The 121,896-nt window shown below is 41.9% G+C and overlaps 4 protein-coding genes and 1 long non-coding RNA gene across 15 annotated transcripts; 3 read left to right on the forward strand and 2 right to left on the reverse strand.

Annotated features, from left to right (window-relative positions):
• The first annotated feature begins 8,275 nt into the window (after window positions 1-8,275).
• On the forward strand, window positions 8,276-11,012 carry nudt7 (nudix (nucleoside diphosphate linked moiety X)-type motif 7). Its single transcript, XM_082160046.1, has 3 exons — window positions 8,276-8,552; window positions 9,876-10,034; window positions 10,119-11,012. The coding sequence occupies exons 1-3, from the start codon at window positions 8,394-8,396 to the stop codon at window positions 10,467-10,469; spliced, it is 669 nt and encodes a 222-aa protein (XP_082016172.1). The 5' UTR covers window positions 8,276-8,393; the 3' UTR covers window positions 10,470-11,012.
• A 150-nt stretch (window positions 11,013-11,162) lies between these two features.
• LOC309490777 (uncharacterized protein) lies at window positions 11,163-30,449 on the reverse strand. The gene is made up of 6 exons (XM_082160045.1): window positions 29,815-30,449; window positions 25,826-26,002; window positions 22,330-22,551; window positions 19,118-19,331; window positions 12,076-15,004; window positions 11,163-12,031 (listed from the first exon to the last, which is right to left on the reverse strand). Exons 1-5 carry the CDS (start codon window positions 30,328-30,330, stop codon window positions 14,826-14,828), a joined length of 1,308 nt encoding a protein of 435 aa, XP_082016171.1. The 5' UTR covers window positions 30,331-30,449; the 3' UTR covers window positions 11,163-12,031; window positions 12,076-14,825.
• Window positions 30,450-49,411: 18,962 nt separating this feature from the next.
• Window positions 49,412-78,683, forward strand: rfwd3 (ring finger and WD repeat domain 3). 3 transcript variants are annotated; one of them, XM_082159654.1, is made up of 13 exons: window positions 49,412-49,590; window positions 51,052-51,213; window positions 52,356-52,573; window positions 53,300-53,367; window positions 53,456-53,821; window positions 60,330-60,421; window positions 61,609-61,723; window positions 66,193-66,409; window positions 67,418-67,568; window positions 70,051-70,227; window positions 71,435-71,649; window positions 72,407-72,624; window positions 78,362-78,683. In XM_082159654.1, the coding sequence occupies exons 2-13, from the start codon at window positions 51,065-51,067 to the stop codon at window positions 78,503-78,505; spliced, it is 2,130 nt and encodes a 709-aa protein (XP_082015780.1). In that variant the 5' UTR covers window positions 49,412-49,590; window positions 51,052-51,064; the 3' UTR covers window positions 78,506-78,683. The 3 variants fall into 3 exon arrangements, with proteins under 3 accessions (XP_082015780.1, XP_082015781.1, XP_082015782.1); XM_082159655.1 differs by having other exon boundaries at window positions 52,356-52,555; XM_082159656.1 differs by having other exon boundaries at window positions 52,356-52,537.
• A 1,358-nt stretch (window positions 78,684-80,041) lies between these two features.
• On the forward strand, window positions 80,042-121,691 carry glg1a (golgi glycoprotein 1a). Of its 3 annotated transcripts, XM_082159639.1 has the most exons (28): window positions 80,042-80,379; window positions 88,384-88,413; window positions 88,782-88,868; window positions 88,952-89,167; window positions 91,686-91,886; window positions 91,960-92,031; window positions 94,502-94,688; window positions 95,173-95,384; window positions 100,230-100,351; window positions 100,698-100,799; window positions 102,627-102,780; window positions 102,870-102,914; window positions 103,835-103,972; window positions 106,079-106,165; window positions 106,307-106,369; window positions 108,084-108,197; window positions 108,282-108,370; window positions 108,495-108,612; window positions 109,510-109,602; window positions 109,677-109,814; window positions 110,257-110,380; window positions 111,563-111,705; window positions 112,371-112,472; window positions 117,421-117,528; window positions 117,999-118,119; window positions 118,195-118,301; window positions 118,726-118,889; window positions 120,502-121,691. In XM_082159639.1, the coding sequence occupies exons 1-28, from the start codon at window positions 80,071-80,073 to the stop codon at window positions 120,566-120,568; spliced, it is 3,513 nt and encodes a 1,170-aa protein (XP_082015765.1). In that variant the 5' UTR covers window positions 80,042-80,070; the 3' UTR covers window positions 120,569-121,691. The 3 variants fall into 3 exon arrangements, with proteins under 3 accessions (XP_082015765.1, XP_082015766.1, XP_082015767.1); XM_082159640.1 differs by lacking the exon at window positions 102,870-102,914; XM_082159641.1 differs by lacking the exon at window positions 102,870-102,914 and having other exon boundaries at window positions 118,726-121,691.
• LOC309490592 lies at window positions 115,038-117,467 on the reverse strand. Of its 7 annotated transcripts, none has more exons than XR_014202731.1 (4): window positions 117,336-117,464; window positions 117,094-117,299; window positions 115,300-116,491; window positions 115,038-115,126 (listed from the first exon to the last, which is right to left on the reverse strand). It is a non-coding gene; the product is annotated as an uncharacterized lncRNA (long non-coding RNA). The 7 variants fall into 7 exon arrangements; XR_014202732.1 differs by having other exon boundaries at window positions 115,080-115,113; window positions 115,289-116,491; XR_014202734.1 differs by lacking the exon at window positions 115,038-115,126 and adding an exon at window positions 115,141-115,271 and having other exon boundaries at window positions 116,403-116,977; window positions 117,025-117,299.
• Window positions 121,692-121,896: the final 205 nt, after the last annotated feature.

Here is a 121,896-nt window from a genome sequence, read left to right on the forward strand (position 1 = left end):
AAGAGGACCACAGAGGTTCTCACGCAGCAGATGCAGGACACAGATAACATTTACATTTATATTTATTCATTTTAGCTGACGCTTTTATCCAAAGCGACTTACAATTGCTATATATGTCAGAGGTCGCACGCCTCTGGAGCAACTAGGGGTTAAGTGTCTTGCTCAGGGACACATTGGTGTCTCACAGTGGATTCGAACCCGGGTCTCTCACACCAAAGGCATGTGTCTTATCCATTGTGCCACCACCACCCCTATAATAATACTTAGGCCCAAGGCTGTACCGGACAAACAAGGTGAGTTCTTCCAAAACTATACAGACATGAAGGGAGCAGCAGTCATAACGCATGATATGTAACAATAATCCGACAAAGAACTGCATGAACAAACACTAGATAAAGAGTGAACAATTAGGGCAAAGTGGGAACAGGTGTTCCGACCATTAACAGGTGCAGGTGGACAGAGAGGCCAGACAGAGAGAGAGAAAGTGTGGATCTCAAATGAGCATACGAAGAGGTGTGTGTGTGTGTGTGTGTGTGTGTGTGTGTGTGTGTGTGTGTGTGTGTGTGTGTATGTGAGTGTATGTGTGTGTGTGCGAGATCTCCTGATACTATCAGGGAGAGAAACAAAGAGAAGATAACCTGACTCATGACAGTACCCCTCACTCAACAAGCGCCCCCAGGCGCTCCCGAGGGAGGAGCCTGATGAGACCAGTAGAAGTCATCAATCAACGAGCGATCCAGGACGTCCCGGGCCGGAATCCACCGCCTCTCCTCAGGACCGTACCCCTCCCAATCCACCAAAAACTGGTGGCCATGCCCCCGAGGACGGACGTCGAGAAGATTGCGGACTCTGTAGATAGAGGCCTCCTCGTCAATAGGAGGAGGAGGAAGGGACGGACAGGTGGGCGCACGAATAACGGGTTTAATGCATGACACATGAAAAACCGGATGGACACGGCGCATCTGACGGGACAGTTTGAGTCTTATAGCGACTGGACTGATAACCTTTACAACGGTAAAGGGCCCGATAAAACGAGGCATGAGCTTGTCTCTTGAATGGGTAAATTGCGGGTGGATAGCCACACCTTCTGTCCGCAGACATATCTGGGAGGTCTAACTCGGTGGCGATTAGCGGCTCGACGTGTACGTGCCCTGGTATGACATAAAGCAGATCTTATTCTCCTCCAGGTATGCTTACACCTCTGAATGAAAGCTTCGATGGACGTAACTGAGGCCTGAGACTATTGCGCGAAAAATACAGGATGTTGGTAACCGAGGCAACCCTCAAACGGAGATAACCCAGTAGCGGACGATGGAAGGGTATTGTGGGCACCATGACGCGGGATTCTGTGAGGTAAGACTGCGCAGCATGTGACCAAGAATCTGGTTGGTCCTTTCGGTTTGCCCATTGGTCTGTGGATGGAATCCTGACAACAGACTGGAGGATGCCCCTATCTGACGACAGAATTCCCTCCAGAACTGAGAGGTGAATTGAGGTCCCCTGTCAGACACAATGTCCGAAGGAAGACCATGGATCTTGAACACGTGATCCACCATAATCTGGGCGGTTTCCCGAGCAGACGGTAACTTAGGGAGTGGAATAAAATGCCTGGTTTGAGGTTCTTGGAACATGGTCTAAACGAAATAGAAAAATCAAAGCGAACGAAAAACAACGCCCAGCGGGCCTGACGGGCGTTAAGACGTTTCGCTGAGTGGATGTACTCCAGATTGCGATGATCCGTCCAGACAATGAATGGTACACCGGCTCCCTCAAGCCAGTGTCGCCACTCACCAAGCGCCAGACGGATCGCCAAGAGTTCTCGGTTACCAACGTCGTAGTTGCGTTCCGCGGGCGAAAGGCGATGGGAGTAGAAAGTGCACGGATGAACCTTGTCATCCTGGGAAGAGTGTTGCGACAAGATAGCTCCTAGCCCAATGTCGGAGGCATCGACCTCAACGATGAACTGACGCTCAAGGTCAGGAGTGATCAAGACGGGCGCGGAGGTAAAAAGTCTCTTTAGTCGGTCAAAAGCATCCTGAACTGCCTCCGTCCAAGCGAACCTAGCTTTGGATGAGGTGAGGGCGGTAAGAGTGGCGGCAACCTGGCTAAAGTTTCGAATAAAGCACCGGTAAAAATTTGCAAACCCCAGAAACCGTTGAAGAGCGACTCGAGAATCTGGGACAGGCCAATTGAGAACTGCTCGAACCTTGTCAGGGTCCATGCTGATCCCCTCCGTAGAAACTACAGAGCCGAGAAATGTAACCGATTGGGTGTGAAAGATGCATTTATCTGCCTTAACGAATAGGTGATTCTCTAATAAACGCTGCAGGACACGGCGAACGTGTTGAATGTGAACCTGGAGGGATGGCGAGAAAATTAGAATGTCATCCAAGTAAACGAACAAGAAAACGTAAAGCATGTCTCTCAAGACATCGTTAAACAAGGCTTGAAAAACAGCGGGAGCGTTGACCAGCCCGAAAGGTAAAACCCGATATTCAAAGTGGCCGACGGGAGTGTTGAATGCGGTCTTCCACTCATCTCCCTTCTTGATACGCACCAAATGGTAGGCATTGCGCAAGTCTAACTTTATAAATACCTTTGCGCCCTGTGGGAACTCAAAAGCTGACGACATAAGAGGCAAGGGATAACGGTTCTTGGCTGTTATGTCGTTCAGCCTTCGATAGTCGATATAGGGAGGCAAAGAACCATCTTTCTTCTTTAAAAAGAAAAAAACCAGCACCGGCGGGAGACGAAGATGGAACAATGATCCCCGCGTCGGGAGACTCTGTGAGATACTTCTCCAGAGCCTCTCGCTCAGGCGCCGAAAGGGAGTACAATCTACCGCGGTGGAGGCATAGAGTCGGAAAGAAGTTCGACACCTCAGTCATACGGCCGGTGAGGCGGTAAGGAAACCACCCGAGAACGGCTGAAAACAGCCCGCAGATCATGGTACTCCTCCGGGACTCCAGACAAATCATCAGGCTCTTCCTGGAACACAGAAACAGAAGACACGGCAGAGAGAGCAGATACCAGACAATTCACATGACAAGATAAGTTCCATGTATGAATAGACCCCTTGACCCAGTCAATCTGAGGATTATGTTGAATAAGCCAGGGATGCCCTAAAACAATGGGGGTATAGGGAGACTGAAAAACATAAAAAGAAATAGTCTCTTGGTGGTTGCCGGAGACAGTGAGACTCACCGGACTGGTGACGCGGGGAACCGAAGAGAGTTATCTGCCGTCCAGGGCAAAGACGGTGGAAGTGTCAGTTAAGTCGACCAAGGGAATTTTGTGTTCACAAGCCCATCTCTCGTCGATAAAGTTGTCCTCTGCACCCGAGTCGATGAGAGCAGGACCAGTCGCTGAAGAGCCCGCCCAACAGAGAACAGTAGAGATCGTGGTGCGAGATCTGGGTGATGAGGAAATGACAGAAGCGCTCACCAGTACTCCTCCGTCTACTGGCGAGCTCTGGCTTTTAACATGCAAGATGAAGCAAAGTGGCCAGCCGTACCACAGTAAAGACAAAGACGATTAAGTATTTGCCGCTGTCATTCCTCTGAGGAGATGCGCATGCTCCCAACCAGCATCAGGCTGGTTACGAACGGGAGCTGCAGCAGATGAAAAGTTATTGCATGGCTTGGAATTGGAAGTACGAACTCGTCACCTCTGCTCGAAACACTTATCCAAGCGAATGGCCAGTTCGATGAGCTGATCCAACTGAGTCGACGACCCCCGCGCGTAAATCTCCTCCTTAAGGTCTAAGTTCAACCCCTCCAGAAAGCGAGTGATTAGTGCAGGCTCATTCCACTCACTTGTAGTCGCCAGTGTCCGGAACTCTATTGCGAAGACAGATCTTCTGCCTTGACGTAGAACTGCAAGAAGACGTGAAGCCTCACAGCCGAAGACTGATCTATCAAAGACCTTAATCATCTCGTCCTTAAAAAGCCCGTAACAGCTGCAGCATGCGGGTCGAGCCTCCCAAACAGACGTTCCCCACTCGCGTGCACGCCCCGTTAGAAAAGAAAGAACATATGCAATACAAGCCCGATCCTCCGCATACGTCTGGGGCTGAAGAGAAAAGACAACCTCACATTGAATGAGAAAAGCTCTGCACTGGGCTCACCAGCATAACAGGATGGATTGTTGACTCGCGGCTCAGGGGGCAACTGTCGGTTGTGAGACATGGATGGTTCCTGGTGAAGGTGAAGTAAACGCGCAGATAAATCTGAGACTTGATCAGCTAGGCTCCTAACAGCTTGATGAGCGGCGGCCAACTCTTCCTTGTGTCTGCCGAGCATCGCTCCCTGGATCTCAACCACCAACCGGACGGGTATCTCCTCTGCTGGATCCATAAGTTATTCTGTCACGGTTATAATAAAAGGATCCAAGAGCAGGAGTTGACAGGATACGATAGTCTTTAATGGAAAATATAAACAAGGCAGTCTGTCGTTATGGAACACAGAACTGGATAAAACAAAACACAGTCAAAAGAAGAAAAGACTCCTGTCTTGATGAGGAAATAGATCTGATCACCCGTAGAGATGGAAGGCAGTACTTAAGTAGGTATCTCAGCCAGGAAAAGAGGACCACAGAGGTTCTCACGCAGCAGATGCAGGACAGGCTGTAACGGACAAACAAGACAAGGTGAGTTCTTCCAAAACTATACAGACATGAAGGGAGCAGCAATCGTAACGCATGACATGTAACAATAATCCGACAAAGAACTGCGTGAACAAACACTAGATAAAGGTTGAACACTTAGAGCAAAGTGGGAACAGGTGTCATCGCAAAGCAACGCGAGTGTGTGTGTGTGTGTATGTGTGTGTGTGCGAGATCTCCTGATACTATCAGGGAGAGAAACAAAGAGAAGATAACCTGACTCATGACAAACTTGCCTTGCGTTCGCTATAAACAGTGGGTGATGGTCACACAAGACGACTCGGTAGATTTGAAGTGTGGGAAACACTATTGTAGTGACCATCCTCGATTAAGTTTCACTCAGGACTTTTGTAAAAGCCAAAATATGACCACACCTCAGATTTGGTCCTCTTAAAAGGCTGAAAAATCTCCCGAGCACGGTCACTGCCTTCCGCCATTCCTTCTTGAATAAAAAAAAACCAACATTGCGCTCTGCGTCATGTTTTGTGTCGGTGTTTGTTTGCAGGTGTGCATGTTTTATAACAGGCTCATTTGCTGCAATATTGACATTTCCAGCCGCCCGAACTAAAGAGGGGACTGGGAAATGTGTGAGAAATGGAGGTTGGTCCGGCCTCGGCGGGACTAAAACACTCTCTTTCCTCCTTTCGCCGGTGAGTGACGCACGCGAACGGGGCGCAAGGGCAGGGTAGCTTTCTTGAACGTAAAGATAGCTAGCCACGGGCGCAGAACATTGCTCGTGACCGTCCGCTCTGACATCCTTTGTGCACGGCGCAGTTTGCGCGGCTCAAGCAAAGGGAGAGAGAGCGGGAAGCGGGGTTGTCATCGGCGAAATCAGCCAGTCGAGCCCGCAGGGTGGGGAGATCCATCTCATCACACTCAGGGCAGCCGCCGTTATCGAGTGCAGCTTCCGCGTGGTAACGGCCCAGGCAGGAAGCGCAGAGGATATGACGGTCTCCACCGATGAGAGGGCCTCTGCACGAGGCGCAGTTGGTGCGAGGCATTTGAAACAACGCCTGGCGGAAATTCTCTTTTAGAAAATGTGTTGCGACGGCGAACACAAAGCTTTAGTAAGGATACGGCGCGCCGAATGGCTCAGCAGAACAGCGGGCTGAAGGCGGCGAAGGAAGCCGGCGTCCTCAGACCTGCGAAGCAGGGGCTTATTCCGCTGGTTTGCTAGTCAACGGCGGCGAAGGCTTCTTTTCCGGAGTTCAGCGAAGTGGTGATTCGCTGAAGGAGATTTTAATCTAAGGTCCCTGACGGACGATGGGCTCAATTTATAGCCTCTGGCCACGCCCATTCTGGCAGGCTCTGACGTGTCAGGGGATGAAATGCCCTGATTGGTTTACGCGTCTGAGCCGCCCCGTCATAGGTTCGTGCAGTTGCCGCAGCACAGCCAATGACCGCTCTCGCTGTTCATCTGTGTGTGCTGTGCAGCTACACTGCGTTTTAAAAATTTGGCTTCAATATTCTTGAGAAAAGGAGTTTTCCCCATAGCGTAAGCTACTTACGCAATAGGAGAGACCTCTCGAAAGGGAACTTCCTCTTGCAGTATCTCTTCTCTGATGACGAGGGCGGGGAAACCTGTCACACGAGATCAGCCAATAGCAAACCACAACCATCCAATCAATTCCCCACAGACAAAATCAAGTTCCGTCTTATTTATTTTTTGTTCCAGAAGCGTTTCACTGGGATATACGTCACAATAGGGAATAAAAGAGTAGTGCAACCTCTGTTTCATGCCGACTTTAAGTTTATACATGTCAGTCCATTTTATTTAGATTGAATGTTTGACTTGCAGCTGACGATGTTGTAATTGTGATGTAATTCTCAGTTCTAGACAGTTAAAGTTTTATTAAATTTTTTTGACCGTGTTTGTTTCACGAAAAACGTCATGGATAAACACTAGGACTAGGGTGAGAAAATTACCTTTTGGGGATTCTGTAACAGTAATAATCCTCCACACGGTCACTAGACGACTTTAGAGCCGCTACATTCCAGTGAAACCTTCTGTTAAATACCTAGGAATTATAGAAAGAAAGGATGTCCTAGAAAGACAAAGTTTAAACTTCTCCTCTAGATTAAAAAAAGACCAAAGCGTTATTAAACTGTTGGTTACAACGCGATCTTTCAGTTTATGGTCATGTCCTGTTATCTAAAGCAGAAGGCTTGTCTTGATTTGTCTATCCCTCCTTATCTTTGTATGTTAAAGACTCTTATATTGTAAAGATATCAATACTTTGTTTTACTCTTTTGTTTGGAAAAACAAATCTCAAAGACTTAAGAAAAGGGTTCTTACTAATAAGAAAGCGGAAGGGGGACTACAGGTACTTTTCTTTGAAGACGTTAATAGAGCTTTTAAAGTCAATTGGCTTAAAAGATATTTGATCAATGGTTACTCTCTGTGGAACCAAATCCCACATAGTATCTTTAACCAAATAGGTGGTCTAGTATTTCTGTTAACTTGTGACTTTAATATGTCTAAACTCCCTCTTAAATTGTCCAAATTCCACCAGCAAGTTCTTTTAGCTTGGAAAATTTGCTACTCACACAATTTCTCTCCTCACACTTCCTTTATTTGGAATAATGCCAATATACTGGTTGCCAATAAATCCTTATTTTTAAGGAATTGTTTTAACAGGGATATTAATCATCTTATGAATATGTTTGATAATTATGGAAATATTTTAACATACGAACAATTCATGTGAATCCATAGTTTCCCTGTGCATTTTAAGGAATTTAATTCTGTCATTAAAGCTATTTCCCCTACTCTGATTCATCTTATCAAAAGTCATATTCAATATAACTCCACATTAATGACAAATCCAAACATTAATATTAAACGACATTGAATTGATTGATAGAAAAAATGCAATAATAAACATATTTGTACAATATTTCAAATACAAAATAAAATAGCACCTAGAGGAAAAAAAATGTGGAACTCTATTATTGATAATATTAATTGGAAGAATGTTTGGTTAATCCCCTTTAAATATTGCATTAATAATAAAACCAAAGAAATACATTTTAAAATGTTGCATACCATTTACCCTGTTACATGTAAATCATTAATTGCAAGATACTCTGATACTGACAATTGATGTTCTTTTTGTAAAAGTGGGAAAGAGGTGTTTATGCATTTGTTTTTCGAATGCAAAATTATCCAAATTGTATGGAAGGAATTGGCAGAATTTATCTTTAATTTAGCATAGATTAAATACTATTTTACATTAAAGAATATTATTGTGTAGGCTATTATGAAAACAAAGTTAACAAAGGTCGTGAATACATTGTTAATTTATTTATACTGTTGGCAAAATGTTATATTCATATACAAAAATATTTAAATTCATCCCCAATATTTAAGATGTTTAAATTAGAATGTGACTGTTTCATGTCTTCACTGAAATTGTAAAAAAAAAAAAAAAAGTCATTAACGTGTTTAAAGTATGCTATGCTATGTTTGTTACTTGTTCTGCCTGCGATAAATATATATATATAAAAGACTTTAGAGCCACTTAGCCCCCCCCCCTTAGTGTCAATGACAACGTAAATGTTTAACTCGTCTAACTCGTTTACAGTCTATGGTCTAACTGCTTGTTCTATTCAGCAACGTTTTCACACACTAAACCAGAGCTGAGCCAAGAGCCCAGAGGAGCATTATGGGAAACGCTGAGATAAGCGGAAGTGTAAAGTGAAAGTCTCCTGACGGGTGCTCATAATCCGCGATGGACCTCAAGGAGAAAGCGATCGCGTCATTGAAGAAACACGCCAGTGGCGACGCGTTTTCCCGGTTACCGGCGGCTCTTCCTAAAGCCTCGGTGCTGATCCCGCTGTTGCTGAGACACGGAGAGCTGCACGCGCTCCTGACCGTGCGATCCGTCAACGTAAGAAGATCTTCATGATCTCAGAGACACAGGCACTGTGTGCTCACAATGACATGTATTCACACCGTGTTAATGAATGTCTATAATACTCTTATGAAAATAAGTGCGCTTATTTGTATTGAGGTGTGCTTGTAGTGTACTTCAAATCTTAAAAGTATATTTAAAAAAAAAAACTGTACTTGCAGATAATATAACTTTTAAAACTGCACTTTGAAATTTTGTCTAATTAAATGTACGAGTTTTTAAATCATTGTTTTAAATATGTATTTCAGTGTCTTGACTAACAAACTTAAGTAGCCTACATGAATAAGTAATTGATTATAATTTCTTACTTGATATTACTTTTAATGTTAATATATTTTAAATGTACACAATTTAAGCTTCATCATTAGAAATGTGTAATTATATATATTTGAATACTTGACATGCAAGTTTCAATAGAAATGACATTGAAACTTAAAGTATATTTTAGTTTATCATAAGTGCTTGTCAGTACATTCAGCAGTTCATTTTAACCATATTTCAAAGACAGTATAAGTAATTTTGAAGTTGCATGTATTTAAGTTGCACTCTAAAGTTCAGTTAATTACATTTAATGTAAATTTAAACTATAACATTAACATAACAGATAGTGTTTAGAAATTAATTACATTCAGTTCGCACTTAATAGTTCACTTAAAAATGAAAATTCTGTCATAATTTACTCACGCTCATTTTTAATTTTAAGTATATTCTTTTAGAGTGTATTATTTCCATAATAGGTCCTCTTAAAAGGGATAGTTCACCCAAACAAAACCAAAACAAAATCTGTCATCATTTACTCATGTTGTTCCAAAACCTGTATGAATTTTTTTCTTCTGCTGAACACAAAAGAAGATATTTTGAAGAATGTTTGTATCCAAACAGTTAACTGGACCCATTGACTTCCATTGTATGGAAAAAATACTGTGGAAGTCAATGGGTCCATCAACTGTTTAGATACAAACATTCTTCAAAATATCTTCTTTTGTGTTCAGCAGAAGAAAGAAACTCATATCGGTTTGCAGGGGTGCCGCTAGCAATTACGGGCCCTATGAAAGAATATGATGTTGGGCCCCCATCGCACCCAGTCCATTAATTAAATCGATCTCTGTGGGCCCCAAAAGTGCATAGGCCCTTATAATCGTCCTAATATTTCCCCTTAGCGGCCTTGCCGACTTGGAACAACTCGAGGGTTAGTAAATGATGACAGAGTTTTCAGTTTTGGGTGAAGTATCCCCTTAAGTGCACTTCTCTGGCACACGAGGTAGTGCTCTTGACGAAGCGTCCTCTCGGCTCTCTCAGCTCAAGCATCACGCAGGAGAAGTGTGTTTCCCCGGAGGAAAGTCTGAGTCCGGCGACACGGATGAAACACACACGGCTCTGAGAGAAGCTGAGGAGGAGATCGGCCTTCCTTCACACACAGTGCAGGTCATCTGCAAACTCTTCCCCATCCTAAACAAGGTTCGCTCTCATCTCTGAACGTTTAATATGATCATTAATATTATAACTTGTGGCGGACTATAATGGCTCAAGCCCTTTGCACAGGCCGGTCTTCTGATCACTCCGGTCGTGGCTTTCATCGAGAGCTCCTTCACACCTCGTCCCAACGCAGACGAGGTCAGCGAGGTCTTCACTCTTCCACTGGAGTTCTTCACTAAAGAAGCGGATCACTCCTGCTATCCCGTGCCCAGCGTCTTCGGCCCGACCCACAGCTTCATGTACACGGACCCCCGCACCGGACACATCCATCAGATCTGGGGTCTGACCGCCGCTCTGGCCGTAACCGTCGCGGCTCTCGCCCTCGGGAAGAAGCCCGAGTTTGAGCTTGGCTTCGACCTGAACGATCCAGCGTCTGCGTTCAGAGACGTTCTTAATCGCAGATTGAGCAAGTTATGAAAGACACACATCAGATTCAGTGTTTCTGATTATTATTGGGAAAATGACTGTAATTGAGCTGTAAAGTTACTGAGGAGCAAGTTGGGATTGTTAAATAATTTTTATAATTTATAATGAGCAGAAGAGACTTCTTTCAATACCATAAAAAAAGTCAAACTATTCCTCACTTTTGATCAGTAGTGTATATGCAATAATATAATAGATTTAATACAGTCCACACACCCTGAGACTTTAATATTTTAATATTTTAATCAGTGTTTCTACTGGTGACTAAAGCTAAAATTGAAAATATCAGTATTGCATGCAAAACTTTAAATGAAAATTAAAGATGTTGCCTTGTCAACTTACAGAAATAAACTAAGTTTAGGTTAAAGTACTAAAACTGTAAAAGCACATTAAATTACTAAAAATGTAAATGAAAACTCAAAATATAAAAAAAATATAATTCAAAATAATAAAAAATACTATAGGCTACTAAAATAACGCCTCACAAAATGTCTGTAAATCGTCACATTACAGGTAAACACTTAAAAAACAAAACAAGCCTGTATATTTGATTTTATTATACAATTATTTATTTTAATTTCATTGATCAACTCCCGAAGCTCCTGCAGTTCCTCACAAACCCAAGTTGATGAAATCTTCACATTAGGCATTTCTCCATCCTGTCCACTAGAGGTCATCACATCATCACTTGTGCATTCATTGAGCCTGGGCATGTTAGATTTTAAAATAAAAAAACTAAAATTACTTTATTAGAAATTGAATCATATCACAAATGTTTTATTTACTATTCTGTTTAACTAGTAAAAAAAAAAAAAAAAAAGAGACTTTAAATCTATACTTGAATAAAAGAGAATGCACAGAATCATAAGGCAAACACTTTATTTTATTAACAAATATTACAAAATAAATAGACATCTTCATGTTTTATATGTAATCTTATAGAAGTGAATGTAACATGTGGTGCTTGTAATGTCTGGCAGGCACTTCGTTTCTACGGACCTGACGAGTCATTCCTTTAGTTTGGTTGTTGATCAGAGTGTTTTTATGTCATTCCAGTGTGTGTGTGTGTGTGGCACTGCATTCATCGAGTCACAGAAGTGTGTGCTGAAGATACCACAATTAAAATCTACTGCTAGTACCTACTTATTTTTGCTTGTGTCTGTTTCATAGTGCAGTAAATGCTATCATTAACATGTGTGTCCTATAGAAGAGTATGACAGACGTCATGAACAGATGTGTCCAAACTCACTGAATGTCTCTGAAACACTTCCACACACTGGACTCAGGGTTAAGGCCAGCACTGCTCTGAATATGAGAGTTTGTTATCCAACACAGTGGCATTTATACTTTTAGAAGTGACCAAATCTTTTTTAAATCACTGTATCTTTAGAAAAGTTCTCTTTTGTACTCTGGTCATTCTAGTCTGGATTGATCTCCAGTTCTTATTTTTTGTCAAGGTGTTTGATCCATTCACTAAACACAGATGTACCAATCTTACCATCACATCACATTTTAGGAGCCTGTTCCCTCTGACGCTGTGTCTTGATGGTGTCGGCCTCGGAGTCTATGGGGAACGGCCTCGGAGTCTATGGGGAACGGCCTCGGAGTCTATGGGGAACGGCCTCGGAGTGACCGCTGTCTGAGGCTCTCCAAACATGAAGTCTGTTATATCACATTTTAAAATATTTTTTTGTATATTGTTATTTCCTATGTACTTATTCTTTTATTATCTGTCTTGTCACTGTCATTTTGAAATCCACATACTAAGAACGGACCACAGGTTACACAGCCATCAGGTCTGGTGTCTTCAGAACCCATTTGTTTGTAGCGATAGTGAAAATCCTGACCTCTGACCTCTGTCTGACCCGCCTGTGGGGAGTTGCATGATGTAATGCCTCACGCCACATTCATGTTGACTTTGACTTGGGCTTGTGAGAAGTGGGAGGTCGCTCACAGAGTGATCCTTCCGTTCTGTTTTTCCCTTTTAAACATTCAAATCATACAGATGTGGAGGCATTATGTGAGCAGGGGTATGAGAATGTGAAACCACCTGCTCTAAGCGGGACTCGAACACGGGCCCATCCGCATGGGAAGCGGGTGCTCTTACAAGGAGGCTAAAGACCCCAGACTCTAGCATCAGTCGCTAGAGCACCTCTTGAGATCAGGGGAGTGAGGTTTACACACATAGCTCTCACTGGCCTACATCTGTTACACTCACCACCCTAAACCTCACTCCCATCCGGGTCACGGGACCACTGTAGCCCCTCCGCCCGCTCTAAGTGGGACTCAAGACCCATCCGCATCAGAGGCCGGCACTCTAACAAGTAGGCTAAAGCGCCTCTTGAGATCAGGGGAGTGAGGTTTACACACATAGCTCTCACTGGCCTACATCTGTTACATGAAGATGCCCCGTGAGGAAGAGATGCCTAATAGCTCTCTCTCACAGAGTGCGGTATCCTCATTGAGGGCTCTGGTCTTACCACCTCGCGGGTCATAGGTAAGGCGTATGTGGCAGCGGGACTTTTGAAAACGAAGGCGTGGCTGTCCACATTCGCTCCCTGATTAGGTCTTCTGGATCATTGCGTATCCTTCCCTGATTTCTCAAGCCCCATTTATATGACCATTACGCTACTGGAACTAGACAATAACAGACCAGATCCCTCTCTCTCAATGTCTCTGTACAGACCAGCCTCGATGAGCCTCCTCTTTAGCAGCCATTGTGCAGTTAAATGAAGTTTTATGTAACAAAGTTCGGGAGGAGCATGTTCAGGTAATCATCCAATCAGCACAAGAAGAAGCCAGTATAAATAAAGCCTTCCCTTACCTCCTGTCTCATGACAATTTCTCAGCATCCCACCACCACCCCATCACCTCACTTCGGCTGGGTCTACTCATAGATACCATGGTCTATACATTCATAGGGGGGAGTACTCTGGGGTCGGGCCGAATTCAGAGCTTGGAGCCCTCCCCCCGGACAGCAAGCCAAATACGCATTATAATATTACATCAGATTTCATTAACATGTGAACTCCTGAAACTATATTTTATAATACTGCAGCTGCCTACATGCAAGAGGCAAGAACAGTCGGCAACGGCTTACACTTGTACGTGCATTCCCATTGTATGAATGGTCATGTGACATGCATTTTTGTTGTGAAGTGTGGACTAATGGTGCATTGGAGTCTTCTCGTATAGATCGTATTTACGAGTTGAACGCACTTGAGCGCCACCACAATGTCGTAAATACCAGTGGGGAGTTTGGGATTTTCTCTAAGCCCCGATCTTTACGAGTTGCGGGCGTGTCACTGAGAAACATAGCGGAATACCACAATACTTAAAGGTATTTAGCAGTGAGCTTTTCTATTTACAGCGCAGTAAGCTAATTGCCTGCACAGAATATGATGGCATCATAATATAACAATGCAACATGTAACGATAAAGTTGGCATTGGCTTCAGAAATTAATTAAAAACAAAGTACACCTGATGCACATTTCTTTGTTCTTCATTTTCTAGAACAAGAGTTTAATAACCTTTCTGTATTTTTGTGTAATTAATTAAGAGAAAGTATCATCTTACTCAGACGAAAGTGACTTGAACGCACCAGCCGTCGTAAAACACAACTTCCCACCTCGTACGTAAAAACTTCCCAGGAGGACTTGAATGCACCAAGAGATGTTTTCTAAATCGCAGTGGAAACGTCAATATGGACAAGGATCGTTTTCATTTTAAGACGCTGTGTTAAAGCAAAAGTGCCCCAGGTTGAACAGGGCCACAAGTAGAGAGAGTGCAGTCGGCTGCCGTCAGTAAAGACAGTAGAGGTAGATTGCCTGGAAAATGGCATCCCACTTATCTGTTGCTCACTTTGGCACAGTGCTGTCCATAACGGATCTCTGGAGATTAGCTTTACTATAGTCAGGCTCAGACACCGGTCGCTCCGAGGACGTGTCCACACCAAGACACAGCACAGTTTCAGGGAACCAGGTTGCACTCGCAACATAAGACATTCCACGGAATACAAAACATAAAAAAGGCAATTGTGACTTTTTATCTCACAGAATTGTGATATAAGCTTAAACAAAAAAAAACATGTTTATTTAATTGCACGTTTATATATTTTATATTATTTCTCAGAAATGTCAGAATTGTGGGATAACAAGTCGCAATTACCTTTTTTTATAACAAGTTTCCATCTTGCACCATAAAAAAAATAAAAATCACAAATTAAATGCAAATACATAAACTTTGGTCACTCCAATGTGCAGTGAATATTCATCATTTCCAAACGATCACAACATTGATCATTATATGTAAGCATTGTGTTTATGACTTCCCTCAAAACACACGCAGGGTCATTCGAACACGGCCGAGGCCAGTCCGCTTCTCCTGAAGGTCTCGGCCACGTGTCTGGAGTGCTGGATTTTGGCCGAGAGCGCCTCGAACACGTCGTTCCGGTCCAGAGCCGTAGCGGTTCTGTAGATGAACATCCCCAGCGACTCCAGGCCTCTCATGCCCAGGTTCACACCGCAACCTTACAGATAATCAGACATATTCAGATCACAGACAAATAGTGCCAAATATACAATCAGATATAATCTGAAAGGGAATATTACAATTAAAATAACATTTTGGCTTCATTGAAATATTTTTTAGCAGACATACAGAGCTACAGAAAATATATACAGGTCTTTCTCATTCAATTTATTATTTTTATATTATTTTATTACTTTTTATTTTATTTTTTCTATACATGCTTATAGCTAACTCAAAATAATTTCAATTATTTTAGTGTGCCTTGTATAAATCACATATTGTCACTTAAATATATATATATATATATATAACCCTTGTCATATTTTCTGTCAAAAAATGTTTCTAGTTTGTGTCAACTCTGTTACATTAAATATGATATGGGGTTGAAGATCAGTGCAAAAATCTAATAATGATGTTGGATTGCAAATAAAAGTGCATTACATCACATTATAGTCAATATTCCTGAGCTTTCTCCCAAAAAACAATATATAATTAAATAAATGAATGCAACTGTAGCAAGCGGCGTTGCCATACTAGCCATTAGCATCTGCTCTAGAGTTTTGTTTTGGGTAAAACATGATAGGGGATGAACATAAATCGTTCCAGCCCGATTGTAAATTAAACTTTGCTAAATGCATTATTATTATTAACTAAATAAATATCATAGTATCAATTAAAAATTTTTAAGGGGTAAATATTACATCATAACAGGGTTAGACAGAAAGTGCAGGAACAAACAAATTCCGCATTTTCTTAGAAAATGCATATGTCACAATTGCTCCGGTCCTCCTTCCCTCACACACACTCTGGACTCCATTTCCCAGCATCCCTCCTGGTTCTCACCTGCATTCAGTCTTCAAGACACAGGCTGTGTCTGAAATCGCCCCCTATACCCTTGAATAGGACACTATTTGAGGGGACAGCCATTTGTAGTGGTGTCCGAAACCATAGTGGACATTATTGAGTGCACTCATTCAATCCCACAATGCACCGCAATAATGAGTGTACAACTGATGTACGCTCAACGGATAGAGAATCCCCATAATGCACTGTGAGAGTCGCGCACTGAATGAATTCCCATGTTTCGCCAGAAGATGGCGCCGCAGCTGAATCAATCATCCATCCAGTTTCCAAACCGCGCTGGTCCAGTGTGATATCATACAGGTATAAATTCCTTTTTAATTGATTATTAAATTATTTAATTACGTTTTCTAAATGCTAGTTTCATTACTACTGCCAGTTTGCGGTTTTATTAAGAGCAAGCACAAACTATGCAAAAGTGGCAGCGCTTCCGGCGCACCCAGTGTCCGAATTCACTCACTCATTTTCATTCACTCCTTCAAGAGGACTATATTAGTGGAGTAATGTAGGGAATAGTGAATGAGGGTATAGGAGGATCTTTGTTGACATCTTTGTACGCATGCGCGAGTGGTTGTGTGGCAACAAAACAAACAGTATTGCGGGCAGTAAAGACGCGACGAGCATTTTCAAGAGAGTTACCGGGCGAAATCCACAATATATAAGCACTTTAACATCTGAAGACCGGAGGAGGTTTGGAGAGAAGCTCAAAATTTGTATTGGTGACAAAATCGAAGTTATTCAAAGCCCATATGAGATCTGGGATGACAAAAAACGTTGGTCCGACTCGCCCGTGTCTTGGCCACCAATCTGCTGGGGAGACATTTATTCTTATTTAATAGAAACCCCTGGACCCTTCACTCATGAAAGATTAAAGGCTTTCAAAAGATTATTTTGTTTTTTAGAAAAGTTGGGCCGATCTTTTCTGCCAAACAGAAAGCAGTGATCGTGCTAAAAGCAGAGGTTAGAACAGCCTTTTCTTTTGCTTTTAAGTTTTGCGATCCAGAATAGCCCATTTTGATGTGAGGAACATAAGCCGCGTTTCCACCGCAGGAACTTTCCCCAGGAACTAGGAACTTTGGGCTGGTACTCGATGTGTTTACACCGCAGGAACCAGGGTCTAAATGAAGTTCCGGGTAAATATTTCCCCCTCCGATAGTCCCTGCTCACGAGGTAGTACTTTTTCAAAGTTCAGGAACTTTCAGGGGTGGGACTTGTGCGCTGCACAAGCTGATTGATTGTGTTCACGCCGCATTTTGGTTGGATGATTCCACGCAGCATTTTATTTATTTTTAACCTCCCTTTTTAAAAAATCTATTGCGGTTCGTGTCGTGGCTTCATGCAGTAAGAGTTGTCTGTCTGCAAATATGGAATTTAATAAAAAAACTAGTGGACTGGCGACGAGTTTCAGGCTTTATTAAGGGTATTTGTGGAAGAGGAAACTTTCTGCGCGTTCGTCCCAGCCATCTCACGGTCAATGTCCGCAATAGCTGATAACATACAAATGTTATATCTAACGTTAGCATTACGAGCTTACTGAACACGCTTTATCAGTGCTCGTCTCTTTTCTGCCACAGCTTTTATCATTAAGTCATTATGTTTACACATTGTCATCTATTGCAAGGCACTCCAAACCATGTTACAAATTTACCATAACAGGATTGAAATAGCGCTTTGAGGTTAGTAACAAACAACTATTTACAAGACTGTCACTATTTATGATTGATAGACGGGGTTCAGGCTTTTTTTTAAGCGTATTTGCGAAAGAGGAAATTTTTGCGCGTTCGTCCCAGGCGTCTCACAATAACTGATAACATACGTTGTCTAATTTTATACGCATACGAGCTTTCTGAACACGCTTTAGTATCAGTGCTCGTCTATTTTATTTTGTTAATTACCTCGTTAGTAAACCAATACATAACTGCAGCACAGTTTGAATCTCCTCCATACTTATTATAAATGTGGCGCTCAAAACTGATTACTGTCCGTCGCAGACTGGGAGGAGCAGTTGCGCGCAGTTTACCTTCCCGGTACTTCAGACCGCGGTGTAAACGCAGAAAGCAACCGGTCTGGGGCAAAAAAAGTTCCTGGGAAAAAAGTTCCTGGGACAAATTGTTCCGGGTAATGTCGGTGGAAAAGCGGCTATAGTCTGGGTGCTGTGGATCGCGGTTTGGGACACCTGAATCAGAACGCGAAAACATATGACTCGGTTGATTTGACTCAGTTTTATTATTTTTTTTATTCAATCTTCTATAAATACATAGTCACTAAGACTTAGGCCTACCATGAACAAAATGAGCCTCACAAACTCGATCAGTAACGTTAGCTGCAGGAATCCAGGCTTTCTTCAGAGCGTCCAGGTTCAATCGCCTAATTGCACGCAACCATTTCTTTCGTTTTTCGCGATCCTTTTCGGAGGGAATTCGAAAAAACTTTTTATAAGGCCCCCAACCTGTACTCGACCACACAGCAAGAGTGAACCATCCTCTTCTCTAAATCCTCCTCCAAACGTGCAAAACAATCAAATTAGAGGTATCTAGCGGTGTTTCCTGCCACACGATTCCCATGATGCAACGCGACAAACATAAACAATGACGTCACAAAAGATCCGCCTATAGGGGGCGATTTCGAACTCAGCAACACATAAGCACTTACCTCACCTAACTTCATGGTCTGGTCTCGTCATTTACTTAAAGCTGCAGTCCGTAACTTTTGTTGCTCTAGCGGTTAATGAACAGAACTGCACGCGTCTTGTGGAAGAACATTGTAGCCGGAGCTACTTCTCTCTGTTTGTGTCTATGGCGAGTCACAGGCACTGGGCTACTCCGCAGCGGTGCGACCCGAACCAGGCTAAAATATAAACACTTATTATAGATGGGGTATAAGGATAAGACAAAAACACGGTTTGGAAAATGGATTCATGATGTACTCGTTCATTTTATAATTTTTGTAAATTTTTAATTCAAAAAAAGTTACGGAGAGCAGCTTTAACATGTATGGACTTGCCTTCATTATAAAAAATAATTTTAATAAACGATTTTTTATTATTATTTTAAAAAGTGTATTATTATTATTATAATTTTTTTTTTTTTTGCATTACAAAATGCAGGTTCCATTTACTGTTTTTATCATTTAAATGATATACAGTATAATTTGTAAATAATGTAAGTTATAAATATGACTATCCATAAACACAAGTATGAAAAAGTACGTTTCTTTGCATCAGGCGATGTTCAAATGCTGCTGTTCTCACCGGTGTCAAAGTTCAGCACTCTGGCAGCTTCTCCTTCCACAGTCACGGCCACGTTGTCTCCTTCGATGTACGCGGCGCTGACGCGTCTGTACGACAGCATGATCTCGAACAGCCTGCGACTGCACTGCATGTGGTGCAGCGTGGGCTCACTCAGACGAGGCTCGATGTCAGTCTTGTACGCATTGAACGACTGGTGGAAGATGTTCTTCATGATCTGAGTGAACAGAGAGGAGGTCAGGTGATTCGTTCAGTCTCCCTCTCTACATGCTTCATACTCCCTTCACACACACACACACACACACACACACACACACACACACACACACACACACACACACTGTGGCTGTAACCAGGTAACAGCATGTGTCTCTGTGAATTACGTATCCTCTGACGGCTGTGCCCTGATACAGCTTGTCTGTTTTCTTCTTCAACCACTCACATCTTTTTGTGCTATTTCTGTTCTTTTCTTATCTGTGTTTCTGCTTTGTATTCATTAATGAAACTTTCCAAGTGAGGCAAAAGCAGAGCCAGAGTTTTGAAACTGCAGTCTGGCACTGATGGCTCAAGGTTTCACCAGTCTATGGGTTTCACTCGTTAACCCCTGCTGGGTACTTTCATAACTTGCTGTATTTGTTTGATTGTGTGTGTCTTTAGGAGGACTAGCTGTATTTGTTTGATTGTGTGTGTCTTTAGGAGGGTTCAGTGGTTATCGTACACCAATAGTGAATGCAGTATTGCCACCACTGATTAATCAGAATCAAATAATCTGAGATAAATAAACACTTTTATTTTGTGGAAAATAATTCAACATTCTTCAAATTTTCCAACATGCTCTCCTGTCAATTATACGTTTTGAATGATATGCTTATGCCCCACTAAGGGTGGACACCTTAATGCTCACTACTTTTTCAAAAAAATCATAAGTTTCCGTGCAAATTACATCGTATCAATTCATCCTGAATCTGCATTTCATAAAATAGTTAAGCTTTCTAATGAGATCAGGTTGAAATTTCTCCTTTTGCAATTTTAACCTATAAAGAAAGTCATACAGGTTTGGAACGACACGAATTTCAATGTATTTTAGATTTAAACAGATCCTGTTATAACTTTTACAGACTGTAACATGTTAGACTGTAAGAGCTTCAAGATCGTTTGTGTCAAATGCAGTTTTGATTGTAAATACTCATTTGAAGCATGAGGATACAGGTGTTTTTTTAAGTTTTTTTCTCACATCTTAAAGTTATGACGAAAATGTAAGTATGCAAATACCTGGGTTTTTATGGTTCATGCATGTTTATGATTTCTTGTGTTATGTCAGACAAATAAAGAGTACTACTTCTACTGTTGGTATATGGGACTATACTGTATGTATGGATACAGTTGAACATACTTATCTAACTTTATATAAAGAGCATTGGGATAATATAGTTACATGTTACGACAAAAATAAAATTAGGCGGTAGTGATTTGTTATATATAGTATATGTGACTTTACACAAGTGTGTAAAGCAGGACATATTATGCATCTTATTTTTAACCGCAGAAGTAACCTATTATCAGTGAATGTACGAGACTTCCGATTCATTCACGTCATATATCTCGTAACTTCATTTAACTGGAAGAATAACAAAGTGTCCTAAAGGGTAAAACTATTTACTCTACAAAGCAGTGTGTTTATAATTAAGACAATACATTAAAATAATATGGTAAGAAAAAACAGTTTGCAATATCAAGCAGCATAACAAAGACTTGCCAAGACGGGATTTTTGATGTTTTGTTTGAATAGATCTGTTCAAGCGCACGAAGATGTGAAAGACTGCTCAATTCACTATTAGCGCACTGTCAGAGACACGGATTTAACGCAAATTGAGTTCCCTTTCACATCATTTTGTGCTTGAATATTTCAACTGGCAAGGCATAAACCTTTGTGACGATACAGCACTGGCCCATCAACTGTCCAACTGTACATTCACGTTTGTTCATGTTCTTACATCATTGCATTGCTAGAATTAAAGAAAATGTACCAGCCAAATGGTAATTTACACCGTTTCATATACTCGCCGACAGCGGTTTTTACTCACATTTGATGCTTGGCGAGTGTTAATTTAAGATCTGATTACAACTTTTTATAAGTATTTTGTTAACCTTTTACAACTATTTAGTAGGGGTGTGACGAGACACTTAGTTCATAAGACAAGACACGAGACAAGATTTCTGCACAGTATTTTTTAGGAATTCCTCAATGACACAATTCATGACTGGAAAAATAGTCTGCAGGTGCATTTTGAAATGTTTTAACTAATCATCTTCTAATGAATGTCATTTCAGTTCTACTTTCTGAATATGAATTATCATATGCATTGAAAGACAACAATATACAAGCACTGTAAAAGGTGCAATAAGTTCAACCATAATCAAAGTACTCTCTCAATGTTCAAAGTGCAAACAGAGACCAAAACAGCAACCAGGGCTAAGATGTGGTTACAACTACACAGCCCAGCCTGAGATCGGTCTGATGTTGGGAGACAGGATATTGTATGTAGTCTGATTTGTGTGCATCAGGGAGCTCATGTTTTACTTTTGCTTTCGAATTCGCAATCGCACGTTCTCTGCGTATAGGTAGCGGTGGTGCTGAAGCGCGCATTATACAAGATAAGACATTTATCAGATACAATATCACGATATAGATCACGCTTAGGCTCTGTTGCGCAACGAATCCTCCACCATAGTCTCGCCTTCCTCTCGTCATGTGATCAGTGAACTGTGACTACTCCTGCTTGCACAGTGTGCGACTCTGGAGCTCGTGCTGGATGAGCAGAGCAGACGTTTAGTTTACAACTGAAGCGACTGTTATCCAACTAAATTAAATGGTTTTCATTCCTATAAAAAAGCAAAATGACAGTGGAGGTACTAATGTAATGTAAACGTAGCGGTGGCATATTATATGCTAATTTCATCCTCACACTCTGTTATGGCGATATCGCGAGACAGATATCTCGTCATATTTTAATATCGCGGTCACACTCCTAATATTTTGAAACACTGAAACACCAGCTGACATTATTTCAGCCAGAATGTCCGGTTGGGGAGGGAGAGCAGAACGGCCTTTTCATCTTTGGATGAACCTTTGAGAATGCATACAATACCCTGGACCTAAAAAAAGATGAAGTTTTCGAGTCAAACAGATGCATGCTGGGATGGCGACGCCTTACTGAGGAGTTGGCCGTGTGGCGCAGGAAATGCATCATTTTGGAGTCCGCCTCTGAAGTGCAGGCCAGAGCCATGTAGCGGTTCCGGAAGGTCCCGTAGATCTTCAGGTGGAAGCCGGGCTTGGCTGCGGGCTGGCAGGAGTTGCGGCGATCCTTCACGGTGTCGATCCCGTACGCTGACAGGTCGAAGTACAAACTATGAGCACGGATCTCTGGTGTGGGGACCTATAAAACAGAAGCAGAACAAATCATTACTTTCTTGCTTATGTATAATTCAAATTTCACTACACCTGGAACATATATATATATATATATATATATATTCATAGGTCATCATTGATATATTTAAATATTTGTTACATTGTTCATGCCCAATGATTGACAAATTAATTATTGAAAAGTAAAAAGATGAATTGCCTGTTCTATTCCCCATCTGGGACAAAACTGGAGATCTTTTAGTCTGATGAAATGAGGACAGGAAATTTGATTGGACTAAACAGATTTCTAATGGCGGGCCAAATCTCCCAACAGGCACTATTACTGAAACAATTCAATAATGCTGGCAGAAGCAGAAGCATCAGGACAGCTCATGTTCTGGCCTTCAAGGGCTTCTCGTTTGACTCCTGTCCGAACAGATATACTCGTTCACTACTGAATATTCCTAAACGAGGCAAGAGCCTTTTACTTTGAGATATGTATTAGAGTTATGTATGTCATTTGAACGAGATCAATGAAAACATACAATGCGGGGGAATAAAAGCACAATTACAAAGTATTCAGATTGCTGTTTTAATTGTCTTGTTTTGAACTTAGTTTAGATAAATGTGTGAAATCAGTTGAGGAAAAAACATGTTTAGAGGTGTCCTATTTCATATATGATGAAGGAGTTTCTTAAAGGCACAGCAGCAAAAATCCCAGCCATGTTGTTAACATATTCAACAATTTTGAATATTTGAATCACTGCTAAATTTTACAAAACGAATCAACATTTTTTTAAAGCTACACTGTGTAATTTTTTTTGTTGATTCTTAGCAAAAAACACTTAGTTCTTTCAAAAATATATGTGCTCATTAAGCTCTCGTAAGTTTATAATCTGCCATTGAAAGTACATACGGGTGAGGGGTTCGAATGCCGGTCGCCATGTTGCCCCTCCATCTTGAAACTACATTAGCCAAAGAGGGACATACCTGTAAATTCAAGCTACGCCATTCGCGCTTTACACTCAGTGACACCGTGACGAATGCGAGGGGGAGATTACTCACGACTGCCGGCAGATTTGAAAGATTGCTGATGGAGGATCACGCCTATTCTCGAGGACATGTAGCAGAGTCGCCAAGGAAGCGAAAGAGAGAATTAAAACGTCAACGCGACAGGCAAATCAGCAAGACCAAAGTCAATACTGGAGTAACTTTTCCCAGATGGAAAGAGCTCATGAGGAGCAAAGATTTTAAAACGGACGCCGAGGTTGCCTGCTTTCTTCTCGACAGGTAATCCAGACTATTTGTGTAAATTCAAAGTTTTATAGTTGCTTGTCTAACCATAGCATGGTTGTGCATAACGCCAGAACGACCTCTAGTATAACTTGGGTTACTTTTCCTCACGTCAATGGTGAAAAAGTGTTGTTTACCTTGTAACATAAATCTGTGCTGCGACGGATCACAGGTGATAGTTTTAAAGGCGCAATTGGACGAAGTCGAACTGGAAGCCATGTTAATCTTGGAATAATACGGCCACCGTAGGAGTTAAAACGCACTCGAAATTGAAAGGAACAGAAACTAATATTCACTGGGTAGTCATATACAATTTCACCACTAGATGGGGGAAAATATCACACAGTCAAGTCAAGTCAAGTTTATTTGTATAGCGCTTTTCACAATACAGATTGTATCAAAGCAGCTTCACAGTATTAAATTAAAATAATACAACAAAGTTTGTTTCAAGAGGAATTTATTGATTGATAAAATTAAATTAAATATCCCCAAAATATCCCCACAGTGTAGCTTTAACTTTTCAACAGATCTTGTTTAAAGTTCAAGTATTTTGTTAACCTTTTCACAGCCATTTAGCATTAAATGTTCTTTCAAAGTTTGTTTAACATTACTTCAACCACATTTTAACATTGAAGGTATAGGTTGCATGTCTGCTAAGATGGTCTGTTTAATTCTTCATTTTTTACACTACCATACAGTGAATGCACAGCCTTTCAAAGGATAGTGTGCGCAAACACAGACGCTCAACACATGCACACTAGGAAGTTCTTAATCTTTTTCCAGTCACTTTTATCCCCTATTGTGCCATATATCCAACGCAATCTCACGACCTCTCGACCTCACCCGTACGAATTTGTGCGATTGATCTAAATCCCAGTGATGGGTAGGTTTAGGGACGGGGTCAGGGGTAGGTCATTCGTACGAATTCATACGAATTGGGCAACTCGTTAAATATGTACGATTTAGCAAAAATTTGTACGAGTGAGGTCCTATGAATGCGTAAGAATTAGCCATCTCATAAAATGCGTACGAATTGCCGTGAGATCGGATTGGTATATCCAAGTGAAACGGCTCCTTGAACAAGAACAAATGTGGGCGGGGCTTGATTTTGTCCGTGGGGAATTGATTGGATGGTTGTGGTTTGCTATTGGTGGATCTCTTGTGAGTGACAGGTTGCCCCGCCCTCGTCATCAGAGAAGAGAAGAGCACATGAATAAATCATTTATAATAAACTGTGCAATGTTCCAGAAAAACACACAAAAAAAACAAGAATTGTCAGTTATGATTTCATGGACATTAAGGCTCATAGAGAGAATGAAAATGGTCATGGAAATCATGAATCCTCAATATCCAGAGCTAAGTTTCAGTTGCACTCATTAGACGGAAACCCTGCTTATCTCTGAACCTTATCAAGGTTGTTAAAGCTTGTTTGATGGATTACTGTATACATAACACTGACTAACAAAACAGCCCGTCAGGGGACCGAGCTGAGCTGGGTTATCTGCGTTAGCTAAACCTTCTTTACCATCTGTTCAAACACAAAGCCCATTAACTAAAGCGAGAGAGAGAGAAAATCAATTATACAAGCCATCATTCTAAACCTGTGTAAAAAACAATCCAATTACAGACAGAATCACTGAAACATGTGCGGTTGATGCTGTGGGCTGGCAGCTTCTCTCTGGATCACCTGCATCACCCATGGCAGAAATAGACTCTATTATTATTCATAATGGCTTAATTTCCTCACCAGTATTCATAAAGTGAATCAGCCCAGTAGGACCCTGATGCCCTCATGAACACAGACCGTCAGACTAACATTCATATTCAAGAACACAATGAGAGATTTCTGAGGATAGCAGCCTGAGAAGGGGAAAGGAGATATAATGACGTGATAATGAAGGAAGAAAAATGCATGTGCGCTGTAATTTTAACATGAAAATGCTACTTTGTGAGATGACATTTAAAGGCCTTGCATGATTGCGTGTTTCAGAAGACTGTGTGTAGCTCACCTGTCTCTGGTCCAGTCTCTCTATCGTGGCATTGGCCCCGTAAGCGTGGCACGATTCGACGATGTAATCGGTGCTGATGCCCAGCACAGAGCAGGAGTCTCCACACGAGCCGTCAGCAACCACGATCACCCGAGGCCATTCTGCCCTGGACATCTTCCTCAGGTACTCCTCACTAAACTACAGAGCAGAACCACACAAACAGTGTTCTAGTGTAATCAGATCCCAGAACAAGCGTTCTGGACCTATTATGCCCCCCTTCTATGTAATATAAGTCTCAGTTGTCCCCAGAATGTGTCTGTGAAGTTCCATTTTTGAGTGGAAGAAAAAACATGCTGTTTTTGTGCATGTACCTTTAAATGCAAATGAACTGCTAATTTCCAGAAGAGGGCGGAGCCTTTACAGCTCATGCCTCGGGATACTCTGACAAAAACTAAAACATCAGTTTGGTTTTGATGATCATCTCTATCGCGGTCACGCTCATGCACCATTGCAGTTCTTCATCATCATGAACGTTTATTATCAGCATGTGTTTTAAAGTCATATCAGTCTAAACTTCTGATATATGGTTTTCTGAGCGCACACACCCAAAGCATCATCAGACGCAGCGTCCCGTGAGTATTAAACTAAGTTCTCTTTCACGTCTTATTGTGCTTAAACTGTCAAAAACACACAAAGTTCACATAAACACAGTCGGTTATGTCTCTGAACGTAAACAGCAGGGGGAAAATCGCATGTGTGTATTAGATCTGTGTATTAAAGTGACAGTAGCGTAATATACAGTACTTACTGCTGTTTATGCTGTAAATATGAATCAAACAACAAAAGAAAAAGTTACTCATGACTGAATAACCGCTGGTGCTGGTAAATGCTCTGGCGAGGAGATAAACATGGCGGACTGTGTACAGATCACTGAGGGGAGGAGCTATGCTAATAGGGCAGAGTCTGTCAGCAGTTTGTGGGCGGGGCCTGTGCAATGTGACATCACACTGCATAGAAACTGCAAATGGCTTATTCTGAAACACTGTTTATGATTTATGAGGATTTAAAAAAAAAAAGTGTGTGGATTATTGAGTGGTTGTGTACACACCCTGTCAACACACATTTATGTTTAAACACCATGTAAAAGTGAATTTTGCATAATAGGTCCCCTTTAAATGAAACAAAAACATTTACCACACACAGTGTAGTCCAATTCTTCAACGAATGACTCCGAACCACTTCTTTTAAGTGAATCAGAACACAGCTAGCAGAGAGATTTCTGAATAAATGCCTCTTGTGTGTCTTTTTAGTGATTGATTGAAACGACAACACACACAGTGTTCTTCAGCTCTTGAACAACTGAGCCAATTCTTTTTAATCAAATGCATGCAACTGGACCAGTGTTGCCTGAATAGTAAATCTATAAGAAAAGTGTATTTAAAAATACACATAATGAGTTTTGTTGTAGTAAGCTGTATTTTATCAAATGTTATTTTTTGTCGTTGAGCATTTTTATTTGAGATATAGTTAGGACAAACTATTGCATTGGATTCATGCCTTTATGCCATAAAGACGAAACGTAAGAAGAATGATTGCCATCACTAGCAGACGTCTCCTCAACAGCCCGTGTGTTTAGACTATGTAAGTGCATCAATGGTTGATCTGCACACACACAGCGACAGCTAAAGACTCGCGTTTCTCATGGCTTGTTCTCCTCGGAGCAGCAGGACGGTTTCCTTCAACCAGACCGACAGCTTGTCACCCAGAATAACTGTAAATGAAATGAGACTCAAGGCTGGTTTGGTTTACTGGATGTGAGCTCATCGAGATACATCAGAGACGTGGCATAAAGAGTCCAAGGCCAGCTCAAACTGAGCTCGTCCCTCACTGTAAAATCATATTACATGTGGAATACACACAATACGCAACAAGAATCACTTCAAAGCTCGTGTGTTACACGTTCATCATGACGGATGTTTGAGGGGCATCCAGTTATCATTTTGGAAATAAAAGCGGTTATTTTGTGCTTTTAATTAATTACAAGTAAAAAAAAATATATAAATTAGTAAATAAAAGAAAAATCTTGAAAAGTTGAGAATTTAAAGAGTTAATTCACCCAAAGAGTCACACATTTTTTCACGTCGTTCCAAACCCATAACTTTGGTTAATCTTCAAAACACAAATTGAGATATTTTGAATGAATATTTTGATTCAAAATATTACTATTAAAAGTCCAGAACTTAGAAGATCCAAATATATATGAATCAGTCCGTCCAAGGCTTCTGAAGAGATACGATCCCTTTACATGATGAACTGGTTTAATTCAGGCATTTATTCACATATTAACAATGATAGGCACACACACACACACACACACACACACACACAGAAGCTCATGTGTCCGTCACACACTAGATCAAACCTCGTTGGCTGCCACATCACGCACACGTTTGAGCTTCCGTGTTCATCATATGATGTGATGTGTGATGTCATATGCGAGTGCATTGCATTGTGGGATACAGTATTCTAGGTAGTGCATTAAAGCGAGCACTTTTGTCAAAAGTTTTGACCACTGCATGCTTCATACTGCAGATGAAATAGTGTCTAGAATAGTGTGCTAGAATGACACTTCAGTATCTCAGGCAGAATAAATACCAATGATATTGATTTTCTCCAGAAGAATCTTTGCTTCAGTGACGAATAGCTTGTCCCTCGGTCAATATAAGAAGCCCAAAGAGTCCCAAACAAACCCCTGTCTCGACTGGAAAAGAATCGCCCTCAGCATGCAGCGACCCAGACAAGAACGAGCACTTTATAGCAGACGATAAAGCTCTGCTGGCCTTGACAAAAGAACGAAAGAGATTCCTCAATGGTTTCTATCTGCCTGTGGCTTTATTAATGCCTGTTAAACATGATCACCTCTTCATTACATGACACACACACGACAGTTAGTTAGTCGGCACTAAGTGTGTGTAATGAGAAAACTTTCTCATTTCCTAATTTCCGTGATGATGGAAATGCATTGGTTTACTCCCGGGGCAGAATCTGCTCTACTGAACCTCTGAGAAAAGCCAGAACCTGACAGCAGAACACAGGTTTGAACAGGTGAAGCTCCTCTTTCTGCAGCTCTGTGGTGGAGGAAACACATCTCTGAGCAGAATGAGGAATCTACTTCAGATATATGACGTGTTAATAAAGACAGTGGCATCATTACCTATTTATTCATGTCAGTTTCAGGTGACAAATAAGACATGGAACCATTCATGTCAAATGTGCATGTCAAAGATTATTGGTCAAACTGTTTAAAAATCATAGAATTTACTGGTTTGTGTAGAGAGAAAGTCCAACTTTTATTTAATGACTCTAAATGTCAATGGAGTAATAAGTAATAATGGTAACACTTTACAGTAAGGTTCATTAGTTAACATTAGTATATGTATTACTAACATGAACTAACCATGAGCAATACATTTGTTACAGTGTTTATTAATCTTTGATAATGTTAGTTAATAATAATCCAGCTAAGGTAGTTAACTAAGTGTTACCTTAATAACTTATTCTACTTGCACCTTTAAAACGTATTCTTTACGTTTTAAGAAAATAGTGCATACATCATCCTCATCATCAATAACTTATTCAAATATACTTTTCGAGGTAAAAAAGAAAATATATTTTGACAAATATCAAGCATTTCTGAATCATGCATATCATTATGTTTAACCATTTGATTTGACAGCATGAAATATAAAGCTCTTAGCTAGTTTAGCTGCTCATTGTGGTTCAGGGCTGATAATCCATTAGATGGAAACCAGCAACCATGTTCAGAAACTGGACCAGTTCCCCCTGTGTGATCAGGTACGAGCTGGTCAAAGACTATACCTAACAACATTATCCCAAATCACAGCTATCAGCTATTAATGCGTCATAATGTAATTAGGAATAGGTCAGGACAAGTGGGTGACTAAAATAATCAGGTGCTAACTTTACCAAGTAGTTCTGAACGCACGAACCTTTGTTCCCAGATGGACTTCGACGTCCCCCTTCTGCTTGTTCTGCTCCAGGATGCTCAGCAGATACTCCTGAAACACGCCGATCTTGGTGAAGAAGTGCTCGTTGCGCCAGCAGCCCTCCATGTTGTCGAAGTCCACGCCGAGGTCCAGGAGGAAGCGCACGCTGCGCGGGTCCAGCGCGATCTGCTGCGGTCTGCAGAGCAACGCGCTCCGGTAGCGCGCGTCCAGCAGCGTCAGCTTCAGCACCTTCCCGGAGCGGACAGCGACCAGCGCCGCGGTGAGCCCGACCGGACCCGCGCCCACGACCAGCACCGAGACCCGCGCGCGCCACACGCGGAGCCCGGAGAGGCTCAGCTTCAGCAGCGCGTACACGAGCACTGCGAGCCCGGTGCCGAGCGCCGTGTCGAGCGCCAGAGTCCGGTACTGGTGATCCGCGGGGCTCTCCGCGCTCATTCCTCGAGCAGAAGAAGACAAGACAGCGCGCTTCACTGGTGGAGGAGATCTGCCACGGTACATGTGAACACTGAACGCGCTCTCTCTCTCTCTCTCTCTCTCTCTCTCTCTCTCTCTCTCTCGCTCTCTCTCTCTCTCTCTCTCTCTCTCTTTCTCTCACACACACACTCTCTCTATCTCTCTCTCTCTCCCACTCTCTCCCTCTCTCTTTTTCTCTCACACACACACTCTCTCTATCTCTCTCGCTCTCTCTACCCCCCCTCTCTCTCTCTCGCTCTCTCCCACTCTCTCTCTCTCTCTCCCACTCTCTCTCTCTCTCTCTCTCTCTCTCTCAGCATTTTAAAATAACTTTTGTTATGCTGGGTACACACCAAAAGATAATCGGGCTGATTTTGGGCCGATTTCTCCCCTTCCGACAATCCTAGCTATGTCCCGATTATCTTGATGGTTTAACAGATTATTTTATCAGATTTTCCCTTGGTGTGAGGTGTGTTAAGAGTGTCCGAACCTGCTCGGAAGAACGTCGGAGCCGCTCCGATCGCGAATCGTAAATATTAAACATGTTTAATATTTACGATCAGAAATCCTGATGTGTGGGGGGAACTCCGAGGACAAACACGCGCACGCTCTGGAGATTATCACGTGCAACGAAACAATATCCAATCAGAAAGCGAGATGATGGAAGACACGGTCATTCTCTCTCACACACACACACACACACACACTTGCAGGAAGCTTAATGTTAAGATTTAGTATTCATAAGTGTAAATTTCGAGGAAACAAGCCTTTGTTTTTCATTTTAAGAGCAGAAATGTTACAATACCTAAACACAATATTGGGTTTGAAAAATAAGAAAGCTGCAAAGTGCGTTTCAATCTGTAAACATTTTCAAATTTTTGTTTAACTTTTAAGTTTGTCACTGTTTATGTATATGTCTTTTTATGTTTGTTTATCGGCTTTACTCTTTGTACCCCCCTGACTGTAATTGTATAATTCTTAAAATCAATTGAAAAAAAAGATAATAAAAAAAAAAAAAAAAGCTGAGTGTTAAGGGTTCAGTGAGGTTCTATAGACTAGAGGGATTAAATAACTTTTTCTAAAGAGACAATAAATCCAATAAAGTATAAATATATTTCTGTATAAAAGGTTATATATAATGGTAGGTACAATGGTTTTTTCACGTGAATTTTCTGTGAAAATCATTCCAAACACTATCGCAATTTCTTCCTGCATATCGTCCGTCATGCTTATTCTGAAGTCTCACGATATTTTGCGAGATTTCCTGTGTTCATAGTCGAGACTCTGGTTGAAAATCTGTTTGTTTGTGTGTGGTGTGCTGTCTTTGTCACATCATGGCACACCACACACTATAGGAGCAAAACGCTTAAATCTAGGATTTTTTGTCCTCATGTTTGTGGTCTGTCACATTTTGAAAATCTTATAAGATGTAAAAAATCTTTTGGTGTGTACCCAGCATTAAAGGGATAGTTCACTTTGAAATTAATTTTTGATATGTTTTAGCTTACCTCAAGGGCATCCAAGATGTAGGTGTCTTTGTTTCCGCAGTAGTTTCAATTTTGATATTTTTAGGTCAAACCGTTCTTGTCTGTCAGTCATATAATGCAGGTCGATGGTCACTGTCTCAAAACACAAGCACAGAGTCCAAATTAAAACAATTCCCCATCGTCCAAATGAAACAATTCCCCATCATAAGTACACATTGATGGCCTAAGACACGAAACGAGCGGTTTGTGTGAGAAAACGAACAGTATTTATATTGTTTTTACCTCTTGTAACCACAGCCACGTCCAAGTGATCTGAGGGCGCGGGCACTTCGGTCTGCGCAAGCGCCGGAAGTGATCTCTCTCGCCTGTACGTCACTCATTGTTTACACGGAGATTTCGGAAGTGTTACCTTTCACTGTGAAGATCTAAACCTATTTAGATATACAGGAAATCGCAATGGAAGACGATTTCGATATATCAACAGACAACGTTGAATTTTTTTCACAACCATATTTATTTGAACCAGAATACACAGATCAAGAACTCAGAGCGATGGAGGAAGCATCCGCTGCAGCAGCCCGTCTTCAAGCCTCAGAGAGACAGAGATCTCTTCAAAATTGGTGGTGTTCTTGTAGCAAGTGTTGTGAGATGCCAACAGAAGTGGAGAGCATATGTTGTCAGCTTTACAAATAGAAAGGACACATACAAAGACGTTGTTCACATACCTCCGTTGGATGCGAAAACATCATAGGCACAGCTGATGATGTCAGTACTAAGCGATCCACTCCTTGGTTTATAAAATCATCAGGGGAAAAATGATCGCTGCAGACCCTCCTCAACTTTAGTAAGTTTATGGGTGTGTTGATATCCAGCCGAAGAGCGATCAACCATAACTTCAAGAGAAAAGGCTCATAAATTGGGAATTCGTGAAAACACCACTCCCGGATGAGTTCGCGCGAGCATACGTAATTGTTTTCTTTTACGACGGTTGAAACATCCCGGATAAGCGCAAATTAGTACCATTTCTATTAGCCGTCTTACCTACAATCTCTGTTCTGTGTAAACAATGAGTGACGTACAGGCGCGAGAGATCACTTCCGGCGCTTGCGCAGACCGAAGCGCCCGCGCCCTCAGATCACTTGGACGTGGCTGTGGTTACAAGAGGTAAAAACTATATAAATACTGTTCGTTTTCTCACACAAACCGCTCGTTTCGTGTCTTAGGCCATCAATGTGTACTTATGATGGGGAATTGTTTCATTTGGACGATGGGGAATTGTTTTAATTTGGACTCTGTGCTTGTGTTTTGAGACAGTGACCATCGACCTGCATTATATGACTGACAGACAAGAACGGTTTGACCTAAAAATATCAAAATTGAAACTACTGCGGAAACAAAGACACCTACATCTTGGATGCCCTTGAGGTAAGCTAAAACATATCAAAAATTAATTTCAAAGTGAACTATCCCTTTAAGGGTATTTTAAACGTCTGCTCAGTGTAAATGCGACTTCGAGTTGCCGTAAGCCGAATTAGTCGTAGGTTCCCTCAATAATTTCTGTAATGAGTAAAATATGGTCTGTGGGAAACATTTGAAAAGAATTAAAAGAATTAAAATTCATGTTCACCTGAAAATGAAAATTAATTGTCATTGTCATTGTCATTGTTTACTGACCTACCTGTGTCCTTCTAAACCTGTATGACATTTTTGTATGGACCAAAACACTGGGGGTGGACCTTTTTTACTGTCAGTTTTCTCCAAGTATTTATCACTGTTATTTGTCCTCATAACAGAGTTTAACTTTTTGATTAATTGACAACTGATGTGTAACCATTATGTTCTGTTTATTTCATGGACTTTTAGTTTGCATTTCTTCCTGTTTTCCTTGTGTCACTCATCCGTTACTATGTTCACCCTCATTATGAGTTCATCTAGATCAGCTGTGTACCCTTTATTGTCTCGTTTGTGCTTGCCTTAGTTGAACCCGTTCCTTCACACCTTGTCCGATCGCCATTATGTTTAGTTGTGTTTGCCATTGCCTGTCTTAGGTATGGAAATTAAACTTTGAGTTTTATGAACTGGATCTGTCTGTCTTCGTCTTCCTGCCTGAAACACAATGTGACATAATGAGGCCAAAATAAGTTAAAAACTGTTAAAGAGTACAAGAGAAACTTACCTCTGTTTACCTCATGTGATCAAAACGTCTCGGTTACTAACGTAACCTCGGTTTCCTGAGAGAAGGGAACGAGTATTGCTTAAGCTTACGCTTATGGGAAAACTCCTTGTCTCGAGAATATTGAAGCCAAAATTTTAACACGCAGTGCAGCTGCACAGCAGACACCTAGCTGAGCGCGAAGAGCGGTCATTGGCTGTGCTGTGGCAACTGCACGAACCTATGGCAAGGCGGCTCAAACGCGCGAACCAATCAGGCCGCTTTGTGCCCTGGCACGTCATAGCCCGCCAGAATGGGCGTGGCTTAAATCTATAAAAGAGCCCATTTTCGCCATCAAACCAGGTTAAATCGTCTGAAGCCATCCCCTGATCTAAGCACAGTACGGGTTACGCAATATTCGTTCCCTTTATTGCGGGTTGCGCAATACTCTCAGGGAACCGAGGTTACGTTAGTAAACAAGACGTTCCCTTTCAAGAGGTCTCTCGTATTGTGTAAGCTTACGCTTATAGGAACCCCATTTGAAACACTGTGCGTGGTTTAAACTTCGCTCTCCACTATAGCCCAGGGCAGAAGTCCCGAGGCCCATACGAGAGTAAAGTTATGAGTCCTATAGGGGCCAAACCCATGTTGGGCTCTCTATGGGAAAAAAAACAAGGAATGGGTCTCAGAGAGGGCCAGTCCTTATTATATGTATGAACTAGGCCAGAAGCATTGGCCTTATAGTCATGTGCTTACACTTATTATATTGAAAGAACCTTCGCTTGCAAAGCAGGAACTTCCAAGCCGCACAGATATCTTCAATTGGGATTCCACTCGACCATGCCCAGGATGGCCATGCCTCTCGTGGAATGAGCTCAGATGCCTATGGGACACTAGAGGCCCTTAGACTCATAAGCCAGCGAGATAGCATCCAATATCCAGCGTGATAATCTCTGCTTTGTGACCGCGAGCCCTTTGGAGCAGACGCCAAAACATACAAAGAGCTGTTCTGACTGCCTGAACGGGTCAGAACGCTCCACATAGGCTCTGATGGCCCTGACGGGGCAGAGCAATTTCGCATCTCCTTTATCCTCAGACGAGGGAAGAGCTGAGAGTGAAATCACCTGTGCTCTAAACGGAGTGGAGAGCACTTTAGGAACATTCCCATGCCTTGGCTTAAGGACGACTCTGGAGCCGTTGGGCCCAAACTCAAGGCAGGAGGCACTTACTGAAAGCGCTTGCAAATCACCTACTTGCTTGACTGACGCAAGCAAGAGAGAAGTTTTGAGTGAAAGAGGCTTCAGGTCAGCGAGGAAGCGGCTCAAACGGGGCTCCTTTCATGGCCTCCAGGACCATGGAGAGGTCCCAGACAGGCACGGGGGGGGGCCGAGCTGGGTTTAACCTTCTGGCCCCTTTGAGGAAGCGTACGACCAGGTTGCTTCTTCCCTAGTGATTGCCCAGCCACATTAAGGCTATCAAAAGCACAGTACACTTGCTCTCCCTGATCAGATCTATGACCTGAGGAAGCAACGAGACCAGGGGAAATGCATACAGCGGGCAGCTCGGCCAATCATGGGCGAGCGCATCCCTGTCCTTGGAGAAAAATGTCCGGCAGTGAGCGTTGTCTTCTGAGGTGAAGAGGTCGACCTCTGCCTTGCTGAAGATGCTCCATGTGAAGCGACCATTCCCCTGGGGGAACTTTGTCTCTGGATAGCATATCTGCGCCCTGGTTCAGGATGCCTGGTACGTGCGCCACTCTCAGCAAGCTCAGGTTGTGCTGAGCCCGTATTAAAAGGCTTTTGGCCATGGTGTACAGGTTCCCGGACCTGAGTCCACTCTGGCGATTTTTGTAGGAGACCACCGACATGTAGGTTGTCCATCCAGACCAAGACGTGGTGTCCCCTCAGATATGGGAGAAAAGCTTATAGTGACAGAGCGACTGCTCTCAGCTCTAGACAATTTATATGTAGGCTCCTCTCCGGGCTCGACCATAGGCCGGAGATGGGCCTACCCTCGTAAACCTAGGTTGGAGGCGTCTGTTGAGATAACCTGTCTCACACCGGCTTGGTACTAGCCGGCTGCTTTCCAAGGAGCCAGGGCTCTGACACAGCCGTGGTTCACTTTGATGCTTAATTTGAATTTCTTCAGAGGCGCACTCTGTCGAGAGCCGCGCTCTCATTTGTATTGAGTCTATGACTGTTCCCAGGAAGGAAATGTTCTGGCTGGGAGACAGTGCGCTTTTGGAAGCATTGATCCTGAGACCTAGGCATTCTAGATGTCTGAGGATCCAGGATCTGTGAGTTATTAACTGTGTTCGCGATTGTGCTATAACCAGCCAATCGTCGAGGTAGTTCAACACTCGCACTCCCCGTTGTCTCAGGGGGGCGAGCACTGCATCCATGCACTTCGTAAATGTACGGGGTGCTAAAGATAGACCAAACGGTTGGACCTTGTACTGATAAGTCTGCCCCTCGAAAGCGAATCTCAAGAATGGCCTGATGGGGCGTTATTTGGATGTGAAAATAAGCATCTTTCAGATACACTGAGAAAAACCAATCCCCCGGGCGAATCTGCGAATCTTTGTTTGGCCATCAGCATCCTGAACGGGCGCGTCATCAGCGCTTTGTTCAGGTGTCTGAGGTCTAGGATGGGCCTGAGGCCGCCATCCTTTTTTGGAACGAGAAAGTAGCGGCTGTCAAAGCCTGACTCGCTCTGTGGCGATGGGACTGGTTCCTTTGCTAACAGTTTCGACACTTCGGTGCGAAGGACGTGAACCACGTCGCTTCTCACTATTGTCTCGAAAATGTCTCGAAAGCGCGGGGGTCTGCGAGTGAACTGTAGCGAGTAGCTATGAAGTTTTTTTTACTTCATCCGAATAGTATGAAACTTGATAAATGGTCCTGAAAAAAATAGTCACATTTGTATTGTTTCACGGTCTACAACTTAAAAAAAAAAAAAAGAGAGACCAAGCTGAAGTCTGTGCTCCAAAGCATTCAAGATTTATTACAGTTTAAGTGTAAATTTAATTTTCAGGTCTATGCTCAAAAAGTCAATAAATGGATTATAAAACTACTGCATAAATATAATTTAGTACCATAAAATCCCATAAAAATATTAAATAAAAAAACATTATCAAACTAAAATATAGTCAAATATAAAATACACAAACAGCACCAAAGGGTTAAAACGGATAGTTCTGGTCCTTGATTCTGATTGGTTGAGCCGTGTGTCCGCAGCCATTGTAAATTACTCTACAGACATACACCTGTAAAATATTAAAATAAATATTTGTATAACTGTTTTATAAAAGCAATAAGCTTGTGAGCTGTGCTAAATTCACTGTAAACCACGGTTTCACGAACGTATTGCTTTATTATATCACTCCCTAATTACAATCTCATAAACATCAAAGCTGGTGGTGGTAATGGCACAGCATAACAAGGTGGAGAAGAAAATGGGGAACAAACATAAATTCTGCATTTTCTCATAAAATTTATGTGAAAACTACACATGAAAACATGATGTTTAAAATTCAATAAAGCAAATTTTAGAATGAATTTCTTTTTCACGTCTTATATGCAGTAGACACTTAAACTCTAATGGTGGTGAATGAGGACATGGAATTTGGCAAATATTCCATGTAAAAATAGCATTCATGTGTTATTTTAACATTTATTTTAGACACTAAACAGAATTTAATACAGAGTTTAGTATGCCGTTAATAACATCTGTCAACATGACTGCATTTCTTGACAATGTCCCAACAGATGACTCTTTCACAAAACAAAAGAAAACAACATGAGCACACTATGTTATTGAATCAATAACAAAGAATACACACATTATCCAGTACAGCTTTACTTGCAGTCCCAATATTATCAGCATCTTCCACAGTATTTTCATGGCGAGATGTTGCTGGGTCTCTGGTTTTTGTAACATCGGCCCACTGTAGGTTATTTTTAGAGTTAGTTCGTCGTATTCGAGACGTGATGTTATTTCCAGCTTTTATTGATTCTCGAGAGCTAAAACTGTCAAGCCGATGAAACCCAGTCTCACAGATTAAACTGTAATAAATTACTCCTCTACCTTCCAAGCCTCCATCATAAACTGTGTATTGTGTTCTGCAGTGTTTACAGCAGTGCCGTGTTGTAAATTGCATATTTAACGGTGGAAAAAAATCTGTAATAGTCATAAACGGCAACTGCATCAATGACAGTCCCTTTAAGGCAGCGGTCCTCAGCCTTTTAGACGCGGAGGCATGTAGTGCTACTCTGGCACTTCTGCAGTCAGTGAAAGAAAATATACTGATTCATTTTATGATTCCAAAACTTTAAAGAACTGTTATTCAGTTGTAACTACAGTTGTTGAGGGGGCAAATCAATGAAATAAATGCCAGTTTTTTTCTTTGCAAGAAGATGCAAAAGGGGACTCAATTTGTTACTCGCTGTATGGGAAGTTTTCTGTGCGCAAACATGTGTAACGCTTCAGTACATTAGATCCATGTATTCAGTCTTAAAGTGACAGCAGCTTAAAGGGATACTTCAGGATTTAGCATTAAGCTTTGTATTAGTAGAAAACCTGTAGTATTTTCGAATTACCGTGCTTTCCACCCTCATATCCCCCTGAGACGAGAGATTTAGTTTATACATTGTTAAGAATATTTCCGCTCCTCCGTCGCTCATCAGTAATCACGCCACCGGCATCGCGCCGTTCTCCCGCGCCGTTCTCCCGCGCCGTTCTCCCGCGGCCCTCAGCCTCGTCCTGCTCGCCACAGTAAACATAATGAGTGGCGACTGTAGAACGCAAAAGCCGAATCCCGGACATTTTGGCCGATCTCGAAATCCCGGGCAGACTCGTCACAGAGTCTCACTAGTAGCCTAGCCTTGTTGTTTTAAACTGCGCTCTCTTACCGGTAGGCGTGGCTTCTGAGTGGCCTCCTAGGGCAGCGAAGCAAGTGCATTCTGGGAGTTGTTGTCTTTCATCCACATAAGCCAAAAATACATTTTCTGGCTTTTCTCAGTCTAGAAAGCTCCAAATTCAAAAATAATTTCACATTTCTTCTACATAAATGACCCATTTTAAATACACATTCATCTTTCCAGAGGTGAAGTATCCCTTTAATATATTCCTGCTGCCGTCTGTGTCCTTAATGTTAATCAAACAACAAAAGAAAAAAACAATCACTGCTCTTGACTGAATAACTTTTGTAACTTTAATAAGGATTAATCTATGTTTAATTTATACCGTGAAGACTATGAAGTGTTGTTTTACATTTAATTACTTTATTACATTTTTGTACCAGAAAATTATGAATTTTCACTGGTATCAACGTTTTGCTGTCATAACTGCCTGTTTTTGTTCATGGCTGGTAAAAACATATTTATGGCCGGTAAATTTTCTTTAGTCACCGACCATTGACAGGTGTGGCAATAAGTTAGCTTTAGGCCCTGAATATATATTTATCACTTCAAACAACCTGGACTACATTTTCATGACAGAATCTTGGATAAAAACAGGTGACCTATAAGTCATTTTTCTGAACTGGTTCGCCCTGAGTATGAATTCTTTATGAATTCATTAATACTTCTCGGTTAAGGACTTGTGACTGTTTTTAAAAATAGTTTACACTGTTGCCCACTTTCACTAGTCCAGGGAATTCATATAACCTCTTCCTACCCTGTTTTATTTTTATTAATATACTGTCCTCCCTCATCCAACAACTTTATAAACGAGTTTGCAGATTTTCTGGGGTATGCAGGGAGATATGACCATATTTAATGCTTGGTGATTTTAATATTCATGTGTGCTCTTCTGCTAACGCCCTAGCCAAGGAATCTTTACACGTATTGTCTTCTTCATGTTGTTCAGTGGGTATTGTTCACACATTGCTATGGCCAAACACTCGACTTAATACTGTCGTATGGTCTGGTCATGGCTGACGCTGAAACTGGTGATATTCCAGTCTCCGATCACAGACCAGTGCTCCTTTCAGCATTTCTTCCAGATCCAGAGCTGTAGCACCTCAAGCACGCTGGTCTCGTATCTTAACTTCGCCTGATGTTTTCTGAACTGTACCTGGAGGCCGACCATCCTCTTATGTCAGATACAAGCTTTTAATTATAAATGCTCTAATATCCTAGGCTCTATTGCACCTTGAAAGATTATCTATATCCCAAAAACAAGTCTCAGCCGTGGAATAAACAGTGATATTCGATTACTCAGACAGCAATGCCGACGATTCGAACGAAAATGGGATAAAGATAGGCTTCAAGTATCATTTGATACTTGTCTCCCTACATAACTTTCAGAGCTGCAAAGAATACATTTTTATCTGACATTATTGTAAATATATATATATATATAGAATGCTTTTCTTGACTAATTGACTTCCTCTTAAATCCTTCTGTTAAGTGACCTTTCCGTCAGCGTGTGAAATTTTTCTTCTCAAAATGAACACTATTCGAGCCCAATTTAAATTTGAGCCGGTCTCCCCTCAGGCATGCAGAGAAATCACTTTAAAATGAATAGTAATTATTATAATAATACCTTTTATTTATAGGCACTTTTCAATGCACTCAAGGACACCGTGCAGCGTAAGAGCAAGCCCGTAAAATACAAAGCTATGCAAAAACACAGACATAAAGATCAAACAATCAAACAAATCAAGTCACTAAAAGCTATTCTAAACATACGTTTTAATCTGAGCTTTAAAAAGGCAAACAGAATCCAGCTGCGAATGTGCAATGGTGAAGGAATACATCATTTTGGCACTGCACAGCTCAAAGCTCTACCACCGAATATACTCAACTTGATATTTGGACCTGTCAATAATTCTGCAGAAGATGATCTCAAAGAACATGAAGGAGTATACAACTGAAGAAGATCTGAAAGATAAAGAGGAGCCAAATTATGAAGAGCTTTGTTGGTGAGCAGTAAAAGTTTATACTGGATGCAATAACGAACAGGAAGCCAATGTAGTTGGAAAAGAATAGGAGTTATAGACCTTCTGTAGCCCCGCCCCTTTTCAGCGCTGAGCTCGTTGTCTTTTGTCTTCCGGTCTGTATTTTCACAGCGATCTTGCGTGTTTATGAATGAATGGCTCGTTTTAAAATCTTCCCGGTCTACTGACATTTGTTAAGACATCTGCTTTAAACATTACAATGCTCATGATAACTTTCGTTAACTTTACATTAAGTAACTTAACATTAAGAATTACTCCTGGACAGTTATACTCTAAAGATGGCTGCGCCCTCGTTTCTCTGGCGCATGAGGTCTATATAATCAGACATGAGTGGGTAACAATAGCAGCTGAGTTCTGAATTAACTGTGATCGATGGAGTTGTTTTTCAGGGAGACCAAATAGAAAAAAGAATCACAATAATCAATCCGTGATGTAACCAAAGTATGAATAAGGACTATAGTGCTATTCTGAGAAAGTGATGGACAAAGTCTAGCAATGTTACGTAACTGAAAAAATGCAGAATGTGAAATATTATTAATATGGGAACCAAAAGAAAGCAAACCATCAAATATAACACCAAGACTTTTCACCTGTGTGGAAATATTAACCTGACAATTACCAATAAGAAGTGTGAAGGATTGAGTTTTAGATAAAACAGACCTAGACCCAACCAGAAGGGCTTCAGTTTTTCAGTATTTAGCTTTAAAAAATTGTTGGTCGTCCATATGTTAACATCCTGCAAACATTTAGTTAGTAGTGAAGAGGGATGGGAAGCATTAGGTTTTGTAGAATTGTGTGTCATCTGTGTAAAAATGGAAGTTAATGTCATAAGTGAGAAAAAGGCGACCAAGGGGTAGAATATAAATAATAAATGAAAGCGGACCAAACACTGACCCCTGTGGAACACCCTGAGTAACTGTAACAGACTCTGATCGAACATTTGTAATCTGGACAAACTGTTACTTAAATAGGATGAAAACCAAAGGAGCACATTGTCAGCAACTCCAATACAAGCCTATCATTCCAGTAATATTGAATTAATGGTGTCGAAGGCACTACTAATATTTAAAAGAATAATATCTAATATCTAATAATATCTAAAGCCCGACTGAAAGTGCTCATAGAGGTCATTATTTATGCGCTTCAAATTGAGTTGTTATTGTTCTTTCAAGTATTTTTTAATTAAAAGGAACATTATATATGGCCCGATAATTATTTAGATCATTGGGAATTAAGGGTACAGTACATAGACCATAGAGACAAGGTACATGTGTTAAAACAGTAGAAAATTCAGTTTAAAAAGCAGACAAAGCAGATGGCTTTGGTGGTCTATAAATCATAACAACAATAGTGGGAGTTGAACCATAAAGTTGTACAGCCAAGATTTCAAAAGATGATGGCTCTGATCAGAGATCAGACAGATTTTTTTAAAACTGTCGCGATAACTAGATAAAAACAGCAAGGTTTGCATATAAAGGCACATCCAGATGGTGTTGTTTGATTTAAATGAAGAAAATTGTTAGGCTTTTCCCAAGTCTCAGTAACACACATACAATTGATATTTTGGTCCACAATAAATTAAAACTTTTGTTCTCTTGATATTCTTCCCTCTCGATTTGTAAAACAGATCTTTGATACTGTTGGCTCAGTCCCTTTGAAAATCATTAACAACTGCCTTGTAAGCAACTACCTTGCCTGTCCCAGCCTGCTTTAAATTCACCACTGTGACTCCCATTCTTAAGAAACCCTCACTTGACTCTGCAGAGTTATAGGCCTATCTCTAACTTGCCATTCCTATCCAAAATGTTTACCAATCTCTACTAGAAAGTGTTATTAGGTTTGGTCTGTTAATGGTCTGTCAACCTGGTACGGAAACCTCACTGTGAAAACCAAAACAAAGCTATTGTATATAATACGGACTGCTATGAATCTGATAGAGAGAGAGACTATCGTAGCAGTCAGTCTTTATGAGCTATGCACATTGAAGGAAGCCAGAAGGATTTTGAGTGATTCATCCCATGTAATCCAATCTTGCTATGAACTGCTACCCACGAGGAGAAGGTACAGAATTCCTCAATGTAAATTGAACAGGTTTAACAATTAATTTGTGCCGGTATCAATTAAACGGTTATATAAGGACTAGTCCAATTTAATAATCATAATATATATTGCAGCAGTTACCCACGTGTGTGGTGAATGTACGTGAAAGTAAAATGATGTGTGTATTTGATGTAAAGTTTTGTGATTGTGATGCATTTTAGAATTATTCTAGGTGTAACAGGTGATGTAGAAACGTTGATTATCAAATCCACAACAAATTTCCCTATTAGGGACAATAAAGTATATTTTTAATTTAAACATTCTGGAAAATTCAAGTGCTTCTGGATTTGAGCTTGGCTTTTGACTTTTATCTTTTATTCTTTTATCTCTCCAGGAACGTTCTATCGGGATCACAGGTACGGTACTAAAAGGGTTCCAGTCCTTCCTGTCTAATCGGTTTTTTTGTGGTTTTTTTTGTAAGTTTAAGTGTCCACTCATCCTTGGCGACCCACCTCACTTGTGGTGTACCACAGGGATCGATCTTGGGACCGCTACTATTTTCATTATACATGCTACCTATGCGGTACATTTTAAGTAGATTTGGTGTGTCGTACCACTGTTACGAGAACTCTACATACCTATAAATACCAAGGATAATTCTGCTTATAAGAGATTGTAAGCCTGTCTTCATGAACTCAAACTGGCTCACCAACAGTGACAGTGATTCTACTCAACAATGACAAAAGACAAATTATTCAATTGGGGCCAAAAGATCGCAGGGATGCATGGAAGAGAGGGGTTGGGGAGCAGTTTCTCATTATCATTTAAAGAGACATGCACTGAAACGGGTCGCTGTGAACAGAGCTGTTTTTGAGGAGGTAAAAAGGGTGTTGTTTTACACAACCATTGAGGAATTTTAAACAAAGTATATTCCAAACTGTACATGAACACCCTAAAGAATCATACCAACTTGTGGAAAATGGGCATCCGATGACCCCTTTTAAAGATTTAGGATTTTACCTAGATGGTAGTCTGAAGTTAGACAAACAAACCTTGCTCGCACTCACGGGAAGCCACAAACGAGATCATATTACACCAATCTTACGCTCTCTGCTCTGGCTGCCGGTGAGATATCGAAGCAATTTTAAAATTGTGCTATTTGTGTACAAAGCTCTCAACCATCTAGCTCCCAAATACCTTTCTGATTTAATTGTTATCCACAATCCATCCAGTTTGTTTAGATCAGGAAATGATCACTTACTGTCTGCCTTACCGTACAACCTGCCTCTACCTATCAGAACAGACTTCAAATCTTTTCTCTTGTGCTTTTAATTCTCTGTAATTCTTGTTTGAGTGTTTTTTGCTCTTATTTTTTTTTTTTCTATTTTTGGACAGCACTTTGTTTTAAATGTGCTTTATAAATAAATTGAATTGAATATATGGGCCTATATATGTATGAGAAAACCTAGTAAACTGAGTAAGCCTTTTTAATTGAGTAAACCTAGATCCAAACAGTTTAATTAATGATGTAGGTGTCTTGTGCTTGACTGAAGATCAGTGGCGGGTCTGTTCTCTTTGATTTCTGAGATCTGCTCTCAGGTCCATCTGAAGCTGAGCACTTCCTCTTAGCTACTGTTGCCATGGGCTCAGGCTTTCACGGTCAGCGCTTTCTTTATGGGTGCTTCAAACCATTGAAAGAGGCTCCCTGACTAAAATAGGATTGAATTGAACAGTCGAGAGGTTGCAGAACTTTCTTTATCGGAGTCGGAAATAAAAGGCTCACAGTGGTTTAGCGCTACGCATCAGACACTGACTGGCTGCCCTGTCATTTTGATTGCAGGTCTATAATTATCACGCAGCAGAGTGTGGACAATTCAGCATGATTGATTAAAAGATTGTGTGTGAAGCCTTAGTAATGTGGCATGTAAACCACATACAGTACAGCACATCACCTACTATTGCAAATACAATCTCATGGCAACTCCTAACCATTATAGGTTTTGCAGAATCAGTGGCTAATTTGTATGAATCTGTATGATCTGCTTACACTGATTATGAGAGACAAACTTGTTCTGGTCAACATCAGCCACCTCATGTCAAGTGCTAAAGCTCACCAAATTGTGTTTCTTATTTTTTCTGAAACCATGAAATCAAATGACATGTGGCATCTTTCCTCATTGGACATTCATCAGGGTAAATGTGCTGACTCTGGCTCATAGTGAAGATCAATGTGTCTCACATTAGCGCTTTGACCTTTTATGATAATAAGTTGGATGGCTCATGGAAGATGTGCAAGCGACTCAAACTGAATGTGTCTAACATTCATTGAAGGAGGGACTCAAGCCATATCTATACACCAGAATATCTTTTATATTGGCCCAGCAATCATACCCCAGAATACCCAAGAGTTCCCAAGCAACTGCCAAGCAACATCCTGGCAACCACACAGAACTCCCTAGCAATCACATAGCAACATCCCAGCGACCAACTAAAATACCCTAGCAACCAGACAGCAATGCCCTGGCAACCACCGAGAACACCTGACCAACTACACATCAACATGAAAAATGACTCGGACCACCAAGCAGACTCATAGAGAAGATCTGGCAACCACCTTCAACCCACTAGCAATGCCATAGCAACCTCAAGAACACCCTAGCAACCTCATAGCAACGTGCTAAAACCACACAGAACTCCCTAGCAATCACATAGCAACATCCCAGCGACCAACTAAAATACCCTAGCAACCGGACAGCAATGCCCTGGCAACCACCGAGAACACCTGACCAACTACACATCAACATGAAAAATGACTCGGACCACCAAGCAGACTCATAGAGAAGATCTGGCAACCACCTTCAACCCCCTAGCAATGCCATAGCAACCTCAAGAACACCTTAGCAACCTCATAGCAACGTGCTAAAACCACTCAGAACACCTAGCAACCGAATAGTGATGCCTTGACCGCCACCCATACATCACAGCAGTGGATTCTGGGTAGGCAGACAACACTCTTTTACTGGTCACGACACACTGAAAGGTCCTCATATTCTGATTGAAAGAGTTTCAGATGTCAAGGCAGTTTTATCCCCCTTTCAGCAAACACTTGTCACTCTTCACACTCCTGGCAACCAGAGCGGATTGATCCGAAGAGACTCCAGGTGTTCATGAGACGAGGAGGCCGGCTGACATCTGCCATGTCTCTTAGCAACACCATATTACTTCTGTGATCAGTGTTACTCACACACCGACAAGTGTTCATGCCATCATAAATAGCCAAAATGACTAATGGTTGGCCAGTATTTCTTCAACAATGAAAATGAACCTAATCACGTTCTCATTACATGTTCCTGGTTCCTCGCCTTAGCAACTATCACTAATGATAACATCTTTAGGGCAATGTTGACTAGTTGCTAAGAGATTCTGTTGTTTAAAATCTCAGTTCATTGTCCACAATGTCAGTGCTTGTTATCTGTGCTAAGATGGGTTAGATACTCATCCAGCTCTTCATGTCACAGCGGCCTCGGCCTATTAGTCATGACCGCGGGTCACATCTGACGACTGCAAACGAACACACCAGTAATGAAACAGGACATGGTGTCCTGACGAACTCTGCTGTCATTCTGTTTCAAAACCTCTTCTGTGACGATGTCCTGACACGCATGAGCGGATTTACACACAATGGGAACATTCATCATTCACAAAGTTGTTTGTTTGTTAAATCATTGAGAATGCTTTTGCGTTTTACCACACAAGTGGTAAATTTCCCACCTATTTTCAGACATATGTGACCCTGGACCACAAAACCAGTCACAAGTCTTACGGGTATGCCAATAGCCAACAATACATTGTACGGGTCAAAATTATCGATTTTTCTTTCATGCCAAAAATCATTAGGATATTAAGTAAAGATCATGTTCCATAAAGATATTTTGTAAATTTCCTACCGTAAATATATAAAACATTTATTTTTGTGAGTGAATGCCGCACAATCGCCAACATAAATGGACAACTTTAATGGAGATTTTCTCAATGTTTCGATTTTTTTGCACCCTCAGATTCCAGATTTGCACATTTCTTCGAGCGGAGGGTCTATGGGCGGGTAAATGTATAGGCTTTGTAAGATCTTTCGATCTGATGGACAAAAAAAGCTCACACAATTTGCATAGAACTCGACCGGAGATGACAGAAAACACACAGAGAGCAGCGGATTTCGTTTTCTGCTTTGACAGACGCAAGATCACGAACGCTGTGAGAGTGTGTTAGAAATCAGGAATGGAGAGAGAACATTGTGCTTGGTATGTTTTTGATTCATCTTCAAACTAAACTTGAGTCTCCAGCCGATAAAGTTTAAACCCGTCTGGCTAGAGCTCTTCCCATGATGTTCACGCATCAGGTCAGGAACGTTCAGGTCAGTCAGTGTTTTGTGGCTGTTCAAACACATTTGATCACATGAGCGTTTACACTATGAAAGAAATCCAGTCGAATGTGTTTTCAACTACTTCTGGAAGTGTTCGAAAGGGGACAAACTCTAAATGTTTTAGACCCTGTTTACACCACTATTTAGCATCGTCCACTTGTGATCCGATCGACCGACACACATCTTGACACCAGCTGCAAACGGGGCCAGAGTTATATAACCTGATGAAGATGTCACATGATGTCGCACAGATGTCAGTGGTGGATCCTGCTAGTCCAGGGACCTGTAAGCTAGCACTATCACGTACACTATCCTGTGGGACACTCTCTGCTTCGAAACGGTTATCTGGGTATCAAATCAGACATGTTTCAAATCACTCTTGTTGCTTCATTAATTACAGTAATACAGGCTACAGATGCCACATTAGAAAATACACTTGCATTACATAACTTATGTAGTTTAATCCATAATGTTATATAGAGTGTTATCAAAAGGTGTGATGAAGTATGACACAGACATGAGGATTTGATGCCATCTGTCTCCCTTCTGTTGATGCATCTCTCTCTCTCTCTCTCTCTCTCTCTCTCTCTCTCTCTCGAATGAGTTTGATAGTAATGGCATTATGAAAGGCTGTTACTGTGAATGAAACATGTATATAGATGAAACACTTATTTTGCGTTGTGAAAAGGATACTTTGTGATTTTGTGTATTGTACTAACACAATTGAAAACATGCAGAAATGTTTCAAAAAGTGCACTTTTTATGATCTGTCTTGATAGCCTATTAGCCTAGTACTAAGAGTTTGGAAAATGTACACCTTACTTGTGAAAATAGTACCAAAGCGAATAAAAAAAACCTAATAAAAGGTTATATGATCAACAAACTTAGCAATGCTAGCACTTTGCAAGCTTTGTTATTTGCTAATGCCCAACAGTGCTAATTAGTCAAACAAATAGCGCTCCTCACAGGCTTTGCATCAGAGGCTCGACTCACTGTTGATTTCAATAGAGTTTAGTGTTAGCATGTTGCTAAGATAACAAGCAATTTTCTAATAAACATTAGAATAAATTTAATAATGCTTTTTTTTATCAGTATTTTTTGGTATTTAGTGAATGATAATCAACATTTCTTTTACTTTGTCTGCCATCTTGGGAGGATTTTTTGGACGTTGTTGCAATGCATTCTGGGCCTAAATTCTATTCATCTCACTGGCTGCGTCTGAAATTGCATAGGTACTTCTTTTGAACAAGTAATTAGTAATTAATAAAGTTTGAATGTGTGTAGTATGAATCGTGACACTACTACACTATTCAGGTTGTCACTGTCATGTGACCATTATGGGGCAGAAGTTTCAATGTTTACAGACATTCAGAAGAAAAGTATCTGTGTGTGTTCAGCGTGAAATACTCTTGGGTTTGGGACTGTGTGTGTTATAGCAACATGAGCCGTTGGAGAGGTGAAGTAATGTTGGACTTGATCATGATTATTCAAACTAATAAAACAAAACTCAGCATCTTTACAGCAGAATAGAATTACGACGCCCTCTGCCGGGCTGGCTAAAGGTGTGTGTGTGTGTGTGTGTGTGTGTGTACAAGTTCTACATGAACTGAAGTATCGCAGTAACTTTCTGTAACAATATCAGCGGGTGCCCGTGTAGCATGTTTAAGGTATAAAAAAGTGCCAAGTCTTTAAAAATAACTATATAAATTATTTGAGCATTTCCTCTATTCTGTTTTTTTTTTTAACAGAACATTGAACAGTAATCGTCCTGTTGAGTCGAATCTTTTTCAGTTCAAAAAGTCGTTCTGAACGAATCATGAATCTTACTTTTTGGATTCCAAATCAGACCATTCTACAGTTTTATGAGTGACTTGAAAAAGTTATGCCCAACAAAATTACATGACTAACTTAAACTTGTAAGACTATTCTTCTAAGCAGTCTGTTTATGCAACAGACCACTGGTTCTTTTAGACTGAACTGTTTGAAAGAACCGATTCCCGGAAATGAGTCAGAGACCATCGCACGCTCTCGTCCAATCAAACACCATAACGCTCAGAGGGGGCGGGGCTTCGGGTTGGCGGTTGTGTTTGTTGCAGCAGAATATCCTGCATTAATTCTATCAGGAATTTATCGAGCTTGTTTGTAATTATTCGAAATCGCACCACGATCAACTTTAAAGCTGGAAAAGCTGGTTTGTTGGCGACCGGACGAAGAAATCCCTCAAGCAAACGGGACGCTGTGCTCGGTAAATGTTGTTAATGTCAGATGTTGTGTGTGTGCTGTAGTTAGTTAGCAGCATTAGCAGCATGTTCATGATAACAGAGTCTGTGGTTAGTTTGTCTGAGAAAACTATGACCTGATGGGTGTTGACTTTAGATAGCCCTGATCTATACAGGTGCAGTGTGATATGAGGACTAAAACTTTTAACAGGCGATCTAGCAGGACGTTTCGCAAACGAGTGTAGTTCGCATAACTTACTACCCGTAAGTTACTCAGATGATCATGCGAACTACACCTAGACTAGTGTGCGAGAGAGTCTGTTTCTCTTTAGGGGAACAGAAAGACATTTAGCGAAGGACAAAGTTAATTTTCAAAGTATGATGTAAGTGTTACATAAACAGGACCTTTTGTGTGACGATTGGCGTGACAAAGGTAAATATTTCTTCCCCTGTTTAAGCAGAGGTGTGAGTATCAGCCCAGTGGGGGTCATGAGGAGTGTGGTCTGCTCTCTCTTTAACACATTAAGCCCTGAAGGAGTTCTTAGAGGTTTTGTTTTTTTCTGAGTGACATACTCAAAAGTAAAGACTCATTACTCAAAAGTATAGCAGGTCAAAAGGTAGGTATCCTTTGATTTATACCCCATTTAATTACATTTTGGACATTCTCATATTGAGAAACTGCTGATAAATGACACAAATATATATGATTTTTTATTATAGATTTACACATTTTTCTTATTTGGCATGCAATAACAACATGTAGGAGAACACAATTTTTTTTTGGTGAAGTTCCTCAACATGTGATCTGCGTCTGGATTAAATGTAGTGGAGATGGCATAAAGTGCTAGCCTGACGTCGTCATACTCAGATTCTAGTCTGATACTGCGAGTCCATTGGGCTGTGATTATGGGGCGTGTTTCAACCGAACCAGGAAAGAAAATGCCTCTGCACTCAATTGGATAGACCTACAACCAATCAGAGCAACGGAGGAAGTGACGTATGCTGAGCGACTTCTCAGCGGTTCGTTGATTGCGGTTCTCTGCTCCTCTATTAAACTGAATGTGCTGTCGATATCTTCTATAAGACGCGATGGCGGAATCTACACATCTCAGTTCTCCAGCGGCAGCCATCTTTGTTGTAAACGAATTCAACCCAAGCGCTCTTTGGTGACGTGGATGATTACGTTTACAAAGTGGTTTATTATATTAAAGATTATAAAGTGGTGCAGTAAATGTAGTTAAATGGGAAACGTGACACGCCCACTAGGGGGCGGAGCCTGCGGGAAGCTTTTAAAGCTGCAGTGTCCAGTTCCAGCGATTTTCACATGACGGATTTTGAGTGTTTAAATTGTTGTATTTTTCATTGAATATATGTGGTGTTCGGGACGGGACCCACTCCTCGCAAATTCACCTAATATTTGTGTTGGGTAATAAATAAGTGACGTGTGAAGTGGAGGCTATAAGTGTTTCCCGGTCTCTGTCCTGCAGGCGGTGTGTGAAGATGGAGGACATGGAGGTGGAAGCAGTGGCCGGTGTGATCGTGGTCTCGGAGTCCGACAGCACCACAGAAGAAGAGGGTGTTCCTGCGCAGGCGGATCGGCTCCGGCATCCGGTGCATCGGCCCATCCGGAGGAGGAGGAGGAGGAGCGGGTAACAGAACCACAGCTTCCCCCCCAAAATACTGTATTTCTTTACAATTGCCTGGATTGCTGTGTACATTGCTCATCAAATTTAAGCTGTGATCAATAATTCCTAATTTCCTGCAATTGACATTTAGCCCTGAGTGCGAATGAACGGATAGGGGCTTTCGCACCGGTTACTTCTAGGATCTCAGTTATCAGTCACCAGGATGGGTCCCCGAGAACTAATGGTTCCTCTGGGAGAACGTTTTCCTGGTTGCATTCGCACCGTCAGTGGGAACTCTGAAGTGACGTGAGACACGCTTGTGGTTGTGACTTTTATTTTGACGGCGCTGAGAACGCCTGAGCAAACAGTGCTCACATTCTCCGTGTTCATTAGTTTACCATCTGTCTAACAGTCTAAAGCCTGGGACACACCAAAACGATGCCAACGAGCTAGCGCTAATGAAAGCTGACTGTGTTGTCGCATGCGTCGGGGGAAAAGCTGCACTTGAACACACCAGGAGAACCACAGCTGACTGTCAGCTAGCATGCGTGTTCTGCGCCTGCGTGTAAATGAGTAACTGTCTATTTCTGCAGATATATTAGTCTATATTCGTCATTCAAAAAGGGAAACCGACGCTGCAGAAACACACACCATAAAGCAGTGTGCTTACCGTTTTGAAGATCAATCCTGCTAAACACTTTCTTTATTCCACTCCACTCGTGTTAATATTGAAATATTGGCCAGGGAACACTCAGGTAAGATGACGTAACATTAGATCAGCTTCTGTGTGTGCTGTTTTGACTTCTTTGCTGCTGTTTTGCTATTATTCTTGTGCACTGACTCGTTCACTAAGCTGAACAGCCAATCAGAGTTCTCTCTCTCACCGACGGCCCCGACGCTGATTCAACGTGGAATCGGCCGAAAAAAAGCCGACGAGGACCAATTTCAGCCAAAATTTGTGCCACGTTTATACCTTTTAAAAGGCTTTCTGAAGTGCCAGGGCAGTAAAGAGTTCCCCATATTTGCTCAGTCTTGCCAAAATCCGGGAATTTCCGGCAATAGTTGTAGGAACTGTGAGAAGTGCGAAAGCCCCTGGTGTCAGGAGAGTTTCCCTGCGTGTGAATGAGTTCATGACCTGATGTTCCTGATGCTCTTCTGTTTCCCAGACTCAGCACTCGTGAAGAGCTCCAGGCGCTCATACGGGACACGGAGGAGCTGTCGGAGCGCCTGAGACGACACACAGCTGACGCTCACACACACTCCTCCAGCCGGCCCGCTGCCGTCATCACACACACGTCCCATCAGCCCAGCGCCACAGGCCCATGGCCGGCCCTCTCCTCACACACAGGTTCCTCCGCTCAATCAGGTCATCCTCTAACGCTAGGTGTGTCCTTTAGAAGAAGAAAGAGTTGCTCTGAGGTCCTTAGAGGACAAAAATGCCTGTCAAAAACTTACATAAATAGTAACTATTGTGTGTACCAAGTGTAAAATAGATTTTCGAAAAGAAATGAGGCTTAAATATTACAGTTCCAGTAAAAATACACACTTCTGCCAAGATTTATGCAGTTGGCATTATTGTATTGTATTGGCATTAACACGGGCAATACTAATATAAAAGAATGATCTGACCTTTGAGTGTAATCTTTAGGAAATTTAGCTTGTTTTATTATTATTTATTTATATTTTTTTGGATTTAAAAAAAAATCATTTTCTATTTTATTTACTTTTAAATTGCTAGATTTAATCAATAAATAATAATTAAATAGTAATTTAATCACATTCCTCAAATTCTTTCAACTTAAATTCAAAATAAATCAGAATTAAACCTTTTAATTCAACTCAAAATATCTTACATTGGGTGTGTTTGCCGACCTCTTGTGGAAATAAAATAATATAACATGATATTTCATGACTCTTGCCACTAGATGGCGTTATAGCTCTATATGGCGCAAATGAGCTGTTCCGCTGGGTCCTACAGTCAGTTGTCTCAGTATGCTTTCAGTTACACATGTAGACATTATAAAATCAGTTTTTGGTAAAATTGTAGAATTTTTTGTTTGAATTTTGAGCATCCATTGATCACAAATGAAGATGTTTGTGTAACTCACAGGGCCCAGTGTTCCTCCGGAGCCTGAAGGGACGAGCGCAGGAGCAGAAGAGCTGAGACCAGAGGTTGAGGTGTGTGTGTGACTGAGAGCTTGTGTTAATCCTGAACTCCTGCTGCTCTGTGAAGGATTGTGAGTGCAGTGTGACTCTCTCTCCCCAGGCTGTACCGGAGCCGGTGGGTCCCGCAGGAGAGGCTGTGCTGGAGCCGGGGAGTCCCGCAGGAGAGGCTGTGCCGGAGCCGGGGGGTCCCGCGGGAGAGGCTGTGCTGGAGCCGGGGAGTCCCGCAGGAGCTGTCCCGTGTCCCGCTGGAGAGGCTGTGCCGGAGCCGGGTGTTCCCGCGGGAGCTGTCCTGTGTCCCACAGGACAGGCTGAGGACAGGGACGGGGAGGGCGAGATCTGCTCCATCTGCTTCGAGCCCTGGACCTCGGCCGGGGACCACCGGCTGGCCGCTCTGCGCTGCGGACACCTGTTCGGGTACATCTGCATCTCTCGCTGGCTCTCGAGCGGAGGAAACAAGTGTCCACAGGTGCGGTCACTCTTTCACTCAACATTACAGGCCAGTGCCGCTTGCATACGTTCTTCCTGGGAGTATGAGACTTAAAGGGATACTTCAGGATTCTTCTGGAGAAAGCTGAGTAGTAGGAGAAAGCTGAGTAGTAGGGGTTACATCCTCTTTTTCCCGGACATATCCGGCCGTCGAGATAGTCCAAAATGTCCGGGATTCGGCTTTTGCTTTCTGCAGTCGCCATTAATTGTTTACATGCACACCTTTTGTTTCAATCTATCTGAATTCATTCCGATTGGTGAATCTGAATGTAGTGTTTACATGAACGCTAATCAAGTGATCGGTTGATGTGCGTTTTAACATTGCTAAGAAAATTCCCGCTCCTCCGTGAGAGATAGGAGACCGATGCGTCTCAGTAATGACGCCACCGGCCTCTCGCCGTTCTCCCGCGCCCCTCAGCCTCGTCCTGCTCGCCACAGTAAACATGATGAATGGCGACTGTAGAACGCAAAAGCCGAATCACTGACATTTTGGCCGATCTCGAAATCCCAGGCAGACTCATCACAGAGTCTCACTAGTAGCCTAGCCTTGTTGTTTTAAACTGCGCTCTCTTACCGGTAGGCGTGGCTTGGGAGTGGCCTCCTAGGGCAGCGAAGCAAGTGCATTCTGGGAGTTGTTGTCTTTCATCCACATAAACCAAAAATACATTTTCCGGCTTTTCTCAGTCTAGAAAGCTCCAAATTCAAAAATAATTTCACATTTCTTCTACATAAATGACCCATTTTAAATACACATTCATCTCTCCAGAGGTGAAGTATCCCTTTAAGGTGTGATTTTCCCCTCAGCTAAAGCCTGGTTCACACGGCAGGATAATTAGGCCGATTTTAGCCCCGATTCACCCCTTCCGACAATCTTAAGGATGCTCCGATTATCGTAAAATAATCTGATCAGATATTCCTGCCGTGTGTGGTGTGTTAAGGCTGCTCTCGTCTGCTCGGAAGGACGTCGGGACCGCTCCGATCTCAAATCGGGGATATCCAACATGTTGGATTTATTTGGCCCGATTTCTTCTCGTGTGTGGTGTCCCCCGAGCACGCAGCCAGTGGACTGTGGAGTGTAGCCAATCAGAAAGCGAGGTGACGAGGCGGCGAGGAAACACCGGGAAATATAATCAAAACAGCCGGCGGCACGGCGCACCAGAAAGTCCGGTGGACGTCAGAGATCATCGCCTTTTCTTTTGATAACGTTTTTTTTTCGGTTAAAAACAAACTACAAACTATTGCCACTGCATCCTCTTCGTCCGCCATGATTGTTTACTCTGAAGTCACGTTTGATCTCGAGGTATTTTGCGCGATTTCCCGTCTGATCTGGGAATGCTCGGGAGTCAAATCGGTTCGTGTGTGATGTGTTGATTTTGCCGTGTGGCTGCGCACCACACACTGTACGACCAAAACTGTTAGACCCGTGATTTTTTATCCCCCAGTGTGGGGTCTCTCAGGTTTGGAAAATCGGCCGACAATTTTAAAATCGTCCCGTGTGAACCAGCCTTTAGGGAATGACTTAAAGGGCACCTATTATGACTCTTTTCACAAGATGTAAAATAAGTCTCTGATGTCCCCAGAGTGTGTATGTTTTAGTTTTAGCTCAAAATACCCAACAGATAATTTTTTACAGCATGTCTAAATTGTCATTTTTTGGGGCTCAGAAAAACACGCTGTTTTAGTGTATATCCCTTTAAATGCAAATGAACTGCTGCTGCCGGCCCAGGGGGCGGAGCCTCACGAGCTCGCGCTCAGAGCCAGGACAATCTCATCTGATAATATCAAAACAGAAACTCTCAGTAGCGTGTTCATTTCGACTCGGAGTCGGACAATAATGCCCACAGAGCCAGAGAATATATGCTGTATGGAGGTAGAACAGGTATAGTTTAGTTTAATTATGGTTATAATTTACTTGTCATCTGCTTTTGCATCTGCTGTTGCAGACCTCATCCGAATGATGACCAAAATATACTGATGAGTTCACTGAAGTTTATTGTACATCACACAAAAGATAGCAGAGAATTTACTCCAGAGAATCACAGTAAGAGCTAATAAACACAGTGCGCAATAAAGTCTTATCTATAAACTCTCTCTCTCTCTCCCTTTCATTATCATCAACATACACAGCGAGGTACACAAAACACTCCTTACAACTAACAGTAAACAAATATATACACACCTTTTCAGTGGGTGCTAAATAAACTGGTAAACCTTATATCCGTAAAGCGACTGGATGAGCTGTCATAAAGTGCGCGCTCTCACTTTCATTTCTGCCGTGATCAGTAACGTTAGGACTGTCGCTCCGGAGACCGTAAGCTGGATCACGAACAGTACAGATCCATCCTCGAGTAACAACGAGAGTAAATGAAGACATATGTTCATTCTGACATCCAACAACAACACACCTCAATCGCTTAGGAGACATTCTTGTCTACAGCTGCTCAAGCGTCGAAACAATGGCGGACTCTGTGTCCAGCTCACTCAGGGCGGGTCTAAGCTCAAACTGCAGTGTCAATCAACAGTCGTGGGAGGGGCCTGTGCAATTCTACGTCACATTGCATAGAATCTGAGAACAGCTCATTCTGAGACAGTGCTTATGATTTATTGAGATGGTAAAAGAACACTGGGTGGATTTTTATCATTACAGGGTGGTTGTGTACACACACTGCCAACACACATTTCTGTTCAAACACCATGTAAAAGTGAATTTTGCATAATAGGTGCCCTTTAAAGGGATACTCCACTTTTTTTCGAAATAGGCTCATTTTACAACTCCCCCAGAGTTGAACAGTTGAGTTTTACCGTTTTCGAATCCATTCAGCCGAACTCCGGGTCTGGCGGTGCCACTTTTAGCATAGCTTAGCATACATCATTGAATCAGACGGGACCATTTGCATCTCTCTCAAAAAAATGACCAAAGAGTTTCGATATTTTTCGTAATGATATGACGCAGCGCCTGAAAATAGTCCCCAGCTCGGTAGACTATGATCTATGCTAAGCTATGCTAAAAGTGGTACCGCCAGACCCGGAGATCGGCTGAATGGATTTGAAAACGGTAAAACTCAACTGTGTAACTCTGGGGGAGTTGTAAAATGAGCCTATTTCCCCAAAAAGTGGAGTATCCCTTTAAAGGGATAGTTCTCCCAAAAATTAAAATTAGCCCATGATTTACTCGACCTGAAGTCATCCTAGGTGTATATGACATTCTTCCAGCCGTCTGCCGGAAGCTAGTTAATTTTACTTTATACAATTTTAAATATGGATATTTTTCTTACACAAACTCATTGCTTCACTTCAGAAGGGCTTTATTAATCCCCCTGAGCCGTGTGGAGCACTTTTATGATGGACAGATGCACTTTTATCATGTATAGATGCACTTTTATGATGGACAGATGCACTTTTATGATGGACAGATGCACTTTTATGATGGACAGATGCACCTTTATCATGGATAGATGCACTTTTATCATGGATAGATGCACTTTGATGGCCATTCACTTTTAATATAACTCTGATTGTGTTCGTCTGAAAGAAGAATGTCATATACACCTAGGATGACTTGAGGGTGAGTAAATCATGGGCTAAAAATATATATTTGGGTGAACTATCCCTTCAAGAATGTTGCATATAATCCCTTAAACGGTTCTCTTAGGTAACGGTGTTTTACGACAGCGACCCAGGTTTTACCGTTATAAAATTCGATTCCTGCCATGGACACAATATTTGTTAAAGGGTTAGTTCACCCAAAAATGAAAATTCTGTCAGTAATTACTCACCCTCATGTTGTTCCAACCATGTAAGACTTTCGTTCATCTTCGGATCACAAATTAAGATATTTTTGATTAAATCTGAGAGTTATCTCACTCCTCCATAGGCTTCCAGAGGGACCGAAACTCGCCGGCCCAGAAAGTCAGTGAAGAAAATGTTGAAATAGTCCAAGTGACTACAGTGGCTCTACATTAAGTTTATCATGCGACGACAATACTTTTTGTGCGAAAAAACAACCAAAATAACGACTTTATTCAACTATTAGTGTTCTTCAATGTGGGCCTCTGACGAGAGTTCACGGGAGCGCCACGACGCATGCGCGAGAACTGAGATTACGGCGTTCTTCTTCTACTACTACTTGTTACTGGCTGCTCACTCCTTAGGAGTATTATCGCCATCTACTGTACAAGATGACGTCCCGACATTGCCGGGAGCGCAAAACGGTCTGTTTACAAGCAGATGAAGACGCGCGCTGTATGTAAAACTGTATTCGTAAATATGTCCGCAGATTTCGTTGTAGATGAAGATTTGAATTTTTTTTAACCAACCATACTTATTCGAACCAGAATACACAGAACTACAAGAGATGGAAGATGCTGCAACACAACCGCAGTCTGCTTCTGAAAGACAGAGAGCATTGGACAGCTGATGGTGTAAATGTAATCAGTGCCAAACGATGCCTACTGAGGCCATCCTTAAAAATATTTTGGTTTGCCGTAACAGCCAGGCAATATAATCAGGACATGGAGGCGCCCGCGCGCTCGTCTCTTAAATGAACCGAAACTCTACATTGAATCTTGAAAAAAAAGAAGAAAGAATATAGGCTATATATTGACCGACCAACCGACCCCCTTTTTTTTTTTTTTTTTTTTTTTGGGCTGTTACGGCAAACCAAAATATTTTTAAGGATGGCCTCAGTAGGCATCGCTTGGCACTGATTACATTTACACCATCAGCTGTCCAATGCTCTCTGTCTTTCAGAAGCAGACTGCGGTTGTGTTGCAGCATCTTCCATCTCTTGTAGTTCTGTGTATTCTGGTTCGAATAAGTATGGTTGGTTAAAAAAAATTCAAATCTTCATCTACATCGAAATCTGCGGACATATTTACGAATACAGTTTTACATACAGCGCGCGTCTTCATCTGCTTGTAAACAGACCGTTTTGCGCTCCCGGCAATGTCGGGACGTCATCTTGTACAGTAGATGGCGATAATACTCCTAAGGAGTGAGCAGCCAGTAACAAGTAGTAGTAGAAGAAGAACGCCGTAATCTCAGTTCTCGCGCATGCGTCGTGGCGCTCCCGTGAACTCTCGTCAGAGGCCCACATTGAAGAACACTAATGGTTGAATAAAGTCGTTATTTTTGTTGTTTTTTCGCACAAAAAGTATTGTCGTCGCATGATACACTTAATGTAGAGCCACTGTAGTCACTTGGACTATTTCAACATTTTCTTCACTGACTTTCTGGGCCGGCGAGTTTCGGTCCCTCTGGAAGCCTATGGAGGAGTGAGATAACTCTCAGATTTAATCAAAAATATCTTAATTTGTGATCCGAAGATGAACGAAAGTCTTACATGGTTGGAACAACATGAGGGTGAGTAATTACTGACAGAATTTTCATTTTTGGGTGAACTAACCCTTTAATACAGATAGCGGTAAGTTTCACAGAAAACAGCATAACATGGATAAGGAAAGCAAAAAAGAAAACCAAATATGAAAGAGAAGGACCAGACGAGACCAGAAATCACCCTCATGTCGGTCTAAACGCATTCAGACTCACTCATCTTTAGAAACAAATACAGATATGTTTAATATTTGCTCAACATTTCTGTCCATTTATTGAAAGACATAAAAGTAATCCATATGATTCAGGCTGTTTCGGTAAGATCAAACGTGCATGCAGGCGTCTCGTTAGAAGACTTGAACTGAACCGGCTCGCTCCGAGTAACACTTAAGGTTGTTATACTCAGGAGAATGACAGTTAAGGGGCTTCATGCAACACTTATCGTTTTTTAAGAGATTACTTCAGGGAAAGATAGATACTGAATGGAAATTCTAGGGTGTATGTGTAAGTTTCACCTAAAGAAATACAATTTCTCCTTATTTTTTTGCAACATCCTTAAGTTTAAGGGAAACCTAAGGGCGTTCTTCAGGGAAAATTCTTTCCTTTAAAACCAGAGTTTTGCGTTCAGGATGTAGTGTTGCGATGGGGTCGTGTGATATTTACAGTGTTCACATGACTGGCTGTAAAAATGCATATACTCTACACATTTTTGGTTTTTAATGCTGATATTGACCTATGAGACCTGTACCTGTAACAATATTGATAAAAAAGAAAAAGAGAGATGAAATAAAGGGATGCACCGATATGAAAATTGGCCGATACGGATAATTATTTATATTTGAAAGCCGATATGTGTCAGATTTGTGCTGCTCTTACTGTACTTTCCTTTTCAAAGTGATTCATACATCATGTTTCAGGTTTTGAAACCCATCACGGCGAACTGAAGAAGATCATGCATCGGCTTTAATATTTTAGCGGACCGATAACAATAACATTAAAAATGAACATAATGTTTTAAATATTTAAAAACCTTAATTCATTTTGATTGAATATATTTATAAACACATGGAACTAAAGCCAATAAAAAGCCTCCAGAATTCACTCTGGCATAATCTGATGAGAATGTATTAGTGATGAATGTGGTATTGTGTTCTCAGTGTAATAAACCGGCCAAGCGTGGCCACATCATCTTCCTGTACGCGCGCAGACTGAAGGCGCTCGACAACGCGGAGGAGGTGCGTCTGAAGAGGTGTGTGTTCTGCTCTCATTGTGTGTGTGTGTGTGTGTGTGTGTGTGTCTGCAGTCGTCTGGAGCCTGTGCTGATGTGGTGTGTGTGTGTGTGCGTGTGCGCAGTCATCTGGAGCCTGTGCTGACGTGTGTGCGTGTGCGCAGTCATCTGGAGCCTGTGCTGATGTGTGTGTGTGTGCGTGTGCGCAGTCATCTGGAGCCTGTGCTGATGTGTGTGCGTGTGCGCAGTCATCTGGAGCCTGTGCTGATGTGTGTGCGTGTGTGCAGTCGTCTGGTGCCTGTGCTGATGTGTGTGTGCGTGTGCGCAGTCATCTGGAGCCTGTGCTGATGTGTGTGTGTGCGTGTGTGCAGTCGTCTGGACTCTGGAGCCTGTGCTGATGTGTGTGTGTGTGCGTGTGCGCAGTCATCTGGAGCCTGTGCTGATGTGTGTGTGTGTGTGCGTGTGCGCAGTCATCTGGAGCCTGTGCTGATGTGTGTGTGCGTGTGCGCAGTCATCTGGAGCCTGTGCTGATGTGTGTGCGTGTGCGCAGTCATCTGGAGCCTGTGCTGATGTGTGTGCGTGTGCGCAGTCATCTGGAGCCTGTGCTGATGTGTGTGTGTGTGTGTGTGCAGTCGTCTGGTGCCTGTGCTGATGTGTGTGTGCAGTCGTCTGGCGCCTGTGCTGATGTGTGTGTGTGTGTGTGTGCAGTCGTCTGGTGCCTGTGCTGATGTGTGTGTGCAGTCGTCTGGCGCCTGTGCTGATGTGTGTGTGCAGTCGTCTGGTGCCTGTGCTGATGTGTGTGTGTGTGTGTGTGTGCGTGTGTGCAGTCGTCTGGAGCCTGTGCTGATGTGTGTGTGCAGTCGTCTGGAGCCTGTGCTGATGTGTGTGTGTGTGTGTGCGTGTGTGCAGTCGTCTGGAGCCTGTGCTGATGTGTGTGTGCAGTCGTCTGGAGCCTGTGCTGATGTGTGTGTGCAGTCGTCTGGAGCCTGTGCTGATGTGTGTGTGCAGTCGTCTGGAGCCTGTGCTGATGTGTGTGTGTGTGCGTGTGTGCAGTCGTCTGGAGCCTGTGCTGATGTGTGTGTGCAGTCGTCTGGTGCCTGTGCTGATGTGTGTGTGTGTGCGTGTGTGCAGTCGTCTGGAGCCTGTGCTGATGTGTGTGTGCAGTCGTCTGGAGCCTGTGCTGATGTGTGTGTTGTGTGTGTGTGCAGTTTTCTGGAGCTGGAGCAGGGCTTGCGTCGCATGGAGCAGCTGGAGGTCGCTCAGTGCCGTCAGCAGCTGCAGCTCGTGGCCAATGAAAACACACGACTGCGCAGAGAGGTCGAGGTGTGTGTCCTTCTGTTGTGTTGATGCTAGTTATCTGAGATGTAAAAGCAGCTCTATATTACGGCTGCACGACATCGGAGTAAAATCCATGTTGCGATAGTTGGCTAGTGGCTCCAGATCGGCACTGCTCTCCAACACACAAGTGTATCCCATGATGCAGTGCTTCACCCACAGGCAAAGAGTCGAGCTTCACTCTGAAACCGGCAGCGCATGGATCCGTATGCTGGTTAACCCATCATAATAATCGCCTGATGGCTTCACGTTAAATAAATAGTTACGATACATTATTTAAAAATCATAACAAAAATCTGAATAATTTTATACTCAATTGGTCAAATGCAGTGAGTGTGAATGTGTCCTATGTAAACTCAAGTGTAGATATATTTTTTATACTTTTTTTAAACTTTGTGGTTATCGAAAGAGGTTTGTGTAAGTAAACCCCAAATTATGAAAAAATTATAATTTCCCAATTTGTTCTGTCTTTAAAAGATGGTCACACACACACAAAAAAAAAAAAGGTCCTCAGCAGTAAAAAATAATAATTTCCCAGATTTTTATGTTTATTTTGCACTTCTCAACAAAATCACCCCACTCGTACTCATCAAATACAGCCATTCAAGTAATCTGGCCAACATTTCTGCATTTCTTCATAATGTAATATAGATTAGGAATGGGCATTCGATTAAATTTTCTTAGTCGATCGTCGGGAGAATTAACGATCGACTATCGATTAATCATTAATATTTTTATATTGAAATTCATTATTTCTTTAACTTTTTATAAATTAAAAATGCAATGAAAATACAAAAATACAGTTTGTTTGTCCTCGATGAGATCTTTATTACAAGAAGATCAACTTGTGGCAGTGAAACTGGACGTTCGGTAGACTTGAAGATTCCTGCGGTGCTCTAAACCAGCGGAGCCGGCGTTCTTAAACAGAGACCCATGGCCACTTCATCCGTTTTCTGTGATCGGATAGCTATCCGCTCGTGAAAAGACCAAATCTAAATGCCCTCCGAAACGCATTCGAGACGGATTTAAATCCGATCGCTCACTTCAGGAGGAGATCTGAGACGCATTCCAGACGAAACTGGACAAGAGTAAATGCATCTGGTTGTTGAAACCACATATGTAAATTTGACGTATCCCAAAAATGATAAGAAATAAACGTGTGAGAGCGTGTTATAGGCTATATGTAGTGTTGCTTTCGTCAACGAAAATTATGACGAAATATTGTCGTCAACGAACCTTTATCACCTGACGAAAACGAGACGAGACGCAACGTAAATGCTGGTCATGTGACGATGACTAAAATAAATGTATAATGCAATATCGTTGACGAATAAAAACGAGACTAAATGTGGTTTAACAAAATAAAAACTATGCTAAAATGTCTCTTCATTTTCGTTGACCAAAACGAGACGAGACGAAATGTTATAACGTCACGACGAATGAGAGAGTTGTGCGTGAACCCGTTTATATAGCTACTGTCTATGGCGTGAACCCATAGCTTTGTCGGCTTTAAATTCTGGTTTGCGATCTGGTCACCCGATTATCAGCAAATTTAACAATATTAGTCCATTAGTTATTCCATTAAAATGTCTCATTGATATATTTGACACATTCATAATCGTCACCCTCTGGTTACATGAACGCGTCACCACCGCATCAGCACAGAAAACATGGAGTTTATTTTAAAGAATAATCGCACAACCTATTCGATATTCTATAATTAAATAAACTAATCGAATATTCAAAAAACGTGACTCATCCCTGCATGGAATCTCTTTCTTTTCCCAAATCTTCACTCACGTCTCACCCATTTTCTAAGGGGATTATAAACGTTTCTTCATTGGTTCGCTTTTAATAAAGCCTATTATATTCGTATTCTTTACTGTGGTAAAGTAGAAAATGCTGTAGGACAGATAGCCTACATTTGTACTTGCATGTTTCTACAGTTTGTGCTTGTTATAGACATGGTAAGGCGCGTCAAGTTTAGTTGTAAAGCGCGTTTCGCACGTGCGGGTGATTTTTTTGTTTCACTTTCTCTGGCAGCGCAATCTCAAACATAGCTTAAATATCTCGCCCTTGTGGAGGATAAAATTCGCTCTTCAGACCAATTTACATCAAGTTGAAAACATGAAGATATCAGAAAAGAGATCGATGGACTCTTTCCTGCTCGTGTCCCACATCCCTCTCAAAGCGCATTGTGGTAGGCTATATCACGCGTCTTTGTGTGGAAATATAAAACGAGTTTTTATTTTTTATTTTTTTAAACAACCCCCCCAACCACCGCCGGTAGTTGGTCCATTACCAACAAACTGCCACCGACACAGCCCTAAATATAATAAGATAACCTTGTTTGAAATACTATATTGACTGGGTTAAATAGAATTGCATTACTAAATAAAATAAAATTTTCATTGACTAAAACTAGACTAAAATGTCATCAGTTTTCGTCGACTAAAACTAGACTAGACTAAAAAGAGTATGAACGTGACTAAAACTAATAAAAACTAAAACGACAGCTTGACACAAAGACTAGACTAAAACTAAAAGTAAAACAGGCCGCCAAAAACAACACTAGCTATATGTCATGTTATATCCAGATATGACGACGCTACTTCAACACGCATCACCACAGATGAGCATCTATTCATCAAGCCAACGTGCAAACTATCGCAAATCAAAGTGAAAGTCATTCATCAACACACAATCATCTTCATTAAAAGTAAAGAACCGAAGTGATCTTACCAGGGCTGTTGCCACAATATCTTGTTGCGGTCTTTGATTTAGACATTTTCGCTGATGATCAATAAAATGCAGCTCATATCAGTTGCTTTCGATGACGTGCAACAATGTAAATATGCATATAGCGCGGGAATTCAAGATCGGATTTATATCCGTTTTGCAAAAACACATTTATGTGACCAGGTGTAAATGGAATCGTTTTGATAAATCAGATAGCTATCCGATCTGAGAAAACGCATGAAGTTCCCATAGAACTTCTGCACCAGTCTACTGATTTCTGTTGAGAAAGATAAGCATGTTGACATGATCTGGGATCAGACGCGACCGCAACCTGGTGACAGCCAGTCCAGCCGCCGAAAACACCCGCTCTGAGGGGACTGACGTTGCCGGGATGCGCAGGTACCTCCGCGCTAAAATTAATTCCATTGCTTAATTTGCTTCAAGACTCACACTACGCAACGCAACCTATATTAGTTTAATCGATAACAAATAAACGTGATCGACGAAATTCTTAACGATCAATTATCGATCGTCGATTAATCATGCCCATCCCTAATATAGATATATATAAAAAAACTATTTAATTTGTGAGAAGAAATACTAAGTATTAAGACAAAATTAATTAATACAAGTTGTATAACTTTTCTGTATTTTCTGTGTTGCACCAACTCAAAACTGTATTGTAGAAAGAAAAAAATAGATAAATCATATCTGTGTATAAGTGACATTATATGATTAAAATACTGGTAAATAAAATCAAACGATTACAAACATCAAACATTTTAGTTCCCTTCACTCCACAGCAAATCTTCTCAATTGAACAGTATTCATAATCGAACAAGATTGAAAAATATAAGCCTGAAACAAGCAGTAAATATATTGGCATTCATTATACTGTAAATATCATTTCTTACCGGTATATACGGTAAGCCTAAATTAATTTAAGGTGAATCCGTGTGGGAAATGAGCTGTACTAATGAACCTGGGCTCTCATTTAACACAGATTGTGTGTTTGACGTTAATCACTTTATACAAGTCCAGGCACATTTCAGAATAAAATTAAAAAACACGTTCAAAATGTGGGGATCATCATGTTCCTGTTAAAATTAACACTTTTATTAGAAGAAAATTTATTAGTCTTATGATGTCTAACCAATTTTTAGAAAGCAGAATTAAAAATGGTATAATCACATTTTAGCAATATAAATTTCTGGGGTGAAATGAACATAAAAAAAAGAAGATATTTTAATAAAAAATTAAAAATGTGTTCCATAAAATGAAAGTCAGTGGGGTCCAAAAACCAAATGATGCACCTTATTAACTTTCACTGTTTGCAAAAAAGAAAAGAAAAAAATTAAGCTCTTCCTCTAACACCTGTGGTTACCTGAACCTGATCTGGATACAGTTGGGTGGCCGATATATATAATACATGATTTAATTATATTTATTGCCGACAAACGAGAGGCTCCCGTTATGATCTTCATCATCTGTACGGTGTGTGAGTCCTGATCTGTGTGTGTGAGTCCTGATCTGTGTGTGTGAGTCCTGATCTGTGTGTGTGAGTCCTGATCTGTGTGTGTGAGTCCTGTGAGTCCTGATCTGTGTGTGTGAGTCCTGATCTGTGTGTGTGAGTCCTGATCTGTGTGTGTGAGTCCTGATCTGTGTGTGTGAGTCCTGATCTGTGTGTGTGAGTCCTGATCTGTGTGTGTTCTGTGCAGGAGTTGAGGCGGTGGAAAGCTCAGGTGTCGTTGGGCTCGTCTCAGGGCTCATCTCTCTCCTCCTCCCAGAGGCAGGACTCGTCCAGCGCGGGACATTACGTGTTCTCCAAGGCTCTGCTGGTGTCTCAGACCGGGAGCAGTCGAGTCCTGTCCTACTGCGAGCCCCTCGGGTGTCTGCTGGCGTCACAGCCCTCCACACACGCCACACTGCTGCCAGGTGAGAGTCTGAGCCGTCACACACACACACACACACACACACGCCACACTGCTGCCAGGTGAGAGTCTGAGCCGCTACACACACACACGCCACACTGCTGCCAGGTGAGAGTCTGAGCCGTCACACACACACACACGCCACACTGCTGCCAGGTGAGAGTCTGAGCCGTCTCACACACACACACACGCCACACTGCTGCCAGGTGAGAGTCTGAGCCGTCACACACACACACACGCCACACTGCTGCCAGGTGAGAGTCTGAGCCGTCTCACACACACACACACGCCACACTGCTGCCAGGTGAGAGTCTGAGCCGTCACACACACGCCACACTGCTGCCAGGTGAGAGTCTGAGCCGTCACACACACGCCACACTGCTGCCAGGTGAGAGTCTGAGCCGCTACACACATACACACGCTAAGAGAGTCTGGGCATTAATGCTGACACGCATGCACGTGACCAGATGCTGTCATAATAACATAAAGGTGAAAAAAAAAATTAATTGAAATATTTTTTTTCGCTGAAAAATTTATATTCTGTAAAAATCCACGGTTCCCGGTACCAATTTCGCAGTTCGTACTGCTTTCTCCTTTCCACAAGCGCTTGCTCTCCCGTGGCGTCTGTCGTTGCTATGCAACCATGAACAGAGAGTCACGCCTGGAAAAACGAGCGCGCCGGGTCGCTTCTATTATGAGCGTGCTTGCCGCGTCTACATTTTAAATTACGTGATGTGAACGGCCTCCTATGGCAACGTGACATTAGCCTAATCGAAAATATTTCCATATGTCTCTTTCCTCCTTTCTTGTCAACAAGTGGATTCAGAGCCACCGCATTAGCAGCGCCGGCGGTCGTCATATCTCAGTGTTTTTAAGTGTGTAAGTGAATGTCGTGATATTACTGATCATGTGAAGATTTTGCAGCGGCGCTGCGCTGAGAGTCCGAGCCGCTACACACACTGAGTTAGTTCTGCAGGGCTCGTGTCACAGTGATTGGCTGTTTCTCCCTCAGGCTTCGGGGTGAAGATGATCAGCACTGCGACTCTGAAGTCGAGTCAGTACATCCCCATCCACAGCAAGCAGATCCGAGGCCTGGCCTTCAGCCAACAGCAGGACAGCTTACTCCTGTCAGCAGCCTTCGACAGCACCATCAAGCTCACCAGGTGAGGGACACACACACACACACACACACACACACACACACACACTGCCTTCATGGCACGTTCTGCTACGAGACAGCACAGCGCACTGAGGATCAGCCACTATAATGAAATGGCATATCAAACATATGGCGGGGAATAAAGTTTTTCCCATTAATTGCCATTGATAGTTGCTTTTATGGAGCAATCAGGTAAAATCGCTTTTTTCGCTGAGATGATTAAGAAAAATTTGCTGAGTTTTTTTCTTAATCATCCATATTCTCTGTGGCCAGAGCTTCAGTGTTTTTACAGTCTTTGTTTGTACTGTATAAAATCAGAAAAACCCATCAATTGTAAAACCATTTGTTAAACTTGACTATGCTTTGCATATGAAGAAAACGATGAGAAAAGCTGAAGTGTTTACAGTACACATCATCTAATCAAAGCCAAGGATGCAAAACGCAGCTTTTCTGTTAATTCACAGTTTTAAACAGAAAAGAAGTGATGAATCGTGTGGATCCAGTGAGTTTTCTTTCAGGGGTTGAGGAGCTATTTCTGTCAGAGCAAACGAACAAACACTCACTCGACCTCAGTCCTAAATGACAGTTATTCTTCTGTCTATTAAACCTTTGACTCGTTCTGATCCAGAGAGAGACATTATGTAAGGAATAATTGACGACAGGCCGTTGAATTATTAGAAAAATAATGCACACCCGAGGTGGTAATGCGGTCACGACGCGAAGCGGAGTGGCCGTTACACCTCGGGTGTGCATTATTTTTCTAATAATTCAACGGCCTGAAGTCAATTATTCCGCTTATACTACAGTTACCACACCTCGAAACATTGTTCAGATTATGTATTTCAAGACGTTTGTAAAGTTTTTGTCATTAAAACGCTCTTGTATGTAGGACTAATTTCTTACGCATCTAATCCCATGCCTCCGTTGCTAATTCCAAAACGTAATTTCAGAGTTAGTAACGGAGGTTTGAGCCGCTGATAGCAGACTAATGCTGGGGACACACGACTAGCTGACCCATTCTCTGACTGTTTCATCGACTGCAGCAGATTTTAAACACCGACTTTGAACACAGACTGAACGCGCTGAACACGCGTTTGGACATGATCAGTCATAAGTATCAAATTACATTCATAACCGGCCTTAAAGTGTGTTCCCGGCTTTATGCAGTTATTAATGCAGTTATTAGAGAGAGATGTTGCAATAATGAGACAGAAAAGCATGTGCGTCATTATTATTTTTTATTTATTAATTCAATTCGTTTTAATTAATTCGTTCATTCTTTTTTTTTTCTTTTCTATTTTTGACAGATGACAGTAGACTAGCCAAATAAATGAAACACAAAGCCCTTTTAACAAGTAGGCCTATCAATAATTATTTATTTGTTAAATTATCTGCAATAAAAATCCGTGCTGCAGGACTATATCCATTTAGCCTATATTCAGTTTAATTTTCTATTGATTATATAGGACTATATACTTTATTTATTCAAATTAAACTGCATGTTTCCATTGATTGTGAAGCTAGACATTGAAAATTGCAGATCAAGCGCATGGGGCTAAATGTTTTTTCTTGTTATGAATTGTATCCTATTTTCCGTTATTACAGTTGACTACGCGAAGTGATATGGAACTGTAATGCGGTCAAGACCTGCCTGGAACTACTTTAGCCGTGCGTTTCCCTGAAAATAATGCACACCTTAGAACGTTCTTCAACCAATCAGATTCAAGCATTCAACGGCCCTGTAGTATAACATGAAACGGCTACCGCAGAAGTTTTACCACAGAAGTTCTGGGATAAGTGTATAGTTCAGATATAAACACTGATGTCTACGGTAGTGATCAAAACAGAGCAAATCACCTTTAGAAAGAAACTTGATGCTTCAAATAAATATTGTATCGATGACATCATTACACCAGTAGGTGGCGACAAGAGACTGTTAGAATAATGTGTTCGTCATTGAATCATTCATTCAAGAGATTTGATCAAAAACGCTGATTCATCCAGTAATGAAACGAGTCAGGACTTTATGAGTGAGTCATTGAATGCCCAGTTCTGGCGCGGCGCCGCATCCCAACATACGCGATCGTACATTCACATCACGTGTTTATTAACGCAGCAATCGCTCACGTGACATAGTCGTTCTAATCGGCCTAATAAACTTATTAATGTCAATCAAACAACAAAAGACAAGAGACAATCCCTCCCTGTGGTTGACGGAATAAAGAATCTGTTTATTTTAATTCATACAGTGACGTTTTAATTTTACATTTGTTTGTTCGATTTCTTCCTCGAGTGCCACTGTTACAGTAAACACAGCCACTGTAGCTGAAAGTATTCATGCACTGTGTATTTCAGCTGTATATTATACTGTATTTGCCCTGTTATTTGTAGTTTGCATCTTTATTATTTTTGCCCTATCGCCCAGTGTTCCAGTACATGTTCCTGCCGCTCTCCTCAGTGAAGTTAACGCAGATGTTTCTCCACAGCTTGCTGACGAACACCGTGGTCCAGGCCTACAACACGGGCAGACCTGTGTGGAGCTGCTGCTGGTGCCAGGACAACAACAACTACATCTACGCCGGCCTGAGCAACGGCTCTGTGCTGGTGTACGACACGCGGGACACGAGCACTCACGTGCAGGAGCTGGCGCCGCTGCGGTCCAGGTCAGCTCATCTGGGGAACTGTAGCGTTACCTGTCCAGGGCTGGGAATCGAAAATCAGTTCCAATTCTGGAATCGAATACTTGTTATAAAATAAGAATTTCCTTTGTGAGCATTTCAATGACTTTAAGCCATGCAAGCGCGAGACGACTCTATATCGGGCAGCTCTTATGCGCCAGAGAATAGACCTTATGCGCCAGAGAATCTTTAGAATATTGTCTTTTAACTTCCGTTTTTGCGGTCGCTCTGTATATTTCTATGATGCTGTCCAGGAGTAATTAGCTTTTGAAGTGGATTTACTTAAAGGAACCGTATGTAAGAAATGTATTTCAATTAATCATAAAATGGCCCTGATATGTCACTAGACATTAAGAAATCATGTTCATTTAAAATCCTTATATCACTGACAACAGTAGTCCGGCCAGGATATTATCATTTAGAAGTGAAGTTGCAGCCCTCAACTGATGTTGATGTTGTCATGTTGTGTTTTGGCCTGAAGCTCCACCCTCCACCTATCTACCAATCACGAACTGCTCTATACACTGCTCTAATTTGAAAGTGATTGCAGTACCAGTTTTGGCCACGATCTTACATACGGCTCCTTTAATGTAAAGTTAACGAAAGTTATCATGAGGACTGTAAAGTTTAAAGCAGATGTCTTTACAAATGTCAGTCGACCGGGAAGATTTTAAAACGAGCCACTCATTCATAAACACGCAAAATCGCTGTGAAAATACAGACCAGAAGTCAAAAGACAACGAGTGCAGAGCTGAAAAGGGGCGGGGCTACAGAAGGTCTATAATAACACACTCGTTCTTGACTAAATAACTTGCAACTATATTTGTAATGTATATTTGACTTATAAAGTGCAGTGTTATTTTACATTTGATTACAGTTTCTGTTCCTGAAAATCTTAAAACACTTTATTTCAATCATATATTTGGTCAGTTGTAACTTTTTTTGCGATTGCTAATTTTTAGACTGTTTACCTGCCTTTTAATAATGCTTGAAATTTATATCAGTTAGGCTAGTTTTTCTATGGTATCTTATCTAGCTTGAATCGAAATTAGGAATCGAAAAGAATCGGAATTGGAAAAATTGTGTGTGTGTGTGCAGTTGTCCAGTGGTGTCCCTGTGTTGATCTGGTTGTGTGTGTGCAGTTGTCCGGTGGTGTCCCTGTGTTGATCTGGTTGTGTGTGTGTGTGTGCAGTTGTCCGGTGGTGTCCCTGTCGTATATCCCCCGCTCCGCCTCGAGCTCGTTCCCCTGCGGAGGGCTGATCGCCGGCTCGCTGGAGGGCGGCTGCTTCTGGGAGCACGCGGAGGGAACCTCATACACACCTCACATCCTGCCTCTGGAGTCCGGGAACTGCACCGACATCCAGGTGGAGCCGGAGAGCCGACACTGCCTCGTCACGTACAGGCCAGGTACTGAACCACTCCAACAACACACACCTCTGAACCAGGGCTGAGGAGGAAAGACATGGCTGCTTGTATAGATGTTAAAACTCATCTTTCATCACCAAAAATGACATATTTAAATGTTTTTTCCCCTTGTAAATTCACTTCACTTAAGACAAACCATGTGTAAATTCATAAGTCGACAGCATTGCTGAGTATTTCCTCCTTAAAACTGCAGTGAACCAAAGACAGTCTCAAAAACACACTTGGAAATCGCTGGTGTTTCTGACGTCACAAACTACCTTGTAACCAATCAGATCAACGTGTGATCGTCAACCAGTGGATCTCTGAGCTGAGGGAGTGAGTGGAGGCGGGGCTCATTTGCATATTCATAGAACCACGCATACTAAATGAGGCAAGGGTGTCGTGTTACATTCAAGATATTTTAAGGCATGAAGACTTTTTTTCAAGGAAAAAACACTTAAATATGTCATTTTGGTGATCAACAAATCCTGATTATCAAACAACTGAATTATCAACGGTGACTTTAAGCAGAAAATACTCAGCAATGGTGTCGACTTATGAATTTGGAGTATTCATAAGTGAATTCAAAGTGAATTTACACTTGGTTTTTCTTAAAGCGTATTAAAACACTACATAGACACATAAACAACATTTAAAAGCTGGATTTTCACCACTGGGGGACTTTCTAAAAAAAGCCCTGATTATCTGTGTGATCCTGTGATTGGTTGCATCTTTACAGCGTGTGTGTTGTGTCGTGCAGGTCGTACACACCCGTCTCTGCGCTGTGTCCTGATGGAGCTGAGCCGCACACCTCAGACCGACAGCACTCACACACCCGTGTGCTCCTGCTCGCCCGTGCAGACCTTCAGTGCCGGCTCCTCCTGCAAACTGCTCACCAAGAACCGTGTGTTCCGGAGCCCGGCGGGACAGGGCGCCACGCTAGTGTGTGCCGGAGACGAGGCTAGCAACTCCACCATGGTGAGGACCCGCTCTTCAGCACCGTCCTTACGGCCCGTTCACACCAACAACCACAACCATAACTATAACCATAACTATAACTATATTCACGTCTACACCGACGAATGATAACGGTCTTTTTATTCTAAGCACGCGCACGTCTGCCCTGCGGTTTCAAAGTAGCAAAAATGGATGTCCTGCTGCTCCTTTACGTTACACACAAACATCAAACACGAGATCCTTAAAACACGAGAGTTGTCGGGAGAATCCCAGGGCCTGAATTTCATTTTGGAAAATGGGGGGGAAATCCCCCCTTAGGTGATTCTTATGGGGGGGGGGATTTTTTAATTTGAGGGGGGAGTTTAGACTTTTTTTTAAAATTACATTTATCTCGCCTAAATGTATGCTCACTCATTGCATTTTTACAATGGGGTAATTTTGTTCTTAAGAATTTACACAACACAAGGAAACTTGATTTCAATCTTTGAATTCAATTGAAAAAAGTAGCACAAATAAATACAATAGAATAAAGATACAAATAAAGAGAAATAAAGAGTAAAGTTTTTGCTTAGGTCTAACACTAGCATTCAGAAATACTACAGAGACTGAATAAAGTAATCAAATGTAAAATAACACTGGGTAGTATTTTAGTCCTGACTAAATTAAATACATAGGCTATTAATCCTGATTCCTTAAAATGAAAGCTATGTTTTGTTGTTTTGACAACCAAATTAATGACAGACACATATGGCTGCTGTCCCTTTAAGAGCTAGTGCACGGATCCTGTGTTCATTATACGGTCACGTGCGATTTATGCTTAAGACATAACCGACTGTGTTTAGAGGACACTCACCAAGACCGAAATTTACATAATATTTGCATGTTTTTGACTGTTAAAACGATATAATCCACGAAAAATAAGACAGGCGGCTTTACTCTATGTATGTGTGCAGAGAAACATCTCTCAGACAGCGCGCAAGTGCCGAAGAGTTTAAAATCGCGTGAATGCTTAAACTAGTAAGACTTAAAAAGACGTGCAAATGGTAAACTTTAGTTACTCATGATGCAATGCTGGCCCGATTATGCAAGTGACAACTCCGTCTATCCCGACTCCCGAAACGTGAGAGTGTATTATCGCCTGCAGCTCTTAACGAGCTGATAGAAGACGCTGCAACGCTGAATCACTCACGCTGTTTGAGAAATTGCGTCTCGCAGACAGTTTTAAAATGACTGATCTGATTTTATAATCTGTGTGGATTAATTTACTAATACAACCTACAGGCTAAAGTGAATCAATGTTTGCGGGAATTTCCCGCATTATAAGTGGGAGACCTGCAGGAATTATAAAAATTATGCGCAATACCCGCAATCCCGCGCCGAAATTCAAGCCCTGAATCCGTCACTCTGATTACAGAGTTGTCGTCTTTTGAAGACAATCGTTATTCATACTTTCGAATGAATCGATATCAGTTTGTTGCATTTACTCGTCTTCTACCAGCAGAGGTCCTCAGCATTCTCCGCTCCGAGCGCATCTACACAGTGAGTCTCGCTAGTCTAGTGTAATCCATCTACTCTAACCGTGAGTCTCGCTAGTCTAGTGTAATCCATCTACTCTAACCGTGAGTCTCGCTAGTCTAGTGTAATCCATCTAATCTAACCGTGAGTCTCGCTAGTCTAGTGTAATCAGCGCATCTACACAGCGAGTCTCGCTAGTCTAGTGTAATCCATCTAATCTAACCGTGAGTCTCGCTAGTCTAGTGTAATCCATCTACTCTAACCGTGAGTCTCGCTAGTCTAGTGTAATCCATCTAATCTAACCGTGAGTCTCGCTAGTCTAGTGTAATCCAGCGCATCTACACAGTGAGTCTCGCTAGTCTAGTGTAATCCATCTACTCTAACCGTGAGTCTCGCTAGTCTAGTGTAATCCAGCGCATCTACACAGTGAGTCTCGCTAGTCTAGTGTAATCCATCTAATCTAACCGTGAGTCTCGCTAGTCTAGTGTAATCCAGCGCATCTACACAGCGAGTCTCGCTAGTCTAGTGTAATCCATCTAATCTAACCGTGAGTCTCGCTAGTCTAGTGTAATCCATCTACTCTAACCGTGAGTCTCGCTAGTCTAGTGTAATCCATCTAATCTAACCGTGAGTCTCGCTAGTCTAGTGTTATCCATCTAATCTAACCGTGAGTCTCGCTAGTCTAGTGTAATCCATCTAATCTAACCGTGAGTCTCGCTAGTCTAGTGTAATCCATCTACTCTAACCGTGAGTCTCGCTAGTCTAGTGTAATCCATCTAATCTAACCGTGAGTCTCGCTAGTCTAGTGTAATCCAGCGCATCTACACAGAGTCTCGCTAGTCTAGTGTAATCCATCTAATCTAACCGTGAGTCTCGCTAGTCTAGTGTAATCCAGCGCATCTACACAGTGAGTCTCGCTAGTCTAGTGTAATCCATCTACTCTAACCGTGAGTCTCGCTAGTCTAGTGTAATCCAGCGCATCTACACAGTGAGTCTCGCTAGTCTAGTGTAATCCATCTAATCTAACCGTGAGTCTCGCTAGTCTAGTGTAATCCATCTACACAGCGAGTCTCGCTAGTCTAGTGTAATCCATCTAATCTAACCGTGAGTCTCGCTAGTCTAGTGTAATCCATCTACTCTAACCGTGAGTCTAGCTAGTCTAGTGTAATCCATCTAATCTAACCGTGAGTCTCGCTAGTCTAGTGTAATCCATCTAATCTAACCGTGAGTCTCGCTAGTCTAGTGTAATCCATCTAATCTAACCGTGAGTCTCGCTAGTCTAGTGTAATCCATCTAATCTAACCGTGAGTCTCGCTAGTCTAGTGTAATCCATCTACTCTAACCGTGAGTCTCGCTAGTCTAGTGTAATCCATCTAATCTAACCGTGAGTCTCGCTAGTCTAGTGTTATCCATCTAATCTAACCGTGAGTCTCGCTAGTCTAGTGTAATCCATCTAATCTAACCGTGAGTCTCGCTAGTCTAGTGTAATCCATCTAATCTAACCGTGAGTCTCGCTAGTCTAGTGTAATCCATCTACTCTAACAGTGAGTCTCGCTAGTCTAGTGTAATCCATCTAATCTAACCGTGAGTCTCGCTAGTCTAGTGTAATCCATCTAATCTAACAGTGAGTCTCGCTAGTCTAGTGTAATCCATCTAATCTAACCGTGAGTCTCGCTAGTCTAGTGTAATCCATCTAATCTAACCGTGAGTCTCACTAGTCTAGTGTAATCCATCTAATCTAACCGTGAGTCTCGCTAGTCTAGTGTAATCCATCTAATCTAACCGTGAGTCTCGCTAGTCTAGTGTAATCCATCTAATCTAACCGTGAGTCTCGCTAGTCTAGTGTAATCCATCTACTCTAACCGTGAGTCTCGCTAGTCTAGTGTAATCCATCTAATCTAACCGTGAGTCTCGCTAGTCTAGTGTAATCCAGCGCATCTACACAGCGAGTCTCGCTAGTCTAGTGTAATCCATCTAATCTAACCGTGAGTCTCGCTAGTCTAGTGTAATCCATCTACTCTAACAGTGAGTCTCGCTAGTCTAGTGTAATCCATCTAATCTAACCGTGAGTCTCGCTAGTCTAGTGTAATCCATCTAATCTAACCGTGAGTCTCGCTAGTCTAGTGTAATCCATCTAATCTAACCGTGAGTCTAGCTGACGAAGTCAATAGTGTAATAACAACATCGCCTCAACACCTTTATTTATATATATATATATATATGTATATACAACACCCTTTTCACTGCAACTTCAAAGGAAGCCATACAATCGAAACTAGCGCTGAATACCTGAGGTAATTTTGTTCCACTCTTTGCTAGCCTGCATGATCTCATCGTTTAAACTTCTCACCATTTATTCCAAGGGTACGACCGATTGCTCCATATATCCATTTTTTTTAACTTGTCCTTGAAAAGGGGGTTTGTCTTGTCAAACAGTGCTGGATTTTTCTTAGGGCTGAACGATTAATCGCAATAAAACCGCACGCGATTTGGCAAAGGCTGCGATTATCTTATGCAGCTTGTCAGTGGAGTGCGGCTGATCGGTAGTAAATACTGCCCCATCTGAACACCAGAGGGCGCTCTCATGCAAACACGATAAATATGCCCCGCCGCTGAAGTACAATAATGCGCATCATACCAGGAAATCCCTATCGCTGTAGCTGAATAAACAGAAGATTGAAACGCTTTGATTAAACATGACTAATAAACACACGACTGCCTTATTCTGTGTAAGAAGCTCATCATCTCAGAGAAGGAGGAGCTCAACTGTCCTTATGCACATTATAAGTGACTCAGCGTTTACAGAGCCGATCATCAATGACAAGCTGCGCATAACAAATAATCGCAGCCTTTGCGATTTTAAAATCTCGATAAGCCATCTCGATTTAAGTGCGATTACATAGAAAGTGCGATTTAATAGTTCAGCCCTCATTTTTCTGGAGCTCGGCGATTAACTTCTCCACGATGTCGTCTGCATTTTAAATGCACAAGCCCTTTAAATTCGAGCGGATTCTGATTGGCTGTCAGTGTTTTATCGTTCGACAGCTGGAAAAAATCGTTCTGATAGTGATCCCAACGTTATCGTTCCTCATATCATTATAGTTTATATTTAGTTTACATTATAACTTTATCGTTATCTTTATAGTGATCGTCCTTGGTGTGAACGGCCTTTCCTCTCGTTCAGTGTTTCCTTGGTGACGCGGCACACACTGCATGCATGGAAGCTTGTTTCCACCACGGAATACAAGAATAAAAGGGAAGTGCAACCTTTTTATCACACAACTTGTGCGCAAAATGGGAATATCACATAAAATATTTGCGAATAAAGCAGCGTTTCCATCCAGTGAGCCGAAGACAAACTCGTCACTTCCTGATAAACTGCTGCTGAATATCACAGTTGCTGCAGGAGAAGCCTCTGTATGTAATATTTTATATATAAATGACTTCAGGCGAGGCAGACGCAGTCGTGTGAGTCAGTGCTGGGAGATCATTACACCGAAACACTCTGATGACAGACTTTGCTCAGTCGTTTCAGAGGCGGTGCAACGAGATCGCCCCGCTGGTCAGTCCAGTTATGCGTCCCATCACCGAGTCACATGACTTTTTTGATGCGCATGGTGGAATTTATTCAGTAAATGTGTTTCTATCGTAGTTTTCTTATCGGAGAAAAAGTTTATCCGACTCGATCGAGAACATACGTTTTTATGCATGTTTTTTGAATTTATGCACATTTTGCCGTTTTCATCCAGCGTTTTTTTTTTTTTGCCAATAATATTCCTATTAAATTATGCTAATGAGTCATATCTAATGTTTGCTTTTTTTCCCTCAGAATTGCACGTTTATATCTCAGTTCAGACTTTATTTGCAATTGCAAGAAAAAAAGTCAGAATTGTAAAAAATTGTGAGCAAAATGTCAGAATTGTGAGATAAAAACTCGTAATTATGAGAAAATAGTCAGAATTGTGAGATAGATAAAATGACCTCCTTTATTCTGTGTTGGAAACAGCCCTGCATGAGTGTGTGTGTGTGTGAGAGAACCGTCTGACAGCCCTGTGTGTGTGTGTGTGTGTGTGTGTGTGTGTGTGTGTGTGTGTGTGTGTGTGTGTGTGTGTGTGTGTGTGTGTGTGTGTGTGTGTGTGTGTGTGTGTGTGTGTGTGTGTGTGAGAGAGAACCGTCTGACAGCCCTACATGAGTGAGTGTGAGCCGTCTGACAGCATTACATGAGTAAGTGTGTGTGTGTCAGGTGTGGGACGCCGGCTCCGGAGCGCTGCTGCAGAAGATGCCTGCTGATCTCCCAGTGCTGGACATCTGCCCGTTCCAGCACAACCAGGGCAGCTTCCTGGCCTCGCTCACCGAGAAGATGCTCAAGGTCTACAAGTGGGAGTGAGACCCGGAGAACCCGAGAACCAGACCGACCCACGCTCGCTTCATCACGTCTTCTGTTCAAATCAGTGCTTTCTCAGTGTTTCAGTTCAGGCATCACTGCTCACTATTTTCATTGTATATATGTAAGTGTTTTTGTATTTCTTTATTAAAATAATAAATGCATACGTGCTTGGACAGTCTGTGAGAACTTAAACACCTCAGGGGACGAGAACATTACACTACCTCACTAAGTGCATTTCCAGTGGTGGTAACTTTTTGGTCATTAAAATTGAGTTTAAAGTTTTTTACTGAAATAAAGGCGAGACACCACAGGGAACAGGCTGACCGTGTACGCATCACCATTCTGTCACCAGTTTATTCATCACCGTACATTAAGACAAGTGTTTTTATTACAAGTTTTCTGAAATGTTATGTTAAAAAAATGCAAATGATGTGTTATCTAATTAAATATGCACTAGTTTGCATACATTCCAGAATAGAAATGAACATTGGATAAAGCCAGGTTAAAAATTATAATTGTATTAACTTATTAGAGTTGAAGGTTTTCACAGAAGGGCTTCTGGACTTATTTTATGTTCTTTTATCACTTCATAAATCAGAAAAGAGTCAAAACATTTTCACCGTGTTTTTAGGAATAAAATTGCCTCTATAAACCAGGCGAATGATGCATGAACAAAGCTTCAGAATATAGATGTGAATAAAACTAAAGTTTCCTCCAGGGGGCGAGTTCTCCCTTCAACCGATTTACGGTTTATTTATTTGTTTTATTAGAAGATACATTTGCTTTATAAAATATACATTTTAATGTTGTTTCCAGAAATATTGTCTGACATAAAATGGAAATCCAACACAAAAGAGTCACGATACATTTATTTAAAATACACCTTTCTCAGTAATCACAAACGCTTGTGATTGGCTCATCCTAAACAACGCTGAGGAAAACAACACGTGCCAGCTGACCATTATCAATTACAGCAACTGTGTTCTGGATCATAGTATACACTTGAATAATGCCGACAATAAACGTATGGTTGTTTGATTGAGAATACATTACACGGTATAAAGTTAAATTATTAAAATACTTAGACTCATTTTACCTGACCAGTTAAAGACAAGTCCGGGCATCTAAGCCCCGCCCACTTTCTGAACTCCCTGTTTCATGCTAATTCCCTCCATTATCTTCCTTTTATCTAAGGATTCAAGTGTATTTATTTAATCTGCGTGTCCAGTGTTTGACAGTGTTTATATATATATATAAAGTAAAATTAAATAAAAACAGTGCCAGAGGGCAAGAAAAAATGTGCTACTTTATACAACATCATACCTGCTTACAATGCTATAACCTCTACTCGCCTTTTTACTAGTGCAATTACACTAAACAGAACAATAAAGCTTGAAATCATGTTCCGTAACTCAGTGCTTCCACAGAGAACTGACGAATCACACTACAGCGTCGGATTCAGCTCATGAATATTAACAAGCTGACGACGCGACGTCAGCGCGTGCTGATTAATATTCATGAGCGCGCTCTTCGGCGTAGTAGGATTGGTAACTCGGCTGAGGAAGATGGCGGCGTGTGGACGTGTTCTGCGGCTCCTGCTGGTGCTCTTCATCTCCGGCTCGATCTGCTCTGCTCGGGAAGCCAAACCAGCGGCCGTAGACGGCGATAATGCGGCGGATAACAGCGACAGAGCCCGGAACCCCGCGGGGGAGGCGAGGGCCGCGGACGGGCCGCCGGCGGGCCGCAGGAGCGGAGGCTCAGGCTGGAGACTCGCGGAGGAGGAGGCCTGTCGGGAGGACGTGAGCAGGATCTGCCCCAAACACTCCTGGAACAACAACCTGGCCGTGCTCGAGTGCCTGCAGGACCGCAAAGACGTAAGAACGTGCTTTTATATGCAGCGTCTGCGATTTAAGCCGCACATAACGCATCATCATCATCAGTCTAATAGTGCGTTACAACAACACACATCTGGACCTGCAGCGTCTTCATGCGTTTCTGCGACACTCAGAAGTTATAGATCATACAAAGAGTATAGATATCGACGGAAGCCGGGCTGGCGTGAGAAGATATAGGCATGTAGTAACCAGACGTTTCTTTCGGCCAGAAAAGGCCTCTGAATGGCACATACGTGCAGGTTTTGGGGGTGTTCAAGGGTTTACAATCTGGTTATCGTGATTAATATAGGTGGGAAATGTGTTTTCTGTGTATGGCTGTGCTTTAAACCGCGAAAAGCTGGAACTTGCAACTCACTCACATTCGCCAAAATATGCGGCGTGACGTCTGCGGTGACGTCACGTGCGCTCTCAATGTTTATGACGAATACCGATATGTAACAGCGAGCAAAAATATCTAAAGTTAATGCTAGCCAATTATATGAGTGGAATGACTTCTGTTAAAGTTGGCATGAAATGATCTATTTAATAATCAATGATTTTTAAATTGAATTAAAATCAATGTGTTTTGAACGTTTGATCCTTGTTTACGCATAATTAACAAATGACTGCAAAACGGTGTACTTTGAGAGCTCAAAATTAAGAGTTTTAACACATTTACAGTGTGCAAATTGAACAAAGAACATGCATTGACTTGTACCTGGACATTAAAGAGGGCTCAAACACCTTTAACTTGATATGGAGTCTCAGTGAGAGTAATATAATTGTAAAACAAATGAAAATAAATATTTCATAAGTATATTTTACTTTACAGTATAAGGAAATTAATACTTTTCTAATATGTTCACTTGCAGGAGATAACCCCTTGAGCTTTTATTTTGGAGAAAACTTACACCATATCACCAAACCACATCATGGTTTCGGTTTTAGTGGCAAAATGCAACGTTAGAGAACTTTGTTAGGCTATAAGTTTAACATTTTCGCTTCATTATGAAACCGTGGCACACAGGGTCATTAATGGGAAACACTGAATGAATATTTAGCTGATAGATGTGCTGAAGTTGAGTAATATTCCCCCTCACTCCGACCCTGTTATCTCTGTTGGGATAATCTGTCACACACACACACACACACACACACACACACACACACACACACACACACGTGTACAGTCACAATATCCACAACATCCGTCTCAGTGTGGCTTTCGATGGCCACTGTTACCGCAGATGCAGACAATCTCAAAATGACTGATATTTGGCCAATAATTTCCCAATATTTTGATCTATATTTGAGCCTCATATGTTGCATCATGCACACTCTCTTCTCTTTCTGCTGCAGAGACCCGGCTTTAGTTGTTAGACTGGACTGACCTGTTTTAGGGACTTCATTTGTAGAGACTGAGTCCTCTTACCAAATATAAAAGTGAACACTGCTAATTGTTTGTCAAGTATTAGACGTTGTTGAAACAGCACTGACTTTGAATCGTTGAATCTCGTTGCATGATCACAAACGCGAGAGCATTAAGATCGTGGTATAATATAACAATGCTTCTGTTCGCTAGCAGTGTTTGGTCAGATCTGTGTGTGTGTAATGTGAGTCGGGTCATTAGTTAGTTCCTGATTACACACACACAACACTTTAACTCATAAGAACATGTTGATCAGCTCTTACTGGCAGAACTGGGTTTCCTCATACTTGTGTTGTTGTGTTGTACAGACCTATGACTGTTAATCACATTACAGGATGATTCAAAGTAAGGCTGCACAATAGGCCTACATCGAAACTATCGAAATATCGCAAATGTATGTATAGCGATTTGCATATCACAACGGCTTGCAATAACTGTGGTCATGAACTTAAGACTAAGAGAAGATCACTCACTGCTCTCGGCTGAATAACGTTTGTAGCTTTAATAAGAATCAGTGTTTAATTCATACAGTGAAAACTAAGCAGTGTTTTATTTTTACATTTGATAATTCAGTCTGTGTTGTTTAATAACCCTAATGTAGGATAACCTGAACCCTGTGGTTTACACTGATGTTAGAATAACTCTTCTTACGCTACAGTAATACACTGATATTCACTGCCAGAAGCTGTAGGGATGTTTTCTTGTCACAAAATGAATGTAGGTTATATAATTTTAAATATATTTTAAAGATAATTTGTTTATTTTACACACTTTAAGCATTATCGCATTGAGTTATTGCATATCGCATTTTCTTCAGTATCGTGCAGCCCTACGGATGTTCAGGTTATTTCTCGGCTCTTAAAGGATATTTTAGGTCACCACTTTGATCTAGTTCATGTTTTTTCTTTGTTTGTAACATTTTATTGCTGAATTGTGTCATAAATGTCTTGGCAGTGTCATAAAGATATCAGGAAGTTTACCATGTATTCTCCATAACTGAATCTCTAGTCTTTCTCTTCTCATAGAAACACACAGTCAGTACGAGCTCTTACTGTAAGGCCAGTCGTTCAGCCGGACAGTTCCTCAGTGTTTCTTATAAATAAAATAAAGCCTGAATGGAGCCACTTTGTTTACTTCCATTATTTATAATCTGGCGGAGGCAAAAGGCCCTGGTGGCTTATTTACCAATCCTGTGCTCTACTGTAAGAGCCTGACACAGCTGGAGAGAGATCTCGTCTGATGTAGTGTTGTCACGATACCAAAATTATTGTTTCGATACCGATACCAAGTCAAGTATTGCGATTTCGATACTTTTTCGATACTTTTCCTGAAAAGGGAGAAACACTCTAAAATATCATTGCTGTGCTTTATTTTAAAACCGGGACAACATTCTAATCATATAACACACTAATATGAACATATGAACAGCAGATATATTAAACATTTGAACAAAATATGAAATAAAAAAATATAAAAAATAAATTAGAGCAATGACATTCAAGGTAAAAAAAAAAAAAAAATTTAGCAGCATTATCTCATGTATCATAAGAAACATAAGAGCTTTATCTTGATTCTGAACTTTGAATAAAAATATGAACAGCGATTATATTAAACAATGTTTAATATTGGTAACATATGATAAGCCTCATTGGTGATATATTTGACATGTGGGGAGAGAGAGATGTGTGGAAGGCCTATACTTCATGTTAAACATAAATATATAGCAGCAAAGACAACGTCGGCAGTGTTGACGGCAAAATAGGCTACAGAATAATTCGTTCTGTATTGAGAGGTGCAATATTTGAAAATCGATAATATTTTTTTAAAATTACATTTATTGTATTTATGTCAAAACTTTCAAACATCAAAATGTCATTTATTAATATGTATTCGTGTCAAAATGACATAGAAACATCTTTTCCTATTCTATTTTGCCTGGAAACGCTTCCAACACACTTGCGTGTCGCGTGAAAAATAGGCGTCGGTTCTATTTCTAGCATGCACGCGTTTTCCGCACGTCTCGAGCTGCGCCCAGACGCAGGCAGTTAACATGGGAGCCGAAATAAAAACGGACACGACACGCAGCCAGTGTGTCGCCGGCATTACAAATCTGGAACGCGGTCATTCTTAGAAGTATCGATACTAATAAATTAAGGAATCGTGACGTTTTTAATTTCCGATTTACTTTTGAAGTATCGGTGCATGTGCACCCAGCAACAGAGCAAGGTAGGCAACGTACTTCCATATGTCACTCCTCGCGTCATCTTTTTCTACGAGTCGTGGACCACTTGTGCTCGCACATGCAGCCATCTCGCTGTAGTGTTTTTGACACTGACAGCGGCAGGTTCTTTGCTGCGTGCGCCAGGAAAAAAACACAGACGTCCATAGGGAGGCGTTTTTTAAAATAATTTTTTTAAGTATCGATACTGAAAAATGTAGGTATCGTGACGTTTTTAATTTCTGAGTATCGCGATACTTTTGAAGTATCAGTACACCGTGCAACACTAGTCTGATGATGAGGGACATCGGTCAGGAGTGTGTTCTCCAACTTTAACGTTCGTCTGATGATGAGGGACATCGGTCAGGAGTGTGTTCTCCAACTTTAACGTTCGTCTGATGATGAGGGACATCGGTCAGGAGTGTGTTCTCCAACTTTAACGTTCGTCTGATGATGAGGGACATCGGTCAGGAGTGTGTTCTCCAACTTTAACGTTCGTCTGATGATGAGGGACATCGGTCAGGAGTGTGTGTTCTCCGACTCTAATGTTCGTCTGATGATGAGGGACATCGGTCAGGAGTGTGTTCTCCAACTTTAACGTTCGTCTGATGATGAGGGACATCGGTCAGGAGTGTGTGTTCTCCGACTCTAACGTTCGTCTGATGATGAGGGACATCGGTCAGGAGTGTGTTCTCCAACTCTAACGTTCGTCTGATGATGAGGGACATCGGTCAGGAGTGTGTTCTCCAACTTTAACGTTCGTCTGATGATGAGGGACATCGGTCAGGAGTGTGTTCTCCAACTTTAACGTTCGTCTGATGATGAGGGACATCGGTCAGGAGTGTGTTCTCCAAATTTAACGTTCGTCTGATGATGAGGGACATCGGTCAGGAGTGTGTTCTCCAACTCTAACGTTCGTCTGATGATGAGGGACATCGGTCAGGAGTGTGTTCTCCGACTCTAACGTTCGTCTGATGATGAGGGACATCGGTCAGGAGTGTGTTCTCCAACTCTAACGTTCGTCTGATGATGAGGGACATCGGTCAGGAGTGTGTTCTCCAACTTTAACGTTCGTCTGATGATGAGGGACATCGGTCAGGAGTGTGTTCTCCAACTTTAACGTTCGTCTGAAGATGAGGGACATCGGTCAGGAGTGTGTTCTCCAACTCTAACGTTCGTCTGATGATGAGGGACATCGGTCAGGAGTGTGTTCTCCGACTCTAACGTTCGTCTGATGATGAGGGACATCGGTCAGGAGTGTGTTCTCCAACTCTAACGTTCGTCTGATGATGAGGGACATCGGTCAGGAGTGTGTTCTCCAACTTTAACGTTCGTCTGATGATGAGGGACATCGGTCAGGAGTGTGTTCTCCAACTTTAACGTTCGTCTGATGATGAGGGACATCGGTCAGGAGTGTGTTCTCCAACTTTAACGTTCGTCTGAAGATGAGGGACATCGGTCAGGAGTGTGTTCTCCAACTCTAACGTTCGTCTGATGATGAGGGACATCGGTCAGGAGTGTGTTCTCCAACTCAAACAGTGATTTTCTGGCCTGTGAACAGTTGGCTTTTTTTCTAGTATCTCGTTGTGAACACACAGGGTTATAAACGTAATCATTTTGTTCTTTTCAATATTAGATATTATAGATGCAGCAGAATTGCACTGAGAAGCTCTGTATATGATAAACCCTGAAAGGCAACGCTCTCGGGGTCAAACCGGTTTCTCTGTGTGTGATTGGATTTGGAAGCTGTTTTTAGTAACATTGACCCTGATCAAGGCCTTCACCCGTGAGGATGAAGAGTTAAGATCTCCTTCACACAGATTCTGGAAAACACACGGGTAATGTGTCGTGGGATCGTTTGATTTTTGGTTCATTCACACTGCCAGTGATTTTCCGGAATCACACAGATCCCGTAAAGATGTGTGACGTACGCGTGGAAAACATGTTGTGGTGAAAACAGCGGGAGTGTTTGCATTGCTGTGAACAACATGGCGGCGGATCCGGCACTAGATGTTGATGTTCAAACTTTGTTGTTTATGTACAACATGTTTTGTGGTCAAATCACAACTTTTTTTCCGATTATGACTTCTTTTCAAGGTGTTAATTCGATAAGCCGTCATTACGCTGTGCGTCAAGTTATGGCTACGACACAGTCCTTACGGCATTGGTCCTGGCTTTGGTTCACACAGGGCGTTCCGGTGTGGTGAAGTGAGGAGTCCCAGCTTAGGACCCCAGTAAAATGCCTGATCTAAATCTGTTCTCGATATTCTTAATGTAATCATTGGTTTTAATTACAAGCATGTAATGTCATAATTCTTAAACAGAATTATGCTTGTATCATATTTGTTATTGAAGTTATTTATCGAAAAATATTGTAGATGGTGAAAAACGTTATCTCTAATTATATCGGATAGCTGTATGCTATGCTAATATCAGTGCACTCCTGGAACTGGGTGTCGCTACACTACATCCTTATGCGTCGCTTTCTGCCAGGACTTTTACGGGCTTTTCCCAAAGTCCAAAAGGGACGTCGACGTGCGGGTTTGCGGTAGCATTAGCCATCAGGCAAGTGTTATTTAAATAAACTCCTGATGTACTTACAAACTTTCCAATGCCTCGTTTTATGAGTACAGAACCTAGTACTACTGTAGAAGTCTGGTGCCATTCTGGGCATTATTAGTGGGGTAATTTACGAGATACAACTTTGGATCCATTAGCGCCTGCACTAAACCATCCGGCTGATATCTCTAAATAAGCTCTAACTTTAATAATGTTCAACCAAGGGGAAAAAGGCTTCTGGGGGGTGTTTGGCTCGAGGTAATAGTGCAAAGGACCCTAGGTTGAAATTACTCCGAACGATCCCTTTAAACACATTGTCCCTGATCAAGGCCTTCACGCGTGAGAATGAAGAGTTAAAGCCTGATCTCCGTCTCTGTCTGGGCTTGTTCTCCGCTGTTCAGGATCGGGTCCTCGTGGTTCGGGAGACTCCACTGTTATGCTGACGTTTTACATCACACAGAGACGGTTTTATTAGCAGAGGAATAAAATGTGATTAAAATGCCTTGAAGCTGCCGTTGATGACAGTTTACCCCCTCGCTTTATACAGATGATGAACTTTCCCTTTAAACTTGCTGTGTTCTCTCAGGTTCCTCTTTTTTTTCCTTCAGCATTTTGCAGTGTCATCTTAATCCCTCACACATTAGTCAAAGTTAACGCTCCATCAGCTGTCGTGTTGTGAAATACTGTTCTTGTTCATGCCAAGCGTTGCTGTAAAGCTGAGCCTCTTGGTTCCTTCTGTGAATGGCATCATAAAGTGATTGAGACACAAATAAAAGCTGTATGTTTATTTGAGACTGAAATAGCCAGTGTTTGCTGGTCATGTGTTGGTATGTTGGTCTTTAACAGTGTGCTTTTGTTTATTGAGACTCTCACAGTATTTACTCAGACATTTGAGTGAAATAGTGCCACTGTACGGCCTTGTAATGAACGTCCACCGGTTGCAGTGTGGAGTTATCCTCCAGCTAAAACTGAAAGACTAATACGTTTAATTAGTACTTGTGTTTCTGACATGTAGTTATGGAGACATGTTGATTTTGTTTCACCACATTGTGTAATCTTCCTGATCTAAAGAGCCTAACATGTGACTACACTGTTATAATGGATGTTTGTTATCTAATATTTAACTTGTGTCAGATAAAGGCAGTGTTTATGTGCTCTACATGTTAATATGCCGAGTCCACGCCGGATGTGCACCAGGAAGAGCGAGGCCAGATCTGTGTTTGCATCTACTCTTAATACACACACCTCTCCTCTCCCCGGGGTCACACACACACTCCTAAAGCCTTAAAGTCAACACACACACACACACACACACACACACACACACACACACACACACACACACACACACACACACTCACTCTCCCAAAGCCTTAGTCAACGCACACACACACACTAGCAACAGGCACTACTGTCCTTAGGATGGGCCGTAACATTAGACTAGTCGTCCAACAGCTGTTGTTTGATATTTTTAAGTGTAGCTTTAGCTTAGCTTAGTAAGCTTAGTAGTTACCTTATTGAACCGCTTTGAAGCGGCGGTGCTTTGAATGATCTACAAGTGTTTGTCACACTAAAAGCTGTTTAAAAACACACTTCGAGACGCTGCGTCCGGTTGTATAGCTGAGCTCCTTCGACCTGTTTGTGAACGCAAGAAAAATGTTTAAAGGCCCTAAAGAGTGGAGGTCAGGTGATCCAGAAAGCAGAGCATTATTCAGGGCTTGTTGATCTGAAATCATGTAGTTCTGCACATTACTGTTGTCTGTGTGTGTAATCTCCTCTGTTCTCCATCTCTCCTCAGGACACAGAGATCGCCTCAGACTGCAATCATGTAAGTCTTCACACACACACTTCTCCTGTTCTTCCAGCATGCTGAGGTTAAAGTTAACCAGCCACACGAGCTGGAGTTTAACACACACTCAACCATAGACATGTGTTTATTTGGTTTTATTTTGGGTGTTGTGTTTGATTTTAAGTTTTTGGTTTGGTTTTTGTGTTTTTTTATTTTATTTAATTTGCCTAATAACTTGTTGTTTACTATTCTATACTAATAAATATTCCTTGTATTACTTTTTTAAATTATATTATTAATGTTAAATAAGAATGAACCTCATAACGTCAGTGCAGTTCTTGCTGAGGGTAAAGGTCAGGTGGTGTGAGATTGAGGTGTGTAGTGAGTAACTCCTCGTGTTTCTTCAGCTGCTGTGGAACTACAAGCTGAACCTGACGACCGACCCGAAGTTTGAGTCTGTGGCCGTCGAGGTGTGCAAGACCACCATCAGTGGGGTGAGTGATCGCGCAAACACACTTCTGCACGAACCGTACCACAATAAACCCTTCTTAATCCCTCACCCCCACCCTCCCCCCAGATTAAGGAGTGTGCCGCTGAGGAGCGTGGGAAGGGTTACCTGGTGTCGTGTTTAGTGGACCACCGCACCAACATCTCCGAGTACCAGTGTAACCAGTACATCACCAAGATGGCCAGTATAGTGTTCAGCGATTACCGGCTGATCTGCGGCTTCATGGACAAGTGCAGAGAGGACATCAACAAACTGCACTGTGGGAGCGTCACCACGGGGGAGAAGGTAAAGCGCACTGCACTCTGGGTAACTGGCCCTGAACCTTTTAACAGGAAGGATGTCACACTTTTTATAAAGCCAGTACTTCCTGTTTGATATTTTTAGTATCTCTGCCAGTTTTTGTAACATTAGTGTCAAATACAGAACTGAACAAACACTTACTGTAAGATCACAAACATTCTTTTTATTATTTACATTTTTATAGTTTAGATTTACAGCTGTTCTTTGATCTTGCTTTTGAAAATGTTTCATAAAAAATTTACAGCAGAAATTTTTTTTTTTTTTAAATGTCTTTGAAGGTTTTTTTTTGTTTTGTTTGTTTTAGTCAGCAAGTTTAATTAAACTAATTAGAAATTCTGCCTTTGCAACTATTAACACTCACAGTTTGATATATTTAATTGCACTGTTAAATGGTGAATCTCAAAATGAATATCCATTTGTCATACGGTCCATGATAAAGTTGTGATGCCTAAATTCTCTTGTAGCTTTTTAAACGATGGGTTTTACTTTTTAAAATGTGAAAATCAGTAATTTATTGGTTATCAGTCATAATGTGATGAGTATCGGTTTACCAATATCCAGCAGTTTGGTTCAGTGGTCAGTCACTGGTTATTTGTCTCATTTGACCAGCTCATTTAGTTCACAATATTGTCTTAATTTACACAACTTTTTCTTCTCAAACCAGTAAGACTTTCGTTAATTTTCTAAACACACTGGAGATATTTTTGATGAAAACGGAGAGATTTCTGTCCCTCCAGTTGATAAAGACGTCATAAAAATAATCTGTATGAATCGAGAGATTTAAGTTTTCTGAAGACACAATTGCTTTATATGATGATTATTTACTTTAGGCTTTTATTTGCATATAAACACAAATATATTAAATGCAAACTCAAATGTTCTTGCTTGATGCGTGACAACCAATAAGAAGCAATGCACAATATACTGGCCACCATATCGATATCGGCCGATATATGTTCATCTTTAATGTTATCCTTATCAGCCCGAATAAAGAATCCGGCCAATATATTAAAGATGATAAATAATGTATTTCCTTAAGTTGAGACGCTTAAAAAAAAAAAAAAGGAAGGTGCGCTTCAGTGCAACATGTGCAGCGCAAGTCTCATATCGGCTGCATAAAATTATAACGAGAACATCATAATTGTGTGTTTGGGACGTGGATTTTAATGGTGAGACTTTTGTTTTTGTAATTAGGCTCTCAAAAATGAGATTTTAATTTTAATTTTCCAGTCAATGTATCGGAATTTGATATATGACCACCAAATATAAAGAGTTATCGGTATTGGCCAAATTTGTCATATCGGTGCGTCTCTGCCAATAAGGTTTGTTTTCGTGCTTTTAAGTGTGTGTTTCAAATAGGGCTGGGTATTGACGCATTTCACAATTCGATTTCGATTCACAAGCTTGCAATTCGATTCGATTTCGATTCAATATTGATTATTTTGGATATCTGGATTTCTCAAGGAAACCAAATCTCTTCACTAATGCTGTAAACTATGGGAGTCAGTGGTAGCCTATAGGCTTCATTAGCCTACTGTAATATTGAAGGTAAACATTTACTGATTTTTATACAAACACTTAAATTACACACTTTTTTATAATAATAAAGTTATATGAAATATAAACATTTAAATGGTGGCTGTCATAAAAACCTGCCAGATTTATTCAAACATGCATTAGAAATTGAAGAATATTAAAAATTATATTGAATATGTAATATGGTGCATATATTTAGCAAAATGCTCCTCTCTAGAGTTAATTTTTCTAGCTGACTAACGAGTTTATGGTCACTGGATATGGTTTTTCCGAGGTAAATGTGACGTTACTGACATCTTTCCACGGTTGAAACACTGATTGAGCGACTCCATGTCACATGATACGGATTTCGATAAGTTGTACTCTACCTTTTAACACACTTTCAGATGCTCATTCATGTTTATTTTGTGCTGTAACTGGTGTTATTAAGGTGGAAGAGAAGATCATGTGCTTCTCTAGAGCTGAGCCAGAGCGATCTCACGCCACAGCGACAACACGGTTAATTTTTTAGAATTTCGTAAGAAAATGGACGTAATTTGAAATCTGAGACTTTGTTTCATATCAATAGTAACAAAGCACAAAGATTATTGTGATTTATTGGATGGGATGCGCTACAATGTTACATTCATTCATCAACTGAAAACAGGATGACTAATCGATTCTTGGGATTTAAGAATCGATATCGGTTCGTAAAAATGAGAATTGATTAAAATCGAGAAATCAAATTATTATTATTTTTACCCAGCCCTAGTTTCAAAGATAAGCAAATATACTTTTGCTTTAAACTATCCAAAAACCACTAGAACACTGTAATATATTTAGTTGAATCTTCTGGGTTTGGAGTGATGTGAGTTAAATGACGCGTCGTGAGCCACATGTGCTCAGCTGTGTTCAGGACAAGCGCTTGAATCCGCTGCTGGGAACCCTGTGCTCCTCTAGTTCCTCATCTCCTCGTCTCGTCCCGCAGGACCTGCACTCTCAGGGAGAGGTGATCTCGTGTCTGGAGAAGGGTCTGGTGAGCGAGGTCGAGGAGCAGGGCACTTACTCCATCAGAGACGAGTGCAAGAAGTCCATCATGCGTGTGGCCGAGCTCTCGTCCGACGACTTCCACCTGGACCGACACCTGTACTTCTCCTGCCGCGAGGACCGCGAGCGCTTCTGTGAACACGTGAGCCACGACCCCACACGCCAACGCTTCTGCGTGCTAATGCTGGCGCTAACGCTGTGCTCCTTCCCTCTAGACTCCAGCCGGAGAAGGAAAGGTCTACAAATGTCTGTTCAACCACAAGTATGAGGAGAGCATGTCAGACAAGGTACGTTTGCTTCATTCCTTTACCAGTTGAGACTCGTCTTCCTCTTCCTTCTTTACAAATGCCTTTCACGTAAAGATTTAGTAGTTTTACCTTCAACTGTGTTAAATTCAGACCAGAATTAATTAATTCTATTAACGAACAAGCAGATAAAGCAGCAGAGGAGGAAATGACAGCATGTAAAATACCAGTGTGAGGGGTTAACAGTTTAGGACCTACAGACCAGATGTTTGAAAGAAGACCCGGAGTCAGAATTATAATAAATTGAAGAAAAGTTTTACTGAAGATAGTTTGCAGTTTCATCAGCAGAAGTTCAGCTTCAAGACTCACACAGGAGTTCGTAGGCCATCCTGCTTACAGTTACACAGATCACAGCAGTTACACACACACACACACACACACACACACACACACACACACACACACACAGACAGACAGACAGCAGTGATACCCTTCACCAAGGTCTAGGCGACGTCCTTGCTTCAGGTTGCAGTTTCCGATTGGCTAAGAAATAGATAAACATAGTAGTTTTCCACACATATACAGATAGACGGAAGCATATCTCCATCGATTATGCGGCTGACACTCGGACCCTGAAGTTAGGCATGTTTTCCAGGTCGCAGATTTGGGTTGCTGAACGCCAGCATGTCCAGAACAACAACTCAGTCAATCTCCAATAATGCCAGTGGTTCCTTAACCTGTAACCAAGAAGACTAACACACACCGATACACCGACACACAGCTTTTCCAAGGTTGGATTTGGCCAGACTCTAACTATAAACAGGAGAGTCGTCTCAAAACATCAAGATAATGTGTTCTTTCTCTCAAGGAGAGCAACACTTTAGTCTGACTGGAAAGTAAGGCTTTAACAAAGAAATGGTCCCTTAGACTTCAATGACCCCTGTGACCATAGTTGTCAGAGTACCCTAGAAAAACAGATGAATGCATTGACACATGTTGAAGACCTTTCTCAAACAAAACATCTTTCCATATTTCATTTCTGGAAGCCGGGCTAAATGGTCAAGCACTGTTACTGCATTCATATCAAATACAGACATTAGAGAATACATGAGAAGAACATTTCAGGAATCACACTGGTAACTTCTATAACAAAGTACTATCTCACAAGCCTAGAGTAGTAATTCAACTCATATTGATTAATACCTTGATTATAATCACTCATTACATCTACATTGAAGCAGCAGTGGATTCCTTCTCCAGTGTCTGACAGTAATATACCCATATTGAATCTGTACATTTACAATAAATGGTGAATGGAACGAATGTGAAAATAACATTATATGAGGTGATCCCAGTACTAAAGCAAGGAGTTCATTATTATTTTGAAAATGGACATGACCAGGTTGTATATACGAGATGCCGAATCAGACATTCCTATTTATTTAAAAGGGGAAGAGAAACCGGTTTGTGATTTTGTGTAAGATATTAGACAACGTTTTTATTCAGAAAATATGTAAATTGACATTTTTAAAAAGGTTTCTCCTGGAATAATTTTAGAATTTCTGCCATGAATATAGCCATTGCTGCTGATATGGCGTTAAATCATTAATAAATAATAAATGAATAAATTCTACAATAGTATATAATACTGAAATAACACTAACTCAGACATTCAGTCTTAAAATATTATAATCGCTAGTTATTAGGGCTGTTGCAGTAAACCGGCATTGATGATAACCGTGATATTTAAAAAAATAAAAATATTGATTGTGTTAATACAAGTGTACAATAAAATTGTTAATCCAGCAGCATTAATTATCTGCTTGACACTCCAAGTAGAAGAAGATATTGCACCTTAATATTTTTCATAAGTTTTATACTTATTATATTTATATTAATATAAATGATAACATTGTTATCGTTAATTATTTTGGCCGATCTGATATTGTGACAGCTCTACTTAGCAGTGTTATTTTAGTATCCTTGAGACTCTATTATATAGATATAGATAGTTCACAAGATGAAGTTAATTTTCATCTTGGTTAGTTTTCAGTAATTTTGTTGTCATTTTAATGGTTTTTTTTTTTAAAGGTTCTATTTATTTTTGAAGTTAAATTAAAATGTTGCCATGGCAACTATTGAAAAGTTTTGTTTTTTTTTTAGTAAAAGGTACAATATGTAAGATTTTTGCTTTATACTATCCAAAAACCACTAGAACAATGTTATATATTTTGTTGACTTGTGTGCTTGCATTATCCCAAATGTTTCCAACAATGTTTGATGACGATCTCTGGTAGCGTCTAGCAAACCACAGTTATTCGTTATCTCAACTCCCATGATTCCACGTTCCGTCATCAAGCTACGTCTGTGTTATAGTTTTGAATAAGTGTCCTCTAGTGGTGAAACTTATTTGCTGTGCCTTTTAATGTTTATTTTATTTCAATATAGCAGTTGAAATGAAAAGCTTTTCCCAGTAAGTTCTTCTGCTGATGTGTGTCTGTGTCCCGCGCAGTGCAAGGATGCTCTGTCCACTCGCCAGAAGCTGATCGCTCAGGACTACAAGGTCAGCTACTCACTGGCTAAAGCCTGTAAACCAGACCTGCGTAAATACCGCTGCAACATGGACACAGCGATGCCTCGAGCGCGCGAAGCCAAGCTCTCGTACCTGCTCCTGTGCCTGGAGGCGGCCGTACACCGCGGTGAGTGTCTCTCACACACACACACACACACACACACACACACACACACACACACCTGCTCCTGTGCCTGGAGGCGGCCGTACACCGCGGTGAGTCTCTCTCACACACACACAAACACACACACACACACACACACACACACACTCACACACCTGCTCCTGTGCCTGGAGGTGGCCGTACACCGCGGTGAGTCTCACACACACACACACACACACACACACACACTCACACACCTGCTCCTGTGCCTGGAGGTGGCCGTACACCGCAGTGAGTCTCACACACACACACACACACACACACACACACACACACCTGCTCCTGTGCCTGGAGGTGGCCGTACACCGCGGAGAGTCTCACACACACACCTGCTCCTGTGTGTGGAGGCGGCCGTACACACACACACTCTGCCCCCTGCAGCTGTCTCTCTCTGTCTGTATCTGCCCGTCTGTGATTCAGTGTCTCTCTCTCTCTGTCTCGGTCTCAGGTCAGACCGTGAGTGGTGAGTGTCAGGGGGAGATGCTGGACTACAGGCGGATGCTGATGGAGGATTTCTCGCTCAGTCCTGAGATCGTGCTGCACTGCCGAGGGGAGATCGACACACACTGCTCCGGCCTGCACCACAAGGGCCGAACACTGCACTGCCTCATGAGGGTGTCCCGGGACAAGGGCATCCTCGAAGGACACTGCCAGAAAGCTGTGAGTTTCAGTGCTTCTTCATGCTCCCGCACGCTAGTTGATCTGGTCGAGATATTGAATTCAATATTAGCGACAGGCCGATATGCAATGCAATCCAGTTAATGCCTGATATTAACCCATTTTCTGGATAAATGCCCACTTGGCAGGTTGACACAAGTGATATTTTCTCCATTATGTCAGTTTACAAAATCTTTTTACTAGGGATGCACCGGAATTTCAATATCAATATATTGAATTCAATATCGGCCGAAAATGGCATTTTGGGTTTTTGGCCGAAAGAGAAAAAAGGCAGGAAATATGGGGCCGCTCCATGTTCAGCGCTGTCTCTTGCTCCGAGCTAATGAACAGCACAGCTCAAACCAGAAGCACGGTTTCGTTTGGATGGATGTAGAGATGGGTGGGTGGGTGGATGTAGAGATGGGTGGGTGGGTGGGTGGGTGGATGTAGAGATGGGTGGGTGGGTGGGTGGATGTAGAGATGGGTGGGTGGGTGGGTGGGTGGATGTAGAGATGGGTGGGTGGGTGGGTGGGTGGATGTAGAGATGGGTGGATGGGTGGATGTAGAGATGGGTGGGTGGGTGGGTGGATGTAGAGATGGGTGGGTGGGTGGGTGGATGTAGAGATGGGTGGGTGGGTGGATGGATGTAGAGATGGGTGGGTGGGTGGGTGGATGTAGGGGTGGGTGGGTGGATGGATGTAGGGGTGGGTGGGTGGGTGGGTGGATGTAGAGGTGGGTGGGTGGGTGGGTGGGTGGGTGGATGTAGAGATGGGTGGGTGGGTGGGTGGGTGGGTGGATGTAGAGATGGGTGGGTGGGTGGGTGGATGTAGAGATGGGTGGGTGGGTGGGTGGGTGGATGTAGAGATGGGTGGGTGGATGTAGGGGTGGGTGGGTGGATGGATGTAGAGATGGGTGGATGTAGAGATGGGTGGGTGGGTGGGTGGATGGATGTAGAGATGGGTGGGTGGATGGATGTTGGGGTGGGTGGATGGATGTAGAGGTGGGTGGGTGGATGTAGAGATGGGTGGGTGGGTGGATGTAGAGATGGGTGGGTGGGTGGGTGGGTGGGTGGGTGGGTGGGTGGATGGATGTAGAGGTGGGTGGGTGGATGGATGTAGAGGTGGGTGGATGGATGTAGAGATGGGTGGGTGGGTGGATGTAGAGATGGGTGGGTGGGTGGATGTAGAGATGGGTGGGTGGGTGGATGTAGAGATGGGTGGGTGGGTGGATGTAGAGATGGGTGGGTGGGTGGATGTAGAGAGGGGTGGATGGGTGGATGTAGGGATGGGTGGATGTAGAGATGGGTGGGTGGGTGGGTGGGTGGATGTAGAGATGGGTGGGTGGGTGGGTGGATGGGTGGATGGATGTAGAGATAGATGGGTGGGTGGATGGATGTAGAGATAGATGGGTGGGTGGATGGCAGAGGTGGAAGTAACGAATTACAACTACTCACGTTACTGTAATTAAGTCGTTTTTTTGGGTACTTGTACTTTTTTGAGTATATTTTTAAATCTGTAATTTTACTTGTACTCAAGTACATATTAAGCTAAGTAATCTACTTCGCTACTTGTAAAATCACATTTCGTTACTGAGTACAATTTGAATTGATATTCAAATCTTTGAATGGCATTTCGGTAGCCAATAAAAATATTCGATCGTAAACGGACCAATAAAACCCCTGATATTTGGCCTGAATGAAAGCCGCCGCAGTCGCAGCAGGTTTTGAAGAGCTGATCATGAAGGAGGCGAGGAGCTCAGAGTGATTAATGGCTGGACTGAAAGTTTGGAACAACAAACTACATAGTAGTACTGTCAAAATATCTATATTTTGATACATATCAATACTGAAATATCTGTCAATACTCATTTTGGCCTATACACCAATACGATACCAGCTGCGTGTTCTCATTCTCTCATCTCAACGACAGCGAGTTTGACACACCCGCCTCCCCTCAGCGCGGGATTGCAGGTAGGCCTATTACGCATAATTTTATTAATACCTGCAAGTTTCTATGGCATATTTTAATGGCAAATGTCACGAACAATATTATAACGCGAGGGCACATTCATGTAATCGCAGAAAACTGGACGCGAGCTCTCAAATGTAGGCTACGAATGAACTGGACTCGGATATTGAGTGTGCGCTCTCGGACTGTGTGTCATATCATGTGTAATCGCGAATCTCTCCAAGTGGTTCTCACTGCAGACTCAAATGACGTCCAGCTCCAATCTCTCCATGCTCTTGAATTAAACGCTGTCAAAAGTTATGAAAAATCTAGTCTTTTTGCAAATTAAATTCAGTTTGAATTGAAATCAAGCTTCCTCGTGCTGTGTGTGAGCTATTGCAACAGTTCACGTTACCCTATTGTAAAGACAAATACACTGAGTGAGTAAATATTAGATTATTGTAATGGTTATTGATCAATGTTTAAATATGTAAACAAAAGCCTGAATTAAAATCTCTCCTTATAAAGTGGACGTGTCTCTTCAGAAGACTTGAATTAAACTTTTCCATTCAAATAGATTACTGTTACAATGAGTGTTGTGCTTGAAAATAATGATTGCCTTGACAAAATGGATGGACAAAAATGTAGATATTAAAATATTTAGTATGTAGTAGTTTTCCCGATGGTATTAAAAATTATAGGCTAGGCCTACTGAATATTGACATATTTCAAGGTGTCATATTGAAGTTAGAAATTCCAGTATCCACTAATTAATGTCCTTCGACAATAAGGTAAAAATGTGTTAAAAGTAGCTATTTTCTACATAAATCTATGATTTGGTTGTATATTTTTATTGGTAATGCATTAACTATCGCCAGCTAAAAAGTAATTAGTAACTAGTACTCCGAGTAGTTTTTGAGAAGAGTAATTTGTACTTTTACTTAATTACTTTTTTGACACCAGTACTTTTACTTGTAATTGAGTATTATTTCAGCAATGTAACGGTACTTGTACTTGAGTACAAATTTTCAGTACTCTTTCCACCTCTGGTGGATGGATGTAGAGATGGGTGGGTGGATGGATGTAGAGATGGGTGGGTGGATGGATGTAGAGATGGGTGGGTGGATGGATGTAGAGATGGGTGGGTGGGTGGATGTAGAGATGGGTGGGTGGGTGGGTGGATGTAGAGATGGGTGGGTGGATGTAGAGATGGGTGGGTGGGTGGGTGGATGTAGAGATGGGTGGGTGGGTGGGTGGATGGATGTAGAGATGGGTGGGTGGGTGGATGGATGTAGAGGTGGGTGGGTGGATGGATGTAGAGGTGGGTGGGTGGATGTAGAGATGGGTGGGTGGGTGGGTGGGTGGGTGGATGGATGTAGAGGTGGGTGGATGGATGTAGAGGTGGGTGGATGGATGTAGAGGTGGGTGGGTGGATGTAGAGAGGGGTGGATGTAGAGAGGGGTGGGTGGGTGGATGTAGAGATGGGTGGATGGGTGGATGTAGAGATGGGTGGATGGGTGGGTGGGTGGATGGATGTAGAGATGGGTGGGTGGATGGATGTAGAGGTGGGTGGGTGGGTGGGTGGGTGGGTGGATGGATGTAGAGGTGGGTGGGTGGATGGATGTAGAGGTGGGTGGGTGGATGTAGAGATGGGTGGGTGGGTGGATGTAGAGAGGGGTGGGTGGGTGGATGTAGAGATGGGTGGATGTAGAGATGGGTGGGTGGGTGGGTGGATGGATGTAGAGATGGGTGGGTGGGTGGATGTAGAGATGGGTGGGTGGGTGGATGTAGAGATGGGTGGGTGGGTGGATGTAGAGATGGATGGATGGGTGGATGTAGAGATGGATGGATGGATGGATGTAGAGATAGATGGGTGGGTGGATGGATGTAGAGGTGGGTGGATGGATGTAGAGATGGGTGGGTGGGTGGATGTAGAGATGGGTGGGTGGGTGGATGTAGAGATGGGTGGATGTAGAGATGGGTGGATGGGTGGATGTAGAGATGGGTGGATGGATGTATGGATGTAGAGATGGGTGGGTGGATGGATGTAGAGATGGGTGGGTGGATGGATGTAGAGATGGGTGGGTGGATGGATGTAGAGATGGGTGGATGGATGTATGAATGTAGAGATGGGTGGATGGATGTATGGATGTAGAGATGGGTGGGTGGATGGATGTAGAGATGGGTGGGTGGATGGATGTAGAGATAGATGGGTGGGTGTAGAGATGGGTGGGTGGATGGATGTAGAGATAGATGGGTGGGTGGATGGATGTAGAGATAGATGGGTGGGTGGATGGATGTAGAGATAGATGGGTGGGTGGGTGGATGTAGAGATGGGTGGGTGGATGTAGAGATGGGTGGATGTAGAGATGGGTGGATGTAGAGATGGGTGGATGTAGAGATGGGTGGATGTAGAGATGGGTGGATGTAGAGATGGGTGGATGTAGAGATGTAGAGATGGGTGGGTGGATGTAGAGATGGGTGGGTGGATGTAGAGATGGGTGGGTGGATGTAGAGATGGGTGGATGGATGTAGAGATGGGTGGATGGATGTAGAGATGGGTGGATGGATGTAGAGATGGGTGGATGTAGAGATGGGTGGATGGGTGGATGTAAGGATGGATGCGTGGATGTAAGGATGGGTGGGTGGATGTAGGGATGGGTGGGTGGATGTAGGGATGGGTGGGTGGATGTAGAGATGGGTGGGTGGATGTAGAGATGGGTGGGTGGATGTAGAGATGGGTGGGTGGATGTAGAGATGGGTAAATGGATGGGTGGATGTAATTATGGATGAATGGATGGGTGGATGTAATTATGGATGGGTGGATGTAAAGGTGGATGTAGGGATGGATGGGTGGATGTAAAGCTGATGAATGACTCTCATAACTGTGTGTGTCCCTCAGCTCCAGACGCTGATTCAGGAAACGGACCCCGGGGCCGACTACCGCATCGATCGGGCTCTGAACGAAGCCTGCGAGTCCGTCATCCAGACCGCCTGCAAACACATCCGAAACGGAGACCCCATGTGAGTGTGTTTGAGATGACAAGCTCATCCGAGGTCAAGCGAGTCACGTACTCATCCTTTACGGAACAATAAATGAAACAAATGAGTGCTCTTATTAATATTAGGGACGTTTGGCATATTTGTGTTTCTGTAGCAAGGTCTGTTCTGTTGCCTCAGGCACTGAAGAGCTCATTCTTTTATATCTGAGCCAACCAGTTTTACCATAAACTTTCCAGTATGTTGATTGATCTTTACATTCGACCTTGTTTCTGTGTGTTTGTTCATATTTAAGTGTGCAGAAATAGAAACATTAAAGGTGAAGTGTGTAGTCCAGCCTGAACAGGGGTATTTTTCTCTGTGTGTGTAGGATCCTGTCCTGTCTGATGGAGCATCTCTACACTGATAAGATGGTTGAAGACTGTGAACACAGACTGTTGGAGCTGCAGTACTTCATCTCCAGAGACTGGAAGTGAGTCGCAAAACTAAAAAGAGTCTGTGCCAGTGACCAGTGAGCCAGTGACCAAAACTTAATTTTTCTTTCACATACACTTCAAGTACTTCCTTATTTGTCTTTTTCACCATGCTTCAGGAAGAATTCAGTAATGCTACTTTCTTTGTGCCACAGTTTTAAGGAATGTTACTTGTTTGTAATGAGAGAATCATGTGGTTACACGATTGAGTACAAATTGGAGAAACGGCTAAATATTACGGTGGCAATATTTGATAATGCCGAACTGCACGATTAATTGTTAAAAGATGTTGATCTTATTCCTAAATGACAGTGATTCTTCTGTCTATTAAACCTTTGACGCATCCGATCACCGCAAACATTCAGATCTGTGTTCTGATCCAGAGAGAGACATTATCATGAAACAGCTTCACAGTGTCTTCAACATCACAGGATCATTGAAAATCTGAATTATTGTAAGACAGAAATACAGAAGTACTGGTATAAAAGTTTACAGTTCGGATATAAACACTGACGATTACGGTAGCGATCGAAAATAGAGTAAATCACCTTTAGAAAGAAACTGAGGCCCCATCCACACTACAGCGTTTACGTTTAGAAACGGAGACCTTTTGCCACGTTTGCACCTCCCGTCCAGACTAAAACGGCTAAAACTGAGAAGTTTAGAAACGCTGCCGACCCCGTTTTGCGTTTTGAATCTCCGGAGGGCGTTTTAGTGAAGACGGGTCAAAACGGAGGACTTTAGAAACGATGACGCAGAGGCTCACGCTCGGCTCTATGATTGGGTGTCATCAGTCATGGAGTATACACGGGTAATATTCAGTACCAGTAAACTCCACCCGCTGGAACAGTTTCTTACAGTAAGAAACTAGACCCAGCTCGTGCGGTAAACGCGTGCATGCTAGAAATAGAACCGACGCCTATTTTTCATGCGACACTCAAGCGTGTTGGAAGCGTTTCCAGGCAAAATAGAATAGGAAAAGATGTTTATATGTCATTTTGACACAAATACATATTAATAAATGACATTTTGATGTTTGAAAGCATTTTTTTACAGTCTATGTTTGAAAGTCTCTGGGTTTACACCGGCACGCGCATGCCCAGTGTTGGTGAATGGTCACGTGATCCGCGTTTTCAGTCGTTTGAATGTGGACGGAGATCAATTCTAATATGCAGCTAAAACGCTGGTGTGGGCGGTGATCGTATTCGTTTTAATTCTCTGTTTCTAAACTAAAACGCAGTAGTGTGGATGGGGCCTGACACTTTAAATAAATATTGTACCATTACATGGTTACACCAGTAGGTGGCGACAAGAGACTGTTAAACAATTTGTTTGTCATTGAATTATTCATTCATTCATCTAGTAATGAAAGAAGTGAAGTCTTGATGAGCAAGTCATTGAATCATTCACAAAAAAATTTTTTAATACATTTAATTTAAACAATTTTTAAAAAATAGACTGCGTCAATTAACAGTTTTGTCAGAACCTCTAGTAAACAACGTTATTTTGCCCCCATGTCTGATCTATTCACAATCGTGATCTATATTTTAAACCAAAAAATTGCGATTCTCAATTTATCCAGAATCGTGCAGCTCAGTTTTTTTATTTTTTTATTATGGTTTGTTTTGAGAAGGTTTTGTTTTTTCTTTTTCTTTTGGTATTTTGTTTGGTATTGGTTTGGTTTGGTATTGCTTTAGTTTGTTGAGAAGGTCCGAGTGAAGGTTAATTTTATGTCAGAACATTGTCAAAAACATGAGATTTGTTCCTTTTGAGAGTTCTTGTTGATATAACTGAACGTGTGTTGTTTCCTGCGGTTCTGTTTACAGACTGGACCCCATCCTGTACAAGAAGTGTCAGAACGACGCGGCCCGCATCTGTCACACTCACGGCTGGAACGAGACGAGTGAGTTCATGCCTCCCGGAGCCATCTTCTCCTGTCTGTACCGGCACGCGTACCGCACCGAGATGCAGGGGCGACGGGTACGAGCAACACACACTCTCACACTGCATTATCAGACTATAGCACACTGAGAAACTTCAGCAATAGCTTATCCTCAATGTAACCGTAGGCTTCATCAGAAACTTCTGAAGTCAGTTCGGAAGTGAGTTTGTATGTAAGTATATCTGATTTCTTTAAAGAGCCGAATCTCACAAACCTGTCAAGAACATGTCTAGGTTGCATTTCACAGCCAAAACATTTATAAATTTAGCATTTAAACAGTTTAGGCTGCTTTTGTACCATTTTATGCACTGATGCATTATTTTCATGTAAATTAAGCACCCTCCCTTAATTCTCATTAGCCTTATGAAAGGCAATACAAATAAGCATGAAGTGTGTGTGTATATGTATATCTATGTTTATACTTCATGCTTATTAGTATTGCCTTTCATTTAAGCTGATTTTAATATAAAAATACAAAAATAATGTCTGTGCAGAAAATATGAACGGCTCAAAATATGAAATCTCTATATATTTAGTTGTGACATGACCGAGTTATGTTCTTGCCAGGCCTGGCGATGTTCATTCACTCTGAGAGTAAACATGCTTAAGCTACACACACGCTTTCATCAAAACTATCAGGGACAAATCAAAGTCTTCCTTTACTGACACTGAAATCACATTAATGATGCTGTGGGCTTTTAATGATTGGTAGTGATTGACAGGAAATTCACTCCAATGATGAGGGACTTGGGAGATTTCTTTACAGACTAATCTAAAACCAGACATTGTGATTTAATGATTTCCATGGTAACGTGTCACTCACACACACACACAGATTGCTGTGATTGAAGGGTTGTGGGCGTGTTTGTTACCTGTGTGTGTGTGTGTGTGAGAGAGAGAGAGATTGAAGGTGTGTGTGTGTGTGTGTGTGGGAGATTGAAGGGGTGTGAGTGAGCGTGTGCTAACGCTTCAGTCGATCTGCAGTTGTCCCGGGACTGTAAGACTGAGGTTCAGAGGATCCTGCACCAGCGTGTGTGTGAGCGTGTGTGTGTGTGTTAGCGAGCGTGTGCTAACGCTTCAGTCGATCTGCAGTTGTCCCGGGACTGTAAGACTGAGGTTCAGAGGATCCTGCACCAGCGGGCTCTGGATGTGAAGCTGGACCCGGATCTTCAGCATCGGTGTATGACGGACCTGGGGAAGTGGTGCAGTGAGAAGACTGAAGCTGGACAGGTTAAACACACATCATTACTGCACTCATTTCACACTGGAACTCACTTTCACATACAACGTTTTCTTAAAAATGCTCAGTGGTTTTGTTTTTCTGTTCATTTTATGAGGTTTGCAGTTTTTGCAGCCGTTGCTAAAACTTAGGATGTGTCAAAGTGCATGTCCTAGCTATAAACATCTAAATAAACATCTAACTTCTAAATTACACTTGTTAATTTCCTAAAGTGTGTTTTTAAGAAAACTACAGCAGAGTGGGTAACAGGGTTGCAAGTAACAAGGCTGAACATCTACTCTACATTAAAGGAACAAGCTGACTTTTTGGGACTTTCACCGTATCCCCCAGAGTTAGATAAGTCCATACATACCCTTCTCATCTCTGTGCGTGCTGTAACTCTGTCTGACGCACCCATCGCTAGCCTAGCTTAGCACAAAGACTGGAAGTAAACGGCTCCAGCTAGCATACTGCTCCCAATAAGTGACAAAATAACGCCAACATTTTCCTAATTACATGTACAAATAACAAGGTCACATGAGACACAGACATCTTCTAACCGTACACATACTGGGAACTATATTCTCAGAAGGTGAAGCACTGCTACTTGGGCGGAGTGATTTACTCCAACTCTGATGAACTCTCGTAGCCTGGCAAGCCAGACATCAAGATGTTAGGTCTGGCAACTCTCCATAGACCTGGCTCAATCCGAGGGGCGGGATAAACTGACTTTCAAATTCCCTCTGCACGCAATAGGACAGCGCTTCAACCAACCAGAGTGTTTTCCCAACAGCGGAGCTAACGTCAGTTGATAGATTCAACTTTTAAATCTGGCCGCAAAAACTACGAACACATCTTCCCTTTTTTAAGAATGACTTAAGTGCCGTTCTTTGCTCTTTTCTCAAAGAAAAGCTTAACTCCAAGTCCTCCGGAGTCGCGGCCAAAGCCGATTCGAAAGACTGTTCTCCAGCAGCCGCCATTCTTTGTTTTCAAGTAGCAGGGAACCGTCGCAACTCTGTCGTCATCATGTTAAGCCCGCCCCGCCTACTCTATACACGATGTGATTGGCCTGACCTAATTTAGGTTTTTCCAGCTCGACAGTCAACGGAGAGTTGCTAGACTACCCTGGCTGCAAAATAAATGTTGCTGCCGCTAGGGTGCGTCTAGATTTCTAGGCTAGAACTCTCGGCTTCTCAGCTGCTGCGAGCAAATCACTCCGCAGAAGTAGCAGTGCTACCTAGCGGTGGGTGCGTCAGACAGAGTTACGGCACGCACGGAGATGAAACGGGTATGTGTGGACTTATCTAACTCTGGGGGATACGGTGAATAAGCTAAAGTCCCAAAAAGTTGGCGTGTTCCTTTAATTTCTCTCACAATACAGTCAGGACTTATTGAACATGAAAATGAATTGATCATATAACATGTAAAATAGCACTGCATAGTCCTCACTGTATCAATTAAATATAGATCAATCTTTATTAAAGTTACCAAAGTTATTCAGGCAAGAGCAGTGTGTTTTATTAACACTAAAATCACAGACATCAGCAGGAATGTTAGGCTGTTGTCACTTTAAGAGCGAATGCACTGATCCAGTACACCAATACTGTACACGTGCGTTTCAGTTCTCGACTATTTGTGTTCAGTTAACACGTAACTAACTATGTTTACTAGGATACTCGCCAAGATGGATATTTTGTGTGAAATTGTCGGTTCAAGCGCAAGAAGACGTGAAAGAGCTCAATCCAGTGTGTGTCTGATGTGCAGTCTGCACACACAACTTCTCACACAGCGCACGCGAGTTATCTTTCACGTCGTCTTGCGCTTGAATGTCTAAATTATATCTGTGCTAAACGTATGTTTTGCTTCTAATTAGCCAATGGCTAGTAAATTGCTCGACTAGTCGACAGTAATTGAGTTAAAGACATGTTTAGTCGGCTCTTGTGAGATTTGGTCACATGCGAGTGATTTAGTGTAGGGTTGGTGTAGGGTTGCTGTAATGCTTATGGGACACCAGCAAATGTTCTTTATTCACTGATGTTGCCGTCTGTGGAAACGGTTTGAATGTTAAATTCACAGACATGAACCGTACTCAATGTTGGTCTGTGTGTGTGTCTCAGGAATTGGAGTGCTTGCAGGATCATTTAGAGGATCTGATCCCTGAATGCAGGGATGTGGTGGGAAACCTCACAGAACTGGAGTCCGAGGTACAGAAAGATGCTTTTGTGATGTTTTACTGCCGTTTAGTTCTGAAATATATAAAATATATCAATATAAATATATATAAATCTATAGTGTTGCGAGCGAGACGTGGGTTTGGACTGATTTCTGTGCGTCTGCTTTTCCAGGACATTCAGATCGAGGCGTTGTTGATCCGAGCCTGTGAGCCCGTGATCCAGTCCTACTGTCACGTGAGTCTCAGATCGCTACTGATGAATCAGGAAAAGAAAAAAGATATATTTCATGCTTATGTTTTATCATTTAGATCTTAAATATGATTTAATCATTTTGATGTGTTTACCATTATTATCATTCGAAATGTATGTTTAATGCTTTTCTTTTATTAATCTTAATGCCTCTAATGTAGCTTACCCATGACTTCTGGGTAAACTTTTGTACTTGCTGTTAAGATGAGGGCAAAAGTCTAAGTTTCCGATGTCTCAATACAGTGGTAAACTAATCTTAGCTAAACATCTTGCAGTGTGCAGGCTAACACCTCAGAGTGTGAAAACATGAGAAATAGATATTTGTGTGTGTCACTATGAAAAGAGGAACTTAGCTCAGATCTGATAAGCAACTGTATAATAGCAAGATTAATATCTGTATCCTTAGACTTTAGTTTTAGTTTAGTTTAATTTTATTTGTACAAATGTTAAATATACAGTAAGAGCAAGAAAATACAATGCAAATACTGTGCAGGGAGATGTATTCACAATATTACAATATGAGAGATATGGATAAATTAAACATTCTGTAGTAACAAGATGCCTAACCATCATTATACCGATAGATTTATGTATTTTTCACATAGTCTGCGTGTTCCCTACAACTCAGGCTCTCCTCAACAGAAACTCCTAATTGTAATTTTTGATAAATCCTTAGGTTATCATTTTTTACCACTAAAAATAATAAAATTAGATTTATTAATATTTAAAGTAATTTAATTACTGTTGAATTAGCATAACCAATTACATTCTTAAACAATACATTTAAATTTGAATGAGAGAACTAATGTTATATCGTCAGCAAACATTATTGGAGTAAGAATATTTGAAACATTTGACAAATCATTTATATAAATGAGAACTAGTAAGGGTCCAAGAACGGACCCCTGAGGAACCCCACAGAGTGATCCTCCTCTGCCGGACCAGCAACCCTTAAAGCTAACAAACTGTCTTCTATTAAAAATGTCATTTTTCAGCCATTTGTATGTAATATCATGAAAACCATATTTATACAGCTTTTCCTATAAAATTAAATAATTAACTCCTATCAAAAGCTTTTGACAGATCTATAAAAATACTACATGTAAATTCATGGTTTTCACATGCAAGGGTGTAACTTTGTCAGTCTGGTGAAGCAAAGACACATAAGTAGAGTGATTTTACAGAAACCATACTGATGTTCATAAAGAATGAGATTTGAATCTAGAAGAATCTGTTTATACAAACATGGCAAAATAGATGTAGGTCTATAGTTGTTCAAACATTGTGGATCATCTGCTTTAAACCGAGGAATACGTTTTGCTGTTTTTAATCTTCTGGCACAATGCCTGTTTACAAAGAGAGAGAAAACATGTGAGCAAGTGGTGCGATATTGAACATTTCACCGGTTTGACAAGAGAAACAGAAATATTATCATGACCCGCTGAAGATATTTTTAATTCATCAATAATGTCACTTATTTTGACATTATTTTGTATTTAATGTCACATTTATGTTTCTTTATTAAACTTATAATCCTGATTATGGATGCATTAATTTTACCCTTCATTTATTATTTGATTGTCTGCTGTTGAGATGCAATTTGTCTTAATCATCTGACTGGATCTCCTCCATGCATCAGCTCTGTTAAAGAGAGATTCTTCTTCATCATCATCATCTTCTTCTTCTGTGTCTCTCGCAGGACGTGGCTGATAACCAGATCGACACCGGGGACCTGATGGAGTGTCTCGTTGCCAATAAACACCAGAAGGAAATGAATGAGAAGTGTGCCGTGGGAGTCACACACTTCCAGCTGGTGTGTATGCCGATCACACACTCGCTCTTCTTCTTTCTGTCACTACAGTTCTGTCAACCGTCTGTTTCTCCTCCTCATCCTCAGATCCAGATGAAGGACTTCCGCTTCTCCTACAAGTTCAAGATGGCCTGCAAGGAGGATGTGCTCAAACTGTGTCCCAACATCAAGAAGAAGTGAGTGCATGGCATGGCTGTTGTGTTTGCTTGTGTCACATGAGCTACACAAGCTCTTGTAGAAGTGACTGTGAACACTGAAGCATGATGGGAAGGTCCTGATGGGGTGTGTGTGTGTCCTCAGGGTGGATGTGGTGATCTGTCTGAGCACCACCGTGAGGAACGACACGTTACAGGAGGTCAAAGAGCAGCGCGTCTCCATGAAGTGCCGAAAGCAGCTGCGTGTGGAGGAACTGGAGATGGTCAGTGCACTAACACACACCTCACACTAACACACACCTCACACTAGAGCCGATGAGTTCAGCGGTGCAGAATCCTGTCATCATAACAGAATTTACTGTATAATGTCGTAATTCCCAGAAATGTAAAATTTTTGGACAAAAACATTCTCCAGAGTCACTTCACCAGCATTAATATATCATAAACACACAGAAACTCGAAGCTCTTCACGGCAACCTGTCAAAATAAAAGTTCAGTAACTTGAAGAAATTACGACAATTATATTTCTGTTGTACAGTAGAATTTAGCTACGTCTCAAAGTAATAATATTAACACTAACAGTTATTTATTATTATTAAAACACAATTTTTTTAAGGAATAATCAAAAATTTTCATCTGTTTTAATTTGAACAGTAAAGCTCTGTTGTGCAAAACTTTGACAAAAAAGTTTAATTTCATGATTAAAAGATAAATAAAATTAATGTTTTATGACTTCATTTGATTGCCAGAAAAATGTAAATACACAACACAGAAAAAAAAAAAACATTGCATAGAAATGAAAGGACTTTATACAGAAAACATAGAATTTGGAAAAAACTTAAAACGGAATTTGTGTTAAAAAGAATTAATTCTTATAGTTCATAGGGCCTATATTAATTTCATAGGGCCCTAAACGTAATTTGTTAAACTTGAAATAATTTACCAACAATTTATTAAATGAATGAATTTAATTACATGTGCTTTTTGATTTGCTAAAATTTTATTTAACGATTAAAATGAGTCCAAAAATGTTTAAACAAAAAACAAAACGCATTTCATAGGGCCCTATAAACACACATTTGAACAGATATAATGATGTGTAGGTCTGAAGTGTGTGGTTAGAGCTCTGATGTGTGTGTGTGTGTGTGTGTGTGTGTCAGTCGGAGGACATTCGTCTGGAGCCGGATCTGTACGAGAGCTGTCGTCAGGACATCAAGCAGCACTGCCAGAACATAGTGTTCGGGAACGCTCAGGTAAACCTTCATCATCATCATCCTCCTCATCACTTTACCTGCAACCGCATACTCATCTGTGTGTGTGTGCTCAGGTGATCGAGTGTCTGAAGGAGAACAAGAAGCACCTGACCCAGCAGTGCCATCAGAAGGTGTTCAGACTGCAGGAGACCGAGATGATGGACCCTGAGCTCGACTTCCAGCTCATGAGGGTCTGCAAGCAGATGATCCGGGTGACCAACCTCATCTCACACACACACAGTCTCAGCACATATGAGGCCAGGAAAACATAGACAAGTCTTAATCATTTCAAGAGCTCCTTTGGAGATGAAGAAAAAGCAGAACTCGTGATATGGCCTAATGCGCATTCAAACAATCTAAACATTTAGGATGGGATATATATAAAACATTTTTTAATTTTAAGTGAATCTAACTATAGTCACTTTTAATTTTAAATGGTTTAAAGGCTGAAATGTTAGGTGTCATTTAAAAAAAAAAAAACAAAGAACGTAAGTTTAAATTGTGTTTAGTCATTTGATGGTTTAAATGTAACTATAGATCTTGCTCTACCCAACTCATAAAGCATTGATTTTATTTGTGCAGGTCTTAAATTTTATTTTAATAACCCTGTTATAAGACCTTAAAATTGAACGATGGCTTTGCTCTGTTCTCCAGCGTTTCTGCAGCGAGACTGATGCCAAGAACATGTTACAGTGTCTGAAACAAAACAAGAACAGCGAGACCATGGACCCTAAATGCAAACAGATGATCACGAAGAGACAGATCACCCAGAACACAGGTACACACACACACACACACACACGAGACATATGGTTTCTTTAATCACTCGCTTAAAATCAGAGGTGTGAAACAGGGAACCAGCTTCATTAATGCAGATAGCAGATGTTTACTACATTATCATGGCCAAAAATAATGTGTGATATCAATAGAGATTTTGATCACTCAAAATGTGAGTGTAAGGAGATGGAGAGAGAGTTTACAACCATAACTATACGCAGACAACCTACCGTTGACCTGCACGTCCACCACCCGTCTAGAAGACTCGTACCCTGGCGAGCTGTTCCTGGGTTCAGGAGCGACGCTGCCCCCTGCTGGGCTGGAGTTACAGCTGCTCCATTATTTACCATAGTAATGTGTGTGTGTGTGTGTTAGGGGTGTAACGGTACACAAACATCACGGCTCATTCGGTACGTACCTCGGGATTGAAGTCACGGTTCGGCAGGGGGAGAAAACTAAACACAAAATGCTTTTTGCTTTTTGAAATTAAACACTGTTTTTTAACAGATGTGTACGTGTTTAAATAAATAAATTATAATATAACTTTCTTAAGGATAAAATCTATCTTAGCTAATGCTGTGAACTATATGGGGAGCCCTTAATTACACATTATTATGATATTAAAGGTTGAAATTAACAACAGAGCCCAAATTATTAAATTTAGTTGCTATTTATTTTTAGAAATAATCAACGCTCAAAAACAAAACACATGCTGTAAACTCACACAAGCTGCACACATGCTGTAAACTCACACAAGCTGCACACATGCTGTAAACTCACACAAGCTGCACACATGCTGTAAACTCACACAAGCAGCGTTTGCATTAACTTCTAAATCTAATTACAAAGTTAATTTTCTACTCCAGTTCTTTTTTGAAATATCATTTAGACAGTGAACTTGTTTTCATGACAGATTTATTTAAACATGCGTTAAATAATCAAGACATTTACTAACAGGTTAAGTAGATGAATATGCTAATATAGTGCATATATGAATGCTTCTCTCTAGAGTTGATTTCTTTGTTTTTTTTTATCACAAAAAATGTCAGTCAAATTTTCTTTCAGCGAAGGGTCAGTAAAAGTTGCTAAACTCATCAGGTCAAAGTAATTATTTTAGGAGCGGTTTTGATTGATTTTGACGCGTCTGGTTAGGACACGGTGTAACTCCGTCTCTTGTGTTTAGACTATCGCCTGAACCCGGTGCTGAGGAAGGCCTGTAAAGCGGACATCCCCAAGTTCTGCCAGAACATTCTCAACAAAGCCAAAGACGACAACGAGCTGGAGGGCCAGGTCATCTCCTGCCTCAAACTCAAATACGCAGACCAGGTGTGTGTGTGTGTGTGTGTGTGACAGCAGCTGGACCAGTGACGGCTGGAACTAATCACTAAGCAATTAGTTACTGTAATTGAATTACTTGTCCCTCGGAAAAGTAAAGTAAGGGATTACGCTTAATTTTTCTGTAATTTAATTAGTTACTTCTGATGTAATTGAGCTAAATACTGTGTATAGACCAATCCGATCTCACGGTAGTTCGAATGCATTTTACGCAGTGGCTAAATCATACGAGCTCACTCACATTCGTACGAATTAGCCATCTTGTAAAATGCGTATGAAATGCCGTGAGATCGGACTGTCAACTAGAACAATTCTATATAAAACAATAGTGGGTTTAACATCAAAATGTATTGTCTGATGTTAAAGAGTATTTATTATGTAACCTTCTTTAAATTGTTTGGTCAGTTTAAGTGTAATTCGTGCAATTTTATAGTATTTATTTGAAAGATTTAAAACATTTCATGTCTATCCTTGTATTATTCAGCTGGTTGAGGCTGATATTGGATTTAGAAAGTAATTAAATACTTATAGAGAGAGTAATTAGTACAGTAATCTAATTACACTGTTAACCAAGGTAATTAGTAACTAGTAATTACTTTTTAGAGTAACTTACCCAACACTGAGCAGGACTCATATAAGAGTGTGTGTGTGTGCAGCGTCTCTCTCCGGACTGTGAGGGTCAGATCAGTGTGATTCTGCAGGAGTCAGCGCTCGACTACAGGCTCGACCCACAGCTACAGCTCCAGTGCAGTGAGGAGGTGACCTTACACACACCCCTTACACACACACCCCACAGCTGCAGCTCCAGTGCAGTGAGGAGGTGACCTTACACACACCTTACACACACACACCCCACAGCTGCAGCTCCAGTGCAGTGAGGAGGTGACCTTACACTAGAGGTCTTCTCGGGTCCTAAAAACTGTACCCGACCCGAATCGACCCGAATCACTACTTACCCGAACCCGACGTGCATAAATTAATTTTTTTTAAAGAAAAACCCGACCCGAGACAGACCCGATAAAATTAGACCCGAGTCCAACCCGACCTGACGCCATTTCCTTTAGAACCCGACTGGACCCGAACGTAAATGGCATTTACATTGTGCACAGCCTGCAGCCCTGCGTTTCTTAAAAATGCACTTAACATAGACGCGCAAGTAGGCCTACGCGCTGAAGTGCTGAAATGTCAATCACACATCACTGTAACCCATTACATTCTATAAAATTTGGCATAATGTTATTTACCGGACCATACGATGATTAACATTAGAACCACCATGGGGTAAAATTTACCGATGGCTGTTTTTCAAATGTAGCCTATAACAGATTTTCAATAAAATATCCAAAGTCTCCCAGTCATTGACTTTTACTAAAATTGTGTTATTTAGCTTACAATCCCGTTGTTAAAAAGTTGTTTAGATAAAACCAGATTAAAAACAAGGCATTAGAACCGCCATAGCAGGTCAAATTTACCATGTAGGCATGTCTTTATTTTTGCAACTTTTCTTTATTTGAGCAACGTGTCTGCTTACTGTAAACAGTCACACAACGCACGTTCAAAATAAGTTGTTTTAGCCTACTCATAAATGTTCAAACTTTGGATTAATTATTAAAATTTTTTTTTTTTTTTTTTATCGTTTATTGTTTGCTGCTATTTATTCAAGTCTGCCCGTTTCCTGAAGAAAATTCCGATCTATGATGTAGCCTAATGAATTTTTTTTTTTTCTGATTACCCCAAGTTTATTGGGATTGTTCTCTTATTCAAATTATAAATGATATAACTAAGCAAATTAATAACTGAGTAAATAAATGCGGAGGCAACCGTGCTTATAGCCCATTGCACGTAGAAGCGCGGATTCGCTCTCTCACTTAGAAAAAGTGAGAGAACGGTGTCATAGAGTTGTTTTAAATAATGCCCAACATAGTTTGGGTCTTCTCGGGTCCATTTGGAAAAAGCATTTTTATTTTAAATTACCCGAGACCCGAGGCCATTAATACCGAACCCGACCCGTGTCCGAGACATTCGTCTGAGTTTTGGACCCGAAACCGCTCGGGTCTCGGGTCGGACCTCGGGTTTATCCAAGTGGACCCGTGAAGACCTCTACCTTACACACACCTTACTCACACACCTTACACACACACACACCCCACAGCTGCAGCTCCAGTGCAGTGAGGAGGTGACCTTACACACACCTTACTCACACACCTTACACACACCTTACACACACCCCACAGATGCAGCTCCAGTGCAGTGAGGAGGTGACCTTACACACACCTTACACACACACACCTTACACACACCCCACAGCTGCAGCTCCAGTGCAGTGAGGAGGTGACCTTACACACACCTTACTCACACACCTTACACACACACACACACCACAGCTGCAGCTCAGGTGCAGTGAGGAGGTGACCTTACACACACACCTTACTCACACACCTTACACACACCCCCCACAGTTGCAGCTCCAGTGCAGTGAGGAGGTGACCTTACGCACACCTTACACACACACCTTACACACACACACCCCACAGCTGCAGCTCCAGTGCAGTGAGGAGGTGACCTTACACACACCTTACTCACACACCTTACACACACCCCACAGCTGCAGCTCCAGTGCAGTGAGGAGGTGACCTTACACACACCTTACTCACACACCTTACACACACACACCACAGCTGCAGCTCCAGTGCAGTGAGGAGGTGACCTTACACACACCTTACACACACACCCCACAGCTGCAGCTCCAGTGCAGTGAGGAGGTGACCTTACACACACACACCTTACACACACACACCTTACACACACACACCTTACACACACACACCTTACACACACACACCTTACACACACACACCTTACACACACACACACACACACACACCTTACACACACCCCACAGCTGCAGCTCCAGTGCAGTGAGGAGGTGACCTTACACACACCTTACTCACACACCTTACACACACACCACAGCTGCAGCTCCAGTGCAGTGAGGAGGTGACCTTACACACACACCCCACAGCTGCAGCTCCAGTGCAGTGAGGAGGTGACCTTACACACACCTTACTCACACACCTTACACACACACCACAGCTGCAGCTCCAGTGCAGTGAGGAGGTGACCTTACACACACCTTACACACACACCCCACAGCTGCAGCTCCAGTGCAGTGAGGAGGTGACCTTACTCACACACCTTACTCACACACCTTACTCACACACCTTACTCACACACCTTACTCACACACCTTACTCACACACCTTACTCACACACACCTTATACACACACCCCACAGCTGCAGCTCCAGTGCAGTGAGGAGGTGACCTTATACACACCTTACACACACACCTTACACACACACACCCCACAGCTGCAGCTCCAGTGCAGTGAGGAGGTGACCTTACACACACACCTTACTCACACACCTAACACACACCTTACACACACACCCCACAGCTGCAGCTCCAGTGCAGTGAGGAGGTGACCTTACACACACCCCTTACACACACACACACACACACCCCACTGCTGCAGCTCCAGTGCAGTGAGGAGGTGACCTTACACACACACACACCTTACACACACTCCTTACACACACACAGCTGCAGCTCCAGTGCAGTGCGGAGGTGACCTTACACACACCTTACACCAGTGGTTCTCAAAGTGTGGGGCACGCCCCACTGGTGGGGAATAGAGACGTGACAGGTGGGGCGCGCCAAACGGGAGGAAATTTTCCTTTTTATGTCTTTATATCTTTATCCAGACATCCCGGAAGTTCCGGGAGTGTCCCACATATTGATAGCGGCTCCTTGACGCCCGCAAATGAGATCCAATCTCCCGGAATCGCGCACTAGAGAGTGACTGCGCGCGCATGTGTGTGTTTGTGTGACTATAAAGGCATATTAATATTAGCGGAACAAACTTTCGCGCCCATAGATATATGTGTAGCTATATCTATGTTTCTCGCCGATGGGTAGCAGGCTAGTGTGGGCAATAAATAAATTGTGCAATGCAAAACAGGCTCATTGCAGCCACTAATGCAGGGATAAATAGACCTGTCTTGCCAAATGGATTTATCTTCTTTTCTTTTTTAACAGATTGCAAAGTGGCACTTTTATTGCTTTTCTATTTTTGAACTTGATACAAATTTTGACACAGCTGCACTTTTATTTTCTCTATTTTTGAATTTCATGCAAATTATGACACAGCTGCACTTTTATTTTATTTATTTTTGAACTTGCTGTTATTTAATGTAGATAGTTAGTTTGTATTTAGATATAACTTGTTACTATACTGATACTACTTGTTAATTCAATAAATTTGAACATTTTATTTCTTTAGCATGTTGGGGCGATGGGGGCAGGTGGGGCTTGAAAATTCCCCCTTGTCCAAAGTGGGGAATTACCGAAAAAGTTTGAGAACCACTGCCTTACACACACCCCTTACACACACACACACACACCCCACAGCTGCAGCTCCAGTGCAGTGAGGAGGTGACCTTACACACACCTTACACCCACACAGCTGCAGCTCCAGTGCAGTGAGGAGGTGACCTTACACACACCTTACACACCCCCCCACAGCTGCAGCTCCAGTGCAGTGAGTAGAGGATACCTTACACACACCTTACACCCACACAGCTGCAGCTCCAGTGCAGTGAGGTGACCTTACACACACCTGACCCACACCTTACTCACACCTTACACACACACCCCACAGCTGCAGCTCCAGTGCAGTGAGGAGGTGACCTTACACACACCTTCATCACCTGACACACCTTACACACCATACACTAGGGATGAGCAAATGAAGCCTCATGAAGCACTGAGGCTTTCCCCTCAATGTTTCGGGAAAAGATTTGAAGCATCAAGAGTGTCGAAAACAGCGCCATCTTGTGTCAGGTCAAATTTACAGCAGCCATGTTTATGAGCAGCTGAGTGCGCAGCGCCGTTGTTTTATCCATTTAGCACAGATAAAAGTCTGACAACGCTAAATGTTCAGTTTTCCAACAGAGTTGCTTGATAGTTGACTTAAACTTCCAGAAACCTGAAGAGTAGTGTTCTGGGTTCAAACATTCCGACACGCAAAGGGAAGCATTCACGAGACTGGAAAGAAAGTGAGGCTTCGTTTTTCGTTGATCACGTGTTTCTCTGAAAACAATACGCGCTCCGGCACGAAGCTTCATGAGGAATTACGCTGCGAACTCGATACGCACTTTGAAGCTTCAGTGAAGTAACATCACTATCACACACACCTTCATCACCTTACACACACACATTAATCACCTTACACACACACACACACACACACCTTACACACACACATTCATCACCTTACACACCACATTTTACACACCATCACCTCACACAACACACACACCTTACACACTACATTTTACACACCATCACTTCACAACACACACACCTTATACACCACATTTTACACACCTTCATCACCTCACACAACACACACCTTACACACCACATTTTACACACCTTCATCACTACACACCACACTTTACACACCTTCATCGCCTTACATACATCTTCATCGCCTTACACACACCTTCATCGCCTTACACACACCTTCATCACCACACACACCTTCATCACCACACACACCTTCATCACCACACACACCTTACACCCCACATACCTTACACACACGTGTTCTGCTCCTGAATCACTCGTGTGTGTGTGTGTCCAGATCCCGCGGCTCTGTGCGGAGGAGGTGGCGGCGCAGGAGCAGACGGGTCAGGTGGAGGAGTGTTTAAAATACAACCTGCTGAAGATCAACCATGAGGGCTGTAAAAAGGCAAGACTGCTTCGACTTTGAATCTTTACTAGATGTTTCCATCCAAAGTTGCTAATTTAAAGGTGCAGCATCTAGTGGTGAGGTTGTGAATCGCAACCAGCAGAAGTTACGGTGGCCGACAGGAAGTGATGTCATCGTCTGAGACAGCAGAGAGTAGCCAGTTTAGCCATAAGGTTTCTTTACAAAGATAATAATTTGACTCCGGCGTTTCAGAAACACCAAACCAACATCTGAGATGCTGCGACGCCATTGGTCCACTTGTTACTCCAGTTATCCAATCACAGACTCTCCTGAGGAAAAGTCATGTGTTGTTGTTGTTTTTTTTGTTTTTTTTTGCAAATCAAGTGGTTTATTTGGTAAATGTGTTTATGCGCATGTCATCGTTTTAATGCACATTTTTAGAGTTTATGCACATCCAGTGTTTTTACGCACCTAATGAGATGTTGGGGTGTGTGTGTGTGTTGCTGTAGGAGGTGCTGAACATCCTGAAGGAGAGCAAGGCTGATATCTTCGTGGATCCGGTTCTTCACACAGCCTGTGCGCTGGACATTAAACACCAGTGTGCTGCGATCCCGCCGGGAAGAGGACGACGTGAGTCATTCTGGGAGGGATTTGAGGCTTATTGAACCGTATAGATATTAATCCCTGTGCCCTGTGTTTGTGCAGAGATGTCCTGTCTAATGGAGGCTCTCCAGGACAAGCGTGTGAGACTCCAGCCCGAGTGCAAGAAGAGGTTACAGGACCGCATTGACATGTGGAGTTACGCTGCTAAGGTGAACAATCCCATGGTCACACACACCACCAAACACAACCGATAACTGACAGTCAGAAGCGGAACGATATTATTACTCCATATGATCAATGATATTGTGTAACGGTATAGCCATACTGTTCCAGCAAGTAAACGGCAACATCATGCTGCCTTCTAAGAGAGCTTTGTGTGGATAAATGATTGCATGTATTATGAGGTTTGTATATAACCATTCTTACCAAAACATTACCTCAGAATGATTCTCTGAACGACTGTCTTGTGTAAATTGTTGCATTTAATACAAAAACCGAATTTTACACACACACACACACACACACACACACACACACACACACACACACACACACACACACACTGCACCCGAGTGTAGTTTTCAGGGTTTTCTCCACACACACACACACTGTTGTTCCTCTTCTCCTCCACAGGTGGCTCCAGCAGAAGGGTTTTCCGACCTGGCGGGTCAGGTGTTCACGTCTCCAGCTAAGGGCTACATCCTGAGCATGCTATCGGTGTGTGTGTTGCTGCTGTTCCTCATGGGTCTGCTGTGCGGCCGCATCACCAAGCGTGTGACGCAGGAGCTGAAGGACAGGTAGAGAGGGATCAGCCCATGGCCCAGACACACACTCGTCCCCGTCCCGGGCCGGGGGAGGACACTGGGTGACGGGGGGGGGGCAGACTCGTGCTGTGTGTGTGTATGTGTGTGTGTGTGCGCATTTACACCGACGGCCACATGGGGACCCAGTTTTAATTGCTACACACACTCTATTTCCCCTGACTGTGCTTGTCCTCGTCGTCTCCTGCTTCTCCGAGTCCACCCTGCGAGCGCCTCCACCGGACGTCCCGACTCCATCGGCTTCATCAACTAACGTCACAGAGACTTGGTTTCGCTCTCCAGCTGAACATTTTTATTTATTGTTGGTGTTTTGGATGCGCAGGAGGTTTCGCTCTCGATTTCCTTCGGTCGGCAGGGACGGTGAGCGGTCTTTCACCTCCACGCTCTGGGAAACACCCCGTTACTGAAGATGTGCATATTGACAAAGATGGAGCGATCGAATGAATGCGTGTTTGTGCCTTTTTGCCCGTCCGAGTGAGAGAGCTTGTTTCGTTTGTGTGACAGGGACTGATGTTTTTTTGGTTTTATCATGGGCTTCTTGTTTCTTTTCTTTGCAGCGGGGGCTATAAATATGTGATTATTCTGTCAGATGTTTGGTTTATTTCATGAGGGGAGGGTTTCTGTGTCATGAAGTGTTCACACCAGAGAACTGGTCTAAACTGAGCCGAGAGATGTAGACCACGGATGATAATGATCCAGATGTTAAACCTGAGGGCGACGGGTGACTCCGGACTGTGTTTATATCATGACGGCTGTGGTACGAGCCACTCCATTCATGTTTCCACTGTGCCATTCTGACATTAACATGAAACATCCACACGAAGAGTTTTCTGTCAATCAAAGTGACGGTTTTGGCGATGTCATTCAGTCACATCTTCGGATTATTCTCTGACGCCCTGCTCGTATGTCATTGGGTTTCCATACACGTCTAGGCCGGTTTTGGGGGGAATTGTTGGTTTTAAACACACTGTGTTTCGTACAATATTTTGAAATAAGCTTTCTTGACAGTCGGTCCATCTCTTCTGTGGTGTGGAAACATGTAAAGCTCAGTGCCGTCCATAATCGCCACGGTTTCAGCTTTATCATTCGCAGCCATTGGGTTTTCTTCTTTTTCTTTTGTGATGCATAAAGAACTGTTGAGTTTTTCTCATGTACTGAAACTAAACACCAGTTATTGTCGAATAAGTTGCTACTAGACTGGATTCATAGCTTCGAAACTCCTTTCCCTGAATCACTGAAGGCTTTAATGCATAAACCCCCAGATTTGTTCCCCATTGACAGTAAATTTCACTCTTTGGAGTGACATCAAACCGCAATAGAGCCGTGACCCCTACAGCCCCTGTGCATCTCTGCCTTTTAAATTAATTTGGCTTTTGTATTATTGTTATATTTGTATGCTTTTTGTACAAAATGACATTAAAGTGGACTTTGGTTATAGTGTTTGTGCATTCAAGCTGTGCTTTTAATAATCTGAGTTCATGTCATAATGCTGTACTGTCCGTACTGTAAATAGCTCAATGCTTTTACTAGAGGATTGTGGGTCTCGCAAACTCTGCCTTAACTTTGGCATTTCTTCTTTTCTTTGCAGAAGACTTGCTCAGCCATGGGTTGCTCCTAAAATCAAGGACAGGAAAGGATACATTCTTATTCACTAACAAAAAATAGCCACTTTTATTCAAACCACATCAAATGGCTTGTGCTTATTAGTGTGTTTCTGCATGACGTTTTTAAAAATAATCATTTCTAGGCCATACATTGAATGTATCCACATTGGCAAAGTTCTTTAAATCAAAAGATGTCGCGCTCGATGGCTTTTCATCCTCCTGCTTATAACCGCTTCAGTTCATGACTGTGATTGGGTTTCCTGCAAAGATGAGGAAATTGATCCTGTACGCTTTCATTCTTCTTCCATTTACTAGTTGAGTTGTTGTTTTGTCCACTAGCAGCATGAGAAACAAGGTCCTTCATCTCCTCCGTCTGTAAATCATCTCCTTTCAACAAACTGTTTTTAATTGGTTTATATTGATACAAATTACTTGAGCTGTGCTGTTTGTGTATTAGCAGTACCATGTTCATTTAAACCATCGTCCGTTTGGACTCGACATTAGAAATAAAATGCTACTTTTGGTTATATTTAATTTATAAATGCGTGTCTGGTTCATATTTCACCCTAAAATAAAAAAAATAAATAAAAACTAAGCCATTTTTGAGCATTTAACCAATAATAGTAATACTAATTTAGCTTAATTTTGATTGTCTTGATAAGATACTTAAAAAAAAAAAGATTTGCTTAATTTTGATTTAAAAATATATTAAAAAGTATCTGACCAAGCCAATCTCAACTTCATATTCCTTTGAGAACGTGACCTGCAAGTAGTTTGTATCAATTATAAGGTGGTTTTCTGTCCATGGCTGTCGGCGCTGGGTGCAGTTTATTTTGTTTTCTTGACGTGTGTTTTATACGTTATTTTTGAACGAGTTATTCCTGGAAAACGTGTGAGTGTGTTTCATCTGCTCACCGCCATCATTCACAACCAATGCTTTCTGTCTGTCAAGCTGATATATGACAGAGAAATGATCATGATAAATGCCGGACTGTTTTTGTATTTCTTTTCCGTGCACAAATTTATTCTGAAAGTATTTCTCCTGGAATCTGATCAAGCCGTGTACTATACAGATATAACACAATAACTGCGCTTTTCTTTTGACATTTTTCATGTTTTGTTCTGTACAAGTCAAATTGGACCGTTGTTAATAAAATTGATCTGATGGTTTGTATCTGCTGTACTTTGTCCTGTTTAAACTTGGAAAATAACAAGTGTGATTTGGGTGTTGGTGTGTTTGTGGTGTGTGCGAGTGTCTTTATATCCTCCTCCTCTTCACACAGTAAAGGTCAGGAGTGTCGAGACGCCGCCTGACACTGAGGTGCGACATTCCCTGCAACCAGTTTCTGAACCTGCTTCAGTGGAGCCACATCTGCTCT

Source organism: Leuciscus leuciscus (genome assembly GCF_965113295.1).
Source record: "Leuciscus leuciscus genome assembly, chromosome: 25".
In the NCBI taxonomy this organism is placed as follows: Eukaryota; Metazoa; Chordata; class Actinopteri; order Cypriniformes; family Leuciscidae; genus Leuciscus; species Leuciscus leuciscus.

What these genes read in the sequence shown, in the direction of transcription:
- rfwd3 (XM_082159654.1), top strand. Translation starts at nt 51,065, where the DNA reads ATGGAGGACATGGAGGTGGAAGCAGTGGCCGGTGTGATCGTGGTCTCG. An exon ending in GAGGAGGTGCGTCTGAAGAG is followed by an intron (nt 60,422 to 61,608) that starts GTGTGTGTTCTG and finishes GTGTGTGTGCAG; the next exon opens with TTTTCTGGAGCTGGAGCAGG. An exon ending in CTGGCGCCGCTGCGGTCCAG is followed by an intron (nt 70,228 to 71,434) that starts GTCAGCTCATCT and finishes GTGTGTGTGCAG; the next exon opens with TTGTCCGGTGGTGTCCCTGT.
- glg1a (XM_082159639.1), top strand. Translation starts at nt 80,071, where the DNA reads ATGGCGGCGTGTGGACGTGTTCTGCGGCTCCTGCTGGTGCTCTTCATC. An exon ending in ATCCGAAACGGAGACCCCAT is followed by an intron (nt 100,352 to 100,697) that starts GTGAGTGTGTTT and finishes CTGTGTGTGTAG; the next exon opens with GATCCTGTCCTGTCTGATGG. An exon ending in ACGCAGGAGCTGAAGGACAG is followed by an intron (nt 118,890 to 120,501) that starts GTAGAGAGGGAT and finishes TTTTCTTTGCAG; the next exon opens with AAGACTTGCTCAGCCATGGG.
- nudt7 (XM_082160046.1), top strand. Translation starts at nt 8,394, where the DNA reads ATGGACCTCAAGGAGAAAGCGATCGCGTCATTGAAGAAACACGCCAGT. An exon ending in TGACCGTGCGATCCGTCAAC is followed by an intron (nt 8,553 to 9,875) that starts GTAAGAAGATCT and finishes CGGCTCTCTCAG; the next exon opens with CTCAAGCATCACGCAGGAGA. An exon ending in TCTTCCCCATCCTAAACAAG is followed by an intron (nt 10,035 to 10,118) that starts GTTCGCTCTCAT and finishes CCCTTTGCACAG; the next exon opens with GCCGGTCTTCTGATCACTCC.
- LOC309490777 (XM_082160045.1), bottom strand. Translation starts at nt 30,330, where the DNA reads ATGTACCGTGGCAGATCTCCTCCACCAGTGAAGCGCGCTGTCTTGTCT. An exon ending in AAGTCCATCTGGGAACAAAG is followed by an intron (nt 26,003 to 29,814) that starts GTTCGTGCGTTC and finishes TCTGCTCTGTAG; the next exon opens with TTTAGTGAGGAGTACCTGAG. An exon ending in AGTGCTGAACTTTGACACCG is followed by an intron (nt 15,005 to 19,117) that starts GTGAGAACAGCA and finishes ATTATCTGTAAG; the next exon opens with GTTGCGGTGTGAACCTGGGC.